General features: G+C 38.5%; 7 protein-coding genes and 5 non-coding genes across 22 annotated transcripts; 7 read left to right on the forward strand and 5 right to left on the reverse strand.

Moving 5' to 3' along the window:
* Positions 1-3,930: 3,930 nt before the first annotated feature.
* On the reverse strand, positions 3,931-8,887 carry LOC131311469 (uncharacterized). Of its 3 annotated transcripts, none has more exons than XM_058338955.1 (5): positions 8,603-8,887; positions 5,342-5,409; positions 5,143-5,249; positions 4,714-4,748; positions 3,931-4,221 (listed from the first exon to the last, which is right to left on the reverse strand). In XM_058338955.1, the coding sequence occupies exons 2-5, from the start codon at positions 5,342-5,344 to the stop codon at positions 4,154-4,156; spliced, it is 213 nt and encodes a 70-aa protein (XP_058194938.1). In that variant the 5' UTR covers positions 5,345-5,409; positions 8,603-8,887; the 3' UTR covers positions 3,931-4,153. The 3 variants fall into 3 exon arrangements, with proteins under 3 accessions (XP_058194938.1, XP_058194939.1, XP_058194940.1); XM_058338956.1 differs by having other exon boundaries at positions 8,573-8,699; XM_058338957.1 differs by lacking the exon at positions 8,603-8,887 and adding an exon at positions 6,690-6,893.
* A 2,691-nt stretch (positions 8,888-11,578) lies between these two features.
* Positions 11,579-24,259, reverse strand: LOC131310191 (pre-mRNA-splicing factor ATP-dependent RNA helicase DEAH7). Of its 2 annotated transcripts, none has more exons than XM_058337087.1 (18): positions 24,033-24,259; positions 23,588-23,635; positions 23,044-23,185; positions 21,759-21,980; positions 20,501-20,577; positions 19,036-19,291; positions 18,325-18,495; positions 18,076-18,221; positions 17,781-17,878; positions 17,232-17,340; positions 15,516-15,693; positions 15,152-15,381; positions 14,872-15,048; positions 14,529-14,600; positions 14,252-14,428; positions 13,966-14,027; positions 13,689-13,841; positions 11,579-13,563 (listed from the first exon to the last, which is right to left on the reverse strand). In XM_058337087.1, the coding sequence occupies exons 2-18, from the start codon at positions 23,591-23,593 to the stop codon at positions 11,964-11,966; spliced, it is 3,876 nt and encodes a 1,291-aa protein (XP_058193070.1). In that variant the 5' UTR covers positions 23,594-23,635; positions 24,033-24,259; the 3' UTR covers positions 11,579-11,963. The 2 variants fall into 2 exon arrangements, with proteins under 2 accessions (XP_058193070.1, XP_058193067.1); XM_058337084.1 differs by having other exon boundaries at positions 18,073-18,221.
* A 4,062-nt stretch (positions 24,260-28,321) lies between these two features.
* On the reverse strand, positions 28,322-32,883 carry LOC131311056 (receptor protein kinase-like protein ZAR1). Its single transcript, XM_058338373.1, has 3 exons — positions 32,360-32,883; positions 30,619-31,761; positions 28,322-29,252 (listed from the first exon to the last, which is right to left on the reverse strand). Exons 1-3 carry the CDS (start codon positions 32,742-32,744, stop codon positions 28,612-28,614), a joined length of 2,169 nt encoding a protein of 722 aa, XP_058194356.1. The 5' UTR covers positions 32,745-32,883; the 3' UTR covers positions 28,322-28,611.
* A 9,405-nt stretch (positions 32,884-42,288) lies between these two features.
* Positions 42,289-48,999, reverse strand: LOC131311237 (proteasome subunit beta type-5-B-like). 2 transcript variants are annotated; one of them, XM_058338597.1, is made up of 8 exons: positions 48,870-48,999; positions 47,674-47,789; positions 47,316-47,445; positions 47,110-47,216; positions 43,750-43,884; positions 43,561-43,664; positions 42,650-42,750; positions 42,289-42,588 (listed from the first exon to the last, which is right to left on the reverse strand). In XM_058338597.1, exons 2-8 carry the CDS (start codon positions 47,785-47,787, stop codon positions 42,470-42,472), a joined length of 810 nt encoding a protein of 269 aa, XP_058194580.1. In that variant the 5' UTR covers positions 47,788-47,789; positions 48,870-48,999; the 3' UTR covers positions 42,289-42,469. The 2 variants fall into 2 exon arrangements, with proteins under 2 accessions (XP_058194580.1, XP_058194578.1); XM_058338595.1 differs by having other exon boundaries at positions 47,674-47,805; positions 48,870-48,992.
* A 14,237-nt stretch (positions 49,000-63,236) lies between these two features.
* On the forward strand, positions 63,237-69,723 carry LOC131310142 (U-box domain-containing protein 6-like). 3 transcript variants are annotated; one of them, XM_058336984.1, is made up of 6 exons: positions 63,237-63,464; positions 64,778-64,871; positions 65,147-65,332; positions 66,034-66,141; positions 66,950-68,121; positions 68,706-69,723. In XM_058336984.1, the coding sequence occupies exons 2-6, from the start codon at positions 64,821-64,823 to the stop codon at positions 69,493-69,495; spliced, it is 2,307 nt and encodes a 768-aa protein (XP_058192967.1). In that variant the 5' UTR covers positions 63,237-63,464; positions 64,778-64,820; the 3' UTR covers positions 69,496-69,723. The 3 variants fall into 3 exon arrangements, with proteins under 3 accessions (XP_058192967.1, XP_058192969.1, XP_058192968.1); XM_058336986.1 differs by lacking the exon at positions 63,237-63,464 and adding an exon at positions 64,092-64,116; XM_058336985.1 differs by lacking the exon at positions 63,237-63,464 and adding an exon at positions 64,247-64,327.
* A 2,012-nt stretch (positions 69,724-71,735) lies between these two features.
* Positions 71,736-71,895, forward strand: LOC131312164 (U1 spliceosomal RNA). Its single transcript, XR_009195741.1, has one exon. It is a non-coding gene; the product is annotated as a U1 spliceosomal RNA (small nuclear RNA).
* A 1,537-nt stretch (positions 71,896-73,432) lies between these two features.
* LOC131312251 (U1 spliceosomal RNA) lies at positions 73,433-73,593 on the forward strand. The gene has a single exon (XR_009195818.1). It is a non-coding gene; the product is annotated as a U1 spliceosomal RNA (small nuclear RNA).
* Positions 73,594-74,959: 1,366 nt separating this feature from the next.
* LOC131312227 (U1 spliceosomal RNA) lies at positions 74,960-75,119 on the forward strand. The gene has a single exon (XR_009195796.1). It is a non-coding gene; the product is annotated as a U1 spliceosomal RNA (small nuclear RNA).
* Positions 75,120-78,682: 3,563 nt separating this feature from the next.
* LOC131311261 (uncharacterized) lies at positions 78,683-82,575 on the forward strand. Its single transcript, XM_058338623.1, has 2 exons — positions 78,683-79,394; positions 80,400-82,575. Exons 1-2 carry the CDS (start codon positions 78,698-78,700, stop codon positions 82,532-82,534), a joined length of 2,832 nt encoding a protein of 943 aa, XP_058194606.1. The 5' UTR covers positions 78,683-78,697; the 3' UTR covers positions 82,535-82,575.
* Positions 82,576-85,987: 3,412 nt separating this feature from the next.
* On the forward strand, positions 85,988-86,184 carry LOC131312175 (U2 spliceosomal RNA). The gene has a single exon (XR_009195752.1). It is a non-coding gene; the product is annotated as a U2 spliceosomal RNA (small nuclear RNA).
* Positions 86,185-87,246: 1,062 nt separating this feature from the next.
* LOC131312208 (U2 spliceosomal RNA) lies at positions 87,247-87,443 on the forward strand. The gene has a single exon (XR_009195779.1). It is a non-coding gene; the product is annotated as a U2 spliceosomal RNA (small nuclear RNA).
* Positions 87,444-88,917: 1,474 nt separating this feature from the next.
* On the reverse strand, positions 88,918-98,317 carry LOC131310173 (uncharacterized). 5 transcript variants are annotated; one of them, XM_058337053.1, is made up of 11 exons: positions 98,004-98,287; positions 97,782-97,856; positions 97,504-97,659; positions 95,866-96,626; positions 93,685-95,195; positions 92,840-93,095; positions 92,534-92,743; positions 91,648-91,821; positions 90,278-90,475; positions 90,072-90,185; positions 88,918-89,438 (listed from the first exon to the last, which is right to left on the reverse strand). In XM_058337053.1, exons 4-11 carry the CDS (start codon positions 96,535-96,537, stop codon positions 89,112-89,114), a joined length of 3,462 nt encoding a protein of 1,153 aa, XP_058193036.1. In that variant the 5' UTR covers positions 96,538-96,626; positions 97,504-97,659; positions 97,782-97,856; positions 98,004-98,287; the 3' UTR covers positions 88,918-89,111. The 5 variants fall into 5 exon arrangements, with proteins under 5 accessions (XP_058193036.1, XP_058193035.1, XP_058193034.1 ...); XM_058337052.1 differs by lacking the exon at positions 97,504-97,659; XM_058337051.1 differs by lacking the exons at positions 97,504-97,659; positions 97,782-97,856 and having other exon boundaries at positions 98,004-98,317.
* Between the last annotated feature and the right edge of the window lie 8,018 nt (positions 98,318-106,335).

Consider the following 106,335-nt stretch of genomic DNA (forward strand, 5'->3'; position numbering starts at 1 on the left):
TCGATTATATAATATATTTATATATATATTTATATATATATATATATATATATATTTACATAATTATATTTATTTATATATATATTTATATATATTTGTTTCATAAACGAGCCGAACGAGCCGAGCTCGAGCTCCGTAAATACCTATCGAGCCGAGCTCGAGCTCGAGTTCTGCAGCTCGTCACGAGCTCGAGCCGAGCTCGAGCCAACTAAATTTTTGCCGAGCCGAGCTCGAACACTCTAAAACTCGGCTCGGCTCGGCTCGTTTGCAGCCCTAGTCATGGTTTATTGTTCCTATAATTTGCTCATTTAAATTTGCATTATGGAATAGTTTTGTATGGGTCTCTCATGATAATGAAGAGGTCTAATGCTGTAACTTTGTCACAATTGGCTTGGAAAACTTAATTGAGGAGGATGGAGACTAAAATCTCCTTCAAGCTGAGAACTTTAATTTTTGATTAGAACTTGTTGCATTGTGGAATTTTCTTCGGATATATATTCTGGAGGCTAACTATCTGATAGAGTATATATATTACGAATTACTGTGATTTTGTCAAAGTTGACGCCGAATACTTATTACAGAGGAAAGGAGATCAAAATCCCCTTCTCGCTTATTATATGAAAAAGATAAGCTCCGTGGCTCCTGCGCGATAGGTTGCTACCGAAAAATCTATTGACAACGATGGAGAACACAATCGCCTTCACGCTTATTACGTAATGGAATACATATATTTATGCATCTTGTCATCTTGACCAACACTTTTAACACACATTTAAGTCCTCCACCATTCACTTAGTAAACTAAATTCCTACTTTTTGTCATTGTTAGGTATTTTCTCCTTTTTTTATGTAACACATGTTTCAAGACCAAATTGAAGAAAATTAGACTAAATCTCTTCGTGATTATCGTTGCCGTTGGGGTAAATTTTGTCCCAATGGGCATCGCTGTCATCTCGATTTTACCAGCTGATAGTGTGGCGTCCTAGTAAATCTGTGATGATAGTGATATTTTAAGGAATGTACTGTCCTTCCACGGTGGGCTGTGTGCTTTGGCTTATTTTAGCTTCTTCAACATGACATATGTAGTGAGTGATGCGTGTGTTTTAGTATTTGTTACTCCTATATGATAAAAAGTGTATAAAGTGGATCACAATTTTGTATGTTAAGAGTACGTAAATTCAGGGAGTGAGTGTGGAATTTAATTTTGTTCTCCCTCCCTTCAAGAGGGCGAACATTACTCTCCTTCCTATTTGTTGAAATGATGTGGATTCCAACACAAAGTGATATCATGCTTGCCAAAAAGTGTATTGCAGAAGTATGACCTATACCATTTAATCCAATAATAGGAAGAATAATGTCCACCCTCTTTTAAGGAGGATGAACAAAATTGCACTCGTAAATGTGTGTTGCAGTGATGTTAAGATGTGTGGTACTGTGAGTTGAAAGAGATATATATATATATATATATATATATATATATATATATATATACACACACATACATACATACATAACCCTCTCTCTCTTGTAGCAACAATTTAGTTGAAGCACTAGAGCTCCAAAACACAAATATTATTTGCCTAACTGTTTTTGTCAGTAACTTCAGATCCTAAGAGCATCTCCAATCCATCTCCATTTCCTCTAAAATAAAGGATGGATGTAACACATTGAGAGGAGATTTTGTAATTTATTCCATTTTTTCTTCACTTTTTGTACTTTTTGGGAGAATCTTTGAGGGACCCATCGTCTTTTTTAGAGTTTGGAGGAATTTTGTACTCCAAATTTACTTTTGGTCCTCCATTTTTAGAGGACCAAATTTACTTTTGGATGATCAAACTCTAAAAAGGACGGTGGGTCCCTCAAAAATTCTCCCAAAAATTACAAAAAGTGAAGAAAAAAGAGAATAAATTATAAAATCTCCCCTCAATGTGTCACATCCATCCTCTATTTTGGAGAAATAGAGGTGGATTGGAGATGCTCTAATGATAGGCTAAAATCACCCACCGGAGATACCCTAAATGCGTGAATTCCCTATCAATGTGTAGTGGAAAAGGTTCATGTATTATTTCAGGAGCACTAAGTAATCTTAACTGACTCACTGAGAGACTGATCATCTATTACTTTTAAGACAAATATGGTACGGTCAAATAGATCGACGTTCAAACAGATATCACTAACCGATCATCATGATTTTTTTGCACAACTCACTTACGCATCGAGACCTACATTATGATCCGTTCACATCGTCAAATGAGATCGTAATGAATCCCATTATGCGTCACATGTCAGATCTTGATTTTAACATTTAGCATGCTGCAAGAATCTCCTTGTGACGACAATTACTAGGATCCCAAAACATTAATAAGTATTAAAAGACTATCCAATGGCCCTTCTTAAAAGAACTCTTTTTAAATTATTTCTATAAATCCACTCATTCTCCGTATAAGGTTATTGTCCCTTCAAGATAAAGCATCCACTCATATTAATGTTATTGTCCCTTCAATATAAAGCCACACGAAAAACAATTTTCAGATTCATAAAAGACCTTGTTTAAAAAACCAAAATAAAAACAATCAACAAACTTCTTAATTTTATCATCATGCAGTTAAAATGTGTAAGGCTTATTTATGTTGAAGAGTACTGGAGAAAGAGGAAGAGAACGCGGTAAATTTAAACGGGTTGTACCATGTATTAACCGGTATTGCAAATAAGTGGTGAGAGAGAGATTTCCAAAAAAAGTGAGGAGAAAGAAAGTGGTAGACGCCGTGGAGAACACGGCGATTAGGTTTTTCTTTTGTACTTTTTAATGGGGCAGATACAAAGATTGCTCTTAATTGTATGCATGAACGTCTTAAAAATACCGTTCTGTTTTATTATATAGATTCGCTTGATCTCTGTGATATTTTCTTTACACTTCAAGTTTAATATAGAATATATTGTTCTTTATTCCCAAGCCACTTTTCCTGCAATATAAATGGGACTTGCTCCCAACAAGAAGAATCAAAAACTTTCCTCAACTCCTGACGTTCAGAGTATGGAGACCGAAACTAGGGAGGAACGCTACGTAAGATCAAGGAGCTTCCGCGATGGAGACTACAGCAGCAGCAGAAGGGTGTTCTTATATAGCTATCCTCTTCAATGGGGAGGAGAAGATGCAGATTATGATGAATACAAGGAAGTAACACTATGCAGCTACGGAGGTGACGGGAAGAAGCATATGAAGGAGCTAATCGTAACCCTTTTACGCTGGAGCGAAGGAAAGGCTTTGGTTTTGAGGAGGTTTAAGCACAAGCTTAGAGTTTACATCATTGCCTGTCTTTCTGTTGGATTTAAACCCGAAATACCCTAGTTTCGGACTCTCAGTTCAGCCTAATATACTCCATCTTCATCTTCTGCTTTTATTTCTCTTGTATTGTACAGCTTACAGCATATACAAACTACACTCTCCTTTCTTGTATCTCATCATGCACGTCTGTACTACTGAGCATATACTATTCTCTGAGGCCAGTTCCTGCTGTGAATACAGAATGAAAGATGCCTTACTAATTAAAAAAGGGTACTTGATAAAGCAAGCTCTAATACCTCTATTATATATATAACAGACTGCTAAATCCCCCGGAGTTGGCGCAGCCGTGCAGTAGTAGTCACCTAGAAGCCCAGAGGCCTCGGGAAGCTTTCAGTCCTGGATTTAATTCCCACTTACGTGCTATCAAGTCTTATGGTAGGTGGTCCATATGGTGTGCCTACCACTGGTGGAATTGGTCCCTTCTATTAGTCCGTTCATTGGGCCAGGTTCGGTGTTTAAGAAAAAATATAAACACTTGTTAACTACTAATAAGTAGTTCTCTTAACCCGTGAAAGGAAAGAACATAATCTGTCTAGCAAAAAGATACCTGTTTCTGCCAAAAGGAAAGTGTAACATGATACCAAGTTTTATGAAATAGATAAACAGTGTCGATGAAGCATCTTCACATTTAATCATTACCGGACCAAATATTTTCGTGCAATACAATTCACTTCATTGGAGTTGTCAACTGATCTAATTTGGCCCAAAAAACAGTTACTATTGTAGAAACTGTTTCGTGACATCAAATTTCAACGGGTTAAATACATGCCATCAGATCTTACTTCATATTTGTGAACATGTCTCTTTACTAGAAGAAGATCACCGACACGCCCATCGTGAAGCATCCCACTGCCACCCAAGGGCTCAAACGCTCACCTGTCCAGCCAAAACAAGAAATGTTAGCCTGTGCAAGAGAAACTCATGCCTCTGTAGACAAGGAAGCTAATAGAAAATCCGTATCCATAAATATCAATTGTCATTCATCCTATGAACACACTGATCCTCCATACAAACATCTTTCAACGGTACTAATTCTCTAGAAATTCAAGATTCCGTTGCTATAATTGAGTTTAAAAAATGCAATAGATGTACATCCAATACATTCAGGTTCCAAGATTGGTGATTTGACTGTTGTGCTTTTCATCTCACAGAGATGAGAATGTCAATTTAATAGACCATGCTTTTGATTCACGAGTTAAAACAGGCCTTAATTCATCATCCTAAAAAGCCTCATGCTCAGGCATGATCTCTCTTTATTGGACACAAATTCAGGCATCTCAATTGCAGGATATAGACCGATAAAAGTAGAAGAAAATGCGCTCAAACAGACCAATAGTGTGCATGTTGATGTTGTAAAACAACACCTACCTATTCTAGCAGCCTTCCAAAAGAAACCTCGGAACCTGCCAATATGTACGCCCCATTAGAATCCAAACCAATTCCCTTGCAAGCAAAATCAAAATTACACACATAACCATAACTACTGAATGACTTTTAAAGGGCCAAAGACAAAAGGGGAAGAGTAATAGCCAATGAACACTACACTGGTAGAATGAAAGGAGTCTCCTGATCTCAGCACTTCCAAACATTTACTAAACAGTACCCGTGAAATCATACAATCTTCTTGGGGTTTACCTTATTGAAGATGACCTCCTTTAAACATGGATACAACAAATTAAACCAAATGGCCAGTTTGATAAGAGAAAATTGATAATCATGCTCTTCAAAAGGAAACCTATTCGGTAGACGATAAGCTAGCTTAAAAACTAAACAGAGATTTTAGAGAAGAGCACATACCCAGTTTTCTGTTCAAGAAGTGCTGGAAATTGCATCTTCAAGTAAGTGCAGGCACAAATCCCTAGCAGCACTACCGTAAGAAATGAATGGAAGTTGAAGAGCGCTGACTAAAATCCAACAAAACTACCACAATCTCAGAGCATGTTAAATGCAAAACTCAGATAGCGATTTCTCAAAATGTCAGTTATATTTGGGTTACCATATCTGGATGCCCTTTCGATTACTTGTTTGCCCTTTTTTTGCTTTCCTTCCTTTTTCTCCTTCGAACTACAACACAAAGGACACTTCTATTACCTTCCAAATGTTCCACATCAATATACGGCTATACGCGCTTTGATCTTACAGAAGGTGCAACAGGCAAAAGACAACATGCTGATTCCCATACTTACTCCAATCAGATACCCAAACAACAGAAGACTTTACGACTTTATGCATAATCCGTAACACTGAACAGTCTAAACTAGAAGAGATAAATTTAAAGACCAAACTCATCCCTAAATTGCACACCTTGAAGATGGGCTCACGGATGGATAATGACTCCATAAAAGACAATGAATCAACAAGATTAAAAGACCATAGAAAAGCATATGTTGCAAAGACACATTGCATGGCTGGCGATGAGCAACTTCTAGAGAAGCAAATCCATTCGTTATTTCAAGGTAATTAAACAATTTCAACACACAAAAGTACCACCAATGCAAGGGAACATGCTGATTCCAAATGTTCCACATGAATAAACGGCTATAAACATATCAACCGCAAAAACCTTTGCTAAATTCTTTTCTTGACTCAAATATTACCATGTCTTTGGTGGCCAACAATTATACAACACTACGGCCTCGTTTGATTCGGGGACTAAAACACGCAGGATTAAGAGTCCTGGGATTAGTAATCCTGGACTATTTGTCTTGGTACTAATTTAGTCCTGAATCCTATACAATCCCATGTTTGATTCGCGCAAGATTAATATCAGGATATCCCATGCTAGGGCCAATCCTATGTTTGGTTGTCACTAAGTTTTGGGATTAATTTCATGACTATTTCTCTCAAAAAAAAAAAACTGGGCATTCATATTTCATAACCTTTCTCAAGCAATACATGTTCTCAACAAAAAACAAGTTTCCATGTTCTTCTTTTTCCTACACTTTCTTTGCAAGCAAACAAGATGTTAGTCGGATACTATGACTAGAAGATGATTGAATCAGGCCATGAATTCAATAAAATAAATCTGGGCATTGCAACCGAACAATTCCACAACTTGGGCACATATTTATTTCAAATCGGAACTCAAACAACTAGGGCTTCTCAAATCGGATAGGGAAATCGAAAAAGAAACCGAAATAGCTAGGGCTTTTAAAGAGGGGGAAAAAATCCAAATCGAAAAAACGTTTTTGTTTCAGAAAGATTCTCACCTTCAGGTTAGGGTTTTGTTTAAGAAACAGATCTGAGAAAATTATCGGGAAAAGGGGGAAAATCGAAAAGCATAGGTTAGGGTTTTCGTAGGCAAAATCGTGAAAAAGAGTACGAAATGGGGTAATCGAAGTCACCTGGTTCAATTTCTTGAAGATATTTGAGAAGTTCCTCCGACGATGGGTCTGATCGAAGTCGTGATGGTGTCGACTGGTGGGAGAGATGGAGAGAACGCCGAATGGGAAGAAGAAGGATGGCCTGGTCGAGAGATGGAGAGAACGACGATTTTTATTTCCGTGGTATTTTTGCAATTATTCACTCCTCACCTTCCGTGTTTTTTAGTCCGGGAATTACAATCCCTACCCCATGGGATAACTAGTGACCCCCATATAGGGATTAAATGAATCCCGGTATTAGTAAATCCAGGAGCTTTTGCGGGAACCAAACGAGGGAAAATCTGGGATTAGGTGTGCCTAGTCCAATCCCAAGCACCTAATTCCCGAATCAAACGAGGCCTACGACTATAACAAGACAAGCACTGCCTATTAACACAGTCGTCAGGAAATAGTCATTATAAGAACTTAAGGTATTGGGTCAAACGGTTTGGTACCTTTTAATTGGGTTGAGGTAGAGGTAGAGGAAGATTTGAGTACATACCTAGCATTTGGCATTACTTTGAAAAAGTAACTGCCACCAGGTTCAAATCCCCAACCACAAGTTTGGTAGGCCAGGTTTTCAACAGTTGCCCGTCCAAAATTGTAGTCTATACAAAAATAAATTAAGCCTTATGTCCCACTTAAATCATTTTGCCTATTTTGCTCTGTCAAGGGTCATATATTCATGCTTGGATTCACATGTATAAGAGATCTTAAGGGTTTTTCAACGTGTCAACTATCTGGCTACCTAACATACAAGCCGCCTCCTTTCTCAAAAGTTGACACTAGTTGCCAACAAAAAGGGTAAAGTACAAACTAACTTCTAAGATCTCAAAACAAGCTTTGAGTTTTTTCATGACAATAGAAGTTGAGTGCTTAAAACATTTAAGAAAACCCTAACATATAATTCAATAATTATATCAATTGAGTAAATAAATTCTATGATGTGAGTAGAAACTTTGGATCAATAGTCAATGGGTACGGAAAAAAGTAACTCAAGGAAAGTATCCACGGTACAGTGAGGTATGAGAAGAATACGGAAACGTCATACTATCGATATGGAGTTATACTTAGAAAGACTAAACACAGAGAAACAAGAAGATATGCAAACCTTGTAAAATAGATGCTAACACTGATATGCCTAATATAGAGGAAATTTCCATTTCTTCAGGATGAATGTTCGATATGTAATGTCCATTTCTTCTCTACTTTCAGGGCACATCTGTCGAACCAAAACTAAGATTCCTAAATTCAAGATTCTTCGTACTATTTCACAAGCTACTGTTTTCTATTCATCCCATAGTATTACTACATCAAACCTCTAACCCTCCTATCTAACATTTTCAATCCCGACAAACCTCAAATACAATCTGCAATTAAAACAATCAGTATGCACTAATTGCAAGAGTCCACCAAGCGGACAAGGCTCCACTTCAACCCAAGTCTCAGAAAGGTTAAGAGGTAGAAAACCTTAACATAACTCGAACCCATGACCCCACAGTTGGGGCAGATAGCACATTAGCACTCGTCGCCGTGCCAGATCGTGGCCTCTAAAGATGTAAAAGTAAGGGTTCCCAAACGTTATTGATTGGATCTAGACGGAGGACTGTATAATCTCAACAACTGCACCAGAAATCAACCCAGTTCCGGGGCTTTCTAATCCACTAGCTTTTTAACCAAAGTTGTCAACTGTTATGCATCAAACGGTTACAAAAAAGAAAGGCCCAAAGTGAAACTCGCAATTAGATTCGTTGCTAATCTGATTGCTAAACCCATACACGCAAAAATGAAAATATAATGGAAAATTTGCAATCGAGCTGATAAATTCAAATCCAAGACATACAATAGATATTATCTATACGTACGTAATTATGTGGATAGAGAAGACGACTGACCGGATATGAAGCTGAGCGCGGATGTGAAGAAAAGGAACAGAGACCCACTTTTGAAAAGCTCAGAACTTGGGAGAGAGAGAGAGAGAGGGCCAGCAATAACACGAAACTCGAACTGGGTTTAGAACGTGAATCTGGCTGGCAAGCACCTCTGCCAAGCGGGGTGTCAAGCAGCATTCGGCCAACAGACAGTTAAGATTGAATTTGAGCGCATATAGATCTGAACCATTTATTATTTGATCAAAATTCAAGCCGCCGATTGCCAGAATAGACAACCACGTCAGCGGCTACACTCGCTTGGCAGGATCCCCTCCACGTGAAGTACCGTCCAAAAAGGTTTTAATAGTTAGATTTTTTTTTTCGTTGATTAGACGCACATTTCAACTAATTTTCTATTCATTTCGGTCAAAAACATGTCATCTACGTTGAGACTAAAAAATTTACAAAAAATCATTTTTTTGCGGCTTGATCCCACAAATCAAACTCTTGTTAATTATGTGAGAAGCAAATCTACCAAGTAACCGAGGTAGCTCTTAAAGCTATCCAAACCATTAATTATGAAATGGACAGTCGAAATGGGACTAGGGAACTTCTCGTAGTCCAATTGTAGAGTATTCGGATCCAATATATAAACTCAGCAGTCAGCACACTAGTGACGGGCGCGAGTCATTTCTTGGGCCGAATAAAGGAAAAAGAAGTTCCTATGGGCCTTAAGAGATGAATGACCCACACATTTATGGCCCACTAAAAACATTCAGCATTCCTTAAATGATGGATCCGGCTTTGCTGCAGCCCGAATTTGGATCGCAGGTAGGGTGTAAACAAGCCGAATCGAGCTTCGGCGAGCTCGAGCTCAGCTCATTTACTAAACGAGTCAAAAACTCGAGCTCAAGCCTTAACGAGCCGAGCTTAGTCATTTATTAAACGGGCCTCTTTAATCGAGTCGAGCCTCCCTTAATGAGACGAGTTTTTGTTGAACGAGCTGATAAGCACCCGACAATGACATTAAGGGTGCGCTAGTTGGCTAGTTTTAATTGTTTCTGCCGTTAATTTAGTTGTTTTAACTGCTTTTGCTTGCAAAGTTTTCCAGTTTTGTTTTGTAGGAATTTACCAAATAAGCAAGAGCTTTAAGGCCTAAGACATATCACAAGACGAAGGCAACCCGACGGCTCGCCAGGACGAGGCAAGGCCAAGGCGTGGACCAAAAGTCAAGTGCTAATTTAAGCTCTTCGGTACCGATACCAAGTAATTGGTTCTATCGGTATCGAGACCCTTTCAAGCGGCAGCAGATAAGTAGCTCGGTACAGATACCAAGTATTTTTTCCCATTGGTACCGAGAGGATTAAGCAAAACAGCCTAAGGCCTTCTCCATCGGTACCGAAGGACTTAGAGGGGACTTTCAAAGCATCTCTGGAAAATATGCTGGGCGTGTACTAAGGATATAGATTTTGTTTACATCATGGAGATTTAGATCTAGATTTGTTTTTGTCCTTGAATGTTCTTCAATTTCTAGCTTGAATCTTTATTTTCTGCCTTCATTGATTAGTTTTTGATATTGTCATCTTTATTAAAGTTGTAGTGAATTTTCTGATCTATCTTTTAATCCAATTTTCTTCTAGTATTGTTAATTCAATTATGTTAAGTAGATTTTTGCTTGCTTCTATCTCAATAGATATGGGTGAGTAGTTTTCCAAGGTTAGGTTATGGGGTGATTAACACCTCATGGCTCAAGAAGAATTGCGTTTTTCACCATAAAGTTTAAACCTTTGGTTTGATCATTGATGTGGGGTTCGGGTTTATTTGTCAAATTGCTAAGGTGTTAATCTCCTTGATCATGTGTAGGTAGGAGCATCGCCTACCTACCACACATGATACTTGGAGCTCTGACGCACGAGGCATTTGCTAAATAAATTCTAGAGCTAGCTTGGTATTCGAATCATTCTATTTTCCGATTCAGGAACCTTAGTTGTGTATCCTGAACCGCGTATTTGGGTGAGGAATGCAGTTTGACTTGAGTCATGAGTGTTAGTAATTCCTAAACCTAACCTGTCTTTTATCTTAGTTTATTAGCTTTTCAATTCAGCCAAGTTTCATTTCCACTACACACGTAAAATCAAGTTGGCTGTCTAAAAGCCGAAAGCCCTTGCTTGCATCTACAAATCCAGCAAAACCGTATTAATTAATCCAGCAAAACCGTATTAATTAATCCCTTCGGTACGATCCCGGATTTCCAGATTATCATACTTCAACTGACGTATTAGGCCCTACGCTTGGGGCGTTATCGGATATATCGGAGCAAACGAAGCACGAGCCGAGCTCCACTCAGCTCGTTTAGTAAACGAGCCGAAAACTCGAGCTCAAACTCAACTCGTTTATTAAACGAGCCAAGCTCGCGAGCTGCTCGGTTTGTTTATAGGCCTAATCGCAGGGCAATTCCTGCAATCGCAGCCGCCCAAAACTATATTTAATGGTTCAATTTTGTCGACAGGTTATGACACAATAGAAAAATATTCTACCTGTAAGAATTTTTCACAAATCTGAACCATTGATTATTAAGATGCACGATTGAAACGAGGCTGTTATTTGCAGTCCAAACTCAAATTGAAGAGTAGCATGGTTTTTTAATGGCGTTATAAAATCAGTTTTTCAGTTCCATCATCTTCGATATCGTCCGTCTCCAAAAGGTTGCATAATCTCTAGTTTGGACGGAGGGAGGGGGCTGGGTCTCAAGTAGGTGGGAGTTTTAAGTAGTGTTTGGTTTGCTGAACTGATTTTGGGCAGGAATAGAATGATCATCCTTTTTTGTAGAACGACAATTCCATTAAGAGATGTAGGAGGGATAATTGCACGATGTATCTATCCAGATTTTGGATCCAGGCAATTTTCATTAAGTAATTCCATTTTGTATCTCAGGGCGTCCGGTCTGACTTACACGTATCCCCACAATATGACTGTTAAGTTTAAGTAAATTTCAACAAGTAAAGCTAAATTATGCCGTCAATTTAAACGGAAAATTTGAACACTATGAGAAGCCAAACTCAGAAATACACAAAAGGAGTTTCAAGAAACCAGCCTTGTTTGAGCCAAGCTCCAGAAACTTAAGACTGTCAAATAAGAATGTCAAGTGGTAAAAAAAATAAATGCCCGAATATCAATGTACAACACTATCCTCATTCTTTAACCCGTTCACTGTACACTCTTGTTTGATGAGGTTTCCATTTTCTGTCTTTTTCTTTTTTCTTTTTTTTTTTGTTTTTTTTGTTTTACGGAATGATGAAGTACCCTTGGGAAGTGAAAGAAATCAGCAGAAAGATTTCCCCACTGAAAGAAATAGCCCAGCTATACGATACAACACTTGTTACCTTCACAAACCAAGCCTCTTAGGTCTCAGGTAAGTGGAAGAACCTTTCTTCATCCCCGGCATCGACACTTGTTGCTGTTGCTTGGCTCTCTTCTCTCTGTCCCTCTCCTTGCTCTCCCTCTCCGCCTCCGCCTGGACCTTCCTCAAACTCTCCATCTCCTCCTCCATGGCTGTTTTCTCTTCCTTTTGCTTCTTCTTGTGCTCCAACATTGACGTATCTGAATCCTTCACCGAGAAAAACATGGGCCCCAGCTCCGCCAACCACTGGGGTTCCACAGCGGTCGCGCACTGCATGTATTCCTTAGCTGTCAATATCAACTCGTGATAAACCACGTAGTCCGGAGAGTAACCCAATCCGTAAAGAGCGCTGCTTGGGTGCAAGTGACACGGCATCCCGTTCCTACAATTGACATACTCCCCAACCCCCTTAAGCCTCGCGGAATTGTGAAAATACGCAGAACAGATGGCTTTTCTCACAATGTCCCAATCAGGATCGCATGACGTTAGCGGGATTTTGAGGGTTTTGAGAATATCCAGTAGTTGGGATCTAACCTCTCTAGCCTTACGTAGCCCTTTAACGTGGAGAAAATGGTCATTACACCAATCTCCCCTGTAGTCATTGGCTTTCCATTGCTGGTAAACATTAAGCAGCGTCAAATGGTCAGATTCAGGCACAAAGAATTTCTCTCTCGCCGCATCACTCTCCTCCGCCCTATCTTTAGGCCTGAAAAACACTGATGGCACGGAAAGCATAGAAACAATTGTCAAAACCTCGTTCAGGCATGCTAGCTGTTCTCCCATCAAAAGCATCTTAGCGAGTGGTGGATCCAACGGGAACTCAACCATTTTCCAACCGAGATCAGTTAGGTTTCCAACATTGTTAAGGGCACCCAAAACCCACAACTGGTACATCGAATTTAGGATGTTATCCTGTGGAGGTGGGTCCATGAAATCAAAATCCAACAAATTTTCGATTTTAAGAGACTTGAGCAACAGAACCACATTCCCAAGATTAGTCCTCTGGATTTCAGGCACCGGACTGGGCAGCATTTCATCTTGGTACGCGCTTTCTGTATAAAGACGATAACATGTGCCGGGCCCCGTTCTACCTGCCCTTCCGGCCCGCTGGTCAGCAGCAGCACGACTAACTGGAAACACTTGTAGAGCATCCATACCCATCCGAGGGTTGTACACCTTCATTTTACCATAGCCAGTATCGATCACGTAGTAGATTCCATCGACAGTCAAAGACGTCTCGGCGATATTGGTAGCGACGATGCATTTACGGGCCCCTTCTTCAGCTTTCTGGAATATTTTTGCTTGCAAGTCGGCTGGCAGCTGGGAATATATAGGGAGAATCAAGAGTTTAGGAACGGATTTCTTTGTGGTTGACACGAGGTTTTCCATGCGCTCTGAGAGTGCATAACATGTTGCCTCAATCTCATCTTGACCGGTCATGAATATAAGTATGTCGCCCGCTGGACTGGTGATATGGATAGTCATGGCCTGCTTCACCGCTGCTTCAACATAGTCTTCACACGGAGTTTTACTGTACAAAGTATTTACTGGGAATGTTCTTCCAGGGATGTGGAAAATTGGTACACTGTCATGAAAATCAAAATAATTCATTTAATCTTTATGAAAACTAAAACAATCAGAAATCATTTATGTTTAGTTAAAAATACTTCTGTTTATGTCAACAGCTTTTTTTAACCAAATAGTTTATACCTTCCGAAAAAATGTGAGAATTTCTGTGCATTTAGAGTTGCAGATGTCACAATAAGCTTGAAATCACGACGCCGAGCAACCACTTTCTTGAGAATCCCGAAAAGGACATCTGTGTTGAGTGATCTTTCATGTGCTTCATCCATTACAATGACACTGCATAATTACAAGCCTGGTTGTGAATATCATGTTCAATTACCAACAGAACTCGACGATCAAAGCTGATGATATATGTATACTTGAAGTTCCAATAAAAAGAAGTAAGCGATAAAGTTCATACCGGTACTTGTCAAGATCAGCATCTTTTAGTGTCTCACGGAGAAGTACACCATCAGTCATGTACTGAAACAAGGGAAATGCAAAGAGTTAGCCTTAAATAATCCCATTCAATGCAACTTAATCCTCCAGAACTCCAAACCAAGATGAAGCATCCACAACAAGAAAAACTAACTGTGTACAATGTGTTCTCACTTTGGAAAATTATCATAGGAGATTGTGATAGTAATTTCAATCTGTGATTCACTTGCAAATATCTGGCATCATATTCTGAGAAAAAAATAAGTTACCTTGATTACAGTTTTCGGTCCAGTCACATCCTCAAAGCGAATGGCATACCCAACTCGATCACCCAATTCAGTTTCCATCTCTTCGCTCACCCTTTTGGCAACACTCATGGCTGCTACACGCCTTGGTTGGGTGCACCCAACGATACCATTAGTTGTATAGCCATCTTCATGGAGATACTGACAAAAATTTCAAAATATTAAACTCGAAATGACAAATACTTGCAGCTTTGATTCAAACTTACAATAACCATTGTGTGGTCTTTAGTTCACTACTAACCTGGGTCAGTTGAGTTGTCTTCCCAGAGCCAGTTTCTCCGACGACCACGATCACCTGATTTTCACGAATAACCTACTCATGGGAAATTGAAGCCGAGTTAGAATAACACAGCAAAGACGCAACAGAAGGAAACCAAAAAATCTATACACATCCTACCATCACTATTTAGATGCATCTTAAGTATTAACAGGAAAATGACTACAAGAAGCACTCAGATGTGAGATGTCTAGAGGCTCCAGATTACAGAAGAGCAAACATATTGCGACGCTAAGAAAAGTATGACAAATGCCGATAAAGAAAAAGAAAAGACAAGCAACTGCGTACAAAAGGGCAAATAACAAACCTGCAGTAACTCGTCCCGTACAGAAAATATGGGGAGATACTGTCGTTGCTGAGCTAGCGTTTTTGACATTGCAAACTCACTCACCGCTTCCCCTTTCTTCAAGTGTGTTGCAAACTTGGCATCTTCCTTGAAATCAACTTCGCCTTCTTCACCTACTTCCGCTGTATCTGCATCAATCTATATTGAGAACCAACAATAAGCTTCAGTCCATGTGCTTAACATTCCAGGATTTGAGTTCCACTTATTTCTCAACAGTAAACTCAGAATCTTTAAAACATACCTGCTCTGCAGTCTTCTCAACACCAAGGATATCACCAAGTTTTGAGCCAGCAAGCTCCCAAAAACGCTGACGAGATTTATTGCTGCTTTGTTTCTCACGAATTTCCCGCACCAGAACAGATCCTTTCCGGGATATAATAGCCATATCCGACGTCGGGTCTTTTAGTGGCATTATTGGCTCTGCTTGCTTTGTGAAAACAACCCTTCCATCTAGGAAAGGGGGTTTTGTATCTGCACAAGAAGATAGGGGAAAAACATCAGATGGGGTACAAACTACAAAGAAAATGGCATAATCCGAGCAAAGAATCGATGGCAAAGGATTTCGGTCCATTAAATGGAAAGGAAGGATATCTAACTCCTCATACCGTGAACAAGGAGAATAACCTTCCGTTCTTCTTCATCATCAAATTCTGTCTGGACCTCAGTGCCTCTAACTGCTCCTGATCTCAGCAGTTGCCTGTCCTCCCATTGAGCATTATCAGCAGTGAGCTGTGATAACTTTTTGCTCTGGGCCAGTGTCATCTTTGTTCCATCCTTTCGAACCTAAATTTCACAAATTGCAATTAGTTAACAGGTAAAACATGCATAATGGCAGCAGCATATTTTTCACCAACCATGTCCGAGTCGCGTGATATTAGTTGCAAACATTAAGATACAGTCATATGATTAATGAACTTTAAGGACAAAGAGATATACAAATTTGCGAAATCTGTCCGTTCTCACTACAGGAGCTACTTTGCACGCCAATAAACGTTCCCACAAGTGATCCCAGTGTGAGGCTTGCCTTAGTTCCACCTCAGGACTCAATAACATAAATGAAGTGCGTAACATAATAACTTATGCCAACATGATAAATGGTCTACAGCATAGTTCGAAGTTTTTCGGGAACTTAGATAGTTTTGAGTATTTTCTAAGAGGTGCTTCTAATTGAACTAAAAGGAGAGTAGAACTTTAGGCACTTCAGGAGGTACTTTTCTAAGAGGCATCTTACTAAAATTCACGACGTGAATATAGTCAAATCGGCCAACATATCTTCCAATAAATCAAATTTCACCATCCATAGAGGGAGGACTGCCTTGTTGTGACAAGCATGAAGATTTTTTATTTAGAAGTGTGAAGCGAAGTCCCACATCGCCTAGTTACCAAAGTAATATTAAGTATATAAGCGTGAGGGCACCTCACTTCAATAGCTAACTTTTGGGGTTGAGTTCTACCCAAGACCGTGTAACATGGTATCAGAGATGGATAGGGTGCGCATGAGGGAGAGTGTGAAGCGAAGTCTCACATCGCTTGGTTACCAAAATAATATGAAGTATATAAGCGTGAGGGCACCCTCACTTCAATAGCTAGCTTTTGGGGTTGAGTTCAACCAAGATCATGTAACAAGAAGTATCCCAATTTACTTAGTGTTGGCCATTATTCACTGCTTATATTCAGGTTCTTAAAATCATATATGTATTGTAATTATTGTTCAATTTTTAAGGGGTGGTAATTATTCTATGTTTGTTCCCTTCATATGGAATCCAAATTTTGGGGTTCTCGCTCCTGTTAAGAATAAGAATCAGTTGATTCTTTTGGTCAATCAACTAGTCACAGAGGTAATCCAGTTTAGAAGATATTATAATTTTCTAAAGATCTCCAATTCAACATAAAGCTATGTGGATTTAGTAGACCCAGCGAGTACAGGTTATTGGTGTTCAGTTGCTTGTTTAAAATAAACCTAAATAATATATGGCCATCATTTGAGCTTCAACCGCCTAGAAGGTGAAAAAAATTGCCAAAATATCAACAAACAATGTGCACAAAAGCAGCGGCCTAATTTTCAGTGCGACTATAACTAATGCCCCATTGTCATCCCTCCAGGGGAATTCATGGAAATTCAAGGCCATTAGCATGGGTCAGGCAACTTATTGTTTGACAAAAGATTACAAAGCCAGTCTAAAAATACGATTGCAAACACAACAGGTTTATGAGTCCATCTGCCCAAATAACAATACTGATGCAGGTATGGTACTATTAATGTATCGCCTAATTGCAACGATTCACCAAATTGACAACATGGAAAGCCATTTCACACATACCAGCTTTTTTGCCAACTCTGCCTCCTTCTTTTTGAAAGAAGCATCATCGCCAAGGAAAAACGATGAGCTATCCGCATCAAATACTGTATTGCCTTCTTCTCTATCATACCTAGAGAGTAATAGTTAAAGGGTGAGTATGAAAGGACAAAAGCAGCTACATAAACTACCATGTAGAGTCCCCTGAAATCAGTTTTAAAAAGTGGTACAAAGGCACCAAAATAGTAATGCCTCAGAAAAGGATAAATTAAAGATGGCTGACATATTAAAGACAGCTAGAGTCAAGGTCCGAAAGTTAGGTCCGGTCATAAAAAATAATGCAGAGCCCAAAGACTATTAATGCATCTTCTAAATAAGAAATGAGTTTTGCAACACTTGAATTGTTGAAGCACATTATTTTATCATCGTTGGACTATTGAGGTATTGAACACTTTTTGAGCACAATTGAGGCAAACAAGTGTCGTTATAAGATTATGTTGTCTAGCACTCTCAAGCATTTCTAGCCAGTCAACGATGACTACATGCAGTAACAGGAATAAAACTCCAGATTACCAAGCCCGGTCAGAATTGTATTCCATCTCCAAATGCATGCTCTCAGTGATCTCTGTGTTGTTATCCTTAGGGAAAGAGCTCTTAACCACTTCTCCATCCTGGATATAACAAAAACCATACAAAAATACCATAAGATTACTTACAGCAGTCCCTAGCTGATGTTTAAGAATAAATAGCTCAGGTTATAAACAAAAGTGGTACCGACAGTCATTATCAACTTTCGCGATGGAAATGTTTTACACATTGGCTTTTGGGGATAGAAAATATAATTCGGACAAAGTAATGCACTCACCACCTCAGATTGATGTGAATTTTCTCTGGAGACACTTAGTTGGTGGGACCTTCCACCATATCGAGAACTAGCAGATCTAACAGAAGAACCAGAAGCCCGTATTGGAACCGGAGATGGTGATATAGCATCCCAAGGAGAAGACGAATGGCCTGTCCACCATTGCAATGTTTGAAATTAATCCATGAATCAGCATAAGCAAACAAACAATGACCAGCTTCCTTACGGAAAAATGTAGTTTTGCTAGTGACATACCAGATTGTGGTGTATTGCCCCCCGACCATGGGGAAACCAACCGTGCATCAGGAGAGGCCCCTAGTAACATTGGGGATGGTGAAGGCTGATGGTGCCTGCGGGTATTAGAATGACTTTCCCGGCGTGGAGTATCTTCCCATTCCCACCTTCCATCATCCCAGTCAGATCTCCCTGCACAACTTATACATATCAGTATAATTAGAATGCTCGTAAAATTATCTTCAAATTGTACTTCCAACAAAAAATTAACTGAATTAACAAAAGGGGTTAGAAAGCGGAGAGATCTGAAAAATGTCCAGCAGAGCCCAATGATAATGATAGAAACGACCACATAATCACATCGCACACTAGTTGCCACATAATAAAAAGGTTCCATGATTGAAGCTTTCAACAAAAAGAAGAAAGCACAAAGGCAGAAATAGAAGAATTACTGTTCTTCCTAAAGAGGGAATGAATACTCAAATAAACTGATACATATTCTCAAGTAACCTTAAACAAAACATGAGCTAAAAAATGCTTCAACAGAGATCAGTTTACAAATCAAGTAATTTATTAACTTGCTCTCCACATCATCATTTCTTCCTTCTTTTGAATCTGCCCTTCTCAGGCAGGTGTTGTCTGATGAACATTTTCACTATGGTAACATCTTTATGAGAAATCAATAGTAAATGCAAAGTCAAAAGCAACCTAAATGAAGAAACCAAAACGTACCTGGTGTCCTCCTTGCACCTTCATATCGGCTTCGTTTTTTTCCATAATCCTCATTGTGGTCTCTTTCCTGTCGACTGCGTGATACGCCTCCCTGATTTCGCTCTTCACTATCAGTGCCATGTCTCCACCTCGTCCCCCTGGTTTCACTTTTTGAATCATCCCTGAAATAGCTTCTGCCTCCATCACGGTCACCAGTGTCAAAACTTGGGCTCCTAGATCGAGCATTTCGGGAGCTTCCTGGAGATGCAGCTACTATCTGAATTATAAGGTCAAAGTTAGGACTTCGGAACAATTATTGACAATTCACAAATGGCAATGGTTGTCCTCATAACTACAATTAGCACTACCAAATACCACATGCGCTCAAACAATAAAACCAATATAAAACATTTGAGTAGCATCAGCACAACGAAAGAACAAAAGAAAACAACCAGGTTAACAAAGGCCATTCTCATTCCTGTTCCTCAATAAATTGGGGGAGCCAAGTAGATGACACCAAGCAACCGGGATAACAATTGGACAAACTCTATAATCCATAGCTCTCTAATCTTAGTAATAAATTGTAAAAAACATAATAAACGATGCCCAGAGAGCTGCTTAAGCAGACACTGATAATAAACTAATAAAGAAACCATCAGACGGTTGTCACCATAGAAAGAGACACACATATTACTCCATGAACCTTCCAAAATCTCAGTAAAGTAATGAAGTTCAACCAACATGGTGAATAACAATAGATGAATGAGGTAAGAGTGCTGAAATAATTTTTCATTTCATAAGTATGTTGAGATAAACGAGAAATTAAGACAAAATATGTACGATAATAATCCAAGATGGTTTGGCCAATGCCAATGTGACCAAACTAATGCACCACCAGTATGAAGGGATCAACATATCAAAGTTGGAGATAGAAACGGAAGAGGGATATAGGATGAGGCTGAGCACGTGCCAAAAAGACAACTTGCACCAAGATTGATGCGGATACACGTAGATGACACCAAGCAACCGGAATAACAATTGGACAAACTCTATAATCCCTAGCTCTCCTATCTTAGTAGTGAACTTTAATTTTGCAATCTCATATGGCAAACAGAGAAAGCATGCTAATGTATTTTAAAGAGCCACTGGATAACACTTCTTCTATCAAGTGGCAAGCAACCAGAAGGGAAAAAAAAATTTAAAAATGAGATTTAGAATGGACTCATAAGCTCCCAAAATTAAGATTTTGAAAGTAAATTCTTGTGCACCTCACACGTCATAGACACAACAGCAGGGATGTGTGGGTCACACATCACCATGGAACCACAATGCATTAGCTAGCAAAGCGACATGTACTGTCTACATGTTTGGCACTACACTTTATTGAATCAAACCAACAATTATCTGCCAAAGTTAGTTTAGGCAAAAAAATCTATTAGAAAAGAAGACCATGTGGACTTTTGGGTAAGGGAACAAAAGAACTGACCTCAGAACGGATATTTTCTTTCGAGTTATGCCTCCTTGGTGTGTCACTGACTTGTCTTTCTTCAGTGACAGTACTACCTGCAATGTTGAGACAACAGAATTTTCAGTGATAAACATTTCATGCCCTTCACAAGAATAGAAATTGAAGATGTGAAGACACGATTAAACAATCAAATAGTCAGAATATTACTTCGTGTTGGTTACTAGTTTGGATTATTGGGACCACAAGTCCTGCATGAATACAGTTGCGAATTCCATTGAAAGCATTTATGCCTTTCGACCTTTTATTACTGTGTTCAAGTCTTTTTAAAGTGATCAGTACAATTAAATGCCAATTGACACCTCATACTATAACAAATCAAAAACTTATGTAAAGGATTACTCAAATAGCCAACAAACCACTTTTTAACTTCTACTCAATTTATTTTTTCACAATAATAGTGATGATAAAATATAATTAGTTGTCCTTACTTCTCCCCTTTTTCCCTTTTTTGCAATACAATTATCTATTTGCTTAATATGTAACCTTCTACCATTGTAATTTGGCTGCTTGATTAGTTACCTAGTAACTTGACCGGATAAGTACCCAGGCCAGTTCTAATACCTAAAGTTCAAAACTTGTTTACATATGTGCTAATTGAGATTTTTTTCTACCTCATAAAACTTGTAAAAAAACCGAGAAGACAAAAGGAAAAGAGAAAAAAGAAAAAGGTGGGAAAAGGAAAAGCAGCTTTTGCATCAAAAGACACCATCTTCCTCCCAAGAAATATCTCCTCAGGCTCGAAGCAATGTTATCATTCCCAAAAATTGTACATATAGAAATTACCAAGTTCATAAACTCTATAGGGACATCCAACCTAATCATATTCTGGATCACCATGTGTCATTACAGGGGTTCATATAAACACTTGTGAGTCATGTAGAGATAAAAGCAAGTTAGAAGAAAGAGACAGAAATACAGAATAGCACAAGCATATGAAAGGTAATAGCACCTAACGAAGTACATTGTAGAAGTTGGCTTCACATAACTAAATGAGAGCGCATGGGGAAAAAGAATACAGGCTTCAGGTGATCAATTGTACAGAAAAACAAAATCACAGTGCATGAGTGCGTGAATTACCAATCAAAACAGAATAAAAATGAAAAAAGAAACAGGCAGATCATAATAAATTACATTGTAACAAAAAACATTAACAAGGTAATTCATGTTTAGACAGTAGAAGCAAGTCAGATATCACAATTCAAAACAAATGAGGTACCTGAATGAGAGGGCCCACCTGCATAGGTTTCACGATACTTCCTGCCAGTATAGTTACGCGCACTGTTCTGTATGTCACTTCCAACTTCATCTATCCCAGAGGCAGCAGAGTTCTCCTCTTCGTCCATAGAGGACACAACTGAAGTAACTCTTTCCCTTGGGACCTTGAAAGCACCATCTGGTTTAGGTCCATCACGTTTCACATTTGCAAGAACATCTAGCCCTGTTTTAAAACGCAACATTGATCTTTAGGCCATATAATTGGCAAACACTTCTCTAACTTATCAAAAAAGATATAAAAAAATGGCACCACTTCTCTCTCTCACACATGCAGGAGCTATAAGCAAACAACAAGGCATGTAACTAAAAATCTATAGCATAGACATGTTACATGTATGAGATTCTGTAGAAATTAGAAGTCAGAATTGGGCTAGCAGCTAGAATAAAGTCCTCAAAAAATCATAAGTCGACATAACCAACATAGGGATTGGGGGATAACATAATTTCGAGCTATACTTCCCAGGGCGCTACTAACCACTAAGTACTCTGGACTCTACTACAGATGCTTATGGCGCAGCGCAGCGCAGCGCGGGTGAGTATATAGGAGAGAACTTCACTCATTGCCAATGCGAAATGAAACTGCTCACAAGGAAACCCAATCTTTTGAGGATGGTTTCTTATATTAAACTACGTGCTCTGCTTCAGAAAATTTGATTAACGAAGTTGGAAATTTGGAATATATTCTACACAGAGGTCATTAAGGTGGATAAACTAGTACATGTCTTCGAACTAGGCTTACTAAGCAAACAATCCTGACATCATTTCACTTGGAGATTCAGTGTTGGTTCTACTCAGCTAAACCTATGGGGGGAAGTTTGGCTGGATAATTGAAATATCAAAGGATGCAGCTTAGTTCTCACATGGATTCAGCCTTTCAGGAATTCAGGCCCCGCGAACTTTCTTTCTTCAAATTTAGACTCAAGTAGAGTTGATAAGTACAAATCTAGTACTTGGCATGACTAAACCACTATTATTGCCTAGTTCATTTTGGTGCATGACTAATGGGTTGAATCTGGGTAAATTCCGTACAAAATACTACTCAGTTATATCATGCACGATGCAACACGAAACCCACCCAAATCAAGAAATCCAGAATTTGAATAACCAAGGGCAGCTGAAAGCATATATTGAAACTCAATAGAGTCAAAAGATATGTATTACATATGATGGAAAACACAAACATATGATCTCTAAGGATAGAGATGATGTATTCATGTAAATCATACCTAGAAGAGATTTCCTTTCGGGAGGTCTGAAAACTAGTCTATCTTTCCCAGGTACAAATAATCCCCCACTACTAGTCTTCTCAGGTTCCAACACTGAAGTCGTCATGTCCAGGTCAATGGGTACACGATCGCCCCCTCGGTTCTGAACTTGACATGAAAAGCTTATCATAAATTTTTGCCATGGAACATGACTTTGTAAACCATATACTCCTTTGTCCCATTATGTTTGCTTCTTGCGGGAGACCATGTTATTTAGACCTCAAAAAAACTACTTCTCGAAATAATATTTTGTATTTCTTGGCACCGTTCAAAGGATCTAAATGAGAACTTTTGAACAGTGCAGAAAAAGTTCGAAAAAGTATTCTCGAAAGAACCGTTTTGGGAGGTCAAAATGAGACGGTTTTCTGTACAAAGCAAATAAATTGGGACAGAGGGAAGTATGGCATAAATCACGAATAGCAAATATAAATCCAAATTACAGCAGAAAACTTGTTGACAGTTGAACTGAATTCTACATTCGTGTGCATTAAAAACTGGCACTGACCTCCATGTTGATTCAATTTACAGCACGAACAAGTCGCGTTAGCCAAACCTGCATTTACCCAGGTGATGATCAATTAAACTCTAACTTTTGAATGCTTGTACACGGCGTATATGATGGTTAAAACTTGCATGCTTAACACTCTATCCCATTGTGCGTCCATAGTGCATCTTGTAATCAAATTTAAACTGATAATTTCAAATTCCAATTACGGCTGGAAACGAAACCCTAGTCAGGGCCGGCACCGGGTCTAAGTCAAGAAAGCAACTGCTTCAGCCAAAGAAAGGTGTATTACTGCATATGGGTCAAATTGATTCACTGTGTCGACTAGGACATGCCAGTACCGTTTCAAGGAGTGATTATTTACTAGGCCCCAAACTTTATCATGTTTAAGCATAAAAAACAGCAAACAGAGATAAAGACGAGAGAGAGAGAGAGAGAAGGGTACCTGCTCGATCTTGGGCTAGTTCTGATTACGGAGAAAACCCTAGAAATCGATTTCACCTGGATTTCATGAGAGAGACGGATTGAAGAGGATGAATATCCCCATTTCTCTCTCTCTCTCTCTCTCTCTAGGCGCTTGAGAGGTATGAAGATGTAGGTGGATTGTCGAAAGCTGCTGGCTGCTGGGTTTTCTTCAAAAAGGTTTTGGTGTGATCTGATTAACGGTTTGGAACCACGGTCAAGTTAATGCCGGCTGCGTGTCCTTTTGTTGTCAGCCTGCGTTCTTGTAAATTTAGGTAGTGTTCCAACTAACATTCTTTTTTAAAATGTATTTTTTTTTAATTTTTAAATTTAAATTTAAATATAATAAAAATAAATAATAAATTTTTGATTTTTAATTTTTTTTGCACCGTATAAAAGATCTCAATGAAATCTATCAAACAAGATATATATTGATAGGAAAATTATTTACGTAAATATATGATTTTTGAGCTTGAAATTACATTCTTTTTTCAAAAACCTTCTTTTTTGAAAGTTGGAACACCCCCTTAGATAAGTCTGAAACATATTTTCAGTATTTTTTATTTTTTATTTTTTTTTATTTTTTCATCATAATTTTTGGAATTAGTCGTTTAAAGTATAAAAAAATGGAAAATTTTAAAATAAGTCTAATGGACTGACAATAGTACGTGTATGAATGTGTATTAAATGATATAAAAAATAGTACACAAAAATACGTATTTTTCTTCTATTCTAGTGTGCTTAGGCCATCCATAGTGGTATAACCAAAAGACAATTGTTGTTAAAGTTAACAATATTTGTGCAAAAAATGACTCACAATGGTATAATCAAACTTAGCAACATTCTTAGAAATAATCAAATTTTTGGATTTGGATAACCAAAACTAGCAACCTTTTTCAATAATCAAAATTTGTGAATCCCACACTACATAAGTTAACTAATTCCAAAATTTATATACACATGTATTTCAACTACTATTTTATTCTTCTCTTCTTCACTTGCTTTATATCTTATTCACTTCAACCACAAACTGTTTCTCTTTCTTTTCCTTCAAAAGTGAAGCTCATATTTCTCGATCATCTATAATTTAACTCATCGTTGCTGGATTAAGGTATTTTACTCTTCTTTTACGTTTCTATTTTAGGCTGCATTCTTATGAATTTAACTTAAACTTAACTTAAATCTGAAAATTATCTTTATTTAAATTTTTTTCGCATTTTTTAGTTTTGCGCCAAACTTTTATAGGTTATTGATTCGTCTCAACGAGAGGAATCGGGAAAAATATTTTTTTTTTAACTTTTACCCAAGTATTTTGATAAATAATCACTTTTTAGCAAAAAAAATTGATTTTTTCGACTAAAAAGTGGTTATTCATTTTTTTGTTCCTCCCCCCATGGTTGAGTAAACAAAAAACTTTGCAAAAAAAAAAAGAAAAAAAGAGGAAGAACCTTACATTCTTTTCCAAATTTAAGAACACATCTGATTTTTTTATTTTTTTTGAAAAATTAAGAGAGTAGTAGATTTGTGATATAGGCTATAGGAAAAGAAAGAAAAAAAAATCGGTGTTGTTTTGATAGATAACACTAGGAAGAACACCATATATTCGATATATTTTTGCCAAAAAAAAAACGTAATGGAGGGAAGTGAATGGTGGGAAACAAAAGGGGAGAGAGAGATTGTGTGAAATTGTAGTGGACCCCTTATTTTGGTTATGAACTAGAAGTGACCATGGTGAACCTCAACATTGTTAAGCTTTGCCATCTCTTAAGTGAATAATCAAAAGCTGATGTGTCAACTTTTGGTTATCCATTTTTGATTATACCGCTGTGGATGGCCTTATCGTCAGCCACTGGGCTGACAATAGCGAAACTGTAAAAAAATTGATCGATGTTTAAAAAATCAAATAAGACTCATTTTAGACAAATAAGACAGCAGTTTGATACCTTTTTTCTTTAGAAAATTACCTCTAGAAATAGTGCGCATTTAATTCTCATTAAGGTTAACTCAATTTTTTATTTTTAACTACCTTCAAGTACAACCTCATGATAAAATTACCTTTTTACCTTTAAAATACTATAAAAATTCACTGGAAGTGCTTAAATTCTAGGGTACCCTATCCACCGTAGCCTCTAGGGTTTAGGCATTTTCATTAAGATTTTAGGATGCACTTTCCCATTCAGCAGTGCTAATGACACATATTTTTCACGCACAAATTTTGCACAAATTGTGATGTGGGGCCCACTACGGGTCACACACAAACGATCTGAGCCGTTCATTAAATTTAAAACATGTTTTCAAAGGGCATCGCGAGAAATCAGCTCAATCATCTATCTAGAAGTATTCGATCCAATTATCTAACTTTTCATTCAGGTTTTAAAAAACTAAATGAAAAATTAGATGATTGGATCGGGCAATTATAGGTAGTGGATTGAGCTAATTTCTCGAGGGAGCCTTTGAAAACATGTTTTAAATTTGATGAACGGTTTGAATCGTTTGTGTGGGACCTGTAGTGGGTCCCACATCACAATCTGTACAAAATTTGTGCGTGAAAAATCTGTGTGGACAGACTTATTGTTCCTATTATAGAGTTTTAGTGGTTTAGGAACTTCTATAGAGTTTAAGATTTTAAACACTTTCATAGGGTACCCTATGGTTTAGATTTAGGCACTTTCATAAGGTACCATAGAGTTTAGGTTTAGGCAATTTTTATAGGATTTTAGGGTGCATTTTTCTATTATAGAGTTTTAATGGTTTAGACAATTATATAGGAGCAATTTTGAGAAAATATTCTAGAAATCCTTAATGGTGCATTTCCATTTTTTTCTGGAGTGCGTGGGAAGAGGAGGTCCAAAACAGGAGCTACACATAAAGACCCTACTTTTTTCATTTTTAGTGAATTCTTTTTGGCTTTCGGTCATAATTTTTTATTTTAGACTTTTCTCATCGAGACAGATAATTAATCTAAAAAAATTCCTCAAATCTAACAAAAATTCAAAAAAGACAAACGAAACACACAAAACGAAAAATATAATTAAAAGTGTATTCATATCAAGCATTATTCAATAGGAACGAATTAGATTGGGTTATGGTCCGATTCATGGGTTAGGTTGCAAATTGTCACCTGTGTTCACTTCACTTTCCCTTGTATTTTCCTTTCTCACCACAAGTCCTTCCATAATCCACCATCAAAGCACAATCTAGAGGATTTATAACTGTTTTTTTTTTTTTTCATGAAAGTTAATTATTCGAATGATGGTGGTTTTTCAAATTGGAAGATGCTAAAAACAGCTCAATAACTGTCATTAAGGGTAAAAAAAAAAATTGTATTGAGATATACTAAAAGCTTTATAAAAGTGTAGTGCAGTGTATGGGAGTGTTTTTTTTTTTTTTAAGCTAATTGACAGCCCAATGGGCTAAAAAATAAAATAAGCTTCCAATAAAAATCATCTCTTAAATGAAGTCATAGGCCAAGCAAGTCAACTGGGCCTAATCAGGCAGCCTTGAACTATGGCCCAAATCCAAGGGAGAAACCCAGGTTGCCAAACTGCCTCATAAGTCATAACTATTTGAGTTTTTTTTTTTTTGGTCATACGGTATACATCAGCGGAGGTTAACGGAGTGTTAGCTCCCAAGGGTGAATCCAATATAAGCACAGGAGGATCACATGACCCTAATGATATTATCGGTTTTTTTTTTTTTTGTAAATCGAAACAGAAAGTATTATATATTAAATTACGCTAAATAAAGCATGAAGAACGCCTAGATCAAGTGGTGAAGTCCTTCTTTCCCACATGAGAGTGGTCGTGTGTTTGAAACATTAGGAATGCTCTTTGGTTTTCCCTTTTTAACTGATTTGCGTTTGGAGGAGAAGAATTCTCCATGACTTGCTCCTGATAGGAATTGAACCGAGTTGATCCTAAACTTAGGTAGTTGTAGTTCCACAAAGCCAAACCATATCATTTTACCAATTGCTCAAATAAAAATGTAATAAACGACCTAGTGAAAATGTAAAAACACTAGTACGTTCATTTTTTATTCTCCTAATATTTTTTTTAACGCATATTCTCTTTATATTAGATTGTGAATATTTTTATTAAATTTATGCTCGAAAGGTGACCCTTTGTCCGAAATTTTCTGAATCCGCCATTGCCTGCTCTCCGTGGAACTCGAATGCAGGTCACTATTGAAAAGAAAAATAAGACAACCAACTTGACAAGCTTGATTTCCCAAACTATTTGAGATTTCAACACACAAAAGAATTCCAAGGAGAAGGAACCAAAATGACAAGGACACATCTTATTACAAACACATACTAATAACAAAGGAATTGGGTATCATTGTAGAAACATAAATACAAAAGGCAACTAGCTTTCCCTCTACCCCCAACTGAAAAACCAAAAGTTACAACAAAATGCTCTTGAGAATCTCCCAAAAGACATCAAGAAACTCCGTACCTCGCCCGATAGAGATCGAAGCATCGATCCGTGTCTGCTAGTACCGATGCACAAAGTTTCCCATAGCAAAATCAAGAACATCGAGACTCCTCGACAAAACATACAGAGCTACGTCCCGATCCTATCGAGATTTTCGGATACGGTTTTCATCCTAGGCCGAATCTCCGGGTCTCCCTCGGTGCAAGCGAGGGCTATATGGAAAACAGCCAGTACTTCTTTCTTGGCATGCACTTCTTGAAGCAGCAGAGGATCAACCATGTCCGATAACGGATTCTCCTCTTCAAATCCCTTCCTCACCCACCTCACTAGATCCTGAACTTCCGTTGAAGTAGATGTAGTTGGAGAGGACAGCTCCGGGGACTTTCCCGTTAGCAATTCTAGACAGACGACTCCAAACGAGTACACGTCCCATTTTTGAGTCGGCCGGTCTATGAAGGATCGAGCCTCTGGTGCTCGGTAGTTGTTTGCCTTCTCAGGTGGGACTGACTTTATATACGGGAGTGCTCCGCCGATGAAGCCACCGGACGAGGAAGGGTTGTTTCCGGTGATGCTGATGAGCCGGTTGAGGCCGAAATCCGATATGTAGGCTTCGAATTCATTGTCTAGGAGGATGTTGGATGGTTTGATGTCGCCGTGGACGAACTTCCTTGGACTGCATTCGTGGAGGTACGCCAATCCTCGTGCGAGGCCCTTTGCGATCTTCAGTCGGGTTGTCCATGAGAGAGGGGATGATGGCTGGCCAATTCTCCCTGTAACAAATCGTATGCTAAGATGAATCATCTACGAGACAAAGAAAATTCCATAAAAACAAAATTCAGAACTTTTTACGGGTAGATTCAGAAGATTCTTTCGAGATAAATTTCAATCAATGGTGAGCCTATAACAGAGAAGATTGAATGGGCTTAAGCCACTAATAGAGCTACTCAGAGAAACCTCTGATGAATTTCAATGGACCATGGAAAATGCAGCCACTCAAATTTCTTTTCACTGCAAATGCACATCCACAAAAAGAGGTAGTCTGAATATGAAGGGATTTTATGTTCTTATTCTTCGTACTGCGAAAGGAGTAATAGCCAGACCAAGCAACTATAGGCGTCACATACGCAACAACGATTACAGTAAAAGCACGCCATTTCCGCTTTGAAGGAATCTTAACAGATCAAATTTCGAGTAACGGAACTAAAGTTTCAAAACTTAACAGAACTAGAATCACTATCACAGGTCCCACCCCATTAGCAAATCACGACCGAAATTATAGGAGAAGTGCTCGACAGAGGCTCGTAACATGGAGCAACATCACTAAGTAACGGCCTGGTTACGGTCTCAATTCTCAAGTGCGGAATCCCCGACATAATTCTTCCTCAATCACCCTATCTCAATGCTTTTTGTTCTGGTAGTGTTAGGCCCAGGTTTGGTGCCAACCAAAGAGTGGGTCCATAGCCGTGGTACAATCATTCCCAGATACCTACTTGACGACACAGATGCCACCAAGAATTTAGTCTTCTAGTAGGTGATCCAGGACATCTGATCATCAGGTGTTTCATAGTGAATCCTATAATTTTGATTAGTGAATAGTGTACTTAAATTCAACAACCTGTCATTTGAATAGGAGTTGGACTCTCGTTCACGTGCTATCAACTCCTGTGTTGGTTAAGTTCAACGGGTTTTGTCCCTACTTTAGTTGAGCACCTTCTCAAGAAGGGTGGAATTGGTCCCGGATTGATCGACCCATTGAACCGAAGATATCTTGAATTACACTTGACTAAAGCTAGACACTCAAGGGCTTGTTCGTTTTGGATTTTGGATTTTGAGAAAGAAAAGCCAAAGTCCCAAAACTCAAAACGAACGAAGACCTTAAAAGTGGATTTCTTTTGATGAACTCTTCTGCTCCTGGAACAAGAAAGTCATCAGCTTCTCAGTGATTTCATAAGTTGACAGTAATATTTAACAACCTATTTCCTCCTCTAACCTCCATATTGATATTTAAACGCCATGTAACAACAAATTTATCTGACTTCTCTGTTTCCGAAGGATTCAGGAAAAGGATGAAAACCAAACACAAACTAGAATTATGGCATTTCCAAAAGACACACACCGAGAAGTAGGGAAATTTACCGCGGAGAGCGGAAGACAAGTTGCCATTAGAGATGAAATCACTAATGAGAAGCTTCTCATCAGGAGCCCAGTAATAAGCCCTCAGCCTGACAATATTGGGATGCTTAACCCTCGTGATCGCCTGAATCTCCGCCACAAACTCCTTGTACCTCTGCTCGCCGCCTTCTCCCAACCTCCTCACCGCCACCGGCACCCCATTCCCAAGCACAACTTTATACACGATGCCCAACCCGCTCTTTCCCAACACATACGCCGATGCCCTCAAAAGCTCGTCAAGCTCGAAATTAAACCCTTTGTCGATAGCCACAAGATCACCCTCTCCGCCACCGGTACCAGCACCACTGGCACCGCCACCACTACCGTTACCGCCTTTTTCAGAGTCGAGTTCCGAGTCATGGCTTGGAAATCCGCTCATACAAGGACAAACACAGAACTTGGTTTTCTCATTGCCACCCAATTTCCCTCTCCCAGCACAGCTACAACTGTTTGAATCTTTCTTCTTCCAATACAAATAAATAACTATCAAACCAATAAATGAAACCCCAACAGCGTCAGCCACCGAGATCAGTATTATCAACCCCGGCTTCAGCCCTTTCCGCTGGCCATTACTGTCAGACTCCGGCGAGGGATTCTGAATCCCTGGAACCGTCTCCGTACTGTTTTTCTGGCATTTTTTCGTCAACGGAAACCCACAGAGCGACGGGTTGTTCAAAAAGGCCGTCGGGCCCTGATTCGAGAACGATCCAGTCTGAGGAATCTCGCCACTGAAATTGTTGTTTCGCAGATCGAAACTAACTGTCATTGGCAGATCCCCTAAAGATTCCGGAATGATGCCGGAGAAATGGTTGAATGACAGATTGAGAGTTCCAGAGAGAGATTTCAACTCCCCGATGTCCTCCGGTATCGGGCCTGTGAAGCCGTTCGAGGATAAATCAAGCTGGACCAAGTTTGGAATCGCCGGCCAAATCCCCACCGGAATCTCGCCGGATAACTTGTTGTCAGCGAGGATTAAGCGCTGCAATTGGGCGCAGTTGCGGAGGAAATTGGGGAGTGGGCCGGAAATGGAGTTGTTGGAGAGATCTAAATTTTGAAGACGAGTGGGGTTGCATAGAGAAGGTGGGATAGGACCAGAGAGGTTGTTTCCTGTTTTTCAAAACAAGAAGATTCGGTCAAAAACAGTCACAGTAATATCACGCTCAATTCTCACTGAGTCGGCTCAATTATGATCTCAATCAGTAGTATCACAAAGCATTACACTGCTATTTTTTAACGACTACGCAGGACTGAATTCCAATGGATCGTGGTAGCAACAAATATGTCCGAATATAACTCACCGGACTAAATTCTAGTGAGTCCGCTCAATTATGATATGAATCAACAATATCACTAAGCAATACACTTGCTCAGAGGGACGCAAGACTGAATCTCGGTTGTTCGTGGTAGCAGTGCTACGAACATAATTCAGAAAGCACGTTAGTTCCACAATGCACGGGGAATCTACTGGCATCGGATGACTGTAAACACGACCATTATAAAAACATCGGTCAGAAAGAAGTCGTTCGATGCAAGTGAATTCCACGATGCACTTGGAATCTACAGACATCGAACGACTTTAAACACGACAATGGCCAAAGCATCTGCGTTCGGATTTCTGTGTCTAAAGTATTTTAAAAAATGAACTCTCTGTTTTTTTTTTTTTGGGTAAATTACAAGTAAGCACAAATTTGATCATGCACATTACCGTAGAGGAAGAGACTGTGGAGAGCGGAAGCGTTGAAGAGCTGATCGGGAATGGAGCCGTACAAGTTGTTACCATGTAGATTAAGCCTTCGGAGGTAAACTAGGGTGCCGAGCTCCGACGGGATGTATCCCCGGAGATTCCTGCCGGAGACGGCGACCCCGACGACGCGGGAGGCGCCGGAGATGTTGGCGCAGGCGATCCCGGTCCACCGGCACGGGGTGTCGTCCTCCTCGTTCCAGTCGGAGAAGGCCGAGGCGCCGTAGGAGTCGACGGCGGATTTCAGAGAGAGGAGGGAGAGGCCGTCGGAGGAGAGAGAAAATGTACAATTCAGGTTCGTTACAAATATTAGAAACAGAAAAAACAGTATACTGGGTGTTGTTGGCATTTCGATGGTCGTATAGTGTGGTGTGTTAATTTCAGAGACGGCGGTGGAGCATGGCGGCGTGGCGGTGGAGGTGGCGGAGGAGTTGGCTGTGGGGGGTTTTATGATGGTAGTTGTAGGAGTGATGGGGGGGAGTTGGGGGTATTTATGAGAAAGGGACTTGGAAGAGAGAGAGAGAGAGAGAGAGAGAGAGAGAGAATGAATGGGTATTTGATTGGAGGGGACCCACCTCGCGCCAAAAAGAGAGATTTTTCCAACTGAAAGGGAGTAGAAGAAAAGCAATTGCTTTCTGTGTCTGTAATTTGGGATGATCTCTTTGATCAATTAGGGCATAGTTTCGCTAAGTTAAAAGGACTTCTTTTCTTTTTTTTGAGTTTGTCTTTATTAAATAAAAAATTACGTTTGTTAGTTTTGTGTTAAATTTTTATAAATTATTAATTCATTTCGACAAGAGATATCAAAAAAATAAAAAAATTATTTTTACCTAAATATTCTAGGAAATTGAGATTACACTTTTCAGCTTAAAAAGTCAAAAAAGTCAAATTTTTTGACTTAAAATTGGATATTTTTAAAAATATTTGGGTATTTTTTTTATTTTCTGGTTTATCTCGTTTAGACGAATTAATAATTTATAAAAATTTAGAACAAAACTAACAAATTCACAAAAAAATTGAATAAGCACCACTTAGATATAGGCTATAGGGCGGCACGAATCGAGTTGCTTAGCTTGATTCGATTTTGATTTGGAATCTTAGGTTCTTTATTTAATGACACGAGCTCGACACTCGAAAAATTCGACACAGTCCGCAAAAAGCTCAACTCATTTGAAATATAGGCTTAGCTCGTTTAAAAAAGTCTTGTTAAATAAATTAGTCAAGCTCGGCCCCTTACGGGCTCGACATTTGTACAAACAAGTTTTTTATAAATGAGCCGAGCTCAAATACTACAGAACTCTGGTGGGCTCGTCTCCTTTGTAACCCACGTATATTCATCAAAAGAAAATCGTCTCCTTTATTGTCTTATATTTTTATGCATGGGTCGTCTCCTAATAGCTATTTCACCCAGTAAAGTAACAAAAAAACAAAAAGAAATGAACTTTACATTATGAAACCAAAGGAGCATAACTTTTGTATTGCTCATCTTTGATCTTTGTATGCATGCTATATAGTAGTACTAATTAAGCATTCTGTCTAGTTAAAGCAAGAAATCTTTGGGTTTCAGAAGGGTACGTATTCCGTAGATGATTCAGATCATCCAAACGTATTTTGTATGGTTCGAATTATATAAAAAGAAAAGGAGGAAAGAGAGCGGTGGAATGAGGGTGGAGATAGAAAAAAATAAATCTAAAACGTTGATTAATCACTGCTTGGATGATTTGGATCACCGAGATGATTTGGATCACCGACGGATCCCGTCACGTGGTACCCGCTCGACACTCAAATCTCAGTCACATCACATGAAAAGGTGAATGAACATATGCGTGATGAGATGGTCGATGATGTCACACATTTACACTTTACTCTTCTTTTTATCCAATGTTGCATGTTTTCCTTTTGTTTTTTTATTTAATTTGGAACTCGGAAATTGTCCAAGGGGCTACACAAAAGGAAGACAAAAAAGGAAAACTGGTACCCATGACGAGGGGCAAAGGCTATGATGCTCCCAAGTGGTATGGGAGCATCATACTCCCAATGAATTATATGCAATACTTACTATTCACTAAGGCAACACTTACCATTGTATAAGGCAGAACTTACCTGTGTGGTAAGTTCTGCCTTATACAATGGTAAGTGTTGCCTTAGTGAATGGTAAGTATTGCCTGTTCTGTGGTAAGTAATCCTCCGTTTTTTAGGTCAAAACCGCCTCATTTTTAACAAAACCACCCTATTCTTAGTTTTTGGTTTTGATCTAAGGGCTGTGATTTATTTATTTTCAATCCAAGGGCTGTAATTTATTGGGAGTATGATGCTCCCATACCACTTGGGAGCATCACAGAAGTTTTGATGACGAGGAGATGATGCCACGGTGAGATTATGTTGTTATTAGCAAGATTTTGAATACCGTACAATACCAATTTATTAATTTTTATACATGCTAGCATCAGTGGCATTTCGGGTACCGGTTTAGACTTTTAGGTCCCGTTTCAGAAGTCTTCTTAAAAAATAAGTACTTATTTTGGAACTTATCAAAGAAAAATAAGAAAGGTCATTCCACAAAACTCAAATAAAAAGTTTATTTCATATTTTCAAACTCAAAAATAATGTAAATGAAAAAAAAAATTCAATTTTTTTTTGCACCGTATTAAAGATCTCAATGAGATCTATCAAACAAGATTCATATTGATAAGAAAATTATTTGCGTAAGCACATGATTTTTAAGCTTGAAATTGCCTTCTTAAAAAATAAGGAGTTGTGCTATGAGTAATGAGCGTCGAGGAGGGAAATCGTACCGACGGCCGCGCCGGGTCGTCTCCAGCCACCGGACGGCTGATCCAAGCCGTCCAAAAATTCTAAAAAAAAAACCCGAGGGGGCCTTCTCGGGATTTAACGGCATCCGAGGTGCGTAAAGTGCTTGATCCGAGCACCCCTTTCTCGTGTGAAATCATATACACGAAAAAGGGGTGCTCGGATCAAACATCCTACACACCTCGGATGCCGTTGATTCCCGCTTTAGCCCCCTCAGTTTTTTTTATTTATAATTTTTGGACGGCTCGGATCGGCCGTCTGGTGGCCGGAGACGGCCCGACGCGGCCGTCGGTACGATTTTCCTCCCCGGCGCCCATTGGTACTTATATGAATTCTGAAAAAATAAGTACATTCTTCTTATTTTTGTGGAACAAGCCTTATTATTGAACAAAAAATAAGTTCTTATTCACTTTCTGGAACGGGCCCTTAACGTTACAGAAATTATATATTCATGTGTATCCTATTAACATAGAAATATCATGAACTAAATATAGTAATAATTGTGATTAATGAATATCATATATCAAGAGATAACATCATTACATATGTATAGCATGACTGATATTGACCACTACTCACCCGGTTCCAATTGGTACTAGCCGGTACCGCTCAATATTTCAACCAAAACCAAACTGAATGGTTAAGGTCCCGTTTTTATATGTAATAATATAAAAAAAAACACTATGTACGACCGGTACTGATCGGTATGGAACAAAAAAATTCGCAAAACCTTGGTTGTTAATTAGTTAAAATGGCCAACATTTTATAGTCTCATTTCCATATATAGTCTGTTGAAGTTTCTCTTACCCGCTGAATCAAACACTTGGTGGGTATTTATATCCGAGAGCTGCTATTCCCCCCTCCCCTGACACACACACCCCCCGGCCCCACATCCCTTTTTCCGGAATTACCCCCGCCTCTCTCTCTCTCTCTTCCTTTTCTTTCTTTCTTTACCGTTTCTTTCTTTCTTTTTTTCCTTTACTTTACAGTTTGATTTTTTTTTTCATTTTATTTCATTTTCTTTCTTTTTAGTTTGAATTTTTTTTCTTTAATAATAGGTTCAAGTCTAATTTTAAGCTTTGTAAAGTAATTAAGAAAAAAAAGTGTTTCAATTGATCATATTTATATGACTGTTTTATTTTTCTTTTTTTGTCCTTTATAGATTAAAAAATATAATTACAAAAATAAGTGTTTCAATTTTCAATCCGTTTGAACCAGTACAAAGATGTTATTTTTCTGATCATTTCATCTTAAATGGTCGTAATAAATTTTTGGTTCCAAGGCCTTTCAATGGACATCCTAAGAAAGTTTTAAAACTAAAAAATAAGTCTTACGGTGTTTTGTTGAAAGGCCTTAAAAAAATACGAGTAATTAAGTAAAGAAATAAATTAAAATAATATGATCAGAATAAAAAAATCTTCACACCAGTCCAAACGCATTAAAAATTGAAGCACTTAATTTTTTAATCATATTTTTTAATATATATAAACGGTCTAAAAAAATTAAGTGCTTAAATTTTCACTCCGTTTGAATCGGTGCAAAGATCTTGTCAATATAATCAGAATAACAAGATTTTTGCACCGATTCAAACGGAGCGAAAATTTGAGCACTTAAGTTTTTTTTAAGTTTTTTTTAGACTGTTTATATATTAAAAAATATGGTTAAAAAATTAAATACTTCAATTTTTAATGCGTTTGAACGGGTGTGAAGATCTTTTTATTTTGATCATATTATTCTAAAGAGACATAATCAAATTTTGTCTCTAGAGCTCTCATAATTACGTTTCTGCTCCATAGGATTGCAAATTGATGGTGAGGATATTTTTTTTAACCCAAACGTTGCCGTTTAGAGGCAGCAGGGCTCAGGGAATTAAAATGGCGGAGGAAGGTAATTAAAAGGGCTGAGGGAGGGTAAAAGCGGAAAAAGGGTGTGGGACCGGGAGGGGTGTGGTGTCAGGGGGGGTGGGAAAAGCAATTTTCTTTATATCCCGGCCTGTGATGGCGATGTTGATCTATTTGGGTGACAAACATCTTTTTGTTTTGGTCAATTGCTTTTCAGGCCTTTACTACTACACATGAACTGCTTTTCAGACCTTCATGGACCCAAAAAAGAACTGCTTTTTTAGATTTTTTCAAAAAAAGGTGAGAATTAAGTTTTATGTGAATATAAACAAGTACATGTCGAATTTGAGCTGACTGTTAAATACTGTTGTTTTGTCATTTACACTAATAATGGAGACTGGGGTGCATGGGTGCCCTGGTTTTCAATCATCGACAGACTCGTTTTAGTGATTTGAATGGGCTCTTTTAAAGTTTATAGTAGTCCTTGAATAAGTTACAAAAAAAGAAAGTTCCTACGTTAACAATATCAGTAACCATCGAGGCCCCCTCCCCCTCACCCCAAAAAAAAAAAAGCAAAAAACAATAACGGTAATCATACAATCGGGTTTAATAAGAGATGGCTCACACGTTACCAACTCCAACTCCACAACACATTAGATTTTTTTTTTTTTTATTTGGGAATTCTTTAATTTGATGATTTAATTATGGGTTAACTTCCAACATATATGACTCATAAATACGAAGTTTAATGGTTGAGATATTTCATGTATTACATGCATTCGGAATCTCGACGCATTAGCTAGCTAGGACTTTAAATACCCCAATGATGATCTAAGAAAAGACTAGGGTATTTAATATTTGACCTAAAAAGGACTATAGGGTATTTAATGTGGTTTTAGTAGGCCATGATCTGGACCATGTTGGCAGTACTAGAATAGTGTTCGTTGTAGGGTAATGTCTGTTCTTGAAATGAGGATTCTTATTTGTCGGTCACGAAAATGGGAGTGCAGGTATGGTATCTCGTTTCTTTCGTTAAAGAGTATTGTTCCGTCACACTGTAGTAGGAGATTCCACCGCACTTACGTCGAGACCGAACTAAAGGTCTCATGGCATACGAGTAGTGTTAGAAGTACTTATGTTTAACCCCAATAATAGACCATGGGGACTTGTAACAAGAAAATGTGATCAAATGGACCAATATGATAGTGCATACTGCGTATTTCAAAGGGTTTCTCAATCGGAACAGCCTCCTCCTTTTTCCTAAGATCTTAAGATTTTTTTTTTGCAACAGCAAAAAGATGTTATTAATCTTTGAGGAAGATAACAAAAAGTAAATGGATCTCGGGCACACCGATAGAAAGCCGCCCGATCGAAAACCAACACCAAAAATCTTAAGATTTTTGTGATAAATTGAAATGAGATTTGATAACAAAACTGGCCAAACTGATATTTTACCTTTGGAATATATAACATTGGTGAACCCCATTCCTTTCTCTAGCATGAAAAAAGTGCACCAGTCTTTCCCTTTATTACTCAGGTGTTCAAGCCAGATTATGCACGTACACATCAACTAATCTTGAGTAACGTAAATTATGCACACATCAACTAATCCTAAGTGACGTACTAGTCTTGCCCTTGACAGTAAAATCCTGTATCATAGCCATAATTTTACCCTTTCTATGTGCTTCTAGGGTGAATTTTCCCCTTTCAAGTTAGAAAAAGGATTTGGCTGCAATTCACGTCGGTAGGTGGGCTGTAAAATATTATTCATGAGTAAAGTATGCGCATGGTCTTGAAATAGACTTTCCATATTTTTTAGGCAAAATGAGAATCATGCAATAACGACCCGCGCCAACCCGTTAACACCTTTAGCCTAAACACGTGACTCAGAAAGTTAATCTGAAGTTATACAGTAGTTGTTCATGTTTCCTTATAAATATCTTTACTTTTTTCGCCGATGTGGTACTCTACAAACTCCCCACCTTAGTTGCAATGTCCCCGTTGTATTAGCCCAACAACCTTTTCTCGGTGGTCAGGTGTGGCACTTGGCTCTAGTATCATGTATCAGATTTTAGAGGTGGCCACCACCATGTAGACCAGGGTTGTGCTTTAATACCAACTATAACGACCCGCGCGCCAGCTGACCTGCTAATCCTTAGCCTAAATACGTGACTCAAAAGGTTAACCTCATGTTGTAGACTATGCATTCAGTAGATTCCATTAATTATGCATGTGTTAAGTATGCATATTGCGCTATGAGATCCCTTGGATACAAAGTGCTAAAAATATTGAATTAGGGACAAAGTATGTCCCAATAAATTGTTTTTGGACGCTAATGCCCTTTTTACAACACCTGTATATGTATATATTAACCCTAAATAGAACACTATGGTTTGGTATCATTAGTTTTTAGTTCTTGGAAAGAATTGTTGGCAGAATTGGGTGAGGAAAAAAGGGACCATGGGATTATTTATTACGACATTAATATAAATATATATATCTACAACTAACCAACGCCACCAACTTGTACACATGTTATGATAGTTTCAAAGACATTCTTTCATTCTCATTCACTCTTGTCTGTGCGATTTCTTTCTCAATTGAGAAAATTTTATTTACGGAGCCTCCGTAAATAAAATTTACGGAACAAACTATTACAATTAAAAGATATTTATTATCAGTAATAGTTTAAAAATATATCTCAATTATTGATTGTCGAAATGAACAAATGTGATTACGCGACTCCGTGAATAAATCTATCTCTTTTCAATTATGTAGTTGTTGTTAAGAGGTGAAGATGAGAATACAAAGGAAATTTCTTGGTGCAGACATTTAGTGGGTTTTCCAATTGTTGAGTGGAGAAGTACATGATGATTATACCCCTCTGTCAATCATGAAAACATGCTTAGAAGCTAACAATATATGAGAGAGAGAGAGAGAGAGAGAGAGAGAGAGAGAGAGAGAGGAGGGGGGTTCTTTCCAGCTTGGGTTATCTGTTTTGTTATCTTTGTATCCTAGTCCTTTCGGAGCAGTTGGATATTGGGATTGCAAAAAGTAGTTGACAATGGTATTTATGTCTGAGAGTTGCATGTGCATAGGACGAGAACGAGAAAGCTCTATCTACAGAGCAAAAGACAAAAGTGGTGAAATGTTCCACCTCATAACTGTCAATTCCATGTTCTTCGTTTTTTTAAGAATTCGGGTGTCTGGACTAATTCATGAGCATCTCGATTAATCCCGAAAACTAATCCCACTGTCCTCTTGTGGTGGTCTCTATTAAAGTCAGAGCTTTTGCTCTATATGAATTGATTTCAAAAAGACTGACAGCCACATGAGAAATTGATAGCAACTGAGCTCAACCCTCCATATTCTTTGTTTTATTGAATCTACCATTTTACACCCAACAATGGGATCTTAACTTAATTGTTATGCCATTGTAGGTTAATTACAGGTTATGGGATTGAAAATACAGGACGCATATTCTCCCTAACCTTGCAAGTTCGACTCTCATCTTCAGTAAAAACAAACATTTTGGAGCACAATAAGTTCGTTTCGTTGTTAACTTCAAAATCTCAGAATCTCTTAATGTGCGCAAAAGCTGACCTGAATACCAGTTATAAAAAAAACAAAAAGAGGCTATGGGGTTGTACTATTTTGACATAGTTTGGTTGTCCCTAAGTTCGATGTCCAATTCTGAGTGTGAGATTGTATTGTCCACGAAAGACTATTGCAATCCCATAATTTGTTTCCTCCTGGACAATTTTGCAGGAACCTAACGCAGGATTAGGTGTGTCAATCCAGGTGCCTAATCTCGGAATCAAACCAAGCCTAATATTAGATCCACCTTATCACCTTCTCTTCTTATCCCCACTTCTAGTGCCCTAAGAGTTGAGTACCCTAAGACTTAAGAATCACAGAACATTCTTCTAATCCCATCAATTCCAGTTCTGAAAGTAAAAATGGACATGGTTCCAAGGGCACTCTAGTACAAAGAGATCCAGCCTACCACATTCAACAAATGTTAGGTGCATATTAGTACTTTCTAGTTCTTATCTTTCCTTCAAAGGACAATGACCATATAGAATTGTCAATGATGGGAACCCTAATTATGTACTTATTAATCACTTGGCTAGATAACTAGGAAGAGACAAGGAAAAAAGTGTTCCTTTAGGTGCAATATTCCTCGACAGAAGGAGTAGGAAGACTGAATGAATGATAAAGAGAACCCTTTGCTTTGTACTCAAGGGAATCCTAATAGCCTAAAAGAGCCTTCAATATGTTCATTGAGTAAGCTTGGGTCCCATTTACCACGTAAAATGAAATGGGTTAGCGAAAAGTTTATAACGACACATTTTGCAGAAACAATTGCATACAATATACACAGGTCTATGTGACGTCCCACACACTCTACGTCGCCGGTGTATGTGGAACTCTCACTGGGATGTGAGTGCGTATGCAATAGTTGGGCATGTCAAACTCGTCATTTTTGTTACAATCTCAACCGTTACTCAGATACTTGCACGCGCGCTCACATTCAAATGGGAGTTCTCATGTTGCGAGTGTACGTGACCCACATACGCACTCACATTCAAGTGGGAGTGTGGTGCAGAGTGTGTGAGACACACGTATGTAAATGTGCGCGAGAGTTTGAGTAAAATGTGGATGATTTGAGCAAAAAATGATAAATTTAGCATGCCCATGCGCAGAGTCCAATGCACATCAGCACCCACTAGTACGTCAATCATGCATAATGCCTAATGCACATACCAGTTTAAACATTTTGGTAGGAGTAGTATGTAATTTGACTATACGAGATAGCTCAGGCAGAGGATGCCATAGTAACTAAAACTGAAGTTTCCTTGATGTGTCGTGACGTTTTACCTGCTAAAATATTCTATAGAACCTAGGTAACATAATTCGCATACGCTTGCGTGAGCGAGAACGTGAGCATATTCGCTAATAGAATGAGGAAAAGAGAGAGCCAATTCCGATTATGCGCCTCAGGGCCAAGAGGTACTTGGCCCAACAACATCACGGGTGCACTTAGTTGCCCGGAGAATGGAAGTCATGAGTTCAATTCCTCCTCCAATGTGCTAATCTATAACTATTCTAACAATACTAGCTTTTGCTGATAAAAAAGATTATTGGCCTCGGGGAATACACCAGAAATTGGAAAAGAATATGTTATAAAGGTAAAAAAATGCGCACACACCAAAAGAATATAACATAAAAGATATATAGTAAAGCTTGTAAAGATAATAAACTTTTACCTATAATGAAATATTTTAAAATCAAAAGAAATGGCACACCAGAGTTCAAAAAGAGGTCAGCAGAAGTAAGATGCTATGCAGTAATCAGGCTGTTCAGTTGAAGAAACACAATGCAAACATAAGGGAGTTACAGGAAGAACAAAATAAAGCAGCTATCCCTCAACCATCACATGTTCTGCCACGGTCGGTTGAACTGGATAGTAATTGTAGTGAAGCTCAGCAACATCATCCCCGGACAGTTTCTTCCACCCGTTGGCTCCCACATAATAAACTGAAAAAACAGAAACATGAATTTGTAGGGTTCCAATCTGAGAGAGAGAGAGAGTACATACCGCTAGCGACACCACCACTTGCTCCATCTCGGAACGTCGCGTGATAAATTGCACGTCTAGCCAACTCTGCAGCTTCATCCACTGACATATCATATCGATACCTACCAAGTGGACACATACACCAGCAACAAGATAATGGAAACATAAAGCAACTGAAACTTTAGCAAACAAACAAAAAGAACTGTCATGAAAGTGCAGAAGAAGTTCATTTCCAATTGATTTAGACCAAAGAAAAAAGTTACAATACGTTTACCCTTCCAGTTTATACTGCAGCATATAATCGTGAGTCTCACGACTGAGAAACACTAGGGTATGTACATGGCGGTTCAGGAATTCGACGTAGGGGGGGCACCAACTCATCATAGTTTTGAACATAATTTGTCAAGCATAATTGTTAATGCTACACTACTATCCGTTACAAAGTACCAAAATTTGGCATTAATTATAATAGACCATTTTGATTATGCCAATATATGGCTCTCATCAACAGTATATACTTAAAATACCATCTAAGAAAAGTAGAAAACCTTACTGTAGTGTCAGATGGTAAGTAAATTGAATTCTCAAGTTTTATAAATAAAGCCTCATTCTTTTATTTATCATCTACAAATGGAACTACTCTATTGGAGGGAGAGAGAGAGAGAGAGAGAGAGAGAGAGAGAGAGAGAGAGAGAGAGAATCATAGATGAGAGGAAATTTAAGGTTTTGGGGCGGTTTGAATAATTGAGAATAGGAGGAGGAAGTCTTAAAGAATTGAAGGTTGAAATTTATCCAATTCTTTTTTTAAAGGGAAATATTGAAACAGAAGTGCAAGAAAACACAGACAAGAGAATAAACAGAGCAGGAGTACACAGTTACACACAAATTCATGTCACAATATGGCATGAAAGAAGGGTGAAAAAATATCTCACCCGCTATCCAGAACACCATAAGCATAAGGAGAACCGGATCCAACAGAAAATCGCATTCCCTTTAGGCGTCCCCCCTCGCTGTCCACATAGTACAGCCCAGGACCCTACAAAAGAAGGAACACAGAATATATAAGAGCCGAATAACAGCAGGAACAACAGCATCATTCTATTAAATTCAAATGTCATTACCGTTTCATCCCAACCAGCAATCATTGTTCCGACAGACAAACCCATTCCGCGATAACTATATAAAATGTTAGCTAAAAGCTTCGAGGCCCCTGTAACCGATATTCTGCGCTTATTCGCAAGTTCGTGGAGTCGGCACTAAATAGCCAAGAAAATGTAGTTAGAGATCGGAAAGCAGGAAAACTAGAGCACTCAGAATTTAAAGTCCCTAGAGCCTAAGACCAAAGTTAAAAATAGATGAGGGATTGCGGTCAAATTTAAACCAAGTCAACCACACAGATGCACCAAGCTGATTTGTTAATTTAGCAAGACCATACAGTATTCAACTACGGAGTTGGCCACGATTAGTTGATTACATTGCTTTTCAAAACTTTCACTACTACAATGTGGTAAATTACTTCACCCAAACTTATTTTCAGAAATTTTCATTGCACAGCTGCAACATTTTAGTCAATATATGAATTCTATTGGAGACATGCTGATTTCATTTTTCTAATCTTTGCAAATGAAATTAGGTACTAGTATAATACAGTGTAGTAGAATGAATTTGAGTTAATTTCTTTCTGAAGTTTGGTAATCTCTCTCTCCCCTCAAAATTGCAGATTCCTACAATTTGATGGCAGCTACAAAATTTCTTCTCCGAGTAGGCCTTCTACAATTTCTTTGATACTCATGTGTTTGAGAGCTCCCAAACCAACTGGAACCATGGTTCTCTCTTGATGGAAACGCAGGTCTAAACATATTACTTAATGGTAAATGTGTAAGTGGGGTTCTGGCACCAAATCGCCCCCCACAGTTGGCCATTCCTGCAGCTAAGCATGCATGCATACTTTTAGTTCTTACAATATACATGGTAGCGTCATGATTTTAAGTACGTAAAATGTGACGAGAACTATAGAAGCATTACAACTACACATGTATCTTCAAGATTCCAATCTCACTAACGCTGTGTCAGCAGAAAGCTTCCAGAGAGAGAGAGAGAGAGAGAGTAGTACCCCGGGAAAGGGTGACCTGGAAGACAAGTTCAATGGTGAACGAGGAAGACGATACAGAATTTCTATGACAATGCAGATTGAGCATGATATGATTACATGGTGGCAGAGTGGATGAAACATTACAATCGGTTCAACAATAGGCTTTTCTTTGGGCCATTTGTACAACCATTTGTCTTGTACAAGTGGCCCAGAAAAATATGTTTCAAACCCATGTTTAAAACAAGAGTTGTTGAACAAGTTTAGGCTGCCACCAGATCAAAAATGATAGGGCTACTAATCCCATCTTCTAGTTTACTTAGGGCCAAATGCCCTTTCTATTTACCCGTGCACTTTACTCCCTTTGATCCTAACAAACAGTTGAATCCATATTCATTTTATTAATTATCAGTACTATCAAGAAAGCATCCATAGCTATGTTTTGATGCTTTTTTTTTTTGCCAAGATCAGGTCTGATTAGATTAAGAGTGTGATGAGTCTGACCCCTAGATGCACACCCGCACCAATGTCAATGTAACTTAGTCACAACCACACTGGAGGGTGATCAAGTGGACCCTACCCTTGTCCAATAGGCAATGGTAGAGCTTCCACCTCAGTCAGTTTTCGATCAAAGTTCAGTCCAACTAGTAGAATAGTAGTGCACCAACAAAATTCATGTAAAACCCCAACCCTAAATTCATACGCAACTTGATATAAAATGTTCAAGGAAAAAAAAGAGTAAAGACAACGTTGGGGCCGGTGTGTTAGAATTTTTAGTTTTATTTCCAGAACAAAAATCAGAACTATTATAGATGCGTACCAAAATAATTACATATCTTATTAACCAAGAATTCTACTAGTTTCTAGGCAAAGAAAGAAGGTCACCACATGCTACTAGCTTCAACACATCATAAGTATAGCTTATACCCATCATGGTTGTAGCTTGGCCATGTCATGGACATAGCTTGGCCACATCAAGCTTCCAAGACACTCGGACGACTTAGTTGTCAACAATGTGTTAGTCTAAGAAGTCTATAAATAGGGTGACTACTTTGGGGAAATTCACAAAAATTAGAAAGTAAGACATTAAAAACTTGTTGAAATGTGAAATGCATGGGGAATGTGTTAGATTAGTAGGGTGGTGCTAAGCAACAGAAAAAGAGAAAAAGAAGTCAGCTTCGACAGCCAAGCTACCGCTACATTGTCGGGAGTTTAACAGGGGTACAAGTCAAGTCTCCACTAAGCTCACAAGAAGTCCAAGATGAGATACCTATACTTTAGTTATATGATTTTTCTATATAGAACTAGCATGTTTATATGTTTGGAAAAGAGAACGAGTTTATCTAAAATATGCCATGGAATAGGTACAGTAAAACTTTCATGTTAAAAGACTAAAAGAAACACATCAGACAAAGGTGATACTTTGTAAAGTTAAGCTTAGAAAATCTACTTGGCCAGACAGAGAGTTGTCCCGAGTTTGGGGGATGGTATAAAAGATACCATAACATAGAAGGGAGTTATACGGACGGAAAGAATGTAGCACTAGGGCCCGTGACTTGATCATTTCACACAGAAAGAGGGATTGCTCCCCTACAAAAAGATTAAACTGTTGGATTGTACACCATATGATTATTTTCTTCAGACCATGCAAGTATTTGTGTTACGAATCTGTTTCCATGGTAAAAACATGTAGCTCTAGTATTTCTATCTTCACATGAGCGTTCGACTTATGAAAATTAATATTTTTCTACAGATAATGCAGAATACGAATTGAGTTGCCGCTGCCCTGGCATATGTCTGTTATTTTGTGTAAATAATGAAAAATTGCTGTCTTTCGAGAATCCTCTTGTTTGTAATAAAAGCTCTGCAGTGGTTTAGTTACGTTTTTTCACAAGTTATTGTCTCCAAATTTCATTTTTAAGAAAGAGGCTTTGATTAGCGTTAGTACTCATCAGCCGGTCACGATGACTTGACCAATCCTAGTTTCGGGGACGTGACAATTCATGTGGTTTATTAGCTAATTAAGCTATTCCCTATGCGTTTCCACCTCATATGAGTTGAATGCTTCCAATAGTGTCAAAATAAATCTAGGGAATTCCAATACTGAGCAAAACACGATGAAAAAAACTTCTAAAAAATAAGGATTAAGGAATAGTGTGTTTACATCATCATAAGTGTTTTTATCATAAAGCTGTTATGTTCAAGTCGGTACAAAACTATCAAAAGAAAAGATAGAGTGCCAATAAATAACAGTACTGCACACATCTTGAGTGTTCGAAAACCTGCGTATGTCAACATTCTGCTTTGACATGGTAGAATTATATCGATGAGACCTGGAATAGAATGCATACCATACAGGTAAGAAAGAACTTAAGTAAACAATAAACATTACCTTAACACCTAGATTTCTATGCCAGAATTGACAGTCAGCTGCTCCACCAGCCATTGTGCCAAGCATGTAAGGATTAATTTCAATGATTTTCTTGACAGACTGCGATGCTGTGAAAATTACAGTTTTACTGTTACAAAATGTGAACTTTAATAGACCGACACCCCTCGAAAACAAACAGGAAGACATAAATGTTGAACTGCACGTACAGATGTAGCCTCCCATGCTCGCACGAGAGTCAGCAGCAACCATTACACCCTCCTTAAAAATAAAAGCCAGAGTGGTGGTGCCCTTTGCTGGTTTCACCATCTGTATAGCTTCTTTCTGAAAGCAATCAAACTGAAGCAACAACGAAATTTCAATAGCATAAAAAATGAAGTAAAACTAAATCAACCCATTATATTTTGCCAACAAGTACCCTTTGGGCACTAGCTAACATACTTAGAAGCTGTTGTCTAATGTCGTGAAAGGGCATGCTGCTGAGAATATACAAGTATCTTAATCTTGTTCAGTTGTTAACCAATGGCCTGAGCTCGTTAACAATCCTCTCAAAAGAATCATACTCACATCAGTAGTATTAGGAATCTCAAAAGATGGGGCAGTTGAGAACCCATTTTGAAGCTCATTGCTTGCTCCAATGAGCAGCCGGTGCGACTCAAGAGCACTTGTATCCAACTTCATACCTACAATTTATATTAACTAGAAAACATTTACGATCAAAGAATATAAACCAAATAATACACAAACGTAAGTGGGCCACCACACCAAACTATCAAAGATGGAATATGAAAACACTACGATTAAGTGACTAGTGACGACGGAAACGAAAAGGGAGCATCTAATCCCAGGACCTCTTCAACTACTGATGCTTGCCATATTATAGATGGGCACGCTAATAACCACCTACAGGACGACGGTTAATGTGGAAATAAGGCCAAACAAGTTAGGACATCAAAACATACTTCAACTTCAATGCACTTTCACATAGTTACACATTCATAACACAATCTGATACCACCCTGGAGTAAACTCACCCTTCGAAAATGACTTCCAACGGGAGGGTGCCCTAGAGCTTATATTGTGTACACACAAGGCCAAGCCCATGCTTATTGATGTGGGTCAAATACAATAGCTCACTCTCTCCACACTTGATGGTAGCCCTTTTTGGTGGCTCCACCGACCTATCAGTATTCAAGGCCCTTTTAAGTATCTTAATCCAGCCTATGCGTTGCCCCCTTCACGGCTCGAACCGCAAGGTGGTGGCTAATATGAAACCAACCCCTGGGTAGAACTCAACCTTGAAAACTAACTTCCAAGGAAGGGGTATCTAAAAGCTTATATACTTAGTCATGTGGGTCATTAGGATGGTACCAACCGTACCATAGTCAAACACAGTTTTTTCACCTTAACCAAATAGTTCACTGTGTTGTGTTTAGGACTTATAATGATGGAATAGAACCCATAGGACGAATGATTCAAAATTTCTTTCTTTTTCATTTTCTCGTGGTTTTTGTTTCAGCAACCAAAACAGCAAGAGTTAATCCAAAAACTAAAATAATCTCCATAGGACGAATAATAACAACCAAACATCAAAAGTTAATCCAAACACGAGCTAATTCTCAAGCATTCAGAGGCAAACCAACCTGTAATTAAACTGGAACCAACGAATTTCACAGACCACAATAGCAACGACAGCGGAACCAGAAGAAAATCGGATCATAAACAGATTACATGATATGCATACATGTACAAACGTACATTACCTGTTTTCGAATAGAAAAGCAGAAGAAGAGCGAAATTTCGACTGATAGCGTAATCTTCGTGCTTTCGCTTTTATCGATGGGGCGATGAGATTGGGATTTCTTGGACAACACTCCAGAGTCCTGAGTCCTGATCCTAGCCTGGGATAAGAACGGGCCGATTTTAACTGAACAGCCCAATGTAACACTTGTCTTGGCCCATTCGGGTTTTTCAAAAGCCATATCAAACTGGAAGGGCTGGGTCAATTCTTGTCCAAGGCTCCATTGGGCCTAAATTTCTTGTTCTTTTGATCCAGTTTTTTTTTTTTTTTTGAAAAATTGTTTTTTACTAAATTCGGATTGAACATTTTGGTGAGAAATTGAGAAAAGGATAAAAAAGAAATATTTTGATTGGCTCTTCCCCTTTCTTGCCCAATCTCATTAGTATTTTTTTGTGAGATTTGGTGACAGAGCTCCCAAAAATAGTAAGATTTAGTGACAAAGAGCTCCGTTCTTATCTCTCCCTTTCTCACCATCCAAACAAGTTTTTCGTGTTTTAATTGATGGCATGAGATTGGGATTTTCTTGGAAAACACTCCTGATCCTGGGCATGCCTATAAATGAACCGAATAGCTTGCAAGCTCAACTAGTTAATGGTTGGTTCGGCTAGTAAACGAGCTGCGTGAAGGTCAGCTCGTTTAGTAAGTCGGCTCATTAAGGGCTCAAGTCGTTAAGGCTCAAGCCAAGTTCGAGCTCAAGTTTTTGACTCGCTCATTAAATGAGCCGAGCTCGAGTTTGACAAAGCTCGGTGTGAAACTCGAGCTCGGCTCGACTTGTTTACAGCCATATTCCTGGGATAAGAATGTGCCGGGTTAACTGAACAGCCCAATGCAACACTTGTGTTGGCCCATTCGTTTTCACTCTGGAAGGGCCGTGGGTCAATTCTTGTCCAATGCTCCCTTGGGCCTAAATTTCTTGTTCTTTTGATCCAGATTTTTTATAGAATTTTTTTTACTAAATTCGGATCAATTTTTTGGATTAATTGTTATACCAACGAGAAGAATCGGAGAAGAACAAAAACGTAAATCAAAATTGAAAAAAAACATTATTACTAAAAACGAAAAGAATTCGAAAAATACAGTCTTTTTAGTGTCTTGAGGTTGTCTTACGTGACTCTTTTTTTTTTGTTTGGTCTACATATATATACCGAACACACACTTAGGCTTCCCTCTCTTTTTTTAACTTGAGAATTAATGAGTTGTAAGTTGTAACCATGAGGTCAAACGTGGCCAATGATCAGGGACCCGGGATGCTGCAAAGCAGCTTCCTGTAAAGCGCCCTACAGGACACATCCGGACCGTTCATCTCTGCAATCAATGGTCCGGATTAAAAATAAACTCTTCTAGAAAAGAGTTAAGGAAGAGTTCGTTTTTAATCAAGACCACTAAAAATATTTTTGAACGGTTTGAATATGCCCCGCAACGCTCTACAAAGAGGTGTACAAGGAGGTGCTTTGCAGCATCCCCAAATCCAATGATCAGCAGTACCATGTTAAGATTTCCTCCAAAGTTCAAAGTAGCGGCTAAAAAAAAAGGAGAAATCTAATGTTGCCTATAATATTTCTAACCCGTATTTTAAGACAAAAAATACTGAGCAATTATTTTCTGAAAAAAAAAAAAACCCAATACACAATAAAAATACAAGCCAAGTTGAAATTCAACACAATAAATGAGACATGCTGTCAATTGACAATTTGCACTGTAAAGGTGCATCCATAATTAGTCGGCAACGTTCACTTAATAGTCCTAATTATGTTGTGTTTGGATTAAAGATGTAACTTGTTTTTCTCTCTCCATGAATTCTTCTAGAAATGCATAATCCAAACACATCCTAGATCCCGGGGGGAAAAAGAAAAAAAAAAACAACCTAGAGATTGAATTCTAGGATGGCTCTGGTCACCGTGGTCGCGCGATTGAAGTCTTAGCCTATTTCAGCATTCCTGTCCGATCTTCGCGTGCAGAGCCTACCGTGGCAGAGGGGCTTGCCTCAGAGTCTTCTCAACTGCTTCAGATGAGGACTCGTTGGCATCTTTAGTTGACGGTGTTTTGTTTCCTCGTCCAGAGCCGGGCCGGCATGCTTATTGGACAATAGTCCTAGGTATTGGATTCTTTTACCTTTTTGCTCGATTCATTGTCTGATTTCCATCGGTGCTTGTTGTTGTGCCTCTAATATGGAATTCAGCCATCCCGAGACGACTCGGTGTCTAGGTTGCTAACTCCACATGTACCGATCCTTGTTAACGGTGTGAAGAGAGCGTTAGGCTAATGCTCAGGATCTAGACATTAGCTTCGCCTCTTTGCATATCCCAGTTATGGGCTTGGTCATTGTTCTTTATCATTGTATTCAGATAAAAACCACTCTAAGTGTCGAATGACTTTTCATGAATTCAACGTGCTTCGGATAAATAATTTATAATAAAAATAAACATCCTGGAGCTTTAAAACTGAGATTTCCTCCCAAGCAGGGCAATACTAGCACTTTTTGGTCCCTAGTCATTAATCCTTCAGAGCTGGTTTTCATGCGGATCTAGAAGATATATGGGGCATTGGGCACTTGGTAACACCCCACCTGCTTATCACGTGCCTTCGGTGAATGCACATTTCTCCTTTTCCTTGAAAAGCAATCACATTCCAAGCCCCTCCGGCCTTTAATGCAAATCGCCATCCTGCCAACATTATCTCCGCAGATTGTCATGGTGTTGTCTTTTTCCTTAAGCCATCACAATCTGGTGAGCGAAACGATAGCAGCCCTTGTTAAATTCATTTGATGAATCGGGGCTCGATGGTGAAGGCTTGAGATTTAAGAGTTTGCTTTCTCCTAATATTTCGGGTCTGAAACCTCTCAGGTGAAGTCCGTATGAAGTTTTGCTCCTGCGTTCTTTAATTGGACTCCATGCAAGAGGGTGGATTCGACTCCAGGTAGACAAAGTGCGCAAAAATTGGTCCAGTCGATGAGTTATAAAAATAAAAAAAAACTAACTCGTTATAAATCGCTCCTACATGAGAAAGTTACTTGTTGTATTAGGCCCTGTTCCAGAACGGGTTTTAAGTCCTTATTTTTTAAGAAGGCAATTTCAAGCTCAAAAATTATAGGCTTATTGAAATCTAAAAATATGCAATATGGATCTTGTTTGATAGATCTCATTGAGATCTTTAATACGATGCAAAAAAAATTGAAAAATTATTTTTCATTTACATTATTTTTGAGTTTGAAAATGTGAAATAAGTACTTATTTTTTAAGAAGGTGTTCTGGAACGGGGCCTTACTCGATTGATATATATATGCATTAAAACTAAACTTGAGACAACGACAACCGTGTTTTCTGTCCTACCAATACGAGCAAGCTGGCATTGTACTATACCTTAGACTACGCTCCTCAAATTGGGGATATATAATAGTGTCTTACAAGTAGGGGTGTTAGCCGAAACCAGAAAATCAATCGAAACCGAAAAAATCGCACCGGATCGAATTTTTTAAACCGGTTGAATAATTTTGATCCGGTTCCGGTTTATAAAATTTTATAAACCGGAAAAATAATTTCGATCCGTTTTATGTGCTTTAAAAACCGGTTGAAACCGAACCGGCTATATATATGTAACACAGGGGAGGGGTTGAATTATGAGTTTTTTGTTGATATTTTGTAGTGTATATTGGTCTAATAAATATATTTATTATATAAAAACTGTTTTTATGGGCTTAATTATGTTTTTATGGGTTTTTTTTTTTAATGTATTGGGCTCAAATTGATCCTTTTTTGTTAGGCTAAAAAAAAGGGGTTGAATTATGAATTTTTGGTTGATATTTTATGGGTTTAATTGTGAATTTTTAAATGTCTTGGGCCCAAAATATGGTCCATGAATGAAAACCGGATAAATCAGACCGAAACAGGTTGAGCCGGTCGAAACCAGACCGGTTTATCTCAATCAGTTTCGGTTTCTAAAAATCTCAAACCGGATAACCGGTTTCGATCAAAAAATACACCCAAACCGATCGAAACCGGACCGGTATCACCCCTACTTCCAAGTATATAGATATGTTTGATTAGCGGATTGAAGTACGAGATTGTTTTGCATATTTCACGGCACTATATAACTCTTACCGTTTTGGATTCGATCAACGAAAGAATCACATATTTATAGGCAACCAATCCACAAAACTCGAGTTACGATACTAGAAAATGTGATATGGATTATTGTTAATTAAGTCTCTAACTATTTGTCCCATGAGATTTAGTTTGACTAACAAAATGAGCCAATATTTTTTTTATAAGAAAATGATTTTCACGCTCCTCTTTTAGCCATCTACACTCTTTCTCTTTTTTCTTTTTTTTTAACCATATGAATTTACTATATTGCTCTTGCATATGTGAAGAAATGTATTGAATAAAGGGCAATATAGTAAATTCAAGTGGATAATGACAAAAAAAGAAAAATTGTGGGATGGCTAAAAGAAGAGTGGAAATCAGTGTTTTTTCCAATAACTCAAATGTCTGGGCCAGTATCCACGCATATTGACTAATCAAACGGGCCAATATTGGTTGAGCTAACATGGTACTATAAATTCCTTTTCTACCAGGGCTGTAAACGAATCGAGCTGCTCGCAAGCTCGGCTAGACTCGTTAAGGTTGGGCTGGGCTAGGCTCGTTTAGTAAACAAGCCGATCTCGACTCGTTTAGAGTGACTCGGCTCGATTAAAGATGTTCGTTTAGTAAATGATTCAGTTCGATTCGTTAAGGTTCGAGCTCAAATTTTCGACTCATTTAATAAATGAGCCGAACTCGAGCTCGATAAAACTTAACTCTGCTCGACTCATTAAATGAGCCGAACTCGAGCTCGATAAAACTTAACTCTGCTCGACTCATTTACGATCCTATTTCCTACACATGCACGAACTGTTTCCCCTTCTTTTTTTTACCATAAAAAAATAAGCTAGAAAGTCAAAAAGAACAAATGGCATGTCGGCCAGTAAAAAATGGCATCGTCGTGCTAGTTGCTACAGACATGGTTGATGAGACTTGAGAGTAATACCAAATTGACAATCTCTGAAAGCTCTCTCGGCCGCACATTTTGAATTTAAAGCATAGCTGGTCAAATGGTGACCTGACCCATTTTTGGGGGAACCCCACGTCCCTGTACGACTAATTATGGTGCACAAAAAATACGTGGCTGTGGTTTGAACTTTTAAAATTCTTGTTCCCTGCAAGGCTGCAATTATTACTATATACTGTACTATTTTCGAACATAAGTTTTCCAATGCTATTCACATGATATTACTATTCTTTTACCAGTTTGGTAAGACTAGGGATGGATTTGGATTAAAAAATTGACTTTTTTTTTTTATTTAAAAAAAATTGCATTTGTTTGTTTTGCGTCAAATTTTTGTGACTAATTAATTCGTCTCGACGAGATTAATCGGAAAAGTAAAAAAAAAATTATCGAAACTCGTAATTTTTTGAATAAAGACAAAAATAAGTCAATAAATCAATTTTTTTTACTTATTTTTGTCTTTTTGAAAAAAATTATGAGTTTCGATCAAAATTTTTTACTTTTCCGATTCTTCTTGCCGAGACGAATCAATGAATCGCAAAAGTTTGACTTATAATAAACAAACAAATAAAATTTTGAATAAAGAAAAAAAAAAAAAAAGTTACTGTTGCACTTTTAAAGTCAAATGAGACCTAAAATTCTCCTTAGTTTAAGTGGAAAGCAAGCGTTTCATCCTTATTTAAAAAAATCCGAGTTTGTTGGTTTTGCATTAAATTTTTGTGGGTTATTAATTTGTTTCAACGAAAGGGCTTGAAAAAGTTTTAAAAAAAATTGGTTGGTTTTTTTTAGGGAAAATGACGGCTAAAGACGTGTTTTAATAATTAATACCCGCCAATAACATTTTCAGCATTAACAAATGTTCTTAGCTTGTCCTTTGTGGGTATTAATTATCAAAACACGTCCTGAGCATGTCATTTTCCTTTTTTTTTACCTTTGAATCATGTGAGAATTTTATACCTACATGTTTCTCAAGAGATTGGGGTGCAAACGTGGGGTTTGCACCCCTACTGTGTGTGGGCTCTATCGACAATTTATTGCGGTAATCTAAACCGTTCATTTTGTAGAGCCCACAGAATAGTCTATATATGCACAAAAATTAGTTTACAGGCATATCAAAAATTAAATTTTGGTTCATAAAATTGGAAGTCTATATTCTATCAATAGTTTTTAAGTTAAAATGATCTAGGCAATCGAATTTATAAACCAAAATTTAATTCTTGATATGCCTATCAATGTCGGGCCAAGCTAATTTTTTTGCGTGTATGCACTATTTTATGGGTCCTACAAGATGAACGATTCAAATTACTGCGATAAATTGTTAATGAGGCCCACACATGGCTGGGGTCCAAACCCCACGTTTGCACCCCAACGGTAAAGAAATTAATCTCTTTCTCAATGGTAATAATGCATCAAGATCCAGATGTTGGTACAAGCAAAATGTGGTCCGGGGGGGGAAAGTGAAACAATCTACGTAACAATCAAGAGAATAAAATTCTGTCCGCCATCGGTGCAAAAATCCCGCTGTTCCACCACCGTTCATTGTAGGTCTCGTCAAACGTTTATTGTTGCAATTTGAATTGTTTATATTCTAAAACCCAGACTAGTGTTGTCATAGCAAAAAATCAGTTTGGTCAGACATCGATAGATATATAAAAATTTAAATTTTGGTTTATAAAAGTGATAGTCCGATTCTGTCAATAATTATAAATTGTCAATTTTACAAAATCAAAAATGATTTTTTAATGTACCTATCGATGGCCGATCAGATTTCATTTTGGTATGGATTACGGTAAGACCCAAAAAGACGGTGGTGGAAAAGTGGAGTTTCCACCCAGTGGAATGAATTTAGGGCCCGTTCCAGAAAACTTCTTAAAAAATAAGCAGCTTATTTCATAGTATTTTTAAACTCAAAAACAATGTAAATAAAAATAAAAATTTTTAATTTTTTTTTGCACCGTATTAAAGATCTTGATGAGATCTATTAAACAAGATCCATATTGGTAGGAAAATTATTTGCGTAAACACATTATTTTGGAGCTTAAAATTATTTTCTTAAAAAATAAGTACTTATTTTACGTTCCAGAACGGGGCCTTAATCGCAACAATCAATAGTACGTCAAAGGCGGCTTCTGTCAGTTGTCTATGACTAGATTAATCACCCAACTTTAATTAGGTCTAAGCCTAATGATTCCAGTTAAAGCCAAGCAGAAACGTGCGCCAGACCACCAGATATATCACTTGCCAGGGCAAATCTTAGATAAGCTGTTGAACAGATTTGATAAGAGTGATATTTTATGTTGTACTTTGGCTTGAGTGTTACTTGCTAGTAGGAGCGTAAGCGAGCCGAACCAAGTTTTGTTAAGCTCGGCTAGTTTATTAAATAATTTTAAACTCGAGCTCAATTTTGGCTAGTTTGTAATAGAGTCAAGCTCTTAATGAGCCGAACCTGGCTAATTTACTTAATGAGCCTATATACAAACGAGCTAGGCTTTTGCGTGTTGAGCTCAACCCGCTTAGTAAATAAGCTGAAAACTTGAGTTTGGGTTCGGCTCGATTATTAAACCAGTCAAGTCGTGCCAAGTCTTACCGAGCCAAGCCATGAATAGCTCACGAGTAGCTTGGTTTGTTTGTAGCTACTTGCTCGGATAGGGACCCCCGGCCCCTTGTTTTTGCTATTTATCCATCAAATCATAGTCAGGCAAGCCTCACTAATGCTTAATCGAATTGGTAAATGTCAACATTAATCAATTGGGGAAACAATCTTAAGCTCTAATTCGAGACATCTGTGTCAAAAGTCCATATTAGATTAACGACACAGATTAATTAGCAAGATAAATGATATGGACCGATCCCCAACAACAACTAGGAGTATACAGTAATAAAGCTAAAAAGGGGCAACTTTAGGCTAAGGATGCCTACTTCACTTGTAATTAACAAAGGAATTCGATAACATTTCTGCCAAGTTGCATTTCCTGACCCAGAATGGCAAACCGAACTAAATTGCCGAGGTTTAGAATGTTCAGGATCATTCGTTAAGTACTTGGTGAGCTCGAGCTCTGTAAAAATTTGACGAGCTGAGCTTGACGAGATTTGAGTTGAACTCGAGTTTGTTTACGAACCTTAACGAGTAAAAAATATTAAATGTCTATACTGTCATACAGGTTATAGTATGTGAAATTCTTATGACATTTATATTCAGTTTCGCGAGCCTAAACGAGCAAAATATTGTCAGGTCCTCTGAGGCTTAGGTTCGGTTAGTTTAGTAGACGAATCGACTTCGAACAAGCCTTTACCGATTTGAACCTCAAATAGTTTAGAAATAGCTCGATTCATTTGCAGGCATTGGTTTTCTCTACGATAACCAACCGTTTGAGCAGAGTTTGATAAATAACATACTAGTGCTGTAATAACATAGTTTATCTAAATAGCGTGACTTATAATCGGATCGAATTCTTTTATTTTCTTTTTTAAATAACTCACGGTGACCAGGTTACCTTATGCGCACCACGATTACACATATCTTGCACATACACTTTTATGGGGCCCACCTCGGGTCCCACCAATATGATCCAAACCGTTCATTATTTTTAAAATAATTTTTTAAGAGTTCCTATAAAAAATCAACTTGATAGAATATCGGTAAGGGCTTTTTCAGAAATTATAGGATGAAACAATCTGATTCGCACTGAGATTTTTGAAAAGTCCTTACCGATATCCTATCGAGTTGATTTTTTACAGAAACTCTTAAAACATTATTTTAAAAATAATGAGCGGTTCGGATCATATTGGTGGGACCCGAGGTGGGCCCCATAAAAATATATGTGCAAGATATGTGTACAAATGTATGTGTCCTTAGCATTTTTGTTTAAATAACAGTTTTAAAATAGTAAATCCCTACTTGACTATCATATTATAACCGGAATCAACCAAATCAGAATAAATATTGGGTTTCAACAATCATCCCGTACTACGGCCGGGTACGTATTATTTATATGCTGTTAAACTAAATCACCGACAAAATTACTTAAAAAAAAAAAAAACACCGACAAAATTATAACGCAAATATTGTATAAACAAACATGCTTCTTGACAAAATAAAAAAAATATCATGTTTAAAATTTATCATTTAAACGTTATACAATAATATATTGTCAATTCACGATTATCATTTAGATTCTCTATTATCTCTAACGTCGTCTATTATTTTAACAATAAAGCAAAAGAGCTAGGGACGGAGTTTTTTTTTCTTTTCTTTATAGTGTATATAATTTATATACACTAATTGTTGTCACCTTCGAATATTGGCATTAACTATCTTTATAATTATATACACACTAATTTAGAGTGCACAACTTCATTGCTAAATACGATCTTCTAACGCGCAAAATCATCACTATTCTTAGCTACCATCTTCAGTTGACTCCATCGTATCTTAATCTTTTGTAGTTTTGTTTGCTAATTTATCTCGAGTATACTTTAATTGTTACCATTATTTTTGCCGATCAGCACTGTCCGTTTCGTCTACCGTTGCCGGTGGTATATCCATCTGATTGTATACTCCTATTTTAATAGCGTCAATCGCCGATGTCAATTGTCATCATCATCATTGCCGACTGAGATTTATCACCGTCTTTTTCTCCTCTGTTAAAGGAGCGTAATTTCAGTTATGAGACACACGTTTGGCTTCCACAATGCCCATTTCATTAAACGTGAATGAAATCTTGGGTCCCCAGTATAATTTTAAATTAAATCTAAAGATTGTACTTAAGCTAAAGATTAACAAAACAGTACTGAAGTATATATTCTTCGGTTACTATACGCGCAGGAGGTATGCAACAGAAGAGTCAATTTTATTAGAGTTGGTAGATTTTTTTGATAACCTAATATTTAGGCCAGTTTACGCGTATTTCGACTAATTCCGGTAGAGTTGGTAGATTTTTTTGATAACCTAATATTTAGGTAATTTTAAGCGCATTTCGACTAATTTCAGAACTCTGAAGTTAACGATCGGACAAACCCTCCAGTGGCCCCAATCTAGGTTTGAATTGTTTGGTCTCTGCGGGATTCGAACATGTGACATCATAGAGGAGAAACATTTGTTAATTTCTCATGTCTTGCCCATGGCTAAACTCATGTGTTATTTAGGTGGCGTTCCGCTAAACACTTTTTGGGTTTTTTCTTATTTTGTACTTATTCGAATTTTTTTCCGCGTTTGTTGTTATGCGCCTCATTTTTTTGGTGAAAAAGTAAAAAATTATGACTTTTACCCAAATATTTTTAGAAATATTCAAGATAAAGCCCAAAACCCAAAAAACTGGTTTTATCTTGAATGTTTCAAAAAATATTTGTATAAAAGTCATACTAATTTTTTACTTTTCTGATTCATCTTAACTAAACAATCGAAAAACCCAAAAAATGAAGCACAAAACTAATTAACTCAAAAATAAATAAATAAATAATAACAAAACAATAAAAAATTCAAAAAGCTGAACGGAACTCAACCTTAGAGTTGGTAGATTAGAGCGAGATTCTTAAAATAAGTGACGGAAACAAAAAGTCTTCAACTTCAGAGCTAATTTAATTGACCAGAAGCTTTATATTTTATTAAAAGATCAATGTCCGAATAATATTATATTAGTTTTATATACTCTTCAGGTGCTCAGAATTTGACCAAAAAAATAAATCGAAAGACCCAACAACTAGGAATATAATATTAGTAAGGTCAAGCTCACAAGAAAAAACGTTTACGCGGTTTAATTGAAACTTTCAAACTCATAGATTAGGCTGTGTTTCGATAGATGTGGTTTCAAATAAAACCCTATTCTGTTAAAGAAAATAAATATTTATTTTTTAAATTAAATATAATAAGTTAGACAAAACGTATTAGACGATTTAGACTAAAATCCCAAACCCCTCTGATTTTCAAGAGTACTAGTTTTGCAAGCCAAAGCTCAAGTAGGTTATGTGATTTTCATAAGATTAATGCGAAAATGAATACGCGTACACGGTGATTTCAAAAACGTACATGTCCGAATACGTGTACACAGACTTTCTCTTATCTTTTTGGGATAAATTTCTTTGACACTCTATGAGGTTTGCCTTAATGACATGCATTCTGCTCGCGCATGAGAAATAGCTATATACCCCTTGTAGTTTCCTGTTAATTTCACCATCACCCAACCAATAATTTTGTTTGACCAAACACACGATAAAACTAGTCAAAAAGTGTACTACATTGACAAAATTACCCTTCTTAATGATACATAAATAATAAAAAGCTCTCAATTCTCCATTTTGCGACCCAAAAGCAATTAAAAATTTCCTTTCTAATAAAAAAAAGTCATTTTGATTCAAAATAAGTAATAATTTATTAATTTTTATTATCACAAACTGTGGGTTTTTAGATATGAGCCACTTTCACCTCATCCCATCATGTGTTTAAAGTCACAATTGCCGATTGGAGGTGTCCGTGAAAACGCACATAAAATCCACGGGAGTGTCCATTGTCAATTATCCAACATGAGGGGCATTCGTCATTAAGAAAAATCTCAGGGGTGTCAGTGACATTTATCCTTCTTTTTGTTTTGATCATGACTTCATCAATGTGGAGACCCATCTACTAGGCGACAAAAGAGGAGGCCGGCAATAGGCAACTGTCAGCCGGGTCAACCGCGTGGATAACAAAAAGCGGAAAGATTTTCTATAATCTATTCCCGGAAAATCAAAGTATGATTTACTATTTACAATTGAATTTGTTAAATCATTTTCTTCAATAAAACATGTAACACTCTTCACTCTATTTTACTCTGTTAAGAGCATCTTCAGTCTTGATCATTTTATGACCCAAATCTAAAATTTGGGCAAAACCCTCAAAAACTCATCTCCAATTATGACCCAAACCCTTTTCTATATTTGGGTTTTACCCATTTCTTTTTCCAATTATGGGACAAGATAGGCTCAAACCCATTTTTTTCCAACTGTTCTTGAGAGAGAGAGAGAGTGCAGACGAAGAAGAAGGTTGTACCTAGCCGGAGAAGAAGAAGAACTGCAGACGAAGAAGCTATAGAAGAAGAAGGTGCAGCGATCGAGGTTCAGCGAAGAAGAAGGTGTAGAAGGTGCAGCGATCGGTTCAGCGAAAAAGAAGGTGCAGCGATCGAGGTTCAACGAAGAAGAAGGTGCAGCGATCCAAGTACTATATGAAAGTACAAACGAAGAAGAAGGTTGTACCTCATTGGAGTTGGTGAACTTCGTCGGAGTTTGCCAGACTGATCGTCTCCTGTCTTTTAGGAATATTTACCTCTATGCCATTGAATTGAGTCGATATAAGATTTTGCCATTAGAATGAATCTGACCCAAAATGAATTTTGACCCAAATTTTAAGGGTGAAGATGCTCTTAGAGCATCTCCAACCCATGCTCTATTTCTCCATTTGAGAATATGGAACTCCTCCAACCCATCCTCTCAAGCCTCCTCTATTTGAGAGGATGAGAGAAAATGCGGAGGATCCCCTCTAAAATCACTTTATGAATAAATAGAGGGTTTGTGATTGGAGTAAATAAGAATAGTGATTTCCTATAAAATCACTTTATGAATAAAATAGAGTATTTTGATACTCTAAAATATAATATTAGATTGGAGATGCTCTAAGAGTATCTATTTAGGAGTCTCAATTTTGCTTTGGGTAAACTATAGTAAACCCCCTCTAACTAAGCCTCGCGTGCACTTTGCCCCTTTTAACTTTTTTTTTGGCACTCAACCCCCTCTAACTAACTGAAATTCAAACAATCATAACTTCAAACGGTCATAACTTCTTTGTCCGAAATCGAAAACATGCAAATTATATATCAATTTCGAGGTCTTTAAGTCAGCTTTATAATGACATCAAAATCACATCACGATTCAAAGCACACAGAAAGTTATGATCAATACGGTCTTTCTGTCTACCAGCCCTTACTCTTTTGATCATAACTTTCTCTGTGTTTTGAATCGTGATATGATTTTGGTGTCATTAGAAAGCTGACTTCAAAACCTCGAAATCGATATATAATTTGCATGTTTTCGATTTTGGACGAAGAAGTTATGACCATTTGAAATTATGACCGTTTGAATTTCAGTTAGTTAGAGAGAGTTGAGTGCCAAAAAAAAAAAAAAAACTTAGAAGAGGCAAAGTGCTCGCGAGGCTTAGTTTGCCCATTTGCAGGGTTGTGTCGGTGGTATGAACAATTCATTTTATAATTTCAAAAAAAAAAGTCAATCGTTTTAATAATCACGTCCGTTTGTTACCGTCTATGCGGCACAAAATTCTATTCAGAGAAAGAGATAAAAATGGTTTTTATCCGGTGTGCCCGATTCCATTTTTTTAAGATAGATGTGTTTCTATTGGATATTAATCGGTGTCAGATGAACATAAATTTTAAACATGCTTTAACCTAACCTTGTCGACAAACTCTCCAAAGAGAAGTTCGGATTATTAAAACGGACTCGGCACAAGCTCGAAAATGGAGCAAACTGCACACAAGAGTTGAGTTGACAAGTGCTGTCAACTTAACTCTTTTAGAATCCGTTCATACAGAGATTTGCTTTTATTTTAATTGAGCTTTTTGTATGTAGACAATAAGATTGGACCCCAAAAATTAATCGAGTGTGCGTAAGGGGACCCGGATACATAAATTATAATAAAAAGAAAGAAAAGAAAATTGAGATGACAAGTCCTATCTATTAACCTGGTTTTGACATTATTTTTCTAAACTACCCTTAAACTACATTCCCCATTTCCACTAATAAAAAATAACACTAAAAATTTAACGCATTTTACTATTTCGTTTTTACTAACAAAAAGATTTCAGCATTTTACCATATCGTTTCCAATAACAAAAATGTTGTGTTTTTGCTACAGTAATTTTTCTCACAAACCTATTAATAACTTATTCACTATCGGAAGTAATTTCACATTTTTTAATAATTTATTCACTATCGAAAATACTTAACAACTTCTCAACAACAAATAAAAATTTACAAATTTTTCACTACCGAAAACAGCTTGGCGAAAAAATGTCAACCCATTTTTTTTTCTTCCATCCATCCTTTTCGCATCTCACACAATTTAAGGCTTTTTCATTTTTTTTTCTTCCATCCTTTTCACTTTTCACATCTCACACAATTTAAGGCTTTTTCATTTTTTTTCTTTCAAAATTTTAATTTTTTTTTGCCTACGCGGTTTGGATACGCTCGTGCCTGGTCATATAGTCATATATATGGTCCCATTTTATTTTACTCCCTTCAATATTTCCTCACTATATTTTCGCCACTCTCCCTCCCTCCCTCTCTCTCTATGCAACTTGCGTGATATTCGCTGAGCAGCAACAGAACTGCCGATCCGAACGCAAAACCACGCAGAACCCTAGCCCTGTTCAGATGGCAAATTGAACGTCCAATCCATACCCTAGCTGTGCTCGATTAATCTCTCTAAATGTCCCTTGAATGAAGCCTCCTTGGTTGATTCAGTTTTTTTCTGGTACCTTCTCACCCACCAAATCCTTTATTTTTATTCTTGTTTTCCAAAGGTTTCTAAGATTATTACGTAGTTTTTCCCCCTGGGTTTCCAAAAAAATGGTTAATTTTCTAAATCTTTCGTGATGGGTTTGGTTCTTTCTGTGTGCAGGAACCAAATTGTGTAGGCAATCAGCAGTGTTTGATTTTGTTTTTCAAAGTTTTTTTCCTTTTCTTATTGTATAAAGTATTACTTTAGGTTCTTGTTATTCAGTTTTTTTTTTTTTTTTACAACTCAGGCGTTCGGGCCGGGCACCTCTACTAGTCCTTGGGACTTATTGTTTTTCAGTTTCAATTTCCCCTGGATTTGTTTTCCATTGACACTTCTGAAAATTAGTTTTGAAAGGCAAAACTGCTCACCCTACTTGTACCCCTCAAATCCTCTGTACCGAGAAATTGGTGTACTCTCTGTGCCGGTGTATTTTGGGTCATTAGATTGTGTGAGAATTTTTTTGTGTTTTAAAATTTTTATGCGATCCAAATGCCGGAAATGCACCGGTACAAGAGGTCTGTACAGAGGAATTTCGGTACAAAGGAGTTGGTTTGGGAGAATTTCGAACCTTCTTCATGGTGCTTTTGAAAAAAGGTTCTTTTCCAAAGAAATCCTAAAAAAACTGGTAATTTGTCAGGTTCTATCATGTTTTATTATTATTATTATTATTATTATTATTATTATTATTATTTTGTTGTTTTCTGTTTTGGAAGCAGAACCGCTCACCCTATTTACGTTTATTTTTCTCAGAGAAAATTGGGTTGGGAGAATTTATAAACATACTTAGCATTTCCCTTTTTATATAAGGGTTCTTTTTCAGCAATCCTTGAAAACGGGTAATTTGTCAGTTTCAATCATGTTTGAATTTTTTTTTTTGTTGATTTCTGTTTTGGAAGCAAAACCGCTCAACCTATTTTTATGGGTTGGTAGAATTTGGAATAATCTTTATGGTGTTTTTTAAACTAGGTTCTTTTCAAAGAAATCCTTAAAAACTGGTAATTTGTCAGCTTCTATCATGTATTTTTTTGGTTGATTTTTGTTCCTTATACTTCTGTTTATCAAATTACCAACTTTAGAAGTTTTGCACGCAATGTGTGACGACATATCTTAAACTAATGGTTATTCATTTTGTTTTCTAATGTTTGAGGATATAAGACATGAGATTTTCATCGGGTTTTTTTCTAAACAGGATTTTTTTTTTGGCTGGTAATGATCATTGCTATTGTGATATTCTAGGCTTTTCTTTTTGTTGATGCTGATTTTGAAGCTGTTCCTTTTCATTTCAGGGGATATAATGTTAGATTAGAGTTTTCGCGGTGAACGTGAATCATGGATATTTCTGAGGTTGAAGAAACTTTGTTTATGATTGGGGATGCAAAGGTACGTACACAGAACATTCTAAATACTCGTGTATTTCTTTATCCTTTATTTCGATTTTCTGGTATACACTAGGTCTTCTTGCCTGGCTGCAATTGGAACAGTCTGCATATATGGAAAACATGTTGAATTGGTAGTCTATGGTGGAAGTCTGATTGTATAACTTGAAACTTTGTTGTACTTTTGAGGCATGCTGGTTCTGATTTTTCTGGCTTTGGCATTATTTCAAGTTTGCTTAAACTTTCTGGTAATTAAGGTTTTGGGCTTGAAAAATGCAGTTACATGGAGATATGTGCAAGACACTGTCTGCAATTTATTGCAAAGTGCTAGGAATTTTCCCTCTTCTGGAAGCCGCACGGCCTAGGAGTACAACAGGTATTCAGGCGCTATGTTCTTTGCACATAGCACTTGAGAAGGCCAAGAATATTCTTCAACATTGCTGCGACTGTAGTAAACTTTACCTGGTATGATTCTCCCTCTTTTCAACTTACTTTGTGTAGGCAGTAATAACATTTAGTACTGAGAATGGGCTATTCATTTGCTAATGTTTCCTATTCTTTTGGACGTCTAAATGTTCGATATAGCATTGGAGTATCCATACTGTTGTGATTGTTGCTTTGTTAATAACCTATGCGTTCACCTTTCAAGCCTCAGAAGTCAGAATAGTTAAATTGTGCCAGTAATGCTTACTTTTGGGATTTTATTGAGTCTGCTGTCCCAATTGATGTTAGTATAGCTCCGATAATAACCTATGCATTCATCTATAGAGCCTCAGAGCTGTTAAATTGTGCAAATAATGCCTGCTCTTAGGAATTGTCCACTGTTCAGTCTACTCCTTCCAACATTCCACATCGGGGGGAACTTAAGGTAATGACCTCTTAATCATAGTTTCATAGTAGCGTATCGATAAAGTTTCAACTTCTTGCTTGCAGACACTGTACATGTAAATGAGTACATGGACATAATTTGTAATGTGTATGTGTGGGTATGGGATTTTGATGGAATCGAAGCATGTAGATTATAGTTTGAGGTTAAACGCATAAAGGAATGGCAGCAATACTATAACACATGTTCTTGGTTTGGTGTGGTTGAAAGGTTTATTTTTTTGTGTATGTTGACTTTGTATATGCCCAGTGTTTATTGATGTAATCATCCTTACATGCAGGCTATTACTGGGGAGTCTGTTGTTCTGAAATTTGAGAAGGTAAGATGCGCTCTTGAAGATAGTCTTAGGAGGGTGAATGATATTGTTCCTCAAGAAATTGGCTGCCAGGTATGTTAATTGAATTTCTCTTTGCTATCTGCCTTCCAGTATTCTAAGTTTGACAGTTGAACAGGTTTTGATAGTAGTTTTTGGACTTGTGCTTGCCATGACTAGTAGGCAGTAGCAGCAGGGTTTTTTTCTCATTGCCACCCTGCACAATATAGATGATTTGCTAGATGTAAGTGGATTGTTGACAACTGCTGGCGTGGACTATATCAAAAACCATCATTTTAGTGGTGGAAAATGTTGACTGTTCTAGTTGAAGCAAAACCCATGCTCAAGTATATCCCCAATATGACTGTAATTTCCACCTTCCGTTGGTGAAGGAAGCTCTAGCCATAATTGACAAAATAAAACGGGAAAATGGTTCTTCAATCTATGGTTGAATCAGTGATGAATGATTATGCCAGAGCTATTGTGTTCTATGTTAGAAATAGGGATTTTTTCTATTCTGGAATCGCAAACAAAGGCATGAAATCAATTGTGCTATTTGTAGATGGATTATGGAAACACCAAATAAAAGGGTAATTAGAGCAATTTGTCTAGAATTTAGGGTTCAACTTTGGTGGGGTTTTTTTTGTAAGCTTTTTAAATGACATTTGCCTCTTCTCTGAATCAGTCCTCCAAATGATCCATGAGCACTTTTCTGTACTAGTGGTTCCTATACTATTTCTCTTTCCTGGATGGGATATGTTTTCTTCATTTGCGGTTGGTAGTTGATATATTGGCCTATGATGAATAATTGTAGTTTTTCAAAGGCATTTGAATTTATTGAACATCGAATACTGGTTCTTTACTGTAACTTCGTGTGTTTCAGATTTTGGAAATTTTGGTTGAGCTTGAGCAGATCAGGTTTTCACTTGATCCGTTGGAGAAGCAAATAGGTGATGATATAATTGTACTGCTTCAGCAAGGGAGGAAATTCGACAGCAACTGTAATGACAACAATGAACTTGAATCTTTTCACCAGGCTGCGTCTAGACTTGGCATCACATCTTCCAGGGCAGCTCTTAGAGAGAGAAGGGCTCTGAAAAAACAAGTATCAAGAGCACGGATTGACGAAGACAAGAGAAAGGAATCAATTGTGGCTTATCTTTTACACCTCATGAGAAAATACTCCAAGCTATTTAGAACCGACTTTTCCGATGATAACGATTCGCAGGGTTCAACACCTTGTTCCCCTACTGTTCAGGGCTCTTTCACTGACAGCGGTGTCGATAGCTATGCCTTTGATCGACCATTGTCGAAGCTCAGTTCCTTCAGTTTCAAGCCAAATTTGAGGAGATCAGGGCAAATGCCCTTCCCTCCAGAAGAGCTGAGGTGTCCAATATCTTTGCAGCTCATGTACGATCCAGTCATCATTGCTTCTGGGCAAACATATGAAAGGATTTGTATTGAAAAATGGTTTGGCGACGGGCACAACACGTGCCCAAAGACTCAGCAACAGCTGTCCCATCTTTCTTTGACTCCTAATTACTGTGTAAAAGGTCTTGTGGCTACTTGGTGTGAACAGAATGGAGTTTCTATCCCTGATGGCCCCCCGGAGTCTCTTGATCTCAACTACTGGAGGCTGGTGTTGTCTGAGAGCGAGTCTGCAAATTCAAAGTCAATGGACAGTGTAGGCTCCTTCAATAAGAGGGGTGTAAAGGTGGTTCCTTTGGAGGATACTTGTGTAATAGACGAAGCTGAAGGAAATGAAGTGGACGACGTGTCTGTACAAGAGGAAGAGTTTGATCAGAATGTGGTTGAAAGATATGATGAGTTTTTGATGATTCTGGAAAGAGAGGAAGATTTGTTGAAAAAGTGTGAAATTGTGGAACAGATACGGCACTTGCTAAAGGACGACGAGGAAGCTAGGACCAATATGGGGGCTAATGGGTTTGTTGAAGCACTGTTGCGGTTTTTGGAGTTGGCTGTGCGGGAAAGGCATGAAATGGCTCAGGAAATCGGAGCAATGGCTCTCTTCAATCTTGCTGTTAACAATAACAGGTTTGTCTTTATACTTGCATAAAATGGAAAATATGGCATTTAGGATAGTTATAGTTGGAATGTGCGGCTCCTTTGAGGGTTGTAAAACGCATTTGTTCTCGTACACAAAGGCTCTGCATGCACCAGCTCTCCTTCCCTCACCTATCTTGTTAAAGAAACACGTAAAGACTGCTAAAGAAATACTCCAAAGCACTCTATATGCCAGATACTTGGATATGATAACAACCAAGAACATGCTATTCTCTCGTCTAAAGAACTCTTATTGATAGGTTCAGGAGGTGAAACTAAGCAAATTAAGCTTCTCATAAGCTGGTTAAGTGCCTTGCATCAGGTTCTGTTGTTTTGGCGGGGGTGTACCAAAAGACCTTTTTTTTTTACTTGCATTGTAAGAGGACAGAAAAATGCGTAGCGGTGTGTGTCCCAAAATACCTTTCTTATATTGGTCGACCTTTTCATGTAGTGTGTGTGATGTCAGTAATTAGGCAACTTGATTTTCTATTGCACCTTCCCGTCATTTAAACCACGAATATGGAATGTAACTCTAATAAATGTATCTTTCTTGTTTCTGTCTAATTTGCATTCAGAAACAAGGAATTGATGTTGTCAGCAGGAGTACTTCCATTGTTAGAGGAAATGGTTGCCGGGTCCAGTTCTCATGTATCAGCCACGGCACTTTACCTGAATCTTTCCTGCTTTAATCAAGCCAAGCCCATCATTGGCTCAAGTACAGCTGTCCCTTTCCTAATCAACTTCCTTCAATCTGAAACCGATCCCCAATGCAAACTTGATGCTCTCCACACCCTCTTCAATCTCTCTACACACCCCTCCAACATTCTGTACCTTCTCTCATCAGGAATCATCAATGGACTCCTATCGCTGGTAACAGACTCGAGTGACCACCATGCATGGACAGAAAAATGCGTAGCGGTGTTTATAAACTTGGCTTCATGTAAATCAGCAAGAGATGAAATGGTATCGTCTGTGAGCCTAATTAGTGGGCTTGCGACCATATTGGACGTGGGTGAGCCTGTTGAGCAGGAGCAAGCTGCAGCTTGTCTTCTGATTTTGTGCAATGGGAGTGAGAAATGCATCCAAATGGTTTTGCAAGAAGGGGTAATTCCGTCGTTGGTGTCGATATCAGTGAACGGGACTATGAGAGCGAAACAGAAAGCTCAGAAGCTTTTGATGCTGTTTCGAGAGCAACGGCAGCGGGACCCGTCTCCTGTTCGGACGCGTCCGATGCCACCAGAAGAAAGTGAGGACGCGCCAGATTTGGAACCGAAACCACTATCGAAATCAATCTCAAGAAGAAAGGTTCCTAAAGCTTGGAGTTTTTGGTGGAAGAACAAGAGCTTTTCTGTATACCAGTGCTGAATTCTGTCATTTATGGTAATCTGTAAATTTTTTATTGTATCTCCTTTTCCATGGGCGGCCGGTTGATTGCCTTAGGCTTCCGCAGAAGATGAAATGTACAGGCCCTTGTAACCAAGGTTATCCCTTTTTTGCCCTCTTGCTTTCCACTTCTTGGTTGGTATATATGTATCGGGTACGCTATAATTTAAGACTTTGATCCGCATCTTGAAGGAAACCCAGTTCATCTCATTTCTGGAAATACAGGTTTTGAGCTCCACAAGGAACAGGAAAATTCCAATATCAGAGATGGTATGCAGCATTTTTTCCCACCTAGTCAACTGTTTGAAATATTGGACTATGATGAGAAATCAACTAGGGAAGATCTAGGAGTAATAGGTTTAACCAAATGCTTTTCTTCGTTTCTAAATTTTCTTATTTTGTGGTCATGCTAACCAACCGTCCAGTGGGCGATAGTTAAGGTGTAGACAATGCCAAAACGTAAAGAGTTTCTATAATAATATATAGATTCTTCATATATTTTACGTATAGGTTTCATATGACTCGATATCACTGTTTTCACCAGACAGTGATTAGTGTTTTCGGTCGAAAATTGTTGTTTCGCACTTCTCTCTCTCAGAAAAAGAAGGAACTTCTCTGGTTGCCATTATTCAAGGCGCTGTTGATTCTTTATGATGTGACTAATAAATCTCGAAGTGAACTACTCCAATGCTCGATTGTGAAAGCTGTAACAATATGAGATGGGATCTCACCCACCCTCCAAACATTTGAACGGGCGGTACGGGCTCTCTCTCACAACCTCAAAAGGAGATTTCATCGAGATTTAGATTTATGATTTATATTACATATTTTTTAAATTTTATTATTTTTAAGCTTGAAAATAAGTACTTATTTTTTAAGTATTTATTTTGAAAATTGGAACCAGGCCTATTTTGAAAAGATGTACAAGACTCACATTTGTGACACAACTTTAACAACAGTGCGATAGTCACTGAAAAAGATCAATTTCTCTAAAGAGCATTCGGTCATTGGGCGCTTAATTTAACCCATGGGATTCTGTGTTATGGGTAAGTCTTTGGTCCACAAATTTAAATGCAACATTAAAATATTTATATTGGATACTTACAAATAATATTTATATTGGGCGCTTAACATTAAAATCTTAATTTAACCCACGCTTTAATCGTTTGACTTATTTTTCTAGGATAAGCAACCAAAACTGTTTTTCTTATTCAACACAATAACTCAAAATTAATCTTGGTTCATCTCATCTACGTAGTACTACTATTCAATAATCTTTGCTATCATTTGTGGTCGTGTTCATGTGTTGTGGCATTTTTGAGAGGTTATTGGTGAAGTAAAAAGCAATTTTATGACGGGGGCGGAGCTTTGAAGGGGCTTGTGACACGGGCATGCCGAGTCGTAATCTCCCAACATAAAGTCACTGCTTCTTTGGGCACCCCTAATTAATTTTAATAGCTATTTTTTAAATATTGTTGATGGATGATTAACCCATGAAAAACTAATTTTTTTGGTATTATATTTGAATAATTTTAGAACACGTATACTGTTTTTGGTATTAAATACTCATTCCGTCACAAGAAGATGGTCCAGTCAGCAAAACGAGAACTTAAAAAAAATACATTTTGGTTCAAAAATTTTAAAAAAGTTATCCGCAAGATCCTAGATATCAACGAGTTCTTTTAGTTTTTTGAGAAAAACTTTGAATTTGTTCGAATACAAAATACATTATTTTCTAAAATACATTCTTTTCTAAGTTTTCGGTTTGACCGATTGACATTGTTCAACGAGTTCTTTTAGTTTTTTGAGAAAAACTTTGAATTTGTTCGAATACAAAATACATAATTTTCTAAGTTTTCGGTTTGACCGATCGACATTGTTTTTGTCGGTGAGAGCGTATTGATCTTTTTTGATGCTACCTCCAAGTTCAAATCCCGACTCCACACTCAAGTAAAAATTTCTTCGGAAATTTCATTATCTCTTGCTAACTGACGATGTTTAGAAAAAGTCCTCGCATTTTTTCTGTAAATTTTTGTTAGGCAAAGGTAATAGGATATTGAGATGAAGAGAATCAAATAGCAACAGATGAACTCCTCATGCTCCAGCGAAAAGACTCACACCTGACAAATTTTGTTATATCCCAGAGAGTACCACATCGACCAGCTTTTATAGATTACACAAGGAGGGAACTATAAGTAAACATACCCAAGCCACCGTACAACATACTTACCTGGACGGGGTCAATGGGCGATCAATTAGGCCTATGGCCTAGGTTGGTGGCCTCCATTGCACTCAGGAGGAGTACCCGCCTAAGGTCTACCCAAGTGGTGGAGCCTACGTCATAATTTGTTGCCGAGGGGGCCTGCGTTCGCGCGGCCCCTGCCCACCTCAGTTAAACAATTGTCTCAGTTTTGTTGGTATACTTTCTATGGAAGTTTGGTTGCCTCTTTGCTGTTCGGAAAAATGCCCACAGTTAAACTGGTTAAAATTTGTATACTTCGAGCACAGCCCGAATGAGAATTATACTGGTCTGCCTTTAAAATGCTTGACGAAATGTCCAACTGAGTTTCAACACAAAATTCCTTCCAAGTGCTTCTATTTTGTTGGTTTCAGAGCTCTGACATCTTTGCGAGAACTGGTTGGTTGTGTCTGCCATCCATGAAGGATCGTGGGCGTATTCTTTGGTGATTTGTTGTGGTCGCCTTCACCTTGCGGTATGCGTTAGTGACTGTCCAGTATGTGGATATTCTTTCCTCTGCCATGGGCATGAAGAACGCGGGACGACGACGAGACTCTTTTTACCTCCATTTCATGGCTTCATATACAAGCTTTGCCTGATGCAGTTCTTATGTTTGACCCTCCTCTGCGATGCCTTCGTTGCTGTCATTTTCATCATTCCCACTTACCACCCAACTTTTCTCTTGCTATTGGCTTTTACCATTACCTTCATAAAGCCATCTTCTTCCTCATCTGTGGTGTCCTAGACATAGAATACTTCAAACGCGATGTCGGGCGGATCAAATACCCAACCTAAAAATGGAACTTTTTGTATAATTATGGGGTTTACTCGTCCAACATATCGATCAAATTTTCTATGTAGAGAGTCTCGAGAGCATGAATGCAATCCTCATGTTTGTCGAATAATCAAGTTGTTGGTGGCAAAAGGGTCTCCGATTTTTTTTTTCGACGTTTCACATCTAGAATGTGATCATCTTCAAAGGAGAAACTGCTAGCCATCATTTTATCATCGATACAATTGTTCCAACATATAGCATCATCCGCGAAAAAGAAACTACAGGGCATCATTTCACAATTGATACAATCAGTCCATTCAATCGGTTTTGTTTCTGAATTCCAACATCTAGGATATGATCATTCCAAATTTTACTCAAAATAGCTCATGAATCTTAAGTTTTTTGTGGGCACTTTCCAGGAAATTGCAAAGACTGAAGCTCCACAAGTATGGCCAAACACACGAAGTAAAACTCATATATAGCAGGGCTCAGATAAAAGCCTATGCTAAGTTTTTGCTTGTACGGGGAAACTTCCCTAAAGGAATGGTTGCGTTAGCAACTAACGGATTCTCTGTTGGTTTACAAGCATAAGATTTTACCAAACAAAGCCGACCATCTACGTTATATGGTCACGGGGTGTGTATTTAGGGGTCGAACACATCAAAAGTCCAAAAAAGAAAACAAAAACTCAAAAGCTTATGTTTCAGAAGACACAGATTGGATCATTTCTGGAACACGTGTTGTGCCGTTTCAGTATCGACTCCGGGTACTTGACCAAAATTAAAGAGTCCGTGTAACAAAGCTGACGAGCTACGAGACTTTCACACTGTGTCCCACACTGGAAATGGGATGAAAATACCCCAGTACGGACTGTATAAAATGTTGGACATGAGGTACATTCAAACATACTTACCTGGACGGGGTCAATGGGCGATCCATAAGGCCCATGGCCTAGGTTGGTGGCCTCCATTGCACTTAGGAGGGGTGCCCATCTAAGGTCTACCCAAGTGGTGGAGCCTACGTCATAATTTGTTGCTGTGGGAGCCTGCGTTCGCGCGGCCCCTTCCCAATCTAGTCCAGCAATTAATCTCCTTTTCGGGTGCCTCAAAACTGTTGAAGATAAAATGCCCCAACTGATGTTAAACTGGTTAGAAATTGCAAGTAATGCGGACCCATCTGTTGGGTGACCTATGTTTCACGGTGGTCTGCTACATTTCGTGGTGTTGACGCCTTCGATGGATTATGTTCTCTGCCTTTGCTTGACATGTCCGACTGAGTTTCAACGTTCGACAAAATTCCTTCATTCCAATGTTGTTGTCAATCACCTTCGCGAGGTTTGGTCTTTTGTGAGTGGTTTGTCGTTCATGAAGTACTCATGCCTCAACTATGTATAGTTGTGGGCATTGATTGTCTGCCTCAATCTGTTTGGTAAAATTCCCAACAATGTTTCAAGAGTTCAGACTTTGCCAGAACTGGTTGGTTGTAGGCAATCATTGATGCGGGTGCATTTGTTAAAGATTGAGCGTTAGTGAAAGTCGAGCATGCTTACTATTTCTTCTGTCGTGGGTAAGAAACCATATACCGAAACGAGCCTCGTTTACCCCCTTATCCTGGATTCTTATGCCAGCTTGCCTATTTTAGTTCTTATATTTGACCCTCCTCTCCACTGCTTTCATCGCTTTCGTTTCCATCCTTTCTACTTACTCTCCCATCTGGGTGAGTTAGCCAAAGCTTTTGTTTCCATCCTCTCCAATGCTTTCATCGCTTTCATTTCCATCCTTTCTACTTACTCTACCAATATGGGCGAGTTAGCCTTACTGATTCTGTTGCATCTTTTCTCTTGCTAATGTCTGCAAAATTACCTCAATATTGTTATCTTCTGTGGTCTCCTAGACATAGGATACGTCGAACATGATATCAGGCGGATCAAATACCCAACCTAGATATGGAACGTGTAGTGTAAACGTAGGAATGTTTGTGGAGCACATCAATCGAATTTTCTGTGTAGAGTCTCTGCAGTATGAATGCAATCGTCAAGTTTGTCGAATAGCCGAGTTGTTGGAGGGAAAATGGTCTCAGCTTTTTCTTTTTTCGAAGTTCCATATCTACGTTGTGATCATCCGCAAAGAAGGAACTGCTAGCCATCATTTCACCATTGATACAATTAGTCCATGATCATCCGCAACATCTAGGACATGATCATCCGCAGTGGAGAAACTGCTGGGTATCATTTCACCGTTGTTATATATAATTAGTCCATGGTGTCAGGTTTTTTGTTTCCGAATTACCAACATCTAGGATATGATTACTTCGATTTCCTTTCAATTAGCAGATGAAACTACGAGGCTTTCACACTGTGTCCCACATCGGAAATGGAATGAAAATACAACAGTGGAAACTGTATAAAATGTTGGACATGAGAACATTGGAACATACTTACCTGGACGGGGTCAATGGGCGATCAATAAGGCCCATGGCCTAGGTTGGCGGCCTCCATTGCACTTTGGAGGGGTGCCCGCCTAAGGTCTACCCAAGTGGTGGAGCCTACGTCATAATTTGTTGCCGAGGGGGCCTGCGTTCGCGCGGCCCCTGCCCAATGTAGTACAAAATCTAGATTAGATGCTAGCGAACTATTTTTGTCTGCATCCTTCTGTGAGGGACTGAAATGGTTCAATGTTGCCTCTTAGTTGCCTGACAATGCTTAGAGATGATTTTACATGCTGATATTGGGGTGGCTGGAAGTTTCTGGTCTTCAAACTGTTTGATAAAATGCCTCAACTAGGGTTTAGATTTTTCTGTAAATGTATTCCGTCTGTCTTCAAACTGTTTGATAAAATGCCTCAACTAGGGTTCAGAGTTTAGATTTTTCAGTTTCAGTAAATGCCTGCTTATCATGGACTTAGCTGTAGTTGAGGCTTTCGAACGATGTTTTGATTTTGTTTATGTAGTCTCTATTGGCTCTGTTTGGTTGATCATTATGTGGGTCAGGGGTGGCCTTTTTTTTTTTTTTTTTCCTTTAGAAGGTCCATGGATTAAACCAAATTGTGCTTCCAAAAGATTGACCACTATGGTATCCCTTGGTCTACCAGTTCCCCCATCGATTGCTGGCACTCTTGGCGTTAAAAAACGAGCTTTGCTTTGAATACGAAGCCCAGCCTCTTAGCTAAGACAAGATAAGCCAAAAGTTTGGTTTCTATAGCCGTTGAGTAGTGTCACACCATGCATTTTCGGTATTTAAAGAGTCTATCCAACTTGAAGGCGAGGAGAGCAGATAGAGAGATAGGAAAGAATGGGATTCTGTCTCGAAACGTGAGTAAAGTAGCTTCTACTAGTTTTTACCCGGAAGGGTTTTGGTACAAGAGCAAACGGAAGGGGATTCAAAGCTTGCTCAAATAGATTAGACTATCACAGCAAAGGAAGAAGGAAGCAAGGGACAAGATCGTAGTTGACTTGAAGAGGGAAAGGAGAATTCGTATAGAAGGCTGGTTTCGTATGAAGAAAGCGCAGCCCCTGGATTATCTCTGGGAACCTGTGGATGCCAACACTATACGCAAACCAGCATCCAATCCTAGGATCACTTTGTGTATTGAAGTGGGTCGCGGACAACCTCCACTTAGATTACTTTCAAACATTAATACAAACGGGAAATGAGCTCGATAAGGACCAAACCTAGGGCTATTCCTCTCTCACATCAAGATCTCGAAGAAAGATGACTCAGTCTGACTTCCTTCTTTCCCTTATTTATGGGAAAGCGAGCTCTATAGCAGCAAGGGAGTCACTCTCCAAACGAGTATGTGTTGATACTCAAGTTAGACTATCCTTTCTTAAGAGATCCGCGGACAACCTCCACTTAGAATACTTCCAAACATTAATACGAACGACACAGCCAGAAATTCTCTGCTATTCCTTCTGGTGGTATTCTGATACGCGACATGGATGACAAATGGGATGCTCTTCACCATAAGGTTGGGAGGCCTCTGTGCTTTGCGGCAGAGGTTTGGAGAGATGTTGAGACCTCCACTAGGTTCTCTTTTTTGTTCAAACATTAATAGCAATGGCGCAGCCGAAAAATTCCTCAGGCATTCCTTCTGGTGGTGGTCTGGTATGCGACGAGAATGACAAATGGATGCTCAGTTGCATCATGAAGTTGGTGAGCCTCGGTGCTTTTCAGCAGAAGTTTGGAGAGATATTTCTCAACATGGCAATGGGCAACAAGCCTAAAAGGCTAAAACCTCATCAACATTTTGCCAGTATAAAATCTGATGTCACTCTAGTTAAACTAGTCCTTGTGCATGAAACCAATTCCAAACTCATCTGTTTAAAAGTCTGACTAGTGTTTTTTATAGCAGGATTCCGGTTAGAGCGGTTAGGGACATCGATGGCTGATCATATCCACGGAGAAGCAAATTACTGCGTAGATGCTCTTGTAAAACCTGCACTATGGTGTTGAAGAATGTGATCTTACAATGTGCGTTTATAGAACTTTCGAAAAGAAAGGGGAAATAGTTAAGAGAGAAATGATAAGGAAGTTGAATATTTCTTTGTTCGATTTTGAGAAGAAAATGAAAGGGAAATAAAATATACTCCTCCCCTCTCCATTTCTTTCCATATTTTCAAACAGAGCCTTAACTTTTGATAACAGTAAGAGCAGCTAGCTCGGCCCATTATTGGATACTCCAAGAGTACCATGTGACATTGTCATGTGGTACTTTCTGCAAATAAAATATTGTCACTATACAATGTGGGTCACCCCTTGTCTCTCAACCACTCAACAAAAGTGAATGATAATGTCTCTGCTGGATAAGTTACTGCGTAAATAGTTGGGAGTACCACACAGTACGGAAACGCTAAAAAACCCAAGCATCTCCACTGAAGGTGTTACACATTAATCTTTAAAAAAAATCGACATTTCTAAATTTGAACCGAAAGTAGGAGATGTTAAGAAACTTTCATCGTCATAACCTTTGTTATCTTAATATTTTAAGCTAACTCCTTGTGAAAATATGCAAATACTCGTAGAGCGCAAAAAGAAAAAGAAAGTGAAAAGCCATAGGGAAAACGAAGAAATTATAGATGCAAGTGGGTTTTCAAGAAAAAAAAAAAAAAACTCACTACTTTTCATACATACATTTTTATAACTTAGCTCTGAAGCCAATTTATACGGCTATTGACTAATTATTCTAATTATCGAAGAATAATTCCATCATCCACGAATGACCCAATTAAAATAGGGATGAAATCTCGAATAGCCTGATAAGATTGATAGCTTATGAGATTAGTCATGTCGAGCCATTTGGGCCAAACCCAAGTGGTGAGAACTTGGACTTTCATCAGGGAGGTCTTGATTTCGAACTTTGTTGTATGCAAGGTGCTCAAAATCTCGCCCAATTGGGGCTGTTAGGGGCCGTGAGATCCACTGTCCGACCCCCTCCGGACAGGAGCCTGTTCGACACCTTCTCGCCTGTTGATTTCGCAAATCAACGGTTAAGATGAGCCGAACACTTTTTGTTCCAAAACGACGCCGTTTTGAGAAAAAAAATGTTCATCCCATCTCAGTCGTTGATTTATGAGATCAACGGCCAAAAGGGGTGGGACAAGCGGGTTGGACAGGGGATCCGGACTCCTGTTAGGGTTGATCTTGCTCTGTTTCCCGTATACTTAGGCTAGTGTAGGACTCGACAATTGTCAAGAAAGGAATTAGGACTTGATAAAGCTCGAGCTCAAGTTTTAAACTCGTTTAGTAAACTAGCTGTACTCGAGTTACTTGTAACTTGCCTCCTATGTGACAGTTCGACACGTTCGTAGAGACTCATTTAGTAAACAAACCAAGTTTAAACACCTCGACAATAAGACAAGTTATCTGTGCTTATTGGCTCTACCCGAGCTCAAGCTCTAGGATAGTTTTGAACGAGCCAAGTTCAAACACTTTAAACCCTGTTGTTTGCAACTCTACCGGTACCGGTGTGGTACTATGTGATGCCCGCTCGGCGCATTCGGATTGTCAATTTTGGTTTTGGACAACTCGGATTTATAGAGAGAAAAAGGAGAGAGAGTGGTGGAATAAGAGGAGAGAGATTATTTAAATCTGAGCCGTTTAACACACTTTTGGATGCCCCGAATGGATTACTCAGACACTACATGGTACCCACCCGGTACCCAAATATTTCTCCATGAATAGACACAAATCCGTACCTCGTTGTTACCGGGAAAAGGAGAAAAAAACAGAAACACAGAATCATCGCTCGACGATGTTAGACTCATCAGAAGAATGGAAGTCCATGTGGCCCATCTCCTCCGTCTTCTCCCCTCCCCTCCTCCTCTCATGCGCCGCCGCCGCCTCATCTCCTTCCTCCAAAAAACCCACATCATCGCAAGAACAAGAACTAGGACCCCTCATCTTCAACCCCTCCCCCGAAACCCTAACCGTCCTCCTATCCTCCCCCGCCTCTCTCTCTCCTCACCTCCCTCCCCCCTTCCCCCACCTCTCTCTCGCCCGCTTCCTCTACACCACTCCCTCTGTCACCCATCCCTCCTCCCTCCCCCCCTCCACCGCCTCCTCCGTCGCCGCCCAACTCCCCTCCCTCTCCTCCCCCTCCTCCGAGGCGGTCCGCCACAACCGCCTCCAGTTGCTGCGGTGCCCCGGCTCGAGCTCGGTCTTCGTGTTCTTCCCCACTGGTGAAAACTCCGACCGGGTCGGGTTCGTGGTGGTGTCGGCTGAGCATTCTGAGTTGGGTGTCAGGAGAGGAGATGGGTACGGGGATGATAGGGATGGAGATGGGGGTGGGCTTTTGGTTTCCAAGGAGAAGTTTGACAATCGGATTCTTAGGTTACTGGTTAACCCTGTGCCACATTCTTGCTCTGGTTCAGGTGATTATTGTACTACTACTGTTGGGTTTTTAATGTATGATGTTCATTGGTTTAGAATTAGAACTAGCGTCCTACTCCTGCTAGCAAGAAAAGTATTCTGTTATGTTTAATGTTATTTATAGCTCCGGGTAAAATCTTGATATGTTTTTTACCCCTGTTATTTATGATTTATCATTAGATGTAAAAGTTTTAATGAGAGAATGTTTGAACATGAAAGGAGGTTTGAAAGCTTCTTTTTTTAAACCTTTTATATTTAGCTTTTGGTATTTGTAAAAGTGTAGAAAAAAAAGAAGAAAATGAATTTTATTAGGAGAATGCCCATTGCCCACATAGGAGAGAGAATTAAGGACGGAGCTTGATTTTTTTTTGAAAACTACACGTGCTTAGTATATACTCCGCCCCATTAGAATATGCATTGTGTATGTTTCAAATAGGGGTGTTTGGGGGCCAATATTAGTATGATGGAATTCCTTATTTGGTTCCACATGAGAAACCTGCACTAATATAACTTACATGTCCAATTAAAAGTATTGAACTACAAGCTAGAAGTCTTTTGACTTTCGTTTGGGCCACGGCGGGCAGTGCTCCTAAGATAGTAGAAGCAATGCTGTAGAAAAAGAAGATTTGTTGCAATTTAGCTCCATCGGAACCATAAATAGAAACACGTGAAATATTAGCAGAAATGGAGATTTTAGGCGCAATAGAAAGGAATGCTGTAACCGGGTGGGTCTCATAGATATCAGGTGCCCACATATATAGAGTCAAAAGAGATACGGAGTCCAAAAGGGAGTGGTGTTTTCTCCGTGTTTCAGAAAATGGTTAACCAACATATTAACTAACCGATAAAATCTTATTCTGTTAAAATGCATTCTTAAACATGAATTTTGAGAATGCATAATCTAAAATCCATGCCCGCGGGAGCTTTTTGATTCTCATTATGCATTCAGTCACAACATATTCTCAGATTATTAGTTAACCCTGTGCCACATTCTTGCTCTTATTCAGGTAAATATTCTACTACTACAATTGGGTATTTAATGGCTAGCACAATGTATGCTGTTCATTGGTTTAGAATTAGAATCAGGGGACTTGGTCCGGACTTCGAGAGGCCGCCGTTTCTAGATTTTCGGGGTAGTAAATTGTTTAAGAGTTGTTCTGTTGTGCATTGTTGTTGGAGTCAGCATTTGCCCGAAGAGAGCGCGGTGCTCCTAGATAGCGGTGAATTGTTCTTGTTTGATTTATTGGATTATTGTTCTAATAAGACTCGGGGTTTGAACAGAAGAACTAGTGGGAAAAGGATACGAATATCGTGGAAAGATTGTTCCAATAGTTTGGAAAAAGGCGGGTGGTTGAGCTGTGAATTTAGTTGGCATCCAAGAATCTTGATTGTTGCTCATTCTTGTAATGTTTTCCTTGTTGATTTGAGGGTTGAGGGATGCAATGTGAGTTGTTTGCTGAAAATCGATACGTTGGTAATGAATATTGCTGTACAAACTGATCGATTTGTTGCCTTCTCTAAGGCAGGCTCTGATGGGTTCTGTTTTGTTGTGGCCTCTAACCATTGGCTGCTTCTTTGCGATGTGCGCAAGCCATTTATGCCGTTGTTGCAATGGGCCCATGATCTTCCCAACCCATTGTGCATTAACGTGTTTTCACTTTCTCAGTTGAGGTCACATTCTAAGGATGATCATTTTAAGTGGGCTGCGGACACTGGATATTGCATTGTGATGGGCTCGTTTTGGAACTGCGAATTTTGTCTCTTTTGCTATGGGCCACCCCTTAGAGCTTCGGAGATTTCAAGTTTGTGTAAATCATTTTATGCATGGGACCTCCCTTCAGAGCTCTCACTGTCCGATCGCGAGTGTCATTGCGGAAGTTGTCTTGTGAGAGAAGAGTTCTCGAAGGATGCTCTTCCTAAATGGGTGGACTGGCAGCAGAAGAAAGATATTGTTCTAGGTTTTGGCATCCTTGACAAAGACCTACATAGTGAGTTGTCGTCTGAAAAAGATGGTTTTGGTGGGTTCACACTGATTCGGCTTATGTCCTCTGGGAAGCTTGAGTCACAGAGATACTGTGCCTCATGGGAATTCACAAAAGTATTGGAAGGACCGCACAAAGAGTCATCTCTTCATTTCGAAGATTCAGTATTGTATGCAATGGGTGAGGAGGATTTTAAATTTCGCAAGAGATTTAAGTATCTGACACTTCATTACCTCAATGAGTTCATGCACGAAAATCTTTCTAAAGTTCTTTTCACAAAAATTGAAAAGCTTAGCAAGGATGCTCGTGAAAAGAGTTCCTTCAGTGTGGGTTTCCATCAATGTATTTGTGAGAAGTTAAGGGCATGTGGGCTCAGCAAATTAACGTCACCTCCGCTTGTATCTGATGTATTAAAAGACACTCGATTCCTAACCAGCATTCATGAGGTTGCTTTAAGGAGAATTTGGGCAGTTTTACCCATGGATCTTTTGCAGTTGGCATTTTCTTCGTATTCGGAGTTACTCGAAGTTCTTGAAGACCAGAAGAAGGTGTCCTTGGAATTCCTAGATGTCCCCAGTCAACCTCAGCTGCCTCCTTTTGTCTTTCGAACGCCTTCCCGCCGTAGCACTAAGTGGTCGCAGAAGGTGCAGCCTAGTACTGCTTTTGTGGGTCCCGTTGTTCCTACTCCTGTTCTTTTCACTCTTCGCAACCTACGTATGGAAGAAGAAGAAGCATACATATTGTCAGCTAATGCTCAAGTCAATAACCTGTGCAATGAAGTCTTGGGGGTGGCCAGTGAAATGGCTACACCTGGTTCTGTTTCACTTTCTGATGATAAAGATACATCATGTTACGGTACCCTGAAAGAGAATCCTTTCTCTTTACATAAACCAGCGGCGCTATCTTGTGAGTTTTCTAGCATGGATCCTACGCAGGGTGATTCTGTTTGTAACAAAGAAAATTTTACTACCTTTGTTTCCAAAGCCCCTGTAAAGGAGCTTGTCTCCAATAACAGAACAGAGATGGTTGGTTTAGAACTCTTTAATTCTTTGTCACCACTAGACTTGAAGTTTGACGATTGTACGATAAATTTTGGGCCAAAAGAGTTGAAAGCGCTCAAAATGTTGACAACACAGTACTCAAAGTTTTTGCAGGTTTAATACATATGGGAAGATATTTTTTGAGTTGCAATTTCACGAAACAAGACGGGATTTTTCTTTTAGTTTATTTATTGGCGCCTAGAATTATTAGGAATGGCAAGTTACTGGAGGTAGAAGTTACCACGGATCCTTTCTCTGTACAGATGAGATCTCCAAACAAGGAAGCTCCATTACTTTTGGAAATCAGCGAATTTATATAATGCACCCTTTTTTTATATCGAAGTCAAATGTTGTGTTCCACACTCCCTATAACTGCTTTGTTGTCTGTTTCACATGCACCAAAAACGGCACATAGCTTGTTTTCACCCTTAAAACCAAAAAAGTAGCAAGATGCAAGATGCATAGCTTGTTACCTTGTGTTCCTTTTAGCATTTGGAGCAAGATGCATAGAGAGAGACTTCTAAAACAAATGTGCTCTTTAAGAACGAAAGAAGGCGATCCTGTATGTTTGCTTGAAATGCAGGCTATGTGTTTGATTGCAACAGAAGACGTGGACGGCTAAGTAAGCGAACTACTTCCTGTTCCAAGTAAGTTCATCTTTTCTTGTATATGGTGTCTGCAATTGGAAGTTTTTATCTGTAGGTTAAACCTTGTATTTAACTTTTTTTTCGAAGAAACATTTATGTAACTCGCAGCCAAGTACTACTTAACTCAGAATACATTCTGCTCAGGTTTAATTCTATTATGCATGTGAGTTTGCTGACTCTGCGCTATATGAGGATTGTGAATTGCCTCTTTCAAATTTCTGTGCGTAGTCAGATTTTGTAATGTTTAGTCCAGTTTATTTATTAGTTTATTTCTGGTTTAAGTCAACACATTTGGGTGATGCAAAACAGAGAAATATGATGTTTAATTTTCCAACTTGGCTCTTCAAACTTGCAGATGCATTTCCCCTTGAACACATTCCATTTCACTAGTGGTTGCCCTTTTCCTTTGATTAAACCTTCCCGAACTATCAGCTATAGCTTCCCTTGGGCACACTGATGAAACCAAAAGTTCGAGTCAGTCAACGAAGTACTTTATTCTTCAACTGGAAATTCCGAACAGCATGAAGAGAAATTGATCGCATTTTACATTGGATTGACGAAGTTGGTTGTGGCAATAGGATCTTGGACTATGAAAGAACGAGAAATACTTTCGTTGTAGGAATTGTAAGGATAACTCCAAATTCTCTGAGGGTCTCTCTTTATTTCTCTCTCACACTCGCAATTACAGATAGAAATGTGGTTTCAGCCTTGCACCATTTCAAGCTGGTTCTATACATAGCAACAGAGCATGAGATGTTGCCCGTTCCCTATTCTGAAATGCAGAATTATCTTGGTGATCTTTTCCCATTTCCATATTGTTCTCGTGATTGTTTAATTTGGTCGCAATTGCGAATCTCAAATTGGATGCTTTACTACTACTGCAGATGACACCAAGGGATTGTCTTCTACTTTCGAAAAATTGGGAGGCTTCTCCATTGTAGCATTGAATTAGTAGAACCAAGTAATGGTTAAGTTTAAGTTTTCAGTACTTATTGAAGCACTTTTTGTAACAGCACATTGTGCCATTGCAAAGGGTCCAGTACTAACAATGGTGGCTACTTGCAGAAAGACACTTCATACTAGTTTTTTTCATCATTTGACAAGCATTTTGCTTGGTTAAGTATCAATAACTTTCGACCATGTACTTTCGAAATAATCATGCTGTGGAATTTTTACCTGTGATGTTTGTTCAGGCACGCCACCATTGTAGGTATATGACACACCAATGCCATGGTAAAGCGACGGGAGCCACACCGCTTATCTTTTACCTATGTATACCTATTATCCTATATGATAAGCGAGAAGGAGATTCTGGTCTCCTTTCCTTCTGAATAACTTTTCGGCGCCAACTTTGACAAAATCACAAGCAATTCGTCAATATGCATCAGATCATTCGCGTGGAGCCCAGTAAAGAAAATTTCACAATACGTCGTCATAAGTAAAAAGTTCTTTTGCTTGAAGGAGATTTTGGTCTCCATCCTCTTCAATAAGTTTTTGACAATATTAGGAGCTAAAAAAGATGACTCACTCAAGAAGAAGGGTTTGTTTATTACATAATAAGTAGGGGGGTTGTGTACTAGGTTTTTATCTTCTTAATGCATGTATTCCCTCTTTGAGAGGAATCATCCAAATCCATTGGAGAGATCTCCACCTGATGTTTTGCCTCTGTTTTCTTGGAGGGTACCATGAAAATTCTTAGGACTGCCATAAAATCCTCTACAAACTGCATGTAATGTCTTTCTTAGAGCATCCACGCCCATGAATGCCGTTTTGCCATTGTCATTGTCATTTTTGGACAATGAATAGTGTCATTTTGCTGGGAAAAAAAAATATGGCAAGGATGTTGCACCCATGTTTTGCTATTTTTTGACAAAATTAGATTTTACATTTTTTTGTTCAACAAACTTTTATACCTAACTTTTTAACTACCAATTTTTGCACTCCTCGGATCCTACATAAATGATTGAACCGTTCATTTTTATCAAAATATTTTCTAAGGGTCTTCACAAAAAAATCAACTCAATCGGATCTTGGCAAAGATTAATTTATTGATTTGAATTTTGGTCATTTCATTTCATTTCATTTGTCTTTTTTGGGGGTCTTTGGTTGTTATCCTATATGGGGCCAAATATCGAATTAATTAAATGAGGACCCTTATTGACACCTAATTGAGATGATTTTTTACCGGTACCTCTCGCAAAATATTTTGATAAAATCCTTTAGCTAGCTAGAATAACACGAGAGAGAGCTGGGTGCGGAGGGGAGTGAAAGACTACTTCACCAGTAGGCAGTAGGCGCTTGCTCGGCCGAATTGTAAGTCAAATCAGAAGGGAAACTGAAGCGGGATGGGGCACCCAATTCACCTTGTGACTCAATCCTTCGGTCGAGCGTTCTTCAGATGTTATCAATCTTCGGGTAGTCCCTCTAAAGGGAAGCGAACGCCTTAGTTAAAGCTTATACAGGTTGGACAAAAACTCAAAACAGCTCGAATAGTTTATGCGAGACTCCAAACTGGGTCTCACTCATCCACCCTCCAAACTATATTTGAACGGTCAGTAAGGGCTCTCTCTCTCAACCTCAAATTGGCAATTCTGCCGTATATCACAAATGAATTGGCTTTTGTCAAATTTGAGACCCAATTTGCCTTCTCTTTTTTTTTTTTTTGGTCGATTTGGAGGAATGAAAGGAATTCTACCTGCTTTGGTCTGTGGTGTGGATGCCCATAGCCTCTTAACCTCCATTTCAAGATCACTCAATGTGTATCTTTATGAATTGCGTATGTACAAGATACTCATACACTGAACTCCCAACAGAGAGAGAGAGAGAGAGAGAGAGAGAGAGAGAGAGAGAGTCCCACATCGTGTATAACAGAGAAAGAGGAGTGCTAAGTTGGCATAAAACAGGCGGCCCGTTGTACTAACAATTCATACCTTTCTCGGCCTTTTGGCTAAGATCAAGTGTAGTATCTGTTCTTATCAGTTTAATATCTGATACGTGGGCCATTGGCTCACATGATATTAAGTTAATTTTTTAAGGGGGAGAACTCATTACAGTAGCTTGCTGCTGGGGTTTCTCGTGTGTCGCCTTGGCGTTGCACTGTTGCCTCGGCCCGGCGCACCCCACCCAATTATAGTCGAAATTTATCTCTACGTAATACACCGATTACGAAATGTAAGGCCCGATTCGTTCAAATGCATCTCGTTTATCTCATGCTGAGAATGAATTGTGTCATTCTAGGCATAAGCAGCAACCCCTGGAAAGAGATGACAACTGGGTGGTTGTTGGTTTAACCTTGTGAGCCTCACGAAGCCTATATCACAGGCCTATTTGTTGATTGCGGGAGGAATCGCTGTATACAATCTCAGGAGCGTAACATGAAAACTTATAGAAGGCTTTTTGTCGTAAAAAGGATTGTGTGACTGCTGAATCCCACTTTTCGTCTTCCGACTTGGTCAAGAAAACCCACACCATCTTGGTATATCCTTGGAGCTGGTTGATCTCAAAATCTCACATGTTGATCAATCAAAGAGATTCAACAATGCCCTTTCGGGAAGGTTGTGAGCGAGGGGGATTCAAACCACCGACACCGTGGTTTCTAAGCCACGTGCTCTACTCTTCTGAGCTACATGCCCCTCTATGGTTGAAACAATCGGAGACCTGGGAGTTTGTGGTTTTCCCAAATACAAAATCATTGTAAGAGTGCAGAGATATAAATTGTAAACCCAAAGACAATAGAAATGAGTAAGATGACACCAAAGATCAGACTTTAGTCTAGAATTACGGTGTACTTTCTCCTTCCAAAAACGATTATGTTCGCCTTTGTCAAGAATCCCAAGCATGTTTTTGCTTAACCCGAACAAGTTGAAATTTCAATTCCATGACTAACTTCTCTGATGATGTTCGTATAAACAGCTTTGTTGCTTGTCCTCCAAAAGTAAAAGCTACCCGTATGCACAAATGTCGGGAACTACACAACCTTCTGGGGAGGATTTTGTTCTGCTCAAATGGGATAAGCAATTCAATTTGATTCACCAGTAGACAGAATTTTGGATACCTAATATTTATGCTTGTATCAAAACAGGAGAGAGAGAGAGAGAGAGAGAGAGAGAGTCCCACATCGAGAATGAGAGAGAAAAGGCAGTGCTAAGTTGATATAAAAGAATCGGCCCGTTGTACTTACAAATCATACCTTTCTCGGCCTTTTGGCTAAGATCAAGTGTAGTATCTGTTCTTATCAGTTTAATATCTGATACGTGGGCCATCGGCTCACATGATATTAAATTAATTTTTTTAGGGGGAAAGTCCATCACAGTAGCTTGCTGCTGGGGTTTCTCGCGCGTCGCCTTGGCGTTGAACTATTGCTTTGGCCTGGCGCACCCCACCCAAATCTAGTCCAAATTTAGCTCTACCTATCTGACTCAACTCCCTTGTAACAAAGTTTACGAACACAATAGTAGCCAAATTACCCAAAATTAATCTGGGTTCATCTCTAATTACGTAATAAACACGACGACGATCATCCTAATTGCAAAATCCCTCACTAGTCAACATAGGAGCCAGATCGAGAGTTGCAGTGCAGAAGCGAGTAACCTTCTTGAATTCACTCCGGGCCGTGTTTTTTTTTTTTTGAACGGTGAATTTTTTTAATTAATCTATGAACAAGGTACAAAGATTAATAGAACAAGGAAAATATGCTGAGTCCGATACCCAATCCCTTAATTGGCAAGAAGCCAACCAAAGAACAACCCAACGAGACAAAACCCAAACTCCTAAAAGGCTAAAAGCCAAAAAAATTAGGACAAGCAATTAAGCCCAAATCAAACCCTAACAAAACCCTAGATTGCTGGCAGCCGCCCCATCCGAACAGCATCAACCTGGATCCGAAATGCCGCCGCCGCGAAGACTGCCGTGAACCCGCCGTATGTCACCGGTCCCAAAAACGCTCAGAGAATTGTCGCCGGTCCCAAAAACGCTCAGAGAATTGCCAGCCGCAAACACCTCAGCTCCTGTTGCTGCCTCCGCCCTGCTACCACCAACCCATCCCAGATCGGCAGATCACCACCAACTCCTCCACTGCAACCACAAGCAGCAACTGCCATCACAGCCGCAGCACCCCTGAATCCTTCTCCCTTGCTGCCACCCAAACCCCAAAATCCGCCATACAATATAAAGCTCCTGTTGCTGATTGATTTATCATATTTCAGAGAGAGAGAGAGAGAGACTGAGAGATTATGATCCGATATCAATATAAAGCCCCGTTGGATGACAAGAACTTTGAGGAAGAATGGGAATGTAATTTCATATTCCCTTAATTCCTATGCGTGAAATAGGCTGGAAATGTGATATATCTTTCAGATTTCCACATTTGAAACAGGCTGGAATAGACATGTGGTTGCAGTTGAGTTAATCCAATCAAGAATCACGTTTCCAACCTAAGGGAGAATCTCGTCCCTTCTCTCTCACATAGTAATCCTCGATACCTCGCTCATTTTGTAAATAATGAAAATTTTGATGCCCGATAAATTTTCAAACTAACGTTTCCCCGATAAGTTTGCTAAATTAATGCAAACGTTGGGATGAATTATTTTCAGGTAAAATCAAGTTATCATTGCTACCTGAGATTATTAGCATCCAAACATAACCACCTAAGGATTAAGACGAGCATTCAAACATAGCCTAAGGAACAAACAACCAAAAAACGGAGCAGTCTAGGATCCTGTTCCGCTAAGGTTCTTATTTTTTAAGTACTCATTTTCCGCTTTACGAGGCAGGTCATTCTCTCACAACACATCAACTTTAATTCAAAAAATAAGTACTTGTTTCCCTTAGCGGAACGGGAAATATGAGATATGTTCATTAGTAGGTAATGATCTCGATTTCATTATTCTGGAAGCAGGAGTCCCAGTTGGAGAGTTATCACAATGCTCCTAATATATGATACAGGAAAAAAGCTAGGAGCATTATTTCTTCAAATGTAATGACCTCAAAAAACAAAATACATAAAGCAAGAAGTATATATACAAATACGTACTTAAATGACGAAAGTTCTTCTATTCACCATCTTTCCATACTTCGCGTAGAAGCTGATACCTCACGATATTTCGACCACTCTTTGGCATAGAGGTGAGTCTCGTTGAAGAAGGGGAAATCCTGGAGTTGTCAATGATGATAGAAGTCATGGGTGAATCCAGCTCATCAAGCTCATCGTCACTGGTATACGATTTTCTGAGTAGCGAAGACCTGCTTGTCTGAAGAGTTTGGCTTCCCACTTCTCCTATAAACCCCGCGAGTGAAGCTGCTGGAGGCGGTGAATAGATTGTAGGTGCTGCAGTGCATGGAAAGGTGACCAATTCTCCGGTAGCATCCTCCTCAGCATCCTTAATTAACAAGTGCCAAAATATAAGGGGAAAAGTGTGTTCATTAATTAGAGGCAACACGGTTAAGCACGAATGCGGGTGAATGATATGCTAATATCTAAAAAACTCGGATATGGGTACAACAACGATACATCAACAGTAAAATGTAGTCTAGTATTTTGCCAATAAAAGTATAGCTATGAGAAGCTAACCACTTGAAGAGATGGACTTCTCGTTTTTTTTTCTTTCTTCTTTCTAACACCGATTCAGATAAGGAACATGTAAGGAAAATTAAAGGACAAGTCAAACGAATAAACTGAAAGGTAGAGACCGTAGAGTATTACAATTAAGCTTTAAACTCACTATATTATTGTTCGCTGGGAAAAGTAAGCATTGGAAAACTATTTGCGTATTTGTCCCGTCAACTAACTCTAAGACCATTCGATAATTGATATAATCTCTAGCGCTCAGTGGAAAAGATATCCGAACCATCTCAAAGCTAACAAAATAAGTTTGCAATAGGAAGCACCCTACACATATCTCAAGTATCTCAGATATTACTCCCTTGCAGAAATATCTGTGCTTCATAGGTGCACATTCTCAATTAACATGTGGGTAGAGATGCATTAACAAACAGAACCAGGATGAACCAACCTCAACATCCAGGGCCTCAAGTACAGCAGCTGGAATTGGGTGCGGAGAGAACTCATCCGGAACAAAGTTGCTGAGGACCCTCTTGATCAATGATGCACAGAACGTAGGGCAGACCTACAAACAGTAGGATTTCAAACAGTGAATCAGATTCATCAAGGAACAGAACAGGACACATGAAAAGGGAATCAGAGTCATCAAGGACTTACCTCTTTTCTTATGGAGCTATCGCCAAGCATTTCAGTTGGAAGCATCATGAGATCGCTCAATGCATTGAGCAGACGGAAAGCTTTGAAAGATTTTACACATTTCATTTCACTGTTGTCATCATGATTGGTCTCATCTTCAGCTGAGTCATTATCCTCAATGCCAAATAGATCCGTAAGCCATCTAGACCAGTTCCCAATCTACCAGCCAGAAAACCAAAATAAGACCCAATAAGGAGAAGTAGTCACTTTTGGTTATTGATACGTAGTTCAAATAAGTCTTGCAGTTTAGAGATTGATCAGAAGTCCAAATATGATATGTAGTACAGATATAGAGAATCAATTCTCTTCTTTTTCTTGCTAACAAATTATTTCTGCGTTTGTGTAGTGCTTACTCTCAAACTTTTGTGTAAGCTTACGGAAGAGCAACACTTATGTATCTTTTACCAAAACTGTAGAGTCGACGCTGGATGTATAAAACTTATCTTATATTGCATCCAATCAAAGCATTCCAATCCTTATTCTGTTCCTTTTCAGGAACTTTTCCCAGCCCCTTGTTTAGGCTAGGAGTAGAAGGGGCATGAAGCAACCGATTGAATATGATTGCTTATCTAAATCATCTGTTCCTCTATTGTGATTCTCTACGTCAAATCCGTCAATCATAAGTGATTGATTTGTACTTAAATTTACCTGCTAATTGTATTGTCAAATGTACAGGAAAAGAAATATTAGGTGTTGGCAAATTAATGAGTGTTGCTATATGTACCGACCACGGGGAGGGAAAACGTACCGACGGCCGCCGGCGGGCCGTCTCCGGCCACCGGACGGCCGATCCGAGCCGTTCAAAAATTCTAAAAAATAAAACCGAGGGGGTCAACGCGGGAATCAAGGGCATCCGAGGTGTTTAGGGTGCTTGATCAAAGCACCCTTTTTTCGTGTATATATGTGTGTGTACATATACACACGAAAAAAGGGTGCTTTGATCAAGCACCCTAAACACCTTGGATGCCCTTGATTCCCGCGTTGACCCCCTCGGTTTTATTTTTTAGAATTTTTGAACGGATCGGATCGGCCGTCCGGTGGCCGGAGACGGCCCTTTCTCTCCCCCAATGGTCGGTACTCATAGATTTTTCGCAAATTAATTCATCATATTCTCATATTTTTGCAATAGAGATCCAAATTTGAAACAAGAAATGACTCCAACAACAAGATTCTCATATAATACATTCTGGACCCAGTAATCATGTTATCCCAAAGCACGAGTATCTGAAATAGAAAGATATGACAGGTCACTATAGTGGTCTCCATGAGTAGGTAAACTGTTAGCATCCTTCAACGGATTATAGATAAGCATGCCAGTTTGTTTTACTCACAGCATTTTTTAGTAGTGCACCAGAACCAAAGCTTGATCGACAAGCAAGAATTGGAAGCACCCTAGGATCGCTAATCGGGTCAGAGACAGGATCTGTTGGTATTTCTTCAGCTGATTCACGAAGAATGGCATTGAACATCGCAACATCTAGTCTATCCACCAGCTGCTCCATTACCTACAAAAATAATGAAAAGGTGTCAGACATTAACAAGGAGTCTCACCCATCTGCATGAAATATTGTCCATACATTCATATTACGTGACTTAACAAACATGCAAAATGTAATCCTGCCTTGCTCCAGTACTCCAAATGAGATGTCGCAAAATAAACCAATGGTTAGTCTGTATTTCGGAATGGTGTTCTACATTATTGTGGTATTCGTTCGTGTAGGACTAATAACTACATATGGTCTTTTGGATAAACGCCAGACTCTGACAATGTTTTCCGCTCCAATTTAAAAACAAAATTTTTTTTGGCCTGGGAATTCAAGCAATTTACAAATCAGAGCAAGTTATCAATGGATAAGCGCATGTCATAGTGAGTTCTCAACATCAAGAGCAAAGGGATTCCAAACATCTGTTGGAATTGTTCCAGTACTTTTAGGGAGATTCTCATGAAAGATAACTGCATTTTTGTATGAAATGGAAAGATAATTATAACTAGCTAACGAGACTTAATATGTATGCATGAAGTTTTTGCACTTCGGCAGAAACAAAAATAGATGTAGTTCTGTGTTGCCATGCAAATGAATCATGTCACAAGTTTCCACATCTAGACCAGAAGTAATTTTCGTGCAACAAAACATAAATTTGAAGCACATATTAATCACGTTATAAACCAATCATGAACTGCGGACTGAGGAATACAATTGCAGTGCACAAACGTACCAATCTAGCAAGCAGAGGCAAGCAACCACACTCGTGCCCTCCGGCTCGAATGGGACAAAGCCTTTCACAGGCATCTTTAAAAGCCTTTTTCCAAAGCTCTATAGAAAAATTCCCCTGCTCTTGATCACCTGCAGCGTATTTACTTCTCCTTGAGCTTGAGCTTGAACTTCTAGTCTTCGTTGCAGCGGACTGCATATGTGGAGTTAGAGTCTGCATAGGAAAAGAATAGATCAGTCAGTAAAAGTAATGGCATCTGACTTAAAACACTTCCGATGCCAAAGAAGAAGAAGAAGAACTGGGCAGAACCTGCCACCAAACTGACTCAACAATTCGGGAGAAGATCCAAGCTTCAATTCTTTCCAATGCAACCACAAATGTTTGTGGGTTTTCCCAGTCCCCTAATTCTTGCAGTGGTTGATTCTTTTTTTTCGTAGTGGAAGAGAACGTATTCCGTTTCAAAGAGGATCTTCCAGCTGACCCCTTCCTACCGCCATTGGTTTCCTGAACTGACTGGTTGGCAATTGCTCTTAACATGATAGAATTTGACAACCAGAAAGTTAACCTACAAAAAATTAACAGGAGATTCAGCTGAAATGTCCAACAAGAAAGAGGGGCATATTGGTAAAGGAAAAGGAAGAAAACCTAAACACCCTAGAGAGGAACACCACCAAAAGTGCAAAAAAACAAGCTAATAGCCAAGTCTACCAAAAAAAAAAAAAAGGAGCTAACCAAAAATAAAACAAAAAAGGAAAAAAGAAACAAAAAGAGAAACAAATTAAGAAAATGCAGGGAAGAGGAAAAATTAATCCACTATCCAGGTCTACCGAAGAGCTATTAAGTACATTATTGCCTCCAACTTATATTTTGACCAAGATAAACTTAAACCAGTCAATTGCACTATCCACGTTTTCAAACAAGTGCCATGAGATTCCCAGGTGATACCATTCAGGGGGCTTTTGCTGACCTCTCCAGCATGTGATTCATCTCACCTATTGATGACAAACTTTTCAGAGCTACTATTAAGAGGTCCTTCTAAATTTCGTACAATTTGCATAATTTATGGAGGGAAACATAGTTGTCTCAATTATCTGCAATAACTGGCTGCAATAATCAGCATATCTAAGTGCTGGAAGTAAATAATTGATACCTACCTCGGGACATCATTTCCACATGATTTAGAAACCAAAATTAATCCTGAGACAGCCGCACTTGCTGCACTTGCCCTTTTAGCATGGGACATGGTTTTGCAAGCATGAAGATAGAATCTAGAGAGACGCCGAGCCGGAGCATGCACCTTGATCATGGAACTGCCATGCTCAGCAACTACCGAATAAAGAGCAGCTTCAACAACTGCAGCTTCTCTCAATTCTTCCTCAAGCATCTCGACTCTGGACTTCCATTCAAATTTGTTGTCAGAAAAACCATCACTAGGTTTATTTCCTTCAGTAGCTGCATTAGATGAACCATTGTTATAAGCACTTTTTGGTTTATGTACTTCCTTTGCTTTTTCCGTATTCTGGCTTCGGTCAGAAAATTCACCAGTTTTTCCTGAGCTTAGAGGTCGCTGAACAGAATTCGTAGGCCTTAGCTTATTACTGGTTATGGCGGTGCTCTCCACTCCCAATTTGCTGTCAGAAAAACCATCGCTACGTTTCTTTCCTTCAGTAGCTGCATTGGATGTGCCATTGTTATACACACTTTTCGGTTTTTGTACTTCCATTCCTTTTTCCATATCCTGGATTCCGTCGGAAAATTTACTGGTTTTTGCTGAGGTAAAGGGTAGCTGAACTGAGTTCGTATGCCTTAGCTTATTACTGGTTATTGCGGTGCTCTCCACTCCCAATTTGCTGTCAGAAAAACCATCACTAGGTTTCTTTCCTTCAGTAGATGCATTGGATGTGCCATTGTTATACTCACTTTTCGGTTTTTGTACTTCCATTCCTTTTTCCATATCCTGGATTCCGTCGGAAAATTTACTGGTTTTTGCTGAGGTAAAGGGTAGTTGAACAGAATTCGTATGCCTAAGCTTATTACTGGTTATGGCGGTGCTCTCCACTCCCAATTTGCTGTTAGAAGAACCATCGCTAGGTTTATTTCCTTCAGTAGCTGCATTAGATGTGCCATTGTTATATGCACTTCCTGGTTTATGTACTTCCTTTGCTTTTTCCGTATTCTGACTTCTGTCAGAAACTTCACTGGATTTTGCTGAGATAAAAGGTAGCTGAACGGAATTCATATGCCTTAGCTTATTGTTGGTTAAGGCGGTGCTCTCCACTTCATATGCTCTTCTGCTGAATGGAATGGTCTCACTCCTTGGCATAGCATGCTTTCTGGTAGCGTCAAGTGACGATTTATTTTCCAAAAAACTCCTCATCTCTTTCACACTTGGTTTTTCCTGTCCATATTCTCGTAGTTCCGTTTTCTCCGTGCCATCCACTAGACCGGCATGGACCTCATTAACAGTTGTGTCCAGCTGGCTATTTTTCCTATGTGTCACAACTTGTTCGTAGGGATGTCCATTGGCTTGAGAACCAATGAAGCTTGCAAGGGAACCCTTCTGAATATATTCATCCGAGGATGCAACTTCTGATGCAATTTTTTCAACATGGTCTCTAACAGATTGTTGAGCCTTCTCTTGATTTTTCCCTTTTCCATCAGCAACCTGTAATGAACAATCATCTGTGATATTTCCCTGTTCCAGCTTTTTCATGCAGTCGGTAGACCCAATCATTAAATCAAAATCACAATAGGCAGAGAAACAAGATTAAAAAAGGTTAAACGCAATAATTTTCTCCTAGAGAAAGTTTAACAGATAAGCATGATTTGGTTATGAAATCCCCTAAATCTGGGACAAGGCTGCTGAAAATAAAGGGTGTGAACTCGCATTCAGCTGTTCAGTCGTTTTGTTGCTGCTGAATTCACCAATTACACTCTAAAACATTAAACAGATTCTTTTCTACTCCTTCTGTGCAATCTTTTCCTGATTTTGATTCATTCAGCAATCTTTTCCTGATTTTGATTCTCTCCCTGCATTCACATTTAGTTGGGCTAGTAATCTTACTCTCAAAAGTGCATTGAAGCTAGTTATTTTAGTTGTATAATCTAGGATTTCCATTATGAATGCTCACCATTACATTTCAAACCGACTATAAGCACGTATGGCAATCTCACATATACAATTTGGACTAAATTAACGGAGGGACCAATTTGAAGCATGTGTCAAAGGCCTGGTTGTAAAGATACGATTCTGTTCAATAAACGTTGCGAAAAATGAGCAAAGATAAAAATTGGTATTTCCCTGAAAGGAAGATAGAAAACTAAGACTTGCGTACCTCTTTATTCTGAGATAATGAACCCTTATTAGCCTCAAAAGCAGAAGAGGAAGTGGTTCGTGAGGAATGCGAGGACCCATCATCATCCGTAAAAGAAGCAATCTCAAGTTCATCATCGTTTACTTCCTTCATCAAGTTTGAAACCAATTCTCTATGCTTGTCTAGTGATATCTCTTTTGATAAGCTTCCATTTGGTGATTGGGGGTAGCTCTCCGTATCAATTGGCCGCACACTCACATACAAAACTGGTTGAGCTGCATTCTTAGAACTCTTCTTGCAGTTCACAAGAGCACTGATGGTTAAATTTTCTTCAATAATTCCATAATCTGCCAGATTTATTATGGCGGTTCCCAAGTGTTGACCGGCTTTGTCCTTTCGAGATTCATACAAGTAGAACTCCAAGCAGTTCTTCTGGAAGTGATCGCTGTCCCTCTTTTCTTGACATAGCGTCACCGGAAGCGCAAAACATTCGTTGAAGTCAATGTTGTCGTTGCCCACAACAGAAGCAAAGGACCCGATATTCTGATCACCGTTTTCCCATTGCAGAAAAACAGATTGAACAGATTTGAGAGACTTTGATGGGGGCCAAGGCTTAATCTCGTGCACGGTGACAAAGTAATCAACTTGAACAGAACTACCTTTTCGGTTTTTCGATCTCAGCCCAAATACCATACTTGGAGATAAAATGACTAATCACAATGCTTTAACTGGATTTGGATCACCCACAATGCCTCTTAAGTTGATGAACTATGATATTATAACTGAAAGCATATGAAGAAAACAAAATCAGAATCAGAAAAGTTTCATTACCTGAGGTGAAAATATGTGAGGAAAAAACATAGAAAGGTCACTTCAATTCACATTACACGGCCCAGATGGCGAAAAAGTGAGCAGAATATGAACATAACCAAAATGCACTAACGGCGAGCATATAGAGAAACCAGAAACAGAAGCAGTACAAGTACGTAACATAGAAAATTACGGTTACATATGAAAATATAGAAGGAACAAAACCAAAGTGATCTGAATTTGGACATAACCAAAGCGAAACTGAAAACATTGTAGAGAAATCAGAATCGGGAAAAAGCACATTATCACAGACGATCAAACATCGATATTGGATAACATAACAGTCAATTAGGCTCCGTTCCGCTAAGGTTCTTATTTTTAAGTACTTATTTTCTGCTTGTAAGACAGATCATTCTCTCCCAATACACTACCTTTAGTTCAAAAAATAAGTACTTATTTTTCCTTAGCGGAACGACGGCTTAAATTCACATCTCAAAGCCCAGATGCAGAAAAAGTGATCTGAATTTGGACAAAATGTGGCAAAACTTAGTTCGTTCAACAAGATCAAACTAATATTGGAATTCCAGATTAATAGTAAAGTCACTACAACAAATTACTGAGCCTTTTGGGTCTGCCCCACCCTACCCAATCTGACCAATTTTCTCTCAAGTTCAATTTATGAATTTTATGGTAAAATGGGCTAGTTGCGGGCCAATCTTCGTGCCATCTCGCTAATCTGAACCGATCATCTTGTCGGGTCTGTGAAGATCAAACTATTATTGGATTCCCAGACTAATAGTAAAGTCACTACAACAAATTACTGAGCCTTTCGGGTCCGCCCCACCCTACCCATTCTGACCAATTTTCTCTCAAGTTCAATTTATGAACTTTATGGTTAAATGGGCTAGTTGCGGGCCAATCTTCGTGCCATCTCGCTGATCTGAACCGATCATCTTGTCGGGTCTGTGAAGAAGATCTTTCATGCAAAATCAATAGGCTTTTGAGCTGAACCAACAAGAGGAATGGTTGGATCACCAAATTGTGATTGGAATAGGTCCAAAAAAATTGAGACATACAATAAGTTCAATGAGCAATAGATACGCAATTGAAATCAATTGAACTCAAACCTGGGATTGTGGTAAAAAAAACATTGATTTGCTTCACTACCATCAGAAGTCCTAACCAGCAATCTAGTTGCTAATCTAAGAAAATGTAAAGCAAAAAGCAAAACTTTCCTAGTCAGCAATCCAATATAAAGTAGAAATCTCAGGCAATGAAAGAACAATGCCTCAAACAAGGCATGCGGCCATTGTAAAGCACCAAATCTTCAGTGTGTAAAAAATACGTACAGATGGATATAACCCAGATTGAGAATGCGTGTTGGGTTATGCTTTTCTTTACTTGTGATGGGAGGAGAAAAGCAGAGGAAAGCGGTAATCACTATGTTCTTTACTTCTCAGCTGCTGCTGCTGCTGCTACTTTTCTCTTGTCTTTGTGTTTTTCAATTTTATTCCCTTCTTGTGTGGGGGTCGTAGTCTGAAAAGGAGAGAGTAATTACAAAAGTGGAGAGATAGAGAGAGAGAGAGAGAGATGGGGAAGAAGATGATCCAATCCTGAAAAGTGTGTATTTGAGAGAGTACATGTAGCTCACACGGATTCTTCTGAATGTATGTACACCTAAGGCGAGGACAAAACAGTAATTCTTGAGATTTTTATGGTGCATGCACGTGCACCCAGAAAAAACAAAAACAAAAACAAAAACAAAATATAGGAAAATGAGATTTTTCATATGCTAGAACTTGCCCTAGTTGGTCTTCTCATTTTCTTGGAACTTAGGAAAATGAGAGAAAAGGGAAAAAAAAAATTGAGGAAAGTGGAAGGATATAAAGGAAAAATTTTACTGTGCAGAAAATTAAATTAAATATTTCTTTTTCTTTCTTTTCTCTTTCAAGTTTTTTTTTTTGATAGGCTTTTCTCTTTCATAATTTTCAAACAAACCCTTAGTTCAAGTAAAGTAAGAAACTTTATGGTATCTATTTCTATTTCTTTTTCTTAACTTTTTGTCCCCATAAATTTACTATATGAATATAGTTCAACATCTTAACATGTGAAAAATCTCATTTCCTTTACCTCCATATTTCTTGCGAGTAAATGTGTTAGCTAATGGGATTGTTTTCTTGATAATCGGATATTCAGGTTAACTCATGCACTCATCAATAAAATTTCGGAGCCTTGAAGTTAATGATTAAGAAAACCTTCACTGGTCTTAAGGTTTGGAACGTTTGGTCTTCGTGAGATTCAGCCTTGCGACTCCAAGCTCTAGGGTATAAGCCCTTTTGTTTGATGTCCCATACTACTTGGCCAAAATCCAAGTCCGATAGCTAATGGGATTGATATCGATAATCTCCAATCAGATCGCAACTTTACATAACATCGAATATCACCTTTGTAATTTCCGACATACCAAAAAAAAAAAAAAAAATATATATATATATATATATATCACCTTTGGTTGGTGAATTTTGTTTCCTTTTTAATGCCAAAGTAATTCGAGTCACTTTGCGTGTATCTTGAATAGTTTCTGGACCTCAAAATTTACTACCTAGTATTAAATTTCTAATGGTCCCAATAGTTTTTTTTTTTTTTAGGGCGTGACTCAAAATAAATTCCGTTTTGCTTGACATTAGTTTCATAGTTTTTTTTTTGGTAATGCAGGGTCTCAGACTAGTTTGTGCGAATCTCGGATTAGTCCCTACAGCCTCTCTCACAGCCGTTTCACACGCTTACGTGAGATAGTGAATTGGCTCGAAGAGTTGTATAAGCAAGAAGAATTAAATCTGAGACCTTGTGATGGACTTATATTTCAGACCAAGACCATTTAATCAACCACTTGGGAATCATTAGTTTCATACGTAGTTTATTTGTGTTTGCTTGAGTTTGGATGATTACAATTTTCATTTGTCAAAGATTCGGTAGTTGTAGCTTATTATTGGGAGATCACAGTGTCTGGTGGGTACTACTTTTCCTCATATAGGTTTTTAACCAGTTTCCTTTGGTGAGCCGTCAGGATTGTGCATTCGACGATTCGGATCTCATCTCGACAACCAACGATCGAGAATCGTTCATTGCCGATATGAGATCCAAGCTGTCGGATGCACGATCCGATAGCTCGGAGGTGCGCAGCACGGTGCTGCTCAAACCACTGCACAACACCTTCCTCCAATTCCCTTTGGTGTCTTGTCTTTGTAGTTGCATATATTGTGATGGACTGGGGGAAGGTGCTACACAGCGTGTTGTGGACGACAAATCATCGCCACTCCGGTCTCGCTTTGACGATTGGAATCGTTCATTTCGTAGAGCTCATCGAATAGAACATTTGAACTATAATCAGGTCGATCAGATATCATTAAGTGCCTCATCCGAGCATTATTATCTTGAAACGAATGGATCCGAAATACTAGATAAAATCCACTGTTTTTTGGGAACACTTAATAATTCAAGATAATCATGTTTGGATGAGACACTTAATGATATCCGATCGAATTGATTTTTGGTACACTTGTTCTACTCGACGAGCTCTATAAAGTGAACGTTTTCGATCGGCGGAGTGGCGGCGTTTTGCTGTGTACAGCACGCTGCGCAGCATGGGTCTGCGCAACACCTTCCCCCAGTCTTATTGTGATAAGGAAATATTTGTTAGAATTTCTGTAAACAAAAATAAATGGAGACAACCACAAAAACAATAAGATGTTGAAATAATATTTTAGGTAGAGATATAGGAGAATAGAAAAAACTTATTGATCGAGCATAAAGAGTAGTCCTAAGAGAAGATATGTCCCCGCTTGTACTGAATTGTGTGACATTCCCCTCCCAAGATAAAATGATCCTGGGAAGCTTTGTGTGCAGCCCCGTGAACTAAGAACCGCTCGTATGCTTAAAATACTAGATACTCAAAACTATATCTCACTTTGCTTGTAAAACAACACAAGCTCTCTACCACTTATGATTTTTCACACCCATATATATAGGCCAATTATCTACATAATAAAGGAGAACGATTTTTGAATCTTATCTTTCTATAAATCCTAACCATTGATTTGCTCATAAATCCTATGGCGCTCTCTCTCTTTCTCAAACAATAGTAATTACACAATTGCCACTAATTAGATTTCACGTTCAAAATTCATATCTCACTCTCTCCTCCTCCCCCTCCTCCCCTCCTCCTCCTCCTCCTCCTCCTCCTCCTCTCTCTCTCTCTCTCTCTCTCTCTCTCTCTCTCTCTCTCTCTCTCTCTCTCCCCCCCCCTTTTTTCCCTCTGTTTAAATGGCTATTTCGATTGCAAAACTCCCACCATTGTCCAATCTGTAATAGGATTGTCTACATTTGGATCGAGGTTTGATTTTGCAATGAATACCTTCCCCGCTCCCCCAAAAAAATAATAATAATAATATTAACTAAACGTTCCATATTCTTTGTGTGTGTGTGTGCTATTTTGAAATTTTGAACGACCCCTTCGTGTTATATGAACAGGTTGATACTTTGTTCACGGTTACAATGTTGATTTGCACGTGTGCTGATTGTTTGATCCGCGTCTTCGGGTACGAGCATGCATTAAAAGAACTTTGTTTGAACTGAATTTAAAAAGAATTATTCCAGTAGAAATCAATTTCGTTGGCGGGGATGGTCAATAGTTTCGTAATTCATTTTAATTGTGTTCAAAATGCGTTGCGTTGCTCTGTACCTTCAGGCATGAACAAATCCTAGTATATCAATACTCCAATCAATATAGAACATAAAAGCCCATGATTATACGTGTGGGGAGTTACAAGAAGGAAGTTAAAATAATATATAGTTTCACATTATAAGGGTGCATGTAACCTCCAAATAAAATAAATCATTCTAATTAAGTTTTTTAAAACTTTTTTCCCACAATAACCGCATATGTCCGGGCCATTTTTGCGCGCACCTCGATTAATTTCGGGGTCTTGAAGTTAACAATCGAACAAATCTTCCAGCGGCCCCAATGATTAGAATATTCGGCCTCCGTGGAGTTTGAACATGCGACCTCATAAAAGACAAACACTTACAGTATTTTCTTTTTCATGGCCACTCGGCCATTCCTTTAGATTGTTATTGTTGCACATATTTCATACCAAGGAGGATTCGGGTTGAGAGTGTGTACGGAGTCTATTGACATGTATTATGAGGTTAAAAGTCACACATTACGTAGTTTGATAGATGAGATAACATAGCAGTTGAATTTAAGTGCGCACCTCGAACTATTCTCAACGGCCTCTCTTACAGCCATTTCATATGCTTATGTGAGAGGGTGAATTGGCTAGAAGAGTTGTTGGCAAGAAAAATTGAACATGAAACCTTAGCATGGAGCAAACATTTATATCCCAAATCAGGACCACTTGGCCAACCCTTTCAGATTCATTAGTTTCATAGTTTATTTGTGTTTGCTTGAGTTTGGATGATTACAATTTTCATTTGTCAAAGACTGGTAGTTGAAGCTTATTATTGTGATCTCATTGTTTAGTGGGCACTACTTTTCCTCGTATATGTTTTTAACCAGTTTCCTTGTCTTGTCTTTGTAGTTGCATTCTTGATAACCGCAGATGTGGGGCCATTTTTGTGCGAACATTCATTAATTTCGGAGCCAAGAAATTAACAACCGGACAAATTTTTCAACGGTCCCAAGGATTAGAATGTTCGGCCTCCGTGGGGTTCAAACATGTGATCTCATGAAAGACAAACACTTATTTTCTTTCTCATTGCCACTCTGTCAAATTCCTTCGAGTTGTTATTGTTGCACATTTTCATACCGAGGAGGATTTGCGTTGAGAGTGCGTATGGAAATGTATTATGAGGTTAAAAGTCACACGCTACATAGTTTGATAGATGAGATAACATAACAGTTGAACTTAAGTGCGTCCCTTTTTTGTACGTGGCCGCAAGATCAAACCTGCTTATAATAATTGTCCTGCTAACGAGGTTACGTTAAAAATTATTTTATTCTGTTCACATCACAATAGAGCACTAAAAATCTACGAATGATTGATCCCGCGCCATGGGATCTAGAATCCTATGATCAACAACCAGGTCGGTTGCCATTTCCTCCCCCTAATTTGTCCGGAAGCGGGGGGCTGCTGTCCCCTTGGGGACAGCAGCGTGAAGCAATTGTCCACGAAAAAAGCGAAGCTAATAATAGCTTTGTTGAAATGAAAGGAAACCTACCAAAAGGTGTTGTTGGATGATGAGTCATGTCTACAACCCTGGACCATTGAACGAAAATGGTCAAGTTGATGTGAAAGAATCATCTTTCTCTTTCTTTCTTTCATTTCTTCATTAATAATGCATGATTCTCAGGCCAGTTTTGAGTGCTTATCGGACTAGTCCCTACAGATCATCTCAAGATCGTTCTACACGCTTACGCATGCAATGGGGTGATTCCAAAAATTATTGGCGGATGTAAGTACTCAGAAGAGAGCGAATCTCTAATGCCTTGTTTTAAACACTTTTTGAAAGTATTTTTTAAAAGATTTCTCTTAAATTTCTTTTACTTTCAATAATTTCTCTCTTTATCTCTTTCCATTTATTATCTTTACTGTTTTTTTAAATTTTTTTTTAAAAAGTGTTCCAAACAAGGCATAAATCTTCTGTCAAGACCAGTAGGCCACTTCTTGGGTTTCTCCTTCATTAATTTATTCCCTTTCTTTCTATTTTCAAAGAAAGGTACCATCTTTTTCAAAATTATATATTAAACCATGAGTTTAGACTTGGGTTGTCTACTCTTCCCCTATGTATTTTCTAGGTGAATAATAATGGCTTTAATAACTACCTAATCGTCGTGTTGAAAAGTCCACATCGAAACCCAAGGCGTTGAAATTATATAAACTACTATAGAAGCAAAAAAAGGAGGTTTATTTATTTTATTTTTTTGATCAAGGGGGAGGTTTATTCAGTAATCTCTAATAAGACTTCTTTTCAACCAAAATTGGTACAGGAATCCCATACTTCGTAGTAGAGAAGGTCAGACTTGTTTTTACCGGTAAGAGTCACATATTTTGTAATGGAGAAAGACCGTGGAGAACCATATAGCGGTGCTCGATTGCTTGGTAATTTTGTAAGTTTCAAACATCTGCGTCTGAGTTTTTTTCTCTCGTTTTTTCTTTTCCCTATTTTCTCCAGTTTTTCTTAATCATTCTCTTTTTCTCAAGTGACAATTCATTTTATCAAGAAGTCCTAGTCTCATCAACCACCACCGTACGTGGAATCTCTTTTTATAATTCTTCACAGGCACCGTCAACCACCAAAGATTTCACCGCCACCTTGCAAATTGGCAATTGGCTAAACCACCACTCCAACAGCATTTTTTATTTTATAACTTAAGCGTCCGGGCTAGTATCGCACCTCAACTAATAATGAGGGTTCAATTCTAGTACCGCCCACTTGCGGAGCTCAAATTTGGATTGGCTCCGAAAGAATTAATAGCACCTAAAAGATTTTGAAAATAAGACCTTATTGACAATATATATATATATATATATGTTGTGAAAGGGACCATTCATTTTGGCAAGTGAATGAAATAACGTGACTTTATATATTGATTGGATGAATGATGATGTTAATGTTCTACGATTATTTGCACATCAGGGTTACAATTTAGATCATCAAGGGGGAGTCTTTGGATGATTGGCTGACTTTGTTTTTATGAGTTATTAGCCAACTGGTGCTAGTTGCTCATGATCAAAAAATACCAATGAATGCTAGTTTAATTGGTCACTTTTGTATTTTCCACTTATAGATCAATCTATGAGTTAAATTTAACTGATAGATGTGGTAGACTGATGGGTGTGGACAGGTTAAAATGGGTCATAGGTCATATTGGAAGAATAAGATCATCCGATCATAATCGATTGCATCGGCTTTCAGGTTTCCGACTCATAGATTGTTCGAAGGCCATCGTGAGTCGTGGGACTCATAGGGTTCAAGTTGGAGAGGAGGTCGTGTAGGTCATGGGCTTCGTTTTCCCTCTTGAATATTTTCCTTTACTTTCTTTCCTCAATTTTCAAACAAACCCCCGGAAAAAACCGCCATAGCTCCAAGAGAATAAGCGGGGGATCAAATTGGTTGGCAAAGCTTCTTTTGTTTGTTACAGAATGGTGTTTGGACCTCGATATCGTTGTTTACTTATATATAGGCCAATAATGGTTAATATATGGCTATATCAAAGATAACGTTGAGCTCCCCTTTCGTCAAAAAGAAGAAGAAGATAACGTTGAGCTCCTCGATACCGCAATTTAAAACCCTATTTGAATACAGTGCAGAGGGTACCATGTTTTTTTCTTCTCTCAGACACTTGAATTAAGTTGTATATCTAATTTTATAAGAGTTTAAACTGTACTCCATTTTTCTCTCTGAAACACTTCCTTCGAAACATTACAAGTTGGTAATTTCAGAAAAAAGCATTTTTTAGACCCTTTTTTTTTTTTTTGGTAAGTAAAAATTTTATTGCACAAAAAACCGTAGGAAGCTACAAAACCTCACAAGGGCATACCCCTGGCAAACCTATACATCAGTTTCAAAACGAAAAAATACAGACTCTTATTTACATGAAAAAAAACAGACTCCTTAAGTACAATAATGAGTGCTTGCTTGCTTAATATTTGTTCATTGCTCATTGTTGGAAGGAGGCAATTTTGTTAATATTTCCTTTCTCCTCATCTAGACGTTAAAAAACAAATAATTTTGTAAGTTAAATATGCAAAAAGTTCACTAAAAAGAGATTTTTCAAAAAAGGTAAGCAAATAAACAAGAGAAACTAAACACACATTAGAATCGTTGTTGTTTTTGAGTGTAATTTTTCTTTTTTTCATATCTTATGTTGACTATTGAATTTTTTTTCTTCTTAAAAGTGTGTTTATCGGTGACCCCGCTCACATGGCTACACCACTGACCGAATTTACAGATGATTGTGCATACATCCAATTACAAATTATGTGCCCCTGAATCGTTTAATACTAGCAAATGCCGTTGTCTGAAGGCACGAGTGAACATGGCATAATATTGCTTCAATTGACAACACCATCTAATAACATCAATTGCTAAATCCTGATCATGTCAACGTACAAATCAAATTTAAATCCATCAAATCAAATTCTCCATCGAATTTAACATGCAAAATGGAAATGAACCACCAAAACATGTGTTAAATCTTTTAAAGATTTAGCCGCAAAGAGTATTCCCAATAAAATAGAGACTAAAGGCGCATAAGTGAAAAAGTCATGAACATGTTGTATTTCTCGCTCCCTTGACGTTGAGGTTGCATTCTTTTTCCGTTGTAACTATTCATGTTCTAGCAAATTTTTCAGTACCTAAAAAGCAACCAGGCCCCAGAATCTCATCTTATGCCTAGATATATAACTACATAATACACAAAGGAGTTCAAATAGAAGATGGTTAAACCCCAATAGTTGGCCCAGATTTCAGCTTCCAAACTTGAGATGCATGTGAACTTTGTCGCAGTAACTAAGGAGCCATTTGCCTTCTCCTGTTTTGAAAAGACCACCAAAACCTCCTTTTCCTTTACTTTCATACCAATTGCCATCAGTGTTTAGCTTCAAAGTACCTGCACCAGGAAGATACCATTTAACTAAAATAGGATAAGTAGCAAGA

This window comes from Rhododendron vialii, chromosome 12a, assembly GCF_030253575.1.
Source record: "Rhododendron vialii isolate Sample 1 chromosome 12a, ASM3025357v1".
Lineage (NCBI taxonomy): Eukaryota > Viridiplantae > Streptophyta > Magnoliopsida > Ericales > Ericaceae > Rhododendron > Rhododendron vialii.

Bases quoted from the DNA above. Each gene is read 5' to 3' on its own strand.
- LOC131311056 (XM_058338373.1), bottom strand. From the start codon at position 32,744: ATGCCAACAACACCCAGTATACTGTTTTTTCTGTTTCTAATATTTGTA. The intron at 31,762-32,359 runs GTAATGTGCATG...TTTGAAAAACAG, and splicing joins CCACAGTCTCTTCCTCTACG to GAAACAACCTCTCTGGTCCT. The intron at 29,253-30,618 runs GTAAATTTCCCT...GATTTGTTACAG, and splicing joins CTTGTCTTCCGCTCTCCGCG to GGAGAATTGGCCAGCCATCA.
- LOC131310191 (XM_058337084.1), bottom strand. The intron at 13,842-13,965 runs GTATGAACTTTA...GTAATTATGCAG, and splicing joins GCTGATCTTGACAAGTACCG to TGTCATTGTAATGGATGAAG. The intron at 13,564-13,688 runs GTATAAACTATT...TTTTCATGACAG, and splicing joins TTCTCACATTTTTTCGGAAG to TGTACCAATTTTCCACATCC.
- LOC131310142 (XM_058336984.1), top strand. From the start codon at position 64,821: ATGGATATTTCTGAGGTTGAAGAAACTTTGTTTATGATTGGGGATGCA. The intron at 65,333-66,033 runs GTATGATTCTCC...CCTTACATGCAG, and splicing joins ACTGTAGTAAACTTTACCTG to GCTATTACTGGGGAGTCTGT. The intron at 66,142-66,949 runs GTATGTTAATTG...CGTGTGTTTCAG, and splicing joins CTCAAGAAATTGGCTGCCAG to ATTTTGGAAATTTTGGTTGA.
- LOC131310173 (XM_058337051.1), bottom strand. From the start codon at position 96,537: ATGGTATTTGGGCTGAGATCGAAAAACCGAAAAGGTAGTTCTGTTCAA. The intron at 93,096-93,684 runs GTAGGTATCAAT...AATTTTTTGTAG, and splicing joins TGTGGAAATGATGTCCCGAG to GTTAACTTTCTGGTTGTCAA. The intron at 90,476-91,647 runs GTGAGTAAAACA...TCTGGCTGGTAG, and splicing joins GTGCACTACTAAAAAATGCT to ATTGGGAACTGGTCTAGATG.
- LOC131311261 (XM_058338623.1), top strand. From the start codon at position 78,698: ATGAATAGACACAAATCCGTACCTCGTTGTTACCGGGAAAAGGAGAAA. The intron at 79,395-80,399 runs GTGATTATTGTA...GCTCTTATTCAG, and splicing joins ACATTCTTGCTCTGGTTCAG to GTAAATATTCTACTACTACA.
- LOC131311237 (XM_058338597.1), bottom strand. From the start codon at position 47,787: ATGAAGTTGGATACAAGTGCTCTTGAGTCGCACCGGCTGCTCATTGGA. The intron at 43,885-47,109 runs GTAATGTTTATT...TTGGCTATTTAG, and splicing joins ATAGAAATCTAGGTGTTAAG to TGCCGACTCCACGAACTTGC. The intron at 42,751-43,560 runs GTGAGATATTTT...TCCACTTGGTAG, and splicing joins TATGGTGTTCTGGATAGCGG to GTATCGATATGATATGTCAG.
- LOC131311469 (XM_058338955.1), bottom strand. The intron at 4,749-5,142 runs GTATGTGCTCTT...ACATATTGGCAG, and splicing joins CTTCTTGAACAGAAAACTGG to GTTCCGAGGTTTCTTTTGGA. The intron at 4,222-4,713 runs GTAGGTGTTGTT...TTGGCTGGACAG, and splicing joins TTGGAAGGCTGCTAGAATAG to GTGAGCGTTTGAGCCCTTGG.